A 104,173-nucleotide genomic window follows, 5' to 3' on the forward strand; every position below is an offset into this window, starting at 1 on the left:
TGCCGGGTCTAGGATCTCCCAGCCACAAGAGGTCGTAGTGTCCTCCTGCTTTGGGTACCTAGCAGGCAGCCCTTCCCGTCCACTTGCAATCATCGGTCTCCAAGGAGTCTTCCTGTGACAGGGCCAGCCTAGAGCCTTTTGCGCATGCTCCACATTCTCCAGCAACCCACAATGCAGTACGGGGCACCTTAGCCTGCACCTCTGGCAACAGCCGCGCAGCCGCAAACTCAACTCAAGAAGTTTATCCCTCTGCGCGATCCGTCACGCCGACGTCGTTGCTAGATGCCGACATCTGTTTCTTCGCGTCTGATTGGATTTCACTCAAAGATAGGGCGTGGATATGGTCGTGGAATCCTTGCGTTACGGTAAAGTATGGAGGAGTCGGAACCCGAAAAAAAGGTGGGAGAAAGGTTGGGGCCTGCGCAGGTGGGGATCCGGAATGAAGGCAGCGGGGTCGGGGCCTGATTCCTGTATATCTCCAGCGAGCTCGCATCGACGAGACGACTGCTGCAGGAAGCCGCTCCGAGGCTGAGGATGAGGACAACGAAGAATACGTACCCTATGTGCCGTTGCGACAACGCCGGCAATTACTGGTGAGCCCAGAGCGCCCGACGAATATGGGGGCGTGGTCACTGGGGCTTAATTGGATGGGAGGTGGCCCTGGTCTTCAGGGAGATGGGGGCGATCTGAGAAGAGTCAATACCTCGGAGCGTGTCCTGGAGGCAAATGAAGGACTGACGACCTAATCTGAGGGTTAAGGCACAAGACCCTCACCCAAAGCCAAGATTATGAGCAGGGACCCGATGCCCCGCTCTTCTGTCGGGCTGTACTCTGAGGGATACTGTGGGAACTCAGCTGCAGAAGCTGCTGCAGCGAAGACGAAAGGGAGCTGCGGAAGAGGAACAACAGGACTGCGGCAGCGAACCCCGGGGAGATGAAGACGACATCCCGCTGGGCCCTCAATCCAATGTCAGCCTCCTGGATCAGCACCAGCACCTCAAAGAGAAGGCTGAAGGTGAGTTGGGCAGCAATGCTTGAGTGGGAAGGGAGAAGCCAAGCCTTATTGTCTGTGTCGATGTCTACCAGTCTCTGGTGTCTTTACCTTCTTTTCTCAGCCCGAAAGGAGTCTGCAAAGGAGAAACAGTTGAAAGAAGAAGAGAAGATTCTGGAGAGTGTGGCTGAGGGCCGAGGTATTGTTCCAGCCAGGGCAATGAGGAGGTGAACTAAACTGCCTCCCCCTAACCCCAGGCATGTTATATATCAAGGGACCTGGTCTCTGGGAAGCGGGAGCCAGCCCTAAGCTATGTCTATCTTCTCAGCCTTGATGTCAGTGAAGGAGATGGCCAAGGGCATCACATATGATGACCCAATCAAAACCAGGTATGCCTTCCTAGTCTGGGTAGTCACCTTTACTCAAGATGACATACAGCTGAGATTAGCAGTGCTCAGGGCTTCTGTGGACCCCTATTGTTCACTCACAGTTGGACTCCTCCCCGTTATGTCCTGAGCATGTCTGAAGAAAGACACGAGCGCGTACGGAAGAAGTACCACATCCTGGTGGAAGGAGATGGCATCCCACCACCCATCAAGAGCTTCAAGGAAATGAAGTTTCCTGCAGGTACCTGGGAATAGGGAGAGACACCACACTTTTAAAATCAAGCCTTTGTAGTATTCTAGTTCTCATTTAGCTCAGCAGCATGACCATTGGGTCCAGCCAATGAGAATGCCAGGATTTGAGGTGGAGTCTCTTTAGGCTTACCTTTCAATTGCCGTAGCCATATATGTTCAGTGTCCTCTGCTATTACAAAGCTTCACTGGCAAAGTGTTATTGGATTTAGACAGACCTGGATGTGAAACCAGGATTCACCAAGCCATGGGTATTATACAAGTTTACCTTTCTTTCCATCCTTCTCTGTTCCCAAGCCTTCATTTTATCACTTGTAACTTGTGAGGAAGTGCTAATTTCACAGGTGCTAGGCCTCTGGTAAAGTACCTGTTGTTTTCCACAGCCATCCTTCGAGGCCTGAAGAAGAAAGGCATCCTCCACCCGACACCCATCCAGATCCAGGGCATCCCCACCATGTGAGTATGGACTCAGACCTTGGGTACCTGGGGAGGGTGGTGACAGGGACAGAAAATGGTCAGGTGTCTGACTAGAAAAGTAGTTGCTCTCTTCTGCTGGGTCTCAGATTGTCCTCTCCCAACAGTCTCTCTGGCCGGGACATGATTGGTATCGCCTTCACTGGGTCAGGCAAGACACTTGTGTTCACGCTGCCTGTCATCATGTTCTGCCTGGAACAAGAGAAGCGGTTGCCTTTCTCTAAGCGAGAGGGGCCCTATGGACTCATCATCTGCCCCTCAGTAAGATAGCCTATCTTGGAGGGCAGGGGAGAGACTGGGGCTGCCTTCTGGTGTCAGCCTTTTCCCTGTTCTACAGCGGGAACTGGCCCGGCAGACCCATGGCATTCTGGAATATTACTGCCGCCTGCTACAGGAAGACAGTTCACCCCTCTTGCGCTGTGCTCTCTGCATTGGGGGCATGTCTGTCAAAGAGCAGATGGAGACCATCCGACAGTGAGTACAGGCAACCCTGCCCCATGGGCCTCCCCAACTCCTATAGAGAAGCTAGAAGTCCCTTTAGTCACTCCCTGGACTCTCATAGAGGCTTCCTGTGGGCTAAGCCTACACAGCCCCCAAAGTATAATGGGGAAGTGGGTTGGGTGAGATAGAGGGAAATAGTCACATACTGTGGGAACACAGCAGAGAGAATGGCCCATCCTCTTGGGACATCTGAGAGGAAAGAAGTTAGAGAAGGTTTTACAGGGAAGGTGATATTTGAATTTTGAAGAGGGGCAGATCTAGACATGGGCTAGATCCCAAAGGAATCCATGTCCTGTCCACCCAATGCAGTCCCCCACAGCTATCACCAGATGCCCGGGATGAGGTCTTGGGATCACAGAAGCATTCCCAGGCTCAGGAAAGATGCAGACCCAAAAAAGATGAAGTCAGTATGCCAGGAAAGCCCAGCTAGGGCTACAAAGAGACTGCAGAACCAGGCACAGGTTGTATACCTTTAATTACAGCACTCGGAAGGCCATGGCAGGAAGATCTTCAGTTTGAGGCTAGCCTGAAGTGCATAGCAAGACCTTTTCTCCAAAATAAGAAGGGAGGAGTGCAGGCTGTGGGAGCCCATAGTGAAGCCTCTGCAGAGGTTCAGGATAGCTCTCCTGGGGCAAGAGGAGTGACCTGGGAGGTGAAGGAATGTGTGCCAGGCCAAGTGCTGTCCAGAAAGCTGCATCCCCTTCTTCCAGGGGATAAATGTATACTTAGGGCAGGATAAGGGGGTGACAAAGAGAGGACAGGGGAACAGGCAGGAAGAAGGAAGAACAGCAGAACGGAGGTAGGATATGGCCTCAGTAGATGATGGGCAGGTGGCTCCAACCTCAGGGTCTCTCTTTGGTCCTCAGTGGTGTGCACATGATGGTGGCCACGCCTGGGCGCCTCATGGATTTACTACAAAAGAAGATGGTCAGCCTAGACATCTGTCGATACCTGGCCTTGGATGAGGCTGACCGCATGATCGACATGGGCTTTGAGGGTGACATCCGTACTATCTTCTCCTACTTCAAGGTGCCCATCCTCCATACTGCCCCCTTCCCCATCCATACCTCATTCATCATGGAGGACCCTGAGCCCCTATGCTGTCTCACCCTCTGCTCTTACTTTGGGTGGGCTGCGACCCAGCTGCTCAGTGTTCCCAGACCTATCTCCTACTTACCTTTGCCCCAGCCCCACCTAGCCCTGTGTGCCCTGGGTCCAAGCTCCTATCCTTCCTCAGGGCCAGCGGCAAACTCTACTCTTCAGTGCCACCATGCCAAAGAAGATTCAGAACTTTGCCAAGAGTGCCCTAGTAAAGCCTGTCACTATCAATGTGGGCCGTGCCGGGGCTGCAAGCCTGGATGTCATACAGGCAAGTCAGCACTCTAGCCTCTCAGGCTCCCTTGAAGCTGATTGGAACAAGGGCTTCATCTTGTGGGCCCTGGGGGTTTTATTGAAACCTTCTGGCCTTTAGCCAGAGCCATTCGTAGTATGTCCAGCCCTTGGTGCCAAGAAGTTCCTGGTCAACTTCTGGCCCAGATTAGTGGCTCAGCCTCTTTAACAGGGCCCTGGCTTGTGAACCTAACCTTGGGATCATTTGACCTGGCCCCTTTGGTGGCAGGAGGTGGAATATGTGAAGGAAGAAGCTAAGATGGTGTACCTGCTCGAGTGCCTACAGAAGACACCTCCACCTGTGAGTGCAGCCAGTCCAGCCTGGGGCCACAGTCCCCAGGACAGGGGAGAGGGTGGTAGGGACAGTGTTGCACGAAAGTCAAGGTGATGCCCTGTGACTGGAATCACCCTTCCTGGACAGGTGCTCATCTTTGCAGAGAAGAAGGCAGACGTAGACGCCATCCATGAGTACCTGCTGCTCAAGGGAGTCGAGGCTGTGGCCATCCATGGGGGCAAAGGTGAAGGCAGTGCACACATTGACATGGACTCTTTTGCCATGGCAGCCCCTCATCTAATCCCTCTTGCCTGGCCAGCCTGCCTCTACTCTGTAAATTCCTGCTATACCTGTAAGACCTCCTACCTGACCCTTTCTAGACCAGGAGGAACGGACCAAGGCCATTGAAGCATTTCGGGAGGGCAAAAAAGATGTCTTAGTGGCCACAGATGTTGCCTCCAAGGGCTTGGACTTCCCTGCCATCCAGCACGTCATCAATTATGACATGCCTGAGGAAATTGAGAATTACGGTAGGGAGCTTGGGAGATGAAGGGTGTGAGCTAGAAAGGAGAGGGGCAAGGCTCAGTCCCCAGCCCCTGGGCAGTGGGCCAGAGGTTCTATCCTTCTCTCTGCAGTGCATCGGATTGGCCGTACTGGACGCTCAGGAAACACTGGCATTGCCACCACCTTCATCAACAAGGCTTGTGGTGAGTCTTTCACCAGAGCCACCTCAGCTGTTCCCCAGGTCCTCTTCCTATTACCACCCAGGTTTGGACCACAGGGCCCAGAGTGGGGCCTAATGGTTCCCTACTACCCTTCCCCCCTTCCCCTTCCAGATGAGTCAGTGCTGATGGACCTCAAGGCCCTACTTTTAGAGGCAAAACAGAAGGTACCACCAGTGTTGCAAGTACTGCACTGCGGGGACGAGTCCATGCTGGATATCGGAGGTAAGTGCCAAGCAGGAGGCTCAAGTCCTCCCTGGTGGTGGGGTCAAGTCGCGGGCAGCCATGGAGATAGGCAGATGGGAATACCACAAAACGAGTCCATACTAGACAGCGGTGACCTGGGGGGCCCTACTTAGGGGAGCCTGGATCTGTGACCTTGCTAACCCTGCTTCTATCCCTTCAGGAGAGCGTGGCTGTGCCTTCTGTGGGGGTCTTGGCCATCGGATCACTGACTGTCCCAAACTTGAGGCCATGCAGACCAAGCAAGTTAGCAACATCGGCCGAAAGGACTACCTGGCCCACAGCTCTATGGACTTCTGAGCTATCTCTCTTCCCTCCTTCCCTCCAAGAGGCCTCACTCCCTGGACTTCTGCCACAACCAGCTGCCTGGACAAGAAGCCAGCATTCTCAGCCCAGCTGGCCTGGGCTGCTCACTGTGTTCCCCAGAATTACTATTTTTGTGCAAACCCCTCTCCCCTCCAATGCCATTAAAACACAGGCCCCTCTGTCTCACCCCCAGTCCTCCCTCTGTGTCTCAACCCATCTGCCCTCTGGTTCCTGGGCAGGCCTCACCCATGGCCCTCTAGCACTCTTCTGAGCCAAGGTATCAGCATCTCCCACTGCTACCAGCACCCAGCCTGCTGGTACTTGGCTTTGAAAGGAGCTGCCTAGCCAATGGCCCACTCTGGGGACTCAGAACATTCCTCACTGTTGCTGGGATTTATGGCTCAAGGAGGACCCACAGTAGGATGCCATGGGGAAATGGTTGGGTCTCTGGCCTCCTGGCTGGCTGTCATATCCCCCAGCTTTGCTCTTCCTGATGGTTGTGTGATGCTCGGAGGGCTTCTTGGATCTCTTGGGAGGCTCCTTCCTGCCTCAGGTCCCTGCTTACTACCTGCATGCAGAGGCTTCCAGTTGGAAACTCAGTTTCATTCACTGAGAAGATGCAGATACCACAGGAATGCCATTCAGGCCACATTCCCACTGACCTGCTCTGTTCTGTTTTTTGCTGGGTTGTAAAGACTCAGACAAGCCAGGCAGAGATCTGCCTAGGAAGCCGAGGATAAGTGGGAGACTCAAATATGAGGAAACATGGGCAACCTTCACAAGACGGCCAGCAGATCTGCCAGGACCTCCGTATCTGTGAGAGACAGGCAGAGGCACAACACAGCAGTGGCTGTGTGTCAAGTTCCTCTGTGCCAGGACCTTCATATGTAAGGCCACATGCTTATCCAGCAGGACAGCAGTTACTCAAGTCATGTTTGTCACTTGGTTTGTGGCCTCAGGCAAGTTACTTAATTTTTCTGAGTCTTGATTTCCTCATTGTTGAAATGGCAATGAGAATGCCATGTTGTCTGAGACTGTTTTAGTTGTTTGGGCCACAGGAGCCAGAGTCAGGTGCGAGAAGGCCTTTAGAAGACATTTCCTGGTCGAATATGTGATCCTAAAACAGCATTCATTAGCCTGGTTACATATTCTTCCCCAGAGGTGGCACTGAATGAGACATGAGACTTTGCAGAATTCAGATATTCAGACTCAGACACAGCCACAATACCAGCCTCCAGCAAGGATAGGCAGAAAAAACAGTTGACAGGAAGCGGCTTTAAAAGAGCATGTGACCTCTTGGGAGCCCACTAGGGACCTGCCACCCATACTCACATGGCCAGAGTCACTCCGGTGTGGATCTCATGTGGACTGCTGCCTGGCCTGGGGTGTGTTGTGAAGGCCACTGTGCTCTCAGGCAGTGTGGATTTCAAGGACAGCCTCCAGGAGGGAGAGGTACCCGTGTACCCAAGCAGCACAGGGGTAAGGTGTGTACTGTAGGGCCTGTCTGTGGGGAATGAGGCTCAGGGAAGTGGAGGCCACAACACAGGCCCCTGAGTGCTGGGCTGAGGATCCCAGTTTAGACCCAAGGAAGGATAGAAGCAGGGTTGGCTTGGGGTTGGAGAGAGCCAGGTCAGCCCAGGTGTGGCAGGAGCTGCAAAGAAGAAGAGGAGCAAATGAACATTAGAAATACTTTAGGTAGAACCAGAGATCAGGTAGACGCTCAGACAGGTCTAGTGACAAACCAAAGCTGGGTGGAAGAGCCAGGAGTTTGGCAGTCTGAGAGGAGGACCCTAGGGTGAGAGCAAGGGCATGAAGTGCCAGGCCCTAGGATGCACAGCTGCCTGAGATGGGGGAAGGGTCAGAGCTCATGACTCAGGGCAGCCAGCCTGTGGTCAGATGCTCATACCCAGCTGACCCAGGTGCCAGCACAGGGGTCGTTGCCCTCAGAAGGCCTGTGGCTCCTGCCAAGCAGGTGTAGGCACCCTGGGCCAAGCAGAATCCCCAGGAAGAATGTGCTACCCCTCCCATCCCTTAACTGAAGATTGGGCTCCCCTCCCCCAGCCCAGCAGCTGCCTCTCTGGACAGAAGGAGGGGGAAGTGGCCAGAAGGGGAAGTATGAGTGTTCCTATCCAGCCTGTTACCAGTCTCCTCAGGTCTTCGCAACAGTGGGCCTCTGGCTGGCCGTGGCCATGGAGCTTGCAGAGACTCCCATCAAGGATGGCATCCTCTACCAGCAGCACATCAAGTTTGGCAAGGTGGGGACCCCTGGCTGTCACGCAGCCGCCCTAGCTCCAGAAAGCACCTAGACCTGGTAGAATGGGAAGGGAGACTGGGATGGGTAGTAGAACTCAGGGATTTGGGAACAAACAGAACTTAGTTCTTGGCCTGAAAGGGTTGGGACTGAACAGGCCTTTGTAAGAACGGTTGCCTTGTTTAAAGAAGGAAAATGTGAAATAAGGGAAGGGTCTGAGAATCAAAACCTCCAAGCAGGTCAGAGCTGAACAGCCTTAGATGGGTTCCAATAGTGGCACTGAGGCCCTTAGGAAGGACCAGGGGCTGAGCTGGAGGAGCTGCACACTGCAGACAAGGGAGGAAAAGAGGTGGGAGGTCACTTCTCTGGCAGCAGGCCCTGCACCCCCACAGCTCAGCTGCAGCTGCTGCCCAGGCAGATCAACGGTCTGTTTCCTTTGCTACAACTTATTTGCATGTTTCCCTCCTTGCCAGAATAAGGCTGTGGCCTCCTTCCCACCCAGCCATGGCCCAACTGTCCTTTTCTTGAGGAGTGGAAGTAGGAACCAACATAACAGCAATATCAAGTGACTTTCCCAGCCATTACCTACTTTACAGACATAATCCAGTGGAAGCCCTACCTTCATTTTCTTATGACCTTTTTGAGAGTCAAGGACACTGGTACTATGGAAATCAGTTAGGAAAGGGGGAAAAAAGGGAAATGGTGGATGGGATTTGAACCCAGGGCTGACTGACACTAACCATAGACTCTAAACCTCTGCCTGGCCTCCTTCTCTGATACCCTAAGGACTTGGGGGGAGGCAAGGCCCATCTGGGTGGTGAGGAACAATTGTTAAGCTTGTGCCAAGCAGAGTGGCAGGAGTATCTGCCACCCAAGGGTCTTCTCTCCTACCCTCTTCTCCTGCAGAAGTCCTGGCGGAAGGTATGGGCTCTGCTGTATGCAGGAAGCCCATCAGGTGTGGCACGGTTGGAAAGCTGGGATGTCCGGGATGGAACCCTGGGGCCAGCAGGTGACAGATCAGCGGGGCCTGGACGACGTGGAGAGCGGCGGGGGGTCATCCGCCTGGCTGATTGTGTGTCTGTGCTGCCGGCTGATGGTGAGAGTTGTCCCCGGGACACTGGTGCCTTCCTGCTCACCACCACCGAGCGCAGCCACCTGCTGGCTGCACAGCACCGCCAGTCCTGGATGGGCCCCATCTGCCAGCTGGCCTTCCCGGTGAGTGCAGGGCGGGGCCCGGAGGAACCACCTCACCCCACACTTGCTCATCTCCTTGCTCACTCACATCCTGTCACTATGTATGCATTGCCACATACCTGCACAGCTAGGAAATGGCCCAGAAACCCATAGAGTGAGTCTCAGCTGGCCATGCATGCTACAGTGCACACAAAATGGGGGAACATTAGGCAGAAGAGCCAAAGAAGGCCTTTCTGACAGGACAGTGGGCCTGAGTCCTCACTGACATTTCAGAGCCCACAAGCTGGGCATAGTCGTGAATACCTATAATCCCAGCACTCTGGGAGGCTAAGGCAGGAGGATCACAAGTTTGAGCCCAACCTGGGCAACTTAATGATTTAGCAAGAAAGACCCTATCTCACAAAAAAAGAAAACTAAAAAAGCTTAGCTAGGGATGTAGCTCAGGGCAAAGGCCCTGGGTTCAATTGCCAGTATCACATGAGGAGGGAGGCTTACCAGGGAAAGGTCTAAGGAAAGTATATCCTAGACAGTAAGAACAGAGAGGGAAGCAAGCATAAGGAAAGGCCCTGCAGGAGGAGAAAGTGTGGTGTGCTCAAGGGGGAGATAGAAGCCTGGCATGGTCAAAGGGAAAGGAGCAAGAGAAGCACAGGAGGCAGCAAAGTTGAGGGAGAGCCAACTGAAACTGCCTTCAGCCACGTGTGAGGTTTGGGATTTTATTCTGAGTCAGAGGAGACTTCAGAAGGTTTAAACCAGATGCTCATGGTGGTAAAGGCTCACATGGTCTGTGATAAACCAAAATGAAACAAGTCTGGTGGTTCCTCAAAAAGTTAATCATGGAGTTACCATATGACCCAGCAATTCAACTGCTCAGTATATACCCAAGAGAATTCAAACAGGTGTTTACACAAAGCTTGTACATGAATGTTTGTGGCAGCAGTATTCACAGTTGTAAAGAGGTAGAAGTAACCCAAATGGCCATCCCCTGATGAATGCCTATCCATCCAACAGAATATCATTTGGCCGTTAGAAGGAATGAAGTATTGGTATATGCTACAACATGGATGGACCATTTTTTGTTTTTTGTTTTGTTTTGTTCTGTTGTTGGTTTTTTTGTTTTGTTTTGTTTTGTTTTGTTTTTGTACCAGAGATTGAACTCAGGACCTTGCGCTTGGGAGGCAGGCACCGCACTGAGCTAAGTCCCTGGCCTGTTGTTGCTTTTGAGACAGGGTCTTACTAATTTGAAGTTACCCTAGCTGGACTCAAACTTGCAAATCCTCTTGCCTCAGCCTCCTAGAGTGCTGGGATTATAGGTGTACACCACCATGCCCAGCATAAACCTTCAATATATTATGTTAAGTGAAAAGCCAGACACAAAAGGCTATATAATGTATGATTCCATTTACAGGGAATGTCCAGAATAGGCAAATTTAGAAAGCAGATTCGTTGTTAGAGGCTTCAGGGGAGAGAAATGGGGAATAACTGCTAACAGGTACAGGGTTTCCACTTGGGGTGATGAAAAAGTTCTGGAACTAGGTAGTGGTGATGGCCACTCAATGGGTAACTATACTAGAAACTACTGAGTTATATGCTTTAAAATAGCAGGGTTTGAGCTGGATATGGTGGCGCATGCCTGTAACCCCATCACTTAGGAGGCTGAGGCAGGAGGATTGCCATGAGTTTGAGGCCAACCTGGGCTACGTGGTGAGTTCAGACCCCATCTGAACTATATAGCAAGACCCTGCCTCAAAAAACAAAACAACAACAACAACAACAACAACAACAACAACAAAGCTGGGCTACAAAAAAAAAAAAAAAAATGAAAGTTGGGCTGGGGATTTAGCTCAGTGGCTCCGCCACCTGCCTCGCAAGGGCAAGGTCCTGAGTTCGATCTCTGGTACCCAAAAAAAAAAAAAAGCTGGCCTTGGTGACTCATGCTTGTAATCCCAGCTGTTCAGGAGACTGAGGCAGGAGGATCTCAAATTTAAGACAACTTAGTGAGACCCTGTCTCAAAATATTAAAAAAAGGTAGAGGGGGCCCTGTGTTCAAACCCCAGTACCACAAACAAAAAGGATAAATTTTATGTTTCTGTATATTGTATCACATTTTAAAAGTTTTCAATAAAAAAGAAAATGACCAGGATGTAGGAGAAAAGGGAGGGAGCAGTTGCACTGGACCCTACCCATGCTCCCATGGGCCGAGGTGGTCATGGTGGAGGTGTGAGTCAGAAAGAACCTCAGGGTGTACTTGCTGCATGACCAGATGTGGAGTGAAGAACAGGGAAGGCCAAGGGATACTCACACGTAGTTGTGTGGGATGGGGAAAGAAGCCTGGACATTGCTCTCCAGCCAGTTCACTTCCGTGTGCTGCCCCTAAGGCCCCTGCCCCTTCCCTGTTCCAAGCTGTCAGAGAATTGCATGACTCAGCCTGGTCCCCAGTCAGCTCAGGAGACATCCTTCTTAGTACGCAGTAGTTTCCAGCTGTTAGACACCAAGGGAGAGTCCCTTCCCCAGCCCAGGGAGAGTCCAGTGGGAATTGCTGCCCATCATGAAGGTGAGGAAAGAGTCTTACTGGGGTTCCTGGAGTCATACATGTGTCAGGGCAGAATTCAGATTGGCCCAGGTCCCTGAATGCCCTTGCTTGCCATGTAGTCCTGGATTGCTAACCCCATGGAAGGCAGGGGGAGCAGAGCTGGGTGGGCCCTAACCTCTGACTTGAGCCCATTCCCCAGGGTACCAGGGATTGCTCCTCAGGACCAGCGGAGGCTGAGTGTCCCAAGAAGGGCTTCGTCCCCATGGAAGAAAACTCCATCTACTCCTCCTGGCAGGAAGGTGAGTCTATGGGAGGCCTGGGAACAGCCTCAGCCTAACTACTCCTAGGGCTGACATCTTTGGGAGACTGACACCTTCCTTCTTGCCTGCAGTGAGCGAGTTTCCTGTGGTGGTGCAGAAGACTGAGGCTGCCACTCGCTGCCAGCTGAAGGGTTCCTACCTCTTGGCGCTGGGCCAGGATGCCATCCAGCTGAGGGAGAATTCCAGCTCCCAGGTCCTCTACAGCTGGCCCTACCACTTCCTGCGGAAGTTTGGCTCTGACAAGGTGAGGTGGGAGTGGCTGCCTCACTCCAGCAGGTCCCAGGGAAGGACCATGGGAGGCTGGTGTCCTGGCTCTACAGACACTGATCCCCCACCTGTGTCACCTGTGTCCAGGGCATGTTTTCCTTTGAGGCTGGCCGCCGCTGCGACTCAGGTGAGGGCCTCTTTGCCTTCAGCAGCTCACGTGCCCCTGACATGTGTGGGGCAGTGGCTGTTGCCATTGCCCGCCAACGGGAACGGCTGCCTGAGCTGGCAGCTCCCCAACCTTGCCCCTTGCCTCGGGCCACTTCCATGCCTTCCCTGGAGCCCCCTGGAGAACTTTGGGAGGTGTCTCCGGGGCCCGAGCTACCCACCTCCAGGAGAGCACATGTGGCTGAGCACGGGCCCCAGAGCCTGCCACTCCTACTGGACCCCATTCCCAAAGAGCCAGCCTCCGAGCTCTATGCCTCAGTGCGCAAGTGGACCAGTGGGCCCCCAGCCACCACCGAGCACCTCTATGAAAACCTGTGCATGCTGGAATCCATCCCAGGGCTGCCCAACGGGGGCTCCAAGCCCCAAGAAGGCCCCTCTGGTAGCCTTAGCCCCTTGGTCAGCCCCATCTCCTACAGCAGCGAGGACCTGAGCTGGCCTGTCCCACCTCATGACAGCAGCCTGGAGGCCCAGTACCGGCGGCTGCTAGAACTGGAGCTGGACGAGGCAGGCAGCACTAGCCGCTCGGGCCCACAGGCAGGCTTCAAGGCCAAGCTCGTGACGCTGCTGAGTCGTGAGCGGAGGAAGGGTCCTGCCCCCTGTGACCGGCCTTGAAGGCCTGTGCAGTGGCAGCAGGAGGACAGAGGTGCTCTCCCGACAGTAGGAGGATTGACATCCACAAACACATCCCCGGTTCTCTCTAGCCTGCAGAGACAAAGCAGGCAGCCTGGAGAGGACCCACACCCTGCCCTGGCCACCCTGCAGTGTACAGTGTACAGATTTGCCAATAATAAAGCCTTCCAGCTCCTTTTGAGTTCTATCTGTGGCCCACAGTCCATACCCTCAGCTCAGCTCCTGGCATCTGTGCAACAAACACCAGTGCTGTGTGCTGGGCTCCAGGAACACAGATGACCGGGGCCTGACTTTGGCCACCAGGGAGTTTAAATCCACGAGAGCATGCAGATGAGATGCAGGTAAGTTTTGCTTTGTGTAGTTCTGGGCAGCAGGAATGACACGAATAGTCAGGCCGAGGGAGACTTGCTGGTGGGAGATGTGCGCTTGGCACTGAGTCAAGGGCAGGCAGGAATTTAACAACCAGGCAGTAGGCTCGGGCTGAGGGTGGGCACATGTGGGCCAGAGGATGATGGTGCCAGAGGTGCCCTGCAGCCCTTGGTGAGCAGGATCTCATCCTCAGGGAAGAGACATGGCAAGAGTTGGGAAGGAACAACCGGAGGGTGACTCTGAGGGAGCAAAGCTGGAGACCAAGCCGGGTGTGGTGACACACACCTGGAATCCCAGCACTGAGGGAAGCTGAGGCAGGAGGATTACAAGTTCATCTTCTCTGGGCAATTTAGTGAGCCTGCCTCAAAATCTAAAAACAAAATCTTTAATAAAGGGCTGGGAGCCGGGTGTGGTGGGCCTGCCTATAATCCCAGCACTCAGGAGGCTGATGCAGGAGGATAGACACAAATTCAAGGCCAGCCTGGGCTACACAGTGAGTTCAAGACCAGCCTAAATGCTGGGTGTAGTGGTGCACACCGATAATCCCAGCACTTGGGAGGCAGAGGCTGGAGGATTGCCACAAGTTCAAGGCACACCTGCACTACATAGTGAGACCCTGTCTCAACAAAAAAACAAACAGAACAAAAGAGACCAGCCTAACTGATGCAGCAAGACCCTGTCTCATAGATAGATATAGATACAGATAGATACATAGATAGATAGATAGATGATAGGACTGGGGATGTAGCTCACTTGTAGAGTCCCCCTGAGTTCAGCCTCTAATATCTTAAAAAATTTTAAAAAAACAAACAAACTGGAAACCAAAACACCCAAGCTAGGAGGATGTAATGGGGGGTGGGAGCTGGTGGATGGTGGATGGCAGGTGGAAGGAATTTCAAAGATGCCAAACAATCTACAGACACTTCTGGGGAACCTCAGGCCTCATTTTTCTCAACTGTAAAGGAGAAACATAAAGTTACATGGGACTAGGGGTGTAGCTCAGTGGTAGACCACATGCTCAGCATGCTAGGTTTGACGCCTACACTGAAAAAAAAAAAATCAAATTACATATTAGGTCCATTTCTTCTTTAGAATTTTATTTGTGCCTACCCCATGCCAGGCACTCAAGGACACAGCTATATTCAAGACAGCCTCAGTCCTGTATCCAGGAGAAGACCTTCCAGAGGGAGATAAGCAAGCTTCTTGAAGACTTTATTGCCTGCTTTTACCTCTTCTCTGCTACTCTGGCCACCATCCTTGGGGGCAGCCACGTGAACAGTGGGATGGAGTCTCCAAGGATCTAGCCTCTTAGTCATTTGACCCCAATTGTATCTCAGCTGCCACACCCCTAGCCTATTCTGAACCTTGTCTTCACGACAGTGACGCACAGATCTTATTTCCACGTATCCCCCCCTAGCCACTTCCTCTCCTCCCAGCTTACTTCCTCCAGGATAGCCAATACTTCCTTTCCAGCCGCATCCACCTACAGTGATCTTTTTCTCACTGTCTGTGAGCCCCTGTCTAACTTTCATCCTTTTTCCATTTTGGTTCTGTGCTCCATTCACAGAGTTGCTCTTCAATCTCCTGTCTCCTTTCATTTTATTTGACTGGCAAAGCCCCCAGCCCCAGGTGAACCTAGCTCTCCTCCGTGCCTGCTTTTGACACCTTCCAACAGCCAGAGAAGTTCACACTAGGAGGCTGGCTGTGTCCTCTCCCACAATGTCATCGCAAACTTCAGACAGCTAGGCTCTCACACTGCCCACAGAGCCTGGGTCCACAGTGACAGCTTTTCTCTCCCAAAATCTTCAAATCCTCTCCTCTCTGTCCCTACCACTCTCACCTAGCAGATGAAGTGGGCAAAAAACAGTCAACAGAAATGAACTATCCCCACCTTTAATCTGCCACCACCACCTACAAAGGTGCCAGGATGTGCACCTATCTTGCAAAAGAAGCGTCTGTCCCCAGCATGTACTCTGACTCCGGCTCTTCTCACCTCAAAGCCTGGCCAACCTAGATGTCTCCTTCCTCTTCTGGACTCATTCATGCTATCATCGTCATCATTTCCAGCCACACAAACATGCTGTATAATTTCACCTCTTGAAATCTCGGGCCGTGGATTTAGCTCAGTGGTTCCGCCGCCTGCCTCCCAAGCACAAGGTCCTGAGTTTGATCCCTCGTACCAAAAAAAAAAGAAAAAAGAAAAGAAATCTCTGGCAGGCGTGGTGGCGCATGCTTTCATTTCACTTCAGCTACCTTGTCTGTTCTGATTCCCAATGAAACTTCTCAAGAGTTGTTGATTACACCCACTTCCACTTTTTCCCCTTTAACCTACTCCAGTCCTCACCTTGTTCCCACCACTCCATTACATGGCTCTTACCACCAACCAACTTGCTTCTCCAAGCAAAGTCACCCTAGACTTCCTGAGCTTCTCAGCAGCATTCCATACCCCTTGGGGCACGTGGTCTTCATTGGATTTTCCTCCTATCTTCCTGTCACACAGTTTCTCCTTCCCACCCTCTTTTTTCTTTTTTCAGTCATGGGGATTGATCCCAGGGCACATTCTAGGCAAATGCTTTACCAGTGAGGTACTGCCCAGCCCCCAGCTTCTTGCTGTTTTCTCTGTTAGCATTCTACTTGTTCTAGCCTTAGATATAATGTAGCTCAAGCCTGGCTACAGGTAGAACTACCTGGAAGCCCTCAAAACTTGCCCATGTCTAGGCCTACACTCAGGGTCTCTGATTTCATTAGTCTGGCTGCATGGGGCTGGGGCATCAGTGTTTACTTTTTCCCTTTCTGGGTGATTCTAGTATGCATACCATTCCAAATTGAGAACTACTGCAAGCCAATCATGTATCCAGATTTCATAGGTCCTCAGAACACTGGCAACCCCCAAAGGTATATCTACAGAGCAGACCTCTTCCCTGAGCTTCAGATTTAAGAATGCAACTGAAGAGCTGGGTGTAGTACTGACACATACCTGTAATCCCAGCACTTTCGAGGCTGAGGCAGGAAGACAAGTTGGAGGCCAGGCTGGGTTACACCAGATGTTCGAAGCCAACCTAAACTATAGAGCGAGACCCTGTCTCAAAAAAAAAAAAAAATCTGGACCAGGGATTTAGCTCAGTGGTGCTGCTGCCTGCCTCACAAGCACAAGGTCCCGAGTTCGATCCCCAGTACCAAAATAAAAAAAAGAACACACACACACAAATCTGTATTTTTAGAAGGCATCTCCAGGGCTGGGGCTTTAGCTCAATGGTAGAGCACTTTCCCGGCATGCATGAGGCTCTGGGTTCAATCTCCAATACTACAAAAAAATAAAAGGCATTTCTAAATTTAATGGGTAATGACTGCACAGGAACTACCACAAAGAATCAACAACTGGGATCTCATCATATTAAAAATCTTTTGCACAAGATAAACCACCAACAGAGTGAAGAGCCAACCTACAGTGTGGAAAAAATGTTTACCAGCTGTTCCTCAGACAAAGGACTAATATCTAGAATAAAGAACTCAAAAAAATGTGTAACTTCACTGATTATATGAGAAATGCCAATTAAAACAATTCTGAGATTCCATCTCACTCCAGAAAGAATGGCTGCTATCAAGAAATCAACCAATAACAAATGCTGGAGGGGCTGTGGGGCAAAAGGCACACTTCTCCACTGTTGGTGGGAGTGCAGACTGGTGCAACTACTGTGGAAATCAATGTGGAGATTCCTCAAAAAATTAAAACTAGAGGTTCCATTTGACCCAACTATTTCCCTTCTTGGTATCTTCCCCAAAGAATTAAAAGCAACATACCACAACAATGTATGCACACCCATGTTTATAGTGCCACAATTTATAATAGCTAAATCTTGGAAACAGCCCAAATGCCCATCAACCAACAAATGGATAAAGAAGATGTGGTTAAAAAAAATAATAACAAAAATTTAGAAAAAGAAGATGTGGGTTTTTTATACAATGGAGTGCTACTCTGCCATAAAGGATGAGCTTGGGCCAGGGATGTAGCTCAGCGGCACAGCACTTGCCTGGCAAGTGTGAGGTCCTGAGTTCAATCCCTGCTACCAAAAAAAAAGAAGAAGAAGGGTGAGCTTGAGACATTTATAGCTAAATGGATGCACCTTGAGACCATACTCTTAAGTGACATAAATCAGATATGCATGTTTAAATACAGCATTGTTTCTTGGGTGTGAGGAACTGAAAGCGGAAATAAAGACCAAAATGTATAATAGATATTGGGAAATGGGAAGAAAATGTTCAAATGGGAAGGGAAACAAGGGAGTGGGGAGGGAGAACAGAAGGAAGGGACAAGAAAAAGAAGTAAGAATGGAAGAAGAAATGGAAACAAAGCTTTTGCGTATAGGGAGGGGAGGGGAGGGAAGATTGAGGGGAGGTGGGGAATGGGAAAAAAGAGGTAGGAGCTATCATATACAGGTGCAAATTCCCTGTGATGAGTGTTATCATTATGTATGCGTAAAATGTACCCATAAATGTTTTGCTATTAAAAAATTAAAAATGAATTTAATGGGTAAAAGGAGGTTGAAGGAGGTGGGTGCCCTGCAGTGCCACATGGACAAAGCCCAAAAGGATGTTGGAGCCCTGGGGAGGGAGATTTTAGCATTATTCATGAAATCACTTCCAGACAGGTAACATTTCCTCAAGATTGTTCAGACAGCCATGGAGTAAGCTCAGGCCAAGAGGCTCCCAGACAGGGAGATAACTGCAGGAGAGACCCTCCTTTCCACACTGGCAAGTCCAAGCCTAGGCCTTGTTGGGGTTTTTTTTTGGGGGGGGGTGTTTTTTTGTTTTCTTTCTCTTTTTTTTTGGTACCAGGGTTCGAACTCGGGTCCTTGTGCTTGCAAGGCAGGCGGTGGAACCACTAAGCTAAATCCCTGGTGGGGGTAGGGGGGTATGGTTTTTTTGAGACAGTCTTGCTATATAGTTCAGGCTGGCCTTGAACTCATGATGCAGCCCAGGCTGGCCTCAAACTCACCGCAATCCTCCTGCCTCAGCCTCCTAGTGCTGGGTTTGAGGCGTCCACCCCTGGCCAAGACCAGGATTTGAAGCTTCAGTGAGTCTCACGATACCCTGGAGATTACCCACAGAGTCATGGTCATGACCAGAACTAAAGCCCCTAATCTAAGATTCTTCAACCTTAATCTTCACCCAAATCCAAGTTTCTTTGTCCTTGGTGATTTCTGTAACGTTCCAATCAGAATGTGGGGAGAAGAGTCCTTGGAAACCTCCAGGACTCTGGAGGCTTCACCCTGGAGCTGAAGGAGTCCTGACCACCAGGGGGCAGTGTGGTCTAGATCAGGTCCTGTTCCGTTCTCAATGGCTGCCTCTGCCAGGAGGATCCCTGGCTCCACTCAGGCCTCAGGCCCTCAACCTGAGGGTCCTCTCTGCTGGAAGACTGCCAAGACACCCCCTCACCTACCCAGGCGCAATAGCTTCTTTTGTTTATTTGCTGTTTCACTTTTGTAATCTTTCCTTCCTTCTTTCATTTGTTCATCCACATCCACTATGTGCAGGCACTGAGGAAACAGTAATAGAGAGAGACAAGCTTCTAAGCTCATAGGACTGACATTCTTTTATTTTTCACCTAGTATTGGTGATTGAATCCAGGGCCTTCGCACTGAATTATACCCCTGGCCCTTTTTTTTTTTTTTTTTTTGAGACGGTCCCACTACGTCACTAAGTTGCCCAAGCTGGGCTTGAACTTGTGACCCTCCTGCCTCACCTCCTGAGTAGCTAGGATTACAAGCATGTGTCACTGTGCCTGGCTGGTCGTTCCTTGGTTTTGTGTAGCTCTTAAGGATTTTAATTTTAAATGCAGTTCTAAAAGCTGAGTTGTAATTTTATTATCTTGAGGTGTAATTTCTGTTTTTAAAACATCAGTTTGACTGCTGCTTGGAGAAGACTGAAGGGGACAAAGGGGATAGCAGGGAAACCTGATAGGAGACTGTGGTTGGGACAATGCTGGCAGCAGTGATTAGATGTGAAAACATGGATTGAACTCAGGACCTTGCACTTGCAAGGCAGACGGCAGCACCACTGAGCTAAATCCCCGGCCCTAGATGTGAAAACATTTTGAAGATAGAATTTGCAGTATCTGGGAGATAATAGAAATGAAATCGGTAGGATAACCTTATAGTTTCTGCTGAGCTAGTTGAATGGCTGGTGGCACCACTGACTGAGCTGAAGGAGTTAAGGAAAATCACAAGATTGAATTGGGACATGTGATTCTAGATATTTAGCAGATATCTAGACAGACTATTAAACACTGGACTCTAGAGTTTTGGGGCAAGATCGAGGCTGTCCATATCACTTGGGAGTCCTTGGCATATAAGTGTTATTGGAAGCCACAGGAGAGTATGAGGCTCAGGGAATGAGTACAGAGATCAAGTGGCCAAGACCAGAGGCAGATGAGGGAAGGGCTGCCTAGGGCGTTGGAGGAGAGTCCAGTAAAGCAGAAGGAGCCTGAAAGTCAGGGGTAAAGGGTGATTCCAAAAGAGGAAGTGGTCAACCTGGACCAGCAGGACTCCTAGGCATGAAACCTGAGGGCCACCACTGATTTGATGCAGACCTTGAGAAGAGAGCATGCAGAGGACTAGTGTGGACAAGAGCTTGACTAAAGTGAACGAGAGAACAGGAGGAAGGCAAGCGGAAACAAGAGAGAGACAATTAGAGAGGATGTCTTCAAAGATGACAATTACAGGGATTTGGATAGTGAGGAAAACGATGCGGTGGGTGGGTATATGATGATGGTGGAGAGGGGAGAACAGCAACGACCATGAGGCGACAGGGCCACTAAGCTACAGGGATGGACGCCTCATCACTCACCCAAACATGGGACAAACACTCCCACCCCCAGCCCCCTTCCACCTCCCATAGCTGCCCAGGCTGAGGCTGGGGTCAAAGTGAGGACTCGGAGGGGAACGCCCACTGCAGTCTCCTTCCGCAGTGTGCATTAAGGGACACAGTCGATCCCAACAGTGTGTGCTGGGCGCTGGGCTGGGGTCGCAGGGATGCTGGGACTTCACACGTGCTAAGTACGTGTTCTACCACTGAGATACACGCCTAGCCCCCGGAAACCTAACCTGAAATTCCTCAGTCCCCTTCAACTTTTCCCACCACGACTTGCCGCGAATTTAGAAATTCTAAAGTCTCCGACGGCTGCGCCTGCCATTCCGACTCTTACAACGACCCTGAGTAAAGGATATTACTGTATTTTCCCATTTTTCCGAAGAGAAACTAAGGAAAGAGACAAATCCGAGCCTAGCTGGTTTCAACATGCCGCCTTCCTTCCACTCTGCCAGCGGGAAGGGCTAGGGGCTGCGCAAACCTCGAGCAGACAACTAGCCTGGCAAGCCGCTACTCCCAGTCCTGGCGTCCCGCGGCCAGAGTCCCGCCCCGGCCCCACCCGGCCCCTGCTCTACCCCTCTCCTCTCCTCTCCGGAGGACGAGGGCGTGCAGTTCCTTCCAGCTCGAAGCGTGATGGGGCTCCGTGATTGGGTGGAGCGGAAGAATTGGGTGTGGCTTCCCGCCGGCAGAGTGGCCGCCAGTGGGCGTGACCGCGATGAGGGCGTGGCCCCAAACCCCACCCCCTCCCTGGGACTCAAAGTAGACGGGCGTCCTCGGAGGCGGAGCCAGAGGATCTCACCGCGGCTCCTTGGAGCCTGCCGCCGAGCAGCGCCCCGGCGGGGCAAAGCAGGTACAGGCGACTGCGCGGGGCGTCTTGGGCTGGGCAGGCGGTGGCCAAGGCCCTGCCGAAGGCCATGGAGGGCATTGGGGATCGTGGCCAGTGCTGTGCTTACTCCCTCGGGCTCTGGCCCCTGCCTCCGCCCCCGCCTTCCTGCCGCGAAGCTGAATGTGGCTAGGCCAATTGGCGCCTGCGCCGCTTCTTGCTGCCGGGACCTGCCCCGGGCAGGGGACTAGAGATAAACTGAGTCACGCCGGGGTGAGAGCAATCCTACGCGGGTGGCACAACCCCCCACTGGATTTCAGGATAGACCCTCTTCCTGGCCATGCCTTGAGGTCGCGGCCCTCGCTGATTTCCGCAGAGGCAGCGCCCCACTCCGCTCCCCCCACCCCTCACTTCAGCACCCAGGGATCCTGCCCGGTTCCCAGCAGCCTTCACCCATCCGTAAGGGCTAGGACCCGCTCCAGCCGCCTCCTGCCCCACCCCTCCCCCTCACGTCCCGGGCCCCCGAGTGCTCCCTCCGCAGGCTCTCCGCAGTGTCAGCTTACACGCCTTATATAGTCCGAGCCGGCTCCAGCTGCGGCTTGCCTGCCGGGACCTGGGGGCGGGGGAGAGAAGAGCCAGCCCCTGACTCACCCTGCCCTCACCCTGCCGTCGGAGACTCCAGGCTGGCTTGGGGGGAGGCCCTGCCAAATTAGTTCCACAGCCCATCCCTGGATGGTAGGAACCTGAAGCCTGAATGAGAGCTCCTTTCACCTTTCCAGTCCTTGAGAGAGGGGGCTGCCCTTGTCTTTCTAAGTGAGGTCTGAAGTTTGGGCCAGCCAAAACTTACAAGATACTTGCCCACCTTGGATATGCTTAGCATGTGCCCATGCCTGCTTGGCACCTGTCCAAGGATGATGTCCAGATCTTGGGGTCTGCCTGTGGGCCTGCCTGCAATGCCCGTCACTCACTGTCTCTTCTCTCTCAGGATTGGCACCATGGATTCCTTCAAAGTAGTGCTGGAGGGGCCAGCACCTTGGGGCTTCCGGCTGCAAGGGGGCAAGGACTTCAATGTGCCCCTCTCAATCTCCCGGGTGAGCCTAGGTTGGGAAACAGACACCTTCAAGAGTCTTTGGGTCTCAGGTCTCCAGTGGGTGATCAGAGGAACCTGAGCAGGAACAAGCCAGAGGCTAGCAGCCCAGGAAGTGTCCAGGTTCAGCAATGAAATGGTGGCACCAGGATTTAGCTCATTGGCACCGAGCCTGCCTTGCAAGTGCAAGGTCCTGAATTCGATCCCCAGTACCCCCCCCCAAAAAAAAAAGAAAAAGAAAAAGAAATGTAATGGTCACATGCCACAAGGACTCCCAATTAGGTGAGTACTGAGAGAGGAGCCCCTAAACTTCCTAGCATTGCACTGTTCTTGAGGCCACTCCACCAAGCTCCTGTGGCCATCTCTGAGGGCCTAGGGCTGGAGGTGGCAGCTCTTCTGTAGAGTGGGAGCCTCACCAGCTGGGGATTTAGCTCAGTGGTTCTGCCGCCTACCTTGCAAGCGCAAAGTCCCGAGTTCGATTGATCCCCGATCAAAAAAAAAAAAAATTTGTTAAGCAGGAGTGGGAGCCTTACATCTCCAGGAAGTATCTGAGTTTGAAGGAGCAATGTGTGGCTCTAGACACCAGGAAACACACTTTGACTGTAGGTACTTTAGCATTGCTACTACCCATGGAATAGCAGTTGTCATCTTGTTTTGCCAAATGAGACAATTTAGAGAGGTGGAAGGGCTCCTTCAGCAAGTCCATGGCAAAGCAGGGCTTTGCATTAAGGGATGGACCTCACGTAGATCCTCAACAGTGAACATCCCCATCCCTGTTCTCATTCAAGACTTGGTAGCCTTTGACCCTAAGCAGAACTGTAATAAGGCAGGGCTCTAGGTCTCTGACTCCAATTCTGGGGTGTCTGTCCTGGTGGGGGCGGAGCTGGGGACTGGCTCCTCCCTGTGGCAGGGGGATTGCCTTATAAGCTCAAGAATGCAGCTCTAGCTGGGATGCCCAATAGTGGCTAGACTGCAGAGCCCAAAAGAGTTGGCCTAGGCCTGGACCCCTGAACCCCAGTGGGCCCTTCACTTGACATCAGGCTGCAGTGCCAGCTGCAGGGTCTAGCTGTGGAACTCAGAGCAAATTGCCTAACCAGAGTGGATGAGGCCAGCCCTTGGGTTTGGTGTCGCTGACTGTGGCCAAGGGGTCAGGAGGAGGCCAGGACTTTCTGCTCCCACACCCCTTTGCCCAGAGACCCACCCAGACACCTAGTGGGCAGGCAGCTATTTGCAGGCAGCTGAGTACAAGCCCCTCCTTAAGGAGGCCGGAGGGTTTTCCAGGCACTGCCCAACCTGAAAGGGCCTCAGGGGATGTATGTGTGGGAGTTTGGTGTCCAGGACAAGCAGTCAGGTGGCATTCTCAGGGATCCTTCCGCACGGCTTTCCTGGGACCTGTCCTGGAGCCTGGTAACTGAGGGCAGTGGTTCCTGTACTCACACACACCCTCTTTACAATCTTCAGGCCTATCTTATATTCCCCCTTTGTGGACAACTGGCCAGAGTTGCTGTTCTTAGCCTTAGTTTCTTCACTAATGAGAATGACTTTTTGGATGTGGCCTGTTGGGGGCACTCTGGGCCTGTGCTCCTTGTCTTTGGCCCCATCCTGTGGGTGGGGCCACCAGTTGAGCCCAGCCCTGGAGTTGGATCTAGGCCCTGAGGGGTGGATGGGTGGATGGGTGGGGTGGTCTTTCCTGAGCTGGGCCAGCCCCCTACCCCTCCCATGACCCCAGAGTGGAGAGAGAAGGGAGGGGCTAGGGCTGGCTGTAGGCCCGGCCTAGGAGATGAGGTAATGTCTGGGGCTGGGGGGTTGGGCAGCTCAGTGAATCCCTCAGGCTGACTCACCCCTATCCATAGTGTCCAGCCCCCTGGCTTTTCCCCTCCTCAATCCCTTGTGCCTACTCCTGCCCCTGGCTCAAGCCTCTCCCTTAAGCCACCTCCCCAAGAGCTCTCTTGTGCTTCGCTCTCCATCTCTCTGACCACTGCCCTACCCTTCATGTACTTCCTGCCTTCCTTGCTCCAGGGAAGAAAGTAATCCCTCACCCTCAATACACACACCCCTCTTCTCAGAGCCAGCTACTCATCCCTACCCCAAGACCCCCACCTTGGTCCTAGCTCAGCGCACACCTCCCACAAAGCAGGTAGTGGCTGAACCAGGTTTCCTTTATACTGACTCACCATGACCTTCAATAAGTCACTTCCTTTCAAGGATGTCACTTCCTTGTGCCCATTATAAGGGGTTGCATTGAATGAAGGTGAGATGGGGATCCAGGCCCCAAACCCAGCCAGGGGCTCAAGGAGTCTTTCTTAGGTGTATTGGCCTCTCTGTTGGGTCCCCACTCTTAGCCTGGAGTGGTGGAGGCTTAGGATCAGGATCCAATCCAAGCCCTGCCTCTTAGGTGGGTGACTTGAAGCAAAGTGCTATATATCTCTCTGTTTTCCTATCTGTGAAATGGGTATAAATCCAGACTCCCACAGGATTCAGTGTCATACAGCAATTATAGGTGCTCAGTAAATGTAAGCTTCTATTCTTACCACTGTATTTACTATTTAGCTGGTGAAGAAGGGGCCAGCAGCTAACTACTTTGTTAACATTGCCTACAAGCGTGAAATAGAGCTGTCACATCCAGCTCCCCCTTTTGTCCCAGTGCAGGTCCCTCTGCCTTCAGCATCTCTCTAAAACCCTTCACCTCCCCTCCCTGCTTCAGCAAACTATGCACTAACCCAACTGAGGAGCCTCTTGGGGCCTCAAGCAGCCTGTAACCCCATTTCCACCACCATTTTTGAAGTATAAACTAAGCCTGCTCAATGCTGTGCCAGGCCCCTTGCCAGATGGCTGGGTAGTCCCATGGGTGCAGACCCATGGACAGCCACCTGCCTTGTTTTCCTGGGGCTGAGCTAGATAGACCCAATAGGCTTTGTCAGGGTCAGCTTTATCAAGAGCCTGGAAACACCCCATCATCCCAGGCCTGAAAACTGCTCCTTTACACTCAAGGCCAAAGCTTGTTTCCTTCTTGAGGTATTTGAGGCCTTGATAGATGGCCTCTTACCGCTTGGCCTCCATTCTCCTTTGACAGGCTCACCATTTCCCAGAAATCGTCAGCTAATGCAAGTGGTCACTATTCCACCGAGCCTGCTATATCCCTTCGTTTGCCACACAGTCCAGGGATTCCCAACTCAGCCCAAAGGATTGGGGAGGGGTCGGGGTGACACCCATTACCAGCCTACAAAGCTCCAGCTGACACCTTGGGCCATGTTTAGGAACCATTCACAGGGAACCTGCCCTTATTCCTGGCTCTACATGGGGTCCAGGCAGATTCCTGCAGAAAGCCCCAGGACTGACTACTGGCAGGGAAAGAGGTCAGTGAGTATACCCAGCAGTGCCAGAAACGAAGCTGCCACATGCACAAGCTAGAGGGCATATCTGGTAGGTGGACCAGTCTGGGCAGGAGGCCAGCAGGGCTTTCAAAGGCTATAGTCTTTGGCCAGAAGTTTGGGTTTTAGCCTGAGGGTAGCTGTTGATGTCCTAGCAGTGTCTGGGCTATGAAGGAGGGGCATGGAGATAAATAAGTGGTGTGCTGGGAGAAATTGTGTAGCTTCTGCGAGCACACCCCTCCCCCCAGCCCCGGGTCACTTTAGTATCCATCAGCTACCCAGAAAAATGATGACTGAAGGTCTCTGGGTTCTAGATCCTTCCTCTCTCCACAGCTCACTCCTGGAGGCAAAGCTGCGCAGGCTGGCGTGGCAGTGGGCGACTGGGTGCTGAGCATCGATGGCGAGAACGCCGGGAGCCTCACGCACATTGAAGCCCAGAACAAGATCCGTGCCTGTGGGGAGCGCCTTAGCCTGGGACTCAGCAGGTGTGGGCCCTGGATGCCTGGGGGTGGAGATGCCCTCTGGCCTGACCTGCCGTCACCGCTCTCCCTTTTCTTCCAGGCCTCAGCCAGTTCAGAGCAAACCGCAGAAGGTAGGCTGTGGGCCGGGGACATCTGGGCTGCGGGTGGGCGGGGCGTGGACTCCTTGTTTCGGCCTCAGTGTTCCATCCTGGCCGAGGGCTGAGGGTAGATGCCAGAATGGGCAGGGTCTGGAGACCTAGGAGTGGACCTGGGGGCTGCCGCACGGTCTGGGCACACGCATGTCTGCCTGTCTGTCCGCCTGCCTCCTTCCTACCGTCCTGTGCTGCGCGCCCGCCCACTCTTGGTCCTCCTTTGGCCATGGCGGCTGAGATCATCGCTCCCAAATGGGCCCCTTGAAACCCGAGTCGCCCCCTTCCCCATAGCCTTCAGCCAGATGTGTCGGGGCGGAGCTGGAGCTGCTGCTGTCCTTTGGGGGGGGCACCCCACTCCCACCTAGGTCCCCACCCACTCCCGCCCTGGCCCTGCCTGGCTCTGTCTCCGCCCAGGCTCTGGCCCCTGCCGCGGACCCCCCGCGGTACACCTTTGCACCCAGCGCCTCCCTCAACAAGACGGCCCGGCCCTTTGGGGCACCCCTGCCTGCTGACAGCGCCCCGCAGCAGAATGGGTACGTCAGCACCTGCCCGCCCACGCCGTCCAGTCTTTTCTTGGCCCCAAGCCGGCTGCACACTGCTGCTCTGTCTGCGCTAAGCCCCAGCCTGGCGGGAACCGTGCGGCAGCGACCCCTGGCGGTCTGGGCGGGGGCTGCAGGCACGGGGCCCCTCCCAAAGGTTTTGTTCCTGAGAAGGCACTGTCCTGGGGGGCTCCGGATGAGCCAACCCCCCTCCCAGCCCCGCCTGTGGCCTGGGGTTGAGGTGTGGCTTTGAGCCAGCTGAGCCTCAGATATTCTGCTGCCTTGCACACCCCTCTGACCCTTCCCCATCTTGCTTCCTCCCTGTGTCCCTTTATCTGTCCATCTGTCTGTTTCCTTCACAGGTGCAGACCCCTGACAAGTCAGTGAGCCCCCTCTGCCTGTTCCTTTTCTCCTTCCTTTCGGCACTCTGGGCGGTAGCCCCTCCCCACCCTGGCTACCCTCTTGCCCTCTCTCACTTACCTTCCCACCCCATCCCCAGCAGGGCCCTTGGTCTCACCTTACCCCTGTCAACTGTCACCATAACCCATGGGCACAAACCCTGGGAGGGGCTACCCTACTGCTTGAAGCAGCGTGAGGTTCTGAGCTCCCCACCTCCCCACAGACAGCCGCTTCGACTGCTGGTCCCCGATGCCAGCAAGCAGCGGCTGATGGAGAATACCGAGGACTGGCGGCCACGGCCTGGGACAGGCCAGTCCCGCTCCTTCCGCATCCTTGCCCACCTCACAGGCACCGAGTTCAGTAAGTGCCAGCCCAGGGCAGGGCGGACTCTCCTAGCCCTGGCCTAGGCCTGACCCTCTGTGGGGACTCAAAGGCCAGGGTGACCCTCCTTTCTCTTGGTCAATGCCTGCCTCTGCTCTCCCAGTGCAAGACCCGGATGAGGAACATCTGAAGAAATCAAGGTAAAAGGCTAGTACTCGCCCCTGTCTCCCAGCTACTGCCTCTTCCATCCCAGCCACTGCCCCTTTGTCTGTTCCTGGCCCTCCCCAGCCAAAGTGCTTCCTTCTTCCTTCTTTTCTTCCTTCCTTCCTTCCTTCCTTCCTTCCTTCCATGCTCCCTCCCTACCTCCCTTGCATCTCTCCTTCCTTTCACTTCCTTTTCCTTCTCTCTCTGCCCCTCAGGGAAAAGTATGTCCTGGAGCTACAGAGCCCACGCTACACCCGCCTTCGGGACTGGCACCACCAGCGCTCTGCCCACGTGCTCAACGTGCAGTCATAGCCCACCCCCTCGAGCAGGCTGCCCTCTTTACCTCTCTCTCTGTTCCTCCTGCCCATGGCGCTCCAGCTTCTGCCTACCTCACCTACCCCTTTTCTGCCACTGGTCTGAGCCTCCTGCTGGACTGACCCCAGCAGCCCGCCTGGCACAGGGCCTGGTTTCGTCTGACACTGCCTTCCCTCCTTGCCCTGTGGTATTGCTGTGTGCCAAGGCTGTACTGCCTTTGGGCATGGAAATAAACATTCTCAACCTGCTTTTTCTGCCTCTGTCTTCTATCTTTGTGGGCCTGGTTTGCATTTTGGGTATGGAGTGGTTGGTAGTTCAGAGTCAGTGTGGGCTCTGCCATTCTTGTCTTAGTGAGAGGGCCCTACCTCACCACAGTAGCTCTGTGGGCTGAGAGGAACCCCAAGAGTTGTCCCAGGAGTGGGAATCCTGATCCACCTCTCAGTCCTGTACAACAGAGCAGATAGCTGGAACCTAGCTGTGAGAAGCAGCCCTTCCCATCCCTACCCCAGAGGGACCCAGAGTTCAGCCTAGCAACTCTTATGCATCCAGGCATCTCCCATGGGGCCAGCAGGACTGAGATTGGGGGCAGGGGGGCATGCCAGGAGCCTCAGCCATGCAGAGCCTTGAATGGCAGATCTTGCAGCCAGGTGCCCAGGACAGAAGCCCCAGCCCCAGCCTCAGCGACACCCCAGGATCCCTGGCCTGGTGAGAGAATGGACTTGACCTGGGGAAGGGTGGGTAGCCACCAGGGACATGGGGTGTGGGTTCCTCCATACTGCCCCAGGTTCTATCCATTGTTTGGGGTCCCTGGGCACCCCCACTGGAGCCACTTTCCTTGACCCTGCCAGGCCCCACCAGCCCCAGCCCCACCAGCCGCCCACCCTGGGCTGTGGACCCTGCATTTGCTGAGCGCTATGCCCCGGACAAAATAAGCACGGTGCTGACCCGGCACAGCCAGCCAGCCACACCCACACCTCTACAGAACCGCACCTCCATCGTCCAGGCCGCTGCCGGAGCGGGCGCTGGAGGACCCAACAACGGCAAGACTCCCGTCTGCCACCAGTGCCACAAGGTCATCCGGTGGGTGGCCCTTTTCCCTCCCTGCCCTGGCCTTTTCTGTTCTGCCCACCCATCTTGCCTCAGCTGCTACTGGGATTCAGATCCCAGTTGGAGTTGGGGTAGGGACCTGGCCTGGGTCTTCAGATTCTTAATCCCATACTACGTACCCCTCCCTACTACCGTATCTACACCAACCTCTAGCAAAGTTTTCCCTGATGAAATGGAGGAAAGTGCCAGAAACACCCTGAAGCTACATGGCTAGACTCACTGCTCTCTGGACAAGGAAGGACCTGTCCCTTCCCAGCCCTTCTGCATCTCACCCCTGCTCACTCAGCCTCTGCTAAGCCTCTGCTGTCAGAGCTGCAGGTCCTGCCCCAGGCCAGATGCACAAGACGGGATCTGTACTAGTGTTCAGCAGCATGCTGGCCTCCTTTGTCCCAGGGCATAGTACCTCAGGGTTGTCTCATTAGGTTCAAGCTATCAGCTCCCATTCAGTTTTCCTGGCTCTGAAACTCTCCTGCCATCAAAGCAGAGCAGTGCAACCAAGCTGGCTCCCTTTAAGCTTCATCACTCTTCTAAGTGACCCTGGGCAAGTTTCTTCCTAAGCCTATCTGGGACTCCTACCTCATCTGCATATATTCCCTCTGTTGCCTCCCCCCAGGGGCCGATACCTGGTGGCACTGGGCCATGCATACCACCCAGAGGAGTTTGTGTGCAGCCAGTGTGGAAAGATCCTGGAGGAGGGTGGCTTCTTTGAGGAGAAAGGGGCTATCTTTTGTCCCTCCTGCTATGATGTGCGCTATGCACCCAGCTGTGCCAAGTGCAAGAAGAAGATCACAGGCGTGAGTGGGGCTGGTGGGTGGGTGACCAGTCAGGAATCTGAAATCTGTCAGCACTGAGGATGGTTGTGAGCAAACATCAAACCTGGGGTTCTCTGTATGAGCTCTTCATATTATATGTAATCTCATAGTGCTAGCATGTAGCTCAGAGGTAGAGCACTTACCTAGCATGCACAAGGCCCTGAGTTTCATCCCCAGAAAATCCCCCTGGAAAAAAAATTTTTTTAAAGAAATGTATTGACTCAAATAACTGGATAGTCCAAGGCACTAATGTCAGGCCCAGCTGAATACAGATGCTAAGGTCATCAGGACCCTCACTTGCCTCTGTCTTCCCGTGTGTTGGCTTCATTCCCCAGGATGCTTTTCCCTGGAAGGTGGCAAAGATTGTACCTCAGTACCTCCACAGTTCCATCTCCCCATCCCTATACCACAAACTAAGAGAGCATCTCTGTCCCAGCTGGTGTATCAGAAGTCCCAGCTGTTGCTCGTGGCCTAGCTTGGGTCATATGACCATCTGATCTGAACTAAATGACTCTGATTGGCTGGCCTGAGTTGCACCCACCCCTGGACCTGGGGTTAAATGGCTCCACCTCTGCCACAGATGACAGTGAGGGATGAGTAGTTCTCTAAAACCAAAATGATGTTATCCTAAGAAGAGAAATGATGCACTGAGTGCAGTGGCAAATGCTGTAATGCCAGCAATGAGGGATACTGAAGCAGGAGGATGGCTGTGAGTTTGAGGCCAACCTGGACTACATAGCAAAACTGTGTCTCAGAAAAAGCGGGTAAGGGGCCTGGGGATGTAGCTGAGCGGTAGAGTACCCCTGGATTCCATCCCCAGTACCACAAAAAGAAAAAAGGAACTGCTATATAGGCCAAGAGATGGCTGCTGTACCAGTTAAGGTTGCATTTGGTGGGCTGGGGATTTAGCTCAGTGGTTCCGGCGCCTGCCTCGCAAGCACAAGTCCTGAGATCGATCCTTGGTACCAAAAAAAAAAAAAAAAAAAAGATTGCATTTGGCAAGAGATTTAAATAGAGGAGGTTATTTATTTTAATCCCAGGAATTCCGAGACTAGAACAGCCACTAAAAAAAAAGTGTCTTTGGATCCTAGCCTTTTCTCACCTTTTTGCTCCAGAATCATTAGCATTGTAGACCTCTGTCTCTAGCCTTATTGTGTCATGGTCACTAGATGGCTGTTAAAGTCCCAGGCCTATCTTACTGTTCCAAGCAGGAGAGGGAAGGGGCAAATACCATTCTTTGTTAGGAGAAGGGGTACTGGAGATCGAACCCAGGGCCTTGCGCATACCAAGCACACTGCTGCTGTGCTACATCCAGCGCCTATAGCATTGTTTCAATGAGGTTTTGTCTTTGAACTCAAAGAAAAGACAGGAACTGGCTTCCATCTTTAGGGCACTGGGTGTAACTGTTATCATATGACTTCCTGGGCTGCAAGGGAAGCAGAAAGTCCAGTGTACTTGTCAGCTCCAGGACCCCTCACAGGAACCAAAGTCCAAGGATGCTCAAGTCTCTTATATAAAATGGAGTAGTATTTGCATGTAACCTACCAGTGTCCTCTCGTATACATTTTTATTTGTTTGTTTTGGAGACTGAGTCTCACTGTGTGCTTCAGGCTGGCCTTGAGCTCACTATGATGTCCAGGCTGGCCTCAAACTGGCAGGAATCCTCTGCCTCAGCCTCCCCAGTACTGGAATTACAGGCATTTGCCACCATGCCCCGTTTCCTGTATACTTTAAATCATCTTTAGATTACTGATAATATCTAATAGAATGTAAATGTTATGTAAATGATTGTTATACTGTATTGTTTAGGGAATAGTGACAAGGGAAATATCTATACATGTTCAATATCGGTGCAATTTTTTCCCAAACATTTTTTTTTTTGGTACCAGGGATTGAACTCTGGTCCTTGCGCTTGCACAGCAGGCAGTGAAACCACTGAGCTAAATCCCCGGCTTTCCAAACATTTTTGATCTGTGGCTGTTTGAATCTGTGGATGAGGAACCCACAGATACAGAGGACCAGCTGTATTTTAACTCTCCAGCCTCAGAAGAGAATGGCACTGTAAGGCTTTTGAGAGGCTAATCCAGTGTCTGCTGCTTCTAATGCGTGACAAAGTTGAGACTGGAAGATACCTTGATGGGCTTAAAGCACACAGGCAAAGTGGGAAAGGCAGAAATTCAGCCTCAGAAACAAGATTCAAAATCTTGTTTGCCCCACAGAAGCTAAGCACAGAGCATAGCCCAACCAGGTGTCCTGTGGGGAAACCTGGCTACCACCCAGAGCTGGGCTTGGGACATCATCTTCGTGTGTTAAGAGCTTAGAGTAATGGACCATCCGTCTTCTCCCATTTGTTTCCTTTACTAAGTGTGGACAGTGTGCCTGGGAGCACACTGTGAATAAGACAGGTGTGGCATGGCCCCAGGTGCTCATAGCAGGGGTGGGCACTTGGAGGGTATCACAGGCTGAGTATTCTTTGTTTGCAGGGAGAAAAGAAGACAGTAGGGACAGGGTTAACAAGCTGAGTGGGTTCTGGCTGTACATATATGGAAACTGAGGCCCATAGAGGGGCAAAAACTGCCCAAGGTGCCCCAGAGCATGAGCACTGGGCTGGGAGCAGTCCCAGACTCTTCTTACTCTCACTCGGGGCTCTCCCCACCTCACCCATCTTCATTTCTGGATCCAGAGGTAGGACTGCCAGATGTGGCCAGAAAGTTCTGTTATGGTGCTATTTTTTGTTGTTGTTTTTGCTTTTGTTTTGTTCTGTTTTGAGACAAGGTCTCCCTATGTAATAGTTCACTACCCCTTTGAACTCTCTGTGTAATTCAGGCTGGCTTCACACTCACAGTGATCCTCTTGCCTCGGCCTCCTGAGTGCTGAGATTACAGGCATGCACCAGCACACCAGACATGTTATGACGTTATTCATATCAGTGGGAGTGAAATCTTGTGAACAAGGCGGGATTTGCACCCCATACCATAGAGAGGAGGGTCAGAGCATCCTACTAGCTCCTGGGTTCTGGAGTAAGACGGTAGCAAACTCTGCTTCTCCCCCAAGTTAGGCCAATACTTCCCAGGGAGGCCTCAGCTCTAGACAGACCCTGAGGAACCCCCGTCTCACCCTCCCAGAAGGGCAGGAGTCTGACCTCACCAGTCTGGCAGGTGCTCCATTAGGGACTCTCACTATCCAGTAGTTCCTTGGAAATATTCCCTGCCACTGGCTTTGTGCCCTACTCATGCCCACACTGAAGTACGTACTTGCCCTTGGATCTCTCAGGTTGGAACATGGGGAGAGCAACGTGGGGAGTCCAATTGCTTCAGCAGACTTGGCAGGAAGCTCTGGAGGATCGGGGAAAACAGTAGCAGAGGCCTGGCCCAGTCTGGGTGTCATTGCAGGACCCCTGTGTTCTCGAGTCTAGTTACACCAGCCCTTCTCATTCATGCTCCAGCTATGTAGCCCTCTCCATTTTACCAGTGAATTCTGTTCCCTCTACCTCAGGGTCTTTGTGCATGCTTAGCAGCCTTTTTACCTTACTCCTTGTCCTCTGGGACTGAATTATCACTTTTCAGGAACATCTTCCCTGACACCCACCCTCCTCACCGGGCCAGCACCCCACCCTCAGTTTTCTCACTGCACCTCAGTCCTTTGGTCATCTTCCTTCCCTGTGAGTGTGTGCAGCAGCACTGTGCCCCACATAAGAACTGGTCAGCAAACACTTGAACAAGTGGATGGAAGTGGCCTCTAAGTGGAACTTGAACATGCGTAGGAATTTGCTCAGAGAAGATGCAAGCGGAGAGAATAGCTTATGTTGCAAAAAGTATTAGAGAAAGCAGAAGAAGTGGGCAGAGGGCCAGTTCAGATTTGGAGTAGAGTGACTGAGGCGGTCAGATGTGCCTCAGAAAGTTTCCTCGGGCGCAGGGTGGAAAGTAGAGCTGGAGCCAGGGAATTAGAGAGGCTGCTGGGGCTTGGGCCAGGGCAATAGGGATGCCAGCAGCAGACAAATTTAGTACACCCAGGCAGGGAGAAACAAATTGATAACTGGTGCACAGGTTCTATTAAACACTGGCAGAAACCTGTTTCCCACTTCTGGGCTCCAGCCCTGGCCACCTCACCCCTGCAGTAGGTCCCTCTCCCACCAGATAGAAGCCCATGCCCTTCACTTCAACTCTTTGTCCCTTGAAACAGGCAGCACCAGGTAGTGGAAAGAGCCAGCTCTGGAGCTAGCCAGGTGTGGGCACAGAACATGTTTCTAGCTTCTATTGGCTATATGGACTGGGGCAAGACACTTTCTCTGGGCCTCAGTACCGCCTGGCCAGCATGATTTTGAGATACACACAAGATATGAGATAGATGTAGAGGGCACAAACAAGCCACCTGAGAGTAGATGTCATTCACATTTATATCTTGCTTGGCCACACTTTCATTTCTAAATTAATGGCCATCGTTTAAAAAACGGGTGGGCCGGGGATTTAGCTCAGTGGTTTTACTGCCTGCTGCGCAAGTGCAAGGATCTGAGTTCGATCCCCGGTGCCAAAAAATAAAAAAATAAAATAAAATAAATAAGAAATAGGGGTAGGCTGGGGATTTATTTAGCTCAGTGGTTTTGCCGCCTGCTGCATAAGCGCAAGGACCCAAGTTTGATCCCCAGTACCAAATAAATAAATAAATAAATAAAAAACAGGGGTATGGGCCAGGGATTTAGCTCAGTGGTTCCGCTGCTTGCCTCGCAAGCATAAGGACCCGAGTTCAATCCCTGGTACCAAAAAAAAACGGGTAGGAATGTAGCTAAGGCACTTATCTTGTTTTTTGTTGACTTGTCCAGCATTCTTAAGGTACTAGGTTTGATCCCTGGCACTGCAAGAAGAAAAGGAAAAACAAAATTAAAGCAGAAGCTTCCACTTTAACACCTAGATTTCAACCTGAGCCACCTAGGCATCCCTAAATGAACTGGTCAATGCTCCACGTTGAAGCCAAACAGAAAATTTCCTCCGTGACAGTCCCAACCTGGCCCTTGTGAGGATAAGTCTGAGACCCCTGGCCTCAAATGGGGGACCATTCTTACAGAAGCCCTGTAAGGGCAAGTTCACAAGAAAACAACCATGTCTCCAGACAAGATGAAACCATTAGCCAAGTCACCCTATGCTGTCCTCTGCCCACTCTAGATCTGAATGCTGCTGTCCTGGTTGGCTTACAGATCCAAGGGAAGGACAGCCCAGCCCTAGCAAGAGCCCATCCCATAAACCTCTGCAGTAGAGCCAGGTTAAGTCCATTCCCACTGATGGATGAGGAGTCAATATGGGCCAGGCAGTGTTGGGACAGACCTGTTAATAGAGCAGTTGCTGCTTCATGCCTTCCTGGCCCAAGATTGTAGCTGGAAGAATGGAGGACAGACAGAAATCGAGACACAAGTAAGTTATCTGGAAGTATGTCAGTGAGATGTTAGTAGGAACAGAGTAAGAGGTACCAGGAGCCTGGCGAGGGAAGGCAGGCTGGAGAATTGACTGGTGTGATCAATGGGCCATATGGGACAATGACATTTGTGCAGAAATTTAAAGGAGGTGAGGGACCGGGGAGCCTGGAGATTTGTGGCAAGAATGGTCAGATAGGGGACAGCCAGTGTAAAGCGCCAAGACTGTGTGCCTGGCATTTCAGTGACAGGCTAGAGGCCATTGTGGCAGGATCAACATAAAAATGTGAGAGGGGGCCGGGGATTTAGCTCAGTGGTTCCACTGCCTGCTGCACAAGTGCAAGGTCCTGAGGTCGAGCCCCGGTATCAAAAATAAATAAATAAATATGTGAGAGGAGAGCAATGAGGGGTGGGGATAGGAGACAGGCCAGTCCTGCTGGCCCCTGGGCCCTGCACTGGACTTGCTGTGCCTCCCACCAGGGATTGAACTCAGGACCTTGTGCTTGCGAGGTAGAGGTGGCGCCACTGAGCTAAATCCATCCCCCACCCTCCACCTTTTTTTTTGACAAACGAGAAGCCTGGCAGGGTTCTGAGCAAGTGACATGGACTGGTGTGGGCTGAAGAAATTCACTGATGCCAGGATAGGGTTGTTTGTAAGGGCAGAGGTTGGAGCACAAAAGCCAGTTTTGTGCAGTCAGGCCAGAGACAGGCATAGCTCACATCAGGGACACTGATGGACAATGGCTGTGTCTTGAAGGTAGACTTGACACAGGACGTGAGAGCAAGAAGGGAATTGAGCCCTGAGCAGAGGGAAGGATGGGGTCACCATCCACTCTGGGAGGAGCAGGTTTGCAGTGTGGAGACTGGGAGCTGAGTTGTAGGCATGGTGAGTCTGAGAGGCCAACATTCATGTGGAGACCTGAGTTGGCCCCAGAGCCAGGAGAGTCGTGCATGTGTAGACATAATATTTACCAGGAGAAGAAGGAAGGCCCAAGGCAGCTTCCTGTGACCTGTTCTGGTGGAGGGGCCTGAGCCTGCTGGAGTGAGTGACTGTTGCCTCCTCTCAGGAGATCATGCATGCCCTGAAGATGACCTGGCACGTGCACTGCTTCACCTGTGCTGCCTGCAAGACACCCATTCGCAACAGGGCCTTCTACATGGAGGAAGGGGCACCCTACTGCGACCGAGGTACAGGGCAGGGATGGCCCAGTGAGACAAAAAGGGACAAAGTGAAAGACAAGCATGAATCCAGGCTCCTTTCTTCCCTTCTATCCCCAGACTATGAGAAGATGTTTGGCACAAAATGCCGAGGTTGTGACTTCAAGATTGATGCTGGGGACCGCTTCCTGGAAGCACTGGGCTTCAGCTGGCATGATACGTGCTTTGTTTGTGCGGTGAGAGCCCCACCCCTCAGACTTCAACCCTGCCCAGAGCCTTCTCTCCATTCCTGCCCGGGGGATGCATACGAGATTGGGAAGGGACCTCTCCTACTGTCCTCAACCCCATGTGACTGGACCTTTGCTGTCCCCAGATATGTCAGATCAATCTGGAAGGAAAGACCTTCTATTCCAAGAAGGACAAGCCCCTTTGCAAGAGCCATGCTTTCTCCCACGTGTGAGTCCCTCCCCCTGGCCCCACCCAGCCAGAAGGGTGAAGGGTCTGGAGTTACCCCCAGCATTCCTGATGGGGCTAGCAATGGTTACCCCAACCCCAACTCCTGGCCAAAGCCTGGGGTTCCCTGGACACTGTCCCACTTCAGTCCTTCCCCTCTCACACACACTTCCCGCACCACTCTCTCACTCTGGTGCTGGCCACACCGGCCCCTGTTCACCTCCAATGCCACAATAAACCTGTATCCAGTTGTGTGCTATGTGCCTTCTGTCACGCATCAGAAATAGTGGGAGGGCCAGGGATTTAGCTCAGTGGCACCACACCTGCCTCGCAAGCTCAAGGTCCTGAGTTCGATCCCTGGTACCAGAAAAAAAAAAAAAGGACTAGATATGGTGGGATTTGAGGCATATGACAAGGTGGGGGTTGAAGATGGTTTTCTTGGAGCTGGCCATTCTTAGTGGTCCTCCTGATGAGGACAGGGAAGGTACGTGGTCACGAGGAGGTAGCACAGGGAGGGCCCTAGGTGGTGGACCTAGTGCCAGATGTGAGGAAAGCCACTGGTCTGGCCTGGCTTGAAGGCTGCAGTAGAGGAGCTGGGAGTGGATCTGCAGAAATGGGGCAAAGAAGACACAGCCAGTGTGAGGCCTCGAGGTGCCACCTGTGATCCATCATCCAGATGCTTGAGAATGGAACAGAAAGCGGGGCTGGAGAGGCTGGTCCCAGGTCTTGGGAAGCCACAGTAGCCAGGCGAAGGCCTGGGACTGTTTCCTCAGAGTGAAGTACTGAAGAGGTTTGTGTTGTAGAAAGAGGCCCAGAGGGCAGTGAACAAAGTACACAAGAGGAAGGAGGCTGGGAGGAGGGGTTGAGACAGTGGCCCAGGTGGCAGGGGCAAGGAAAGGTAGTGGCAGAGATGGGACCCAGTAACAGGTCCCAGGAGCTCAGAGTGAGGGCCCAGAGGATAAGGGAGGGGAGAAGGACAACTTTGTTAGGCATCTGTATATACCAGATATGGTTTACATGGTCTTATGATTATCCCACCAACCCGGTCATTTTCTAGATGCAGCTCAGAAAGGAGAAACCTGACCACAGTCCCATAACCTCTGAGCCATAAGCCAGACTAGAAACCAGGCCTGAAGCTGAGGGCACTGTCCTGAGACTGGCTGCCACTGAGCCCCATTTGCTAGCTAGTGCCCTGCTGGGAAGTGCCTGCTGTCTGGTACCTCGAGGACTGGAGGCTCTGGTAATGGTCCCATCATTCCCAGGGGCTTCCTGCTTCCAACTATGCCCTCCACCACCAGTTGAGCAACTGTCAACTGTCCTGTCCCCAGCCTAGCCTGGAGAGGGACTGAAGAGAGAACCCCAAACTAGGAGGCCAGAACAACTTTGTGCTCATGGGTGCCTGTCCTTTCAGGGTCTCTAACACGAGGACCTTAGGCACATCCTTGGCCTTCTGAACAGATCACTGGACTGGGGCTAGGGGTGTGGTCAGTGCTGAGGCCCTTTTCCCAGCATGCAGGAGCTCAGTCTTCAGTGTGCATGCACATGTGCACACACACACACAAATCCTTAAGGGTCCTGGTTGTGTTCTGTCTTGGATTCTTGGAGAATGAGTGTAGAGTTTTGTGTTTTATTTCCATGATATCCTGCCAGAATTAGAGCAGTGTCTGGCTTATAGTGGACACCTAAAAATATGTTTGTTTAAAGACTGAATGAGGTGCCTAGGAGACATTCAGGAAGCAGCTGAAGATTCAAGACTAGATTGACCTCAGATTCAGTTCAGGGCACTCGACATAAATGCTAGTAATTGATTCCTGGGGAGAGCCAGGGAGCAGGGCCCAGGCAGGTGACATCAGGAGTAAAGCAGATGGGATGTGATTTTCTTTCAACCCAGATATCCTGAGCATATTAAACACTGAGTATCTTACACTTCACAAGGAAGTGTTCACTTTTCCACTTCTCTTGAACCATGAAGCCCTCTCAGTCCATCCTCAGTTTCCATGGATACAAGCGAGCAGGAGCAGAGAGGCTAGTGGCAGTTGCTGCTGGGGACCTGTTGGGATCACGGCCCTCGTCCTGAACCAAGGGCTCATGTGGGAATGCCAGGCTGTGCAGCCAGAACTGCCAGTTTATCGACAACATCCAGAGGTTCAGACTTTTGTGTGAGAGCTGGATTTTTAGTATTGGCAACTGTTTCCTCTTCTAAATCCTATTTAAAAAATAATAAATATTTGCCAAATCCAGTGTGAGGACAGCTAGGGCCTCGGTACAGGGAATTGAGAGACCTGGAACACCAACATCGAAGCACTGGGCAGAAAAAGCATAAGGAGCTGCCAGGGGGGAGGATGACAGCCTCCAGAGAGCTCCAGGGCAGGGAAGCGGGCAGGGCAAGAGTGTTTCCAGTAGTTGCCAACAATGTCAACCAGGCAGATAAGGCTGAGGAGTCCCCGTGGTGTTTCTCGCAACAAGGTGACATTTGCCAGATCAGTTTAGCTGAGAGCTGGGGCGGCTGCCAGGGTTAAAGAGGAACAAAGAGGGGGAGAAGGGTGAGGATGTGGAAGCAGAGAGTGCAGACAGCTCTTTTAAGAGGCTTGCTTGTGGTGGGCCAAGAGGAGGTCACTGTCAACTGAGCAGGCCAGGATAAGGACGGAGGGAGGAAGTGGAAAGTGGATTTAAAAGGACGAGAAGTTGGTGGCAGGAGAATATAAGAAGATAGACTAAACAAAGCCAGGTATGGTGTCACATGCTTATGATCCCAGCATTCAGGAGATTGAAGCAGGAGGATTGTAAATTCAAGCCCAACCTGAGCTACATAGGAAGACTGACTCAAAACAGTCAGGCATGGTGGCCCACACTTGTAGTCCCAGCACTTGGGAGGCTGAGGTAGGAGGATCATTTGATTTTAAGGCCAGCCTGGGCTACAAAGTAAATTCAAGTCCAGCCTGAACTGCATAGTGAGACCCTGTCTCAAAAAAACCAAAACAAGTTGGATACGGTGGTACAGGCCTGTAATCTCAGCACTCCTGAGGCTGAAGCAAGAGGATAGCAAGTTCAAGCCCAGCCTGGGGAACTTTGCAAGATCCTGTCTCAAACTTTTAAAAAGGGATGGGGATATAGCTTAGTCCAAAGGCCTTAGGTTAATCCCCAGTACCATACATAACACACACACACCCAAAGGAAATTTTTTTTTTTTTTTGAGACAGGCCCCGCTATGTAGTTCAGGCTGGCCTGGAACTCACAGCATCCTCCTGTGTCAGCCTCCCAAGTGCTGGAACTATAGGCAGTACTGGGACTATAGGCATGCACCACCATACCCAGCACGAAAAGGAATCTGATTGGCTACCTCACTCTGCATTCTATATGCTGAGAAAGGAATCACATGACATTTAATCATCCTCTCTTTAAAAGTGATACCTTTTTGTGGTACTAGGGATTGAACCCAGGGGTGCTCTATCACTGAGCTATATCCCTACTCCTTTTTAAAAATTTGAAACAGTCGCCAGGGCTTTAGCTCAGTGGTTCTGCTGCCTGCCTTGAAAGCGAAAAGTTCTGAGTTTGATCCCCGGTAATAAAAAAAACATTTTTTTAAACAGTCTCGATTAATTGGCCAGACTGGCCTTGAATTGGTGATCCTCTTGCCTCAGACTCCTGAGCTGCAGGGATTACAGGTGTGTGCCACCATCCCTGGCAAGAGGGATGTTATTGAAGGCATGTTTCAGATGGGAAAACTGAGGCTTGAAGAGAAAAAATGACCTATCCAGAGCCACCCACCTGGAATGACCAGGAACTGCTACTACAAAGATCAAAGGTCAAGATACTACCCCCTGAACCACCTACCTCTCCTGTCCCCTCCCATCCATTACCATAGGGCTGTAAGGATCACTGTGTTCCCAAAGTAGGGTACAAGGCTGTGCGGGTGGAGGCTACAGGGACTGGGAAATGAATGTCCTTGTGCCAGGCAGGGAGACCATTAACACCCTTGGAGAGTGCAGTGTCCCCCACTGAGGGGGCAGAGCCCGTGGCAGGGAGCTGAGTGGGCAACTGGAAAGGCAGCAGGCAAGGGAGGGGCTTTTTCCAGCTCCCACCGGCTTGAGCTTATTTGGAATCAGCAGGGAGAGAGGCGGTGGAGGGTGAGGGACTGTTTCACCAGAACTGATGATTCTGTTGCTGCCTCCTCAGTGCTGGGCCCCACATGGCTTGGTACACACAGAAGGCACCCACAATCCCCAATTCTGCAGCAGCCTTCTGGGTAGAGAGCTGAGGCCAGGGGCTAAAGCATCTGGCCACAGGTTACCCAGGGAACAGAAGGTGGCCCGAATCCAAAGCCAACTCTGACTTCCTCCCCAGTGGGAGGAGGAAAGAAGGACTTCAGGATTGTGAGGGATCATAGTGAGACAAGAAGCTTGTCAACTGGGAGCACGGGGAGAATCCAGGAGGCCAGATGCTTTAAATATTGTGCAGGGAGTGTCTCTTCAGCGGGACCAGTGAGGACCTCAGAAACAGACTTGGTCGTCTTGCTCAAGGACTGAGGGCACTAGAAGGACAATTTAGGTTCCACCCACATCCCTTCCCAGTGATGAAAATGACCAGTACTAAGAAACCTGGTCGATTACTGCAATTTAAACTAGTTTAGGGCCAGGGATTTAGCTCAGTGGTTCCACTGCCTGCCTCGAAAGCACAAGGACCTGAGTTTGATAACCAGTACCAAAAAAATAAATAAATAAACTAGTTTAAGAAAGAACAAGGATAATTTACCTGAAATAGTTAACAGCTTCAGATGAGGCTGGATCAGCCAGATCCAGTACCCACAGACTTCTGTCTTATACTCTCTCTGCCCCTCTGCTCAGCGCTGCTTTCCTCAGTGCTGGCTTCATTCTTGGGAGGCATTCCCTGTCACTGGGAGAGATAGGCCCCCAGCAACTCCAAGCCCACATCCTGCCAGCTCAGCAGCTCCAATGGCCAGAGAAAGACTTTTGTCCGCTGCACCCAGTGCTGGAGATTGAACCCAGGGCCTTTGCTCTGAACTATACCCCAGCACTTTTTATTTTTTGTTTTGAGACAGTCTCCCTAAGTCTCTAAGTTATCCAGGCTGGGCTCAAACTTCGATCATCTTGCTTCATCCTCCCAGAGTGCTAGAATTACAGACATGTGCCACCATGGCCCTGCAAAAAGTCCCAGGGCTGATACTCTTTGGTCTGACTTGTGTCATTGTTTCATCCCTAACCTAATCACTGAATCTGTTCCGTCGGGCCTGGGTCACATGCTTCCTCTGGAGCCTGTAGTGAAACTCATCTAGAAGATAGGAGCAAGGTGCTAAGCCGGTCTGACCACAGATGTCCGCTGCACTTCTGCCCCTCCATGCCTGGGACCCGCAGCCCTTGACTCCTTTCCTGACCTCACAGCTTGTAGCCTCTGGAACTACTGACCAAACTCTGGGCCACTCGTCCCTGGGTGTGGAAATGGGGGTGCTAGAAGTAGCAGGGGGGATGTGCTGTGTGCTGAAGTGACACTGGACAGACCCGAATTTCCATCTAAACTTTGCTGTTCACCAGCTGTGTGTCTCTGGACAAGTCACTGGCCTTCTCTGAACCTCAGTTTTCTCAGCTGTAAAACAGTAGTAGCAGCTAACACATCCATAGCACCTACTATGCACTGTTACCATTTTCCGAACTTTCCTCAAGCTAGCTGGGGGCTATAGCTCAATGGTAGAGCTTTTGCCTTGGTTCCATCCCTAGCACTGCAGGAAAAAAAAAAAAAGTCCTTATCTTGTCTGAGGTCACACCATTAGCAGAGCAAGGGGGTGGGGCATGTAGCTGTCAGGAGCAGAGCTAATGTGGTGAATGAAAGGGCTCAGAGCCAGGGGCGGATGCTGGGAAGCGCTGTGCGCTCTGGCATGATGAGGGGGCACTTTTGAAGGTGTGCTTGGTAGGATCTTGCAGAGACAGGGGCAGGATGAAGCTAGAGAAGGCTTTACCAGCTGATCCTGCAAAAGTCCCACGGCCCACGTGCCTCCCCTCAGCCTCAAAACCTTCCCTGCAAGGCATGGGGGAACACAGAGCTTGAAGGTGGGGATGGAGGCCAAGGCTGCCAGGAGAACAGGAGAAGGTTCCCCATTTTCTAAGCCTCCATCCAGTCCAATTTATCCTCACAACAGGTCCTCAAAAGGAAACTCAAAGAGGGGAGATGTTTTAGGCAAAGTCACACAGCAAAGAACCCATTTCTGGACCCAAATTCTCTCTTGTTCTTATCTTTTCCACACCAGGCACCCAGAAGCCATTGGACCAGCCTCTCAGTGTGTGTGGGGAGCTCTGGGGGTGGCAGAGACCAACATGTCAGTAACTTGAAGGGTGATCGAAGCCAGGGGTGTGGATATGAAGGCCTGGTAGGAGGACTCCCACCAACCAGCCACCCACCAAAATGAATGCGTGGATTTCAGGGGCATCTGGTGGCTGAAAAGGTGGATTCTCAGAGAACAGACTGACTAGTGACCATCCACTCCCACCAGCCCAGGAAACTGAGGACTGTAATGGCTCCACTGAACTTAGTCATCGAGAGGTCCCTGATGACTTTAGCCAGAGCTGTCATCGACAGAGAACATGGGGGAGGGGTGGAGGAAAGATGACAGATGAGAGATGAGAGGTGTTTGTACAAATCCTGTATGAACTGTAGGCTGGGGATGATGTGGAAGGGCCAAGGGTAAGGAGTGGGCTCTAGGGTGTGCAAGCAGGGATCCCCCTTGATTTTCTGAAAATAGGGAAAACGGAGTGGGTTTTATGGGAACTCTCTATCTTGGCAATTTTTCTGTAAATCCCAAACTGCCCCACCCCCCTCAGTGCTAGGGCTCTAACCCAGGGCCTCACATATGGTGGGCAAGAGCTCTACCACTGAACTACACCCCAGCCAGCCCTAAAACTGTTCCTAAATAGAATGCTTATTTTAAAATATAGATGACAAGAGGTGAAAGAGGGTGTGGCTGGGAGAGTTGGCAGGTAGCTGGTGGGGAAGCAGGAATTTGAGGAGGAGAGAGCTTTGATGATGATGCGCATACAGGGCTTCTGCTTTTTTGGATGTGAAATTGAGTGAGCAGGAGGTTGGGGAGGGAGGAGGGGGTTGAGGGAGTGGGAGGAGTGTGAGCTAGGACAAGTCAAAGGAAGCAGGAAGGTGCCAAGGCCTGAGATGCAAAAGCCTTGCCATCTGCTCCCCCTCCCAGGCATACCTCAGCCCTTGCTACAGGGTCTCCAACTCTTCATGAATCATGGTGAAGCTCTGGCCTCCTGTTGGCCCCTCATCCCACCCTCGGTCACCCCTTCCCTTGTCCATCTGCATTATATTCCAACTATACCTACTGGCCAGTGGGTCTAGCAAACAGTAACTGGGTCTGAGCCTCATTCTAAGTGGGAGTGGTGGAGACACTGCCAGGTTAGGGATCCATAGACATGGTGGCATGGAGAGTCCCTGAGGCAGGGGCCTGTGAAATGCTTTGAGTTTAAAAGGGTTCCCCCTACTCCAAGCACTGGAGTAAATAAATGCACACACTGCTCGCCCTTTGCCATAGTTGATTACCTTCCTCAGTTACCAACTCAGAATTCAGAGGCTCCACTAGAATCATCACCTGCACCTCCTGGACTGAGCCAGGTGAGGTTTGCTCTGGTTCTGTCGCCGACGCCCTGGAAGATGGAAGATGGGTTGGGAGGCATTACAGTGATGGAGGACTGTGGAGGGCTTCAGGGTCCCAGCCCCAAAAGGAATAGAGATGTTCCAGGAGGCCCTGGCAATGGTTCCACTTCCTTTTCCATGCTCAGAGCTTTGGGAAATAAAGGTGTCACAAGGCTGGCTCTGGAGTGTCCTTGGAGGAGCTGTTCCCTGGGAGTCTGGGGTTAGATGCTGCTTCCAGGACTGTGCCTGGGATCCTCTGGGAGTTGTGAGGATTGGGAGATAAGACAAAGCATTTCCTAGGCTGGCCTCATCTGGAAGGACACAGGTGAGCAGGAGGAGATGCTGGGAATGATGGGCTATTGAGCAGGGTTAGGGTTAGGGGCTGGGAAGACCACGAAGCAGCGGTGGCAGGGTATGGATAGGATGTGGGATTAGGGTGGAACTGGAGGAGTGTGTGGGGAATAGGTGGAGGCTGGCACGCTAAACCTAGGGCTGGAGTTGAGGTGGGAAATGAATTGAGTTGGATGTGTGGGTGAACTACAGACAGCAATGGATAGTGATGGGGATGGACTAGGACTGGGTCTTTCAGAAAGGACACGGGGTGCAGGCAAGCCAGGCATGGGCTGGTGAGTGAATTGGGTTGGGCTAGGGGCTGGAACAGAAATGGGTTTAATGTGGGGTGGGATGGACCTGGGAGTGGGGTGAGGCTGCAATGGAGATCTATTAAACAAGGGTGAGGCTGGCTCAGTTGCGGACTGGGAGAGGGGAGCACAGGATGAGGAGAGCTGGAGCTAGGCAGGGTTTGGAATCTTGGTGCGGTGGGGACCTGGCTGGGGTTGGAGGTGGGGACAAGGTTAGATGCCTAGGTTGGGGACGGGGTCGAGGTAGGCTAGGGTCTGGGACGTGCGCGGGACTGTCCGCAGAGCAGAAGGGCAACTTGAACTTCGGGTGGCGCCCTCGTCACGGCTGTGGGATAGGGGCGTGGGGGCGCCCCGGGGCAGGCCGGGAAGGGGGGGGGCGGACCGGGAAGGGGGAGCAGACCTCCCCCTGGGCCGGGCTGGGGCGGCGCTAGGACCGAGCGAGCGGAGGGAGCGAGCCGGGCGGAGCCAGCGCCCCCCGCCCCCCGCCGGCCGGCTCCCCTCCCCCGGCCGCTGGCTCGCTCGGCTCGCGGCGCTGCAGAGGCTCAGAGGAGGCGGCGGCAGCGACTCTCTCTTTCCTTCCCTCCTGCGTCCGTCAGTCCGTCCGTCCGTGCGTCTGTCCGTTCGGCTTCGGTCCGGCCCGAAGCATGGCCGGCGTCAGCTTCAGCGGCCACCGCATGGAGCTGCTGGCGGCATACGAGGATGTGATCCGCGAGGAGAGCTCGGCCGACTGGTGAGCCCCCCGCCTCCGCGTGCGCCCCCGCCCCGGCCCCTTTGTCCCCGCGCCACCGTCGCCGCCGAGCCTTTGTTTCCGTCTGGCCCCGCCACCCCGAAGAAGCTGGGGAGGGAGGGGGGACCCCGAAATGGTGCATCGGGGCGGGAGGGCCGGGGAGGGGCTGCCTTTGTGCGCGCCGGGGGAGGGGCCACCCTGGGCCAGGCGGGGCGCTGCCGGCCTGAGCGCCCCAAGGCGGCCCCAGAACGCGGTGGGAGCGGTCGCCGGATGCAGGCTGCTCCGAAATGGGGTCCAGATAGGTGACCCCGGGCCGCGTGGCCTTGGTGGAGCCCATCCCCCTCCTCTCCCTGCCCCCCTCCATGGGCCCGAGGGACAGGTGTGCACGGCCAGCCAAGGGCACCTTCGCCACCTTCTAGCGGTGGAGGACCGGGCGGGGACGGGGCGGGGACCGAGGTAGCGGAGAGCCAGCGCAGCCTTCCTTGCCCAGCCCGGCCCGGCCAAGGCACAAAGGAAAAGCTAGGGCGGGGGAGGAGCGGAGCAGACTGGGGCCGGGCGCCCCGCCCACCAGGGGCTTCTTGGACTTGGCTGCCCTCCGCCACCCTGGGTTGGGGTATGATGGAAGGAGGTTCACTGCCACACGGGAACCGAGAAGTGACAACCCCTCACGGGTCTCCGAAGAGTAGGAGGCAAGGATGAGTCCTCCTCTCCAGTACTGGAAAGGGATTGCAGGGACTAGTCGACTGGGATTGAGGCGGGAGAGGGGCAAGGGGACCCAGCTGCTTGTCTAGGGGACCTGCTGAGAGGAACTATGGAGGGAACCCTCAAAGAGGGATGAAGAGATGAGTAGATCCACCAGGTCATTAACCCCTTCACCCAGCAGCAAGCGGCACTCAGCTCCTGATGGGAGAGGAGCTGGACTGCTCCCCACCCCTGTTGTCTCCCCCTGAGCCAGGGAGAGGGGATGCACCACTGCTCCGGACCTGGAGACCCTAGGGTGGTAGAGACACCAAGGTGGCCCACATTGACCCATTCTGGACTCATCATCCCTCCCAAATATTCTCCAGGGCAGGTGTCCATTCTGCCCACCCACCTCCCCCAGGCAGGAAGCAAGCTCTTGTGGAGGACACTGAGGGAAGAGTAAGGGCAGGTCTGAAGGACCCCAGTTGATCTGGCCTCACCCTCAACCTGGGTGTGTAGTCAGTTAGGGATACTGACCTGGGAGCTGGAGGGGGCAAGATAGCCAGGCATCCATGCCATGGTACTGCAGCACTGGCAGGCAGCCAAGCCTGGAGGGATGGACTCGAGGCAAGCTCTCATGTCCTGCAGGTCAGTCACAGGAGAGGCCAGCACAGGCCCAGCACAGGCAAGCAGGCAGGCGGCCCACCCTTTGTCCCAGCCCTGCCCCTGGGGGGTTGAGATCATGCAAGGAGTTCTGGGCAAGTGGCCGGTTTGGCCTGGTGGAGGAGCTGGCCTTGGGATAAAGCACTGTCTGGGAAAAGGCAAAACCCATCCCAGAATACCTCTCTTCCCCTCCAGTATTTTGGGGGAGTCTGCCCCTTTTCCCCTAACCCCCCAAGAGCAGAGGTCTGGCAGTCCAGTGCTGGGGCCACCCAGTCCCTGCTGCCCCACATCCTGTTTAGCAGAGGCCTGGGCTCCCACCACCCAGCAGTATCCATGTGGCCAAAGGGAGTTATTCATCTCTAGCATGCGTCAGTCCCCATCTGGGTTGTGTGTGGGACACAAACAGATGCACACATGCACCCTTGCACATATACACATTTGTTCATTCCCAAGGGCCCAGATAGCATTTTGTAAAAAGGGTACAGGGCTTACATCTGCAGAAGTGTGGCATGAGTGTCCTCAGGACCCAGCACAGACCCAGGGCTCCTTGGGGATCACAAGACTTGGGCAGATTCTGCACTTAGAGGCAGAGGGAGGGGTGTCTTGGGTAAAATTGCTGACTGGGTGAAGGGGATTTTGTGCCATCCTCTCCTTACCTTGCCTTTCAATAGAGGTGGGGTGGAATTTGGGATAGCTCACTCCTAGGCAGCAAGGTCTCTGAAGTGGACTGTGCAGGAAGTCAGGTTGTATAGTGAGAAAGGCCAGCAGTTTTCTGGTTGTGACCACACAAGCAAGTTCCTGTTCCTTTCTGATGCTCTTGAGAACAAGAGGGAATTGGGCACAGTCATGTCTAGGATCCCCAGAATCTGTCTTGTGTGATGGCCCTGAGGGATCCTCAGCCTCCCACCCAGAGCTGACCCAAGGATCTCCCTGGAGCTGCCACAGTCCACCTACCACCTCACCCTACTTCAGTTTCTCTGGACTAGATGGTTTTTTTTTTTTTTTTTTTTTTTTTTTTGGCACCAGGGATTGAACTCAGGACCTTTCGCTTGTGAGGCAGGCGGCAGAACCACAGAGCTGAGTCTCCGGCCCTGGACTAGATGGTTTCTAAGAGTTTGTGTCAACATCACGAATACCTGTGGTGCTGCTCAGTGCTAGACCCAGGACCCAGAGAGCACAGTGTGTTAGCTGGGTTGGAGTTTGTGCCTTCACAAAGCTTCCCACCTGGGGCACTGTCTTGTCTCCAGGAACTGCAGCTGGTTAGATGTGGAGATTCAGTGAAAGGGGGTCAGACCGTATCAAGGTCTCCATCTTCCCATCCTGGTTCCCTGTGGATCCTTCAGCTCCCACCTGCCCAGGTCCAGGGTACCTCTGATGTGTTAGAGAAGCAGAGGCAATGGCAGGTCCAAATGCCTCTTCTCATCCCTGGTGAGGGGTGGCAGGTGCTCTGGGCACATGTGGCTCAGGGTGAATCTGCCTGGGGAACCAGCACTGGTATCCTGCAGGTCTGACCTTTTTTTTTTTTCTTTTTCTTTCTCGGTACTGGGGATCAAACTTAGGACCTTGGCAGATGTGGCGTGGCACCACTGAGCTAAATCCCCAGCCCCTGGCCTTTCTTGTGTAGAGAGCCACATTTGCAAAAGCCTGTTTTGGATCACAGGAATCATCTACTGTGGCCCAGGTGCATGGTATGAAAACAGAGGGAGGTCAGGATGGAAAGGCAGGCTGGGCAGCACTGAGGGATGAAGGCTGGCAGAAAGGTTTGAATTTAGGGATGGTTTCTTTTGGGGAAGGGCTGTGGCCATAGTGGAAAAGGTGGCTGGTGGGAGGAGGGTAGGCAGAATGGAAGGGGCTTCAGAGAGCCTGGATGAGGCTGAAACAAGTAGGCTGTCCCAGGGAGCCATGATACCTAGAGCAGTATCTGGAAACCAGGAACCCTGGGCTCTGCCTCAGTTTCTCATCTGTGAGTGGAGAGGGGTACATCCTATTTCTCTGAGGCCTTTGTTCCCACCAGTGGGTTAGGGCAGCAGGACAGGTGGTGGGACAGCTGTGCTGGGAAGCAGCTGTCAGGGCAGCGACTGGGGCAACAGTTGGACCAGAGGCTCCCAGCTCCACAGCCCACCTGTGTCCCTTTCTGAAAGGAGAGAGGGAGGGGCTGGGGGGCCATTTGGACCTGGCAACAACGTGTGCCAGCCACTTGGCTAGCCCAGACCCTTCCTCCTTCCTCACTTCCTCCCTCCTCTCCACCTCCTCCCTCCCTTCCCCTTTTACTTCTCCCTCCCTACTCCCTCTTCCTTCCCCCTCCCGCCCTCCTTCATTTCCTCCTCATCCCTTCTTGTCTTTCTCTTCCTCCTCTCTCTGTGTCTCATTTTGCCTCTTCCTCTCCCTTTCACTTTTCCATCTCCTTTTGTGCTCCTGTCATAGCCCCTAGCATCCTGACTTGGCAGTTGGGAGATCGGAATTGGGGAAAGGTCCGAGCCCCCCCTCAACCTCAGGAGCAAGGCCAGTCTTCTTGGCCCAGGCTTCTTCTTGCAGTGGGTCCTCAACCTGTGCCAGCATCAGGATGAGCGGCATCTCTGCATTCCCTTCTGTGAAATGGATGCTATGCCACTGCTGCCTAGGGAGAAAGAGTCAGGGCAGAATAAAAGTAGGGAGGAGGAGGAAGGAGGAAGGCTGCTGGCTCAGCTTTCTGGCAGCAGGAAAGGCCAGCAGTCCCCCGAGGCCTTAGCTAGGGCTGAGGCAGCCTAGGGGCCCTGGAGAGCAGAGGCACCAGAGGCTAGTCTGGGAGGGAGTGACCACAGTGACCTCATCCCCATTTCTGAGAGGCAGAGATTGAGTCTGAGGGTGGGTCCCCAGGGTCCTTTGTGTTCGAGGAGAATGCAGCTCTGGTGGGCTGGTTCCTGTGCCAATTGCTGGGTTGCCATGGTTACTAGGGGATGCCCAGCACTGTGTGAGCACCCCGGGTTCTCTCCTCCTCCCTCTTCCCTCCTTGCAGGGGGAGGGACAGCGGGTACCAAGGCACGCACCAGGTAGATTCCTGGTGCTGGCCAATGGGGGATGAGTATCGTGGTAGCCAGGGAACAGTAACCAAGGAACCGTTGCCTTGGAATCTCCATCTCATGGAGTGCTGCACCACTGGGTTGTGGGCTGCCAGGCCAGGGCTGGCCGAGCAGAGAGCTCCACTAGGCAGTAATTTCTGCCCCTCATTTCCTGCTTTCCATCTGACCCAGACCTCTCTAGCTCCCAGAATGCACCCTGCTGGGCTCCAACTGAAAATGTTTATGATCCTGTTGTCATGGCCAGCAACAGAAGCTCTTCCCCACCCCACCTCCTGTCCTGGCCCTCTGGCTGCCCTCTCCTCAGTGATATCCCCACCCAGAATAGCAGCCTGGGTCCTGACAGTTCTGTGAGCCACCCCTCCCTCTCCCCAGGGCTCTATACACTTACGAGGATGGCTCAGATGACCTCAAGCTTGCAGCGTCAGGAGGTAAGAATTCCAGCCATTCTTTGTCTTCCTTTCCGCCCCCTCCTCCGGTTGTTTTCTGGTTGTTTTCTTCCCCACCCTCCTGGCTCCCAGCCACCTTCCCGCCTGCATCCAGCAGAACTACACTTGTCTGGCTATTGTCCCTCTTGTCATCCCTGCAATCCTCAGAGTGGGAAGGGAGGGAGCCTTGTTTCCTGTTTGACTTCTGAGAAGGCTCAGAGAGGGAAAGTCATCTTGCCCAGAGTCACACAGCCAGGAAGGAAGTGGCCTAGCAGCGATGCTCCAGATCAGTCCTACTTTCTCTGGAGCTAGAAGACTATTAAGGAATGCTTTATTTTACCTCACTGGGCTCCAGCACCTGGTGAGACATGAGATGTGTGAAGAGTGAGAAATGAGGATGTGTGAAGAACAGACACCTACCTCTTCAGTCCTATCCTGAATCAGGCCCTGGAGAATTCATATGCAAAGCTAGATACGGTCTGTCCCCCTCCCACTGCGTCAACTCAAAGCTCTGGCACCTCCAGATCTCAGAGCTTCCCCAGGGAGGCTCCCTGGGGATACCTGCAGAGCCCACAAAGTATCTTTCCTTAGGGTTTCAGGCCTTGGGGTGAGGGTTTAGGAGATGTAGAGTCCTGACACCCTCCTGATTCCTCCAGAAGGGGGCTTACAGGAGCTCTCCGGCCACTTCGAAAACCAGAAGGTGATGTACGGCTTCTGCAGCGTCAAAGACTCCCAGGCTGCTCTGCCAAAATACGTGCTCATCAACTGGGTATGCAGCTGTGGTCTGGGGCAGGGAGCTGACAGCCCAAGCTAGGGCAGTCTCTCCAGCCACCAGTACTGCTGGGGAAAATTTTGCTAACTCTTGGGAAGATAGCCTGGGCCCTCAGACTGTTGCCCTGCTCTGGTGCTTTCCTGATCTGTCTTCACTGGATACTTTGCAGGTGGGTGAAGATGTCCCTGATGCCCGAAAGTGCGCTTGTGCCAGCCATGTGGCTAAGGTGGCTGAGTTCTTTCAGGTGTGTACAGGGTCTGGGTTCATGGGGCAGGGACAGCCACCCAGGGGAGGGTCTGTGTGCTGGGATGGTGATGGGAGGGAATCAGAATGTCACCTAAACCTTGTCTTCTGGTGGAAGGGTGTCGATGTGATCGTGAATGCCAGCAGTGTGGAAGACATTGACGCAGGTGCCATTGGTCAGCGGCTCTCCAATGGGCTGGCACGCCTCTCCAGCCCCGTGCTGCACCGACTGCGACTGCGAGAGGATGAGAACGCTGAACCTGTGGTCAGTGTGTGCCTGGGGCGGGCTGGCCCTTCCCAGGGCTCCACCTGCATGGCCCAGCCCTGGAGTCTTATCTCTCCAATCCCCGTAGCTCTCACTCTTTGTGCCTGGGTGCCCTGGGACATGCAGCCTGCTCTCTATGCTCATGCCAGGCTGTTTGACCCTGCAGGGCACCACTTATCAGAAGACTGATGCAGCCGTAGAAATGAAGCGGATTAACCGTGAGCAGTTCTGGGAACAGGCCAAGGTGTGGGACCCTGACCTTGGACTTCAGGCTAAGCTGCCCCTTCCTGACCCAGTAGGGTAGTTCTGAATCCCTTGCTTCAGTGGTGTGTCCCGCCCACATGCTCCCCCAGCTGAAAGAGCTAGCCCTGTTGACCTTCTGTGCATGGCTCTCATCCCCTGAATTTCTAGAATGGCCACCTCCCCACCCCTGGGTGAGGGATGGGATGGAGGGGCAGGGGTCATTTCCTAGGCTCAGGACCTATACTTCTTCTGCTTGGGGTTGCAGAAGGAGGAAGAGCTTCGGAAGGAGGAGGAGCGGAAAAAGGCCCTGGATGCTAGGCTCAGATTTGAGCAAGAACGAATGGAGCAGGAACGGCAGGAGCAGGAGGAACGTGAGCGGCGCTATCGAGAGCGAGAGCAGCAGATCGAGGAGCACAGGTGAGCTCACCTGACCCAGCAGGTAGACTGCCCCCACCGCCTCCTACCCCCCATCCATGCTCTGAATGGGGTGCATGCTTATCTTTCCAGGAGAAAACAGCAAACTCTAGAGGCTGAAGAGGCCAAGAGGCGGTTGAAGGAACAGTCTATCTTTGTAAGTTCTTTGTGGGTCCAAGACAGTGCTGGGGATTCTGCGAATGAGCATGAATGTTGTGGCGTCAGGCTTGGCACCCTCATCAAATGGGCCCTGGGACCTGGCTGTAGTGAAGCTTGGTGAAGCTTGTTCTTTAGACCGGAAGAGAAAAATCTACCTTGACCTAGATCCTTGTTGATCTGGCTCACCCAGCCCCTTCCCCAGTAAGGCTGGGTATTGAGGTGGATTAGACAAAGTTTCTGGATTTCGGGAGCTCAAGGCCTAGGCCCCACAAGAGTGCTACACAGCCACCTGAATGAATCCGGGCCCGTGCTTTAGGCACCTGTACCCAAGTATACAGTAGCCCTTTTGTTCCAGGCCACAGATTCTCTACAAATCTGTGAACACTGGGAATGTTCTGTGGGTCTGTGGCTTGGTCCCTGCAAATCATGATGGAGTGAAATCTTGATACTTTGAACTGATTTTTTTCTTGGGGAGTGGGGCTGGAATTTGAATCCTCTCTTTTGCACACACCCTACCACTGAACTACACTCCTATTCCCTGAATTAAATTTAATACTTTTGGGGCCGGGTATTTAGCTCAGTGGTTTCGCCGCCTGCTGCACAAGCGTAAGGACCCGAGTTTGATCTCCGGTACCAAAAAAAAAAAATTTAATACTTTGAAAATAACTGATACCATTTAGGACTGAGCAAGGTATAGTTCAACAAGGACTATGGAGTGATAATCATGAAATTGGGACTCTGATGGGAAGACTTGGGCAACTTGAGCTTCAGATTGTACCCTTAACAGGCTGGGGCCCACAGGTCAGAACATTCCTGCAGGTACCAGCATTAAGCAGCTGTTGTAAATCATGCCAGTCTTTTCAGTCCTGGGTAGGGGAAGATGGTGTGTAGTTGGTGAATTCTAGCCTCATTTCTTCACCAGACTGTTGCCACCTGCTATGTGTCAGGTGTTAGAAACATGGAGAACAAGATAGGTGAAGTCTTTTGTATAAATGAATTTGTTTGTTTTTAATTATGGGTAAATAGATATAAAATGTACCATTTCAATTATTTTTAAGTGTACAGTTCAGTGGCATTAAGTACATTCACATTGTTGTACATCAGCGCCATTCATCTCTAGGTCTGTACCCTTTAAACATTCCCCCTAGCTAGTATCATTTTACTTTCTGTCTCTGAAATGGATGGCTTTACCTCATATAAGTGGAATCATATAGTGTCTGTCCTTTTGTGACTGGCTTATTTCACTCCATAGAACATCTGCAAGGTTCATTCATGTTGTGGCATATCAGAATTTCCTTCCTTTATGAGGGTGAATAATACTACATTTTGTTTATCTATTCATAGCAAACAACTCTTTTTTTTTTTTGGTACTGGGGATCGAACTCAGGACCTTGCACTTTCAAGGCAGGCTCCGGAACCACTGAACTAAATCCCTGGCCTGCAAACAACTCTTTTTAAAAAAGCTTATTTTTATATAAAATTTCAAACATGTGTGTGCACATACACACATACAAAAGTAAACATAATAGTATAGGGCAGTGGTGGCGAACCTATGGCACTCACACTGCAGTGTCATTGAAAGCTCTAAAAGATTTGCCATCACTGGTATAGGGATTCCCCTGAGCCTATCACTCATCTTTGCCAGTTACTACCATTTTGGGGAAAATCTGAAGGATCACACACCATTGTTTTATTTATTTATTTTGCAGCACTGTGGCTTGAATCCAGGTAAGTGCTCTACCACTGAGCTACATCCCCAGGCCTTTTTAGTTTATTCGGAGACAAAAGCACTGGCTGAGTTGCCCAGGCTGGCCTTGAATTTGTAATCCTTCTGTCTCAGTTTACTGAGTATCTGGAATTATAGGTGTATACCACTGTGCCCATTGTCATACAGCTATTTTGTAGTCCATCGACCCTTCAGGTTAACTCATGTGATAGTGACAGCAGACATTGTAGCAAGTCAACCTTTTGACTTCAAGTCCTCTAAGGAAGGTCCTACATGAGAAACTGATTTTTTTTTAGACAAGATCTCACTATGTAGTTCAGTCTGGCCTTGAACTCACTATGTATCCTAGGGTGGCCTTGAACTCATGGCAGTCCTCCTGCCTCAGCCTCTTGAGTGCTGGGATTACAGTCCTGTGCCACCAAGCCCAGTGAGAAATTGAAATTTAGCACCACAAAATGTTTTCTCTCCGCTTAGGGGCTGTTCTGCTTCTTCTTCCCTTTAGTAAGAATCATGTTCCTTATCTGAATTCCCATTTTTGACTAGGCTGCTAGGGAGTTCCCATGTATCTGAAAATACATGGCTTAGCACAGCTGTACTCTTAACGCTTATGGTTAGTGTATTGATTTCTCTCCTACCCACAGCTCTAACTTGTTTCAGTAGTGTTCACATTGTTCATAAAGTCTTTGTGGTAAAACTGCCTTTGGTCCTGTGTGTGTGTGTGTGTGTGTGTGTGAGACAGGGGAACCTGTGAGATTACATTAGGTATGTTCAAACTTTAGGGTACATGCTCAAAAACAGAAGCCCTGTTTCTTCACCACCTTACCTGTAGCCCTTCCCCTAAATCTTCCAACTTGACTTGCCCCATGAGCAACAGGGACACTAAAGGAGAAGGTTGTGATATAGTCAGTTCAGTTGAGCACACATGTGTCAACTTTGTGCTGGCCACTTACACACAGACCTGGGTCCTTCCTCATTCTGCAGAGCTCACGGGATGGAGGAGGCATCCCAGAAACAGAAATTATGATGCACTGTAATCTGTGGTAGATGCTGGGAACACCTTGTGGGAACCCAGAGAAGGAAATGACCTGAATGGTCCAGGGACCTCTTCCCCAGGAAGTGGTGCCCAAGCTGAGGCTGGTCTTGGGGTGGGGATCAGGCATTTGGGAGAGATGGCTGATTTCCTATGCCAAATCTTGGAGCTAGGAAATGGTGAACATGTTCCAGGCCCTGTGACTGTATTGTGCTGAGGACTGTATGTCAACATCTCAGAGTATGTAATCAAGTTTGGGTGAGGGTAGGGAGTGGTGTTGGAAAACAGATGAGGGCTATTATCAGGATGGGGAGGGAAATATGAGCTGAGCAAGGGGCTCTACTTAGCTGTACTCCTGGCTTTTGATCTCAAAAGGTCATGATGGAAGTGGGGAGGTGAGGGACAGTAGGGAGCAGTAGGGACTGGTGAACTAGACAGCATAGTTCTGGCATAAGGGCAGCTGGTGTAATGCCAGTTTTGGGGAGCACACAGATTATTATTACAAGGGTTATGGCATTTTAAGAGAAACTAGGATTCTCATTTCAGTTCAGTACAAAAATTTCCTCCTTTTTAAGTGATGGGAACTAATTATCTTTAAACCATAATAATTTAAAGATATTAAATTATTATAAAAGATATTTAAAGATATTTAAATTATCTTTAAATAATTAAAGTATTTTAAAACTATACCAGCAAAACAAAAACCTTCTGTGGGCCACATTCAGCTAGTGCTTGCTAAGACTTATGAGAGCCCCTGGGGGATTTTTAACTAGGGAAAATTGTGGTCTGGTCTGGATTTTTGGAAAAGTCCTTTCAGGGCCTTATAGAAAACAAATGAGGGGAAGTTGAACAGGGAGGCAGGGAACTAATGAGAGCTTGGTGATGCCAAGGTCCAGGTGGCAATAATGGGGGCATGGTGACCCAAGTAACAGGATAGAGATAGGAGGTCTGAGAAAAATGAGCTACAAGACAATGGGTAGTCTGGATGGCCCTGGGTGCCTGGTTTGATGAACGAGTGAGCCAGGTACTCAGGCCTGGCCAGGCTGGGTATGAAGTGGGCAAAGACTGAGGGTGGAGAGAAGGCTGTGTGGCTGGATGGTGAGGGGAACAGAGGTGCTACCTCTGAGACCTTTCTGCAGGATTGTGGAAGAAATAATGAGGTTATAAAAAGGTCAAGTGCCTAGGAAACTGTCTCTTTTGGTTTCCAGGGTGATCAACAGGAGGAGGAGGAGGAAGAGACCCAGATGAAGAAGTCAGAATCAGAGGTAGAGGTGAGAGCTGGGGTATATGGCAGGTGAGACATGTAAGGGCTGTCTCACCCAGCCCAGCCTATCCCTAACCCTGGCCTTGTGCTCTCAGGAGGCAGCTGCCATTATTGCCCAGCGGCCTGACAACCCACGGGAGTTCTTTAAACAGCAGGAACGAGTTGCTTCGGCCTCTGCAGGCAGCTGTGATGTGCCCTCGCCCTTCAACCACCGATCAGGTAGTCCTCGGCTCCATCCTCCTCCAACCCCCACTCCTCAGGTTATGGCCCTGAGCCCCTTTGGGACTCTTTCTTGGAAGAGAAGCCTTGCCCAGAGACCCCTTGGAGAAGGCAAGACCACTCACCCAGCATGCTTCTACCTGTGGCTTCCATGTGGCAGGACCCCAGAGGGCTGGGTGGGAGTGTGGATATCAGTCCTTGGCTAAGCAATGGGCAGAGCTGAAGGCCAGTTGGGCAGCTCTGGCATGGCCGCGGGCATACCACTGGTCACCAGCAGCAGCCTGCTGGTTGGACTAGGTCTGGCCTACAAGGCCATGGTGCATGTTGGGTGGGCTCTTGCCCTGGTCCTGAGTTTGAGCATCCTGGAGCCTGCACCCAGTTTCTCTGTTTGGCTTCTTGTGCAGCTTTACCTCTCCCGAAGCTCCCTTCCATCCTTGTCTGCTGGTCTGAGTGTTTGCACCTGCTGTGTGCTTGGCCCTGTTTGGGGCTCTAGGGGTGGAGCAGGTTGTCCTCAGTCGTGCTGCTGCTCAGAGAGGCTGGCTGTGTGTGGCAGACTCGTGGCCGTGTATTGTGTCTGGTGCTGGTGGGAGGCATCAGATAGCTTGAGGCTGTGGCCCAGCTTGGCTGAATATGCACCCTGGCGGAAAGCAGCTTGGACATCCAGGGCTAGCCCTGGGGGTGGGTGAGGCCTCAGGGTGGGGGTGGGGGAGACTGACCCTCTCTTGTCCTCTGTCTCTTTCTCTGTCTGTCTCTCTTGGCAGGTCGTCCGTACTGCCCTTTCATAAAGGCATCGGACAGTGGGCCTTCCTCCTCCTCCTCTTCCTCCTCTTCCCCTCCACGGACTCCCTTTCCCTATATCACCTGTCACCGCACCCCAAACCTCTCTTCCTCCCTCCCATGTAGGTAGCAGCCCCAGGCCTCTGTGGGGGGGTAAGGAGGGTCCCGCTTCCCAGCAGCCCCCTCGCCCTCACTCCCCAGCCTGACTGCTGATCTCTGGTGTTTGTCCCCAGAGCAGGTACTGCCTGCCTGTTGTCCCTGGCCCTGCAGGGTGCTGGCCCCCAGGGGCCTCGTTTACAGGGTCTGGAGCTGTGATCTGGCCCCCGAGGGGCCTGGGGAGCTCACAGCCCCCACCCACACTCTAGAGACGAGATGCTGGCCAGGCCCCAAGGTGGACAATCCTGGTCCCTCCTGGCTCCCCACCCTCACTGACCAACCTGGGGGTTTATTTCATAGGCAGCCACCTGGACAGCCACCGGAGGATGGCACCTACCCCCATTCCTGCCCGGAGCCCATCTGACTCCAGCACAGCCTCCACCCCTATCACTGAGCAGATTGAGCGGGCCCTGGATGAGGTCACATCCTCACAGCCTCCACCACTGCCACCACCACCCCCACCAGCCCCAGGTGAGAGAGGAGCCCCACATGCACTGAGCTCACATCAGGAACCCCAGCTTGCCATAAGAACAACCCCCCAGCAGTCTGGATCACCTGTCACCAACACTGCAGTGTCTTGGAAGTGGCTATGCCAGGGAGGAGCCCTGGTGTTGCAGTCAGACCTGCCCTCTGTAAACCTCAGAATCTCATGTCTGAAGTGGAGGTCAAGCCTTTCTCCCTGGTCTGTGGAATGGTTTAAAGATACAAGGTAGAGGGATATTGAGGCACAGGTATTGAAAGGTGCCCCGAGTGAAAGTCTTAGTGGAAATGTATTTTCCCAGCTCTCCCTGACTCCTTTACTCCTTAGGAGATGGGCAAAGTATTGTAGAGAGGGTCTCCTTCCTTCCCCGAGGGGGCTGACTGCATCTGTCTCTTCCATCTGTGCTGTGACAGAGACCAAGGAGCCCAGCCCCAGCCTGGACACTGAAGAGACCTGCAAGGAGGCCAGAGCAGCAGGCCTTCAGGCCTGGGCTGGCCCCATGGTGGAGGCTTCTCAGGCACAGGAGCTTCCCCAGGGGCAGGGCAGCGCGGTGGAGGACTTGATGTTCATGGAGTCTCCAGCAAAGGCTGACCTTGCTGCCCCTGTAGAGCCTGCCACAACTGATACCACTGGGGCCAACCTCTCAGAAGCCGACACCCATACAGCTGACACCATTGAAATCACCACTGACACCACTGTTGCCAACAATATTACCCCTGGCACTGCCAGCCTCGTTGACCTATGGCCTGGCAATGGGGAAGGGGTCTCAGCACCCCAGGCAGAGCCCAGGGCCCCCACACTACCCTTGGGTGCTGAGGCCACTCTGGCAGAGGTGCCCCTGCTTGATGAAGTGGTTCAAGAGCCACTGTTGCCAGTGGGTGAAGGCTGTGCCAACCTTCTCAATTTTGATGAGCTGCCTGAGCCCCCAGCTACCTTTTGTGACCCAGAGGAGGAAGTAGGAGAACCCTTGGTTGCCCCCCAGGCTCCAACTTTGCCCTCTTCTCTTGAGGAGGTGGATCGGGAGCCAGAGCCTGAGCTGGAGCAGGAACCCCACCTACTGACCAATGGCGAGACCACCCAGAAGGAGGGGACCCAGGTGGGGCAAGGGCACGTTGATGTGAGGGGTAGCAGTTTGGGCTCCAGCAGGGGGAGACTCTGCTTGCTGTAGCATCTGTGACCCTTATTTTTGTTTTGTTTTGTTTTGTTTGGTACCGGGGATCGAACTCGGGTCCTTGAGCTTGGGAGGCAGGCAGCACAACCACTGAGCTAAATCCCCAGCCCTGTGACTCTTTATTATTGAGGGGAAGTTCCATTCCACTCGCCCTCCCTGGTATAACTCTGCTTTTGTTCCCAGGGTAGACATCTTTGTTTCCCTGGCTACCACTGATGGAATCATTGGTTGCTGGGGAAACAGGGTCCTACCTGATAGGTCAGCCTAGCTGTGGTGGATGGGGCCTAGTGACCAGTGGCTTTCCCCTGCAGGCCAGCGAAGGGTACTTCAGTCAATCACAGGAGGAGGAGTTTGCCCAATCGGAAGAGCTGTGTGCAAAGGCACCACCTCCTGTGTTCTACAACAAGCCTCCAGGTAGTACTGGGATGGAAAAGGAGGAGGAATTGGGGTGAGGGTGCAGGGTTTGAGTGAGCGTCAGCAGCATCCCCAACACACACAGCTGCTACATTTCCCAGAGGCTGGGGGACAGAATCATGTGCTGGGCCATCTCCTTAACTTCTCTTCCCTCCCGATGCCATAGAAATTGACATCACCTGCTGGGATGCAGACCCAGTACCAGAAGAGGAGGAAGGCTTCGAGGGTGGCGATTAGTAGTGGCTCCTGCCCTCTGGCTGCCCTCACCAAGGCTGCCCTTGCCAAGGCTACCCACCTGCGCCGGCCTCTGGTCAGACAGCCCACAGCGCCTGCATTTGCAGCAGCTCTGCCTGGCACCCACTCTGGATTCTGGCTCTGGCCGGGGACTTTTCCGCTTCCCTACCCACAGGGCCTGACTTTTACAGCTTTTCTTTCTTTTTTTTAAAGTTGATAGGAGACTTGTACAGTTGACTGGTTTTCCTTGTTGGTAGTTGAGACGCTGTTGCAAACCCCACCCCACCCCTAACCTGGTCCAGATTGTAGCTTAGTCCTCCCCGCTCAGCTGGCCAGGGTGGAGGCCTCATCTCGCTTGGGGCCTGTCGTAGGGGAAGCTCTGGTGGGAAAATGTGCCCCCACCTCTTTTCCTAGTTTTATGTTTCTTGGAAAAATATCACTTTGTATTCTCTGTCCAGGGCTTCAGATATTTTGCACGAATTTTAAAACATGGCAATAAATGGCTCGTGGGCTCTGGTTCCCTGGGACCCCTCCCCGCCCTTCTCTTGACCCCTCCCTGCCTGGCCAGAAGGAAGTAGCAGGCCCAGCTGGGGCCCTTCGGCTTCCTCGCCCTCTCCTGCCGGGCAGGTCCCAGGCTGGAGGCCCTAGGCGTGATTCAGGTCAGGGTTATGGATGGAGCCCAGGGGTTTGGGTGGTCTCTTCCCAATTCCTTCCTCTTTGCTTGGGTTCCTTTTTCACGTTCAGTAACTGTTTTTTTTGAAAGCACAAACTTCTGTAACGGGTCGTGCTTATGTCTGTTAATAAAGAAATCCAGATCCCTTTGGGCCTACTGCTCTGGGCCTCCAGGGGCTGATCTGGCCAGGGCTGCCTATCTGCCCTGACCCATTCCCAACTCCTCCCACCTCCAAGACGGCAGCATCATCGTTCTGCTACCAAAGGCTGGTAGCCTACCCTAACCGTGATCTCAAAGGCAAGCGATCTGGAGCCTGAGGCCTTCCGAGGAACTAGCCTCTAATTTCCGAACGCTGACCTAAGGTTCAGTTCTGTACCCCCAGGCCGGCTTGTGGCAGAAACGCGCATTCGCGTTCCTTCCTGCGGAGGCAGAAGCATGCCTGGTCACTAGAACCTTGAGCGAAAGCAGCGGGTGTCCCCTCCGCTTGTACCAAAGCAGATCACACACCTTTATTATCCTCAAAATGTAACAAACGGGGTAAGAAATCCCTCCCTCCCCCCTCCCCCGCAGTCCAAGGGAAGCATTTAAAAAGCCCCACAGTCAGGCCAGGAGTTTGCCGGTGGGGCCCAGGACGCCGGGCGCCCCTCTATACGGCTGTAGTCCTCCCGAACAAGGGGATGGAGACCGGCAGGCGCCAAGCTCCGTGCTCCAGGGGCTCACGACTGCTGAGCTCTGAGTCGGTCCAGCTGGGGAAGACCCGGCGGCTACGGTCGGCCTGCAGACAGAGGGCGGGGCAGGGCGCTGCGGGCCTTGGGGCGCTGGACAGGTGCAGCGCCGAGGTGTAGCCCCGGTCCAAGAAGAGCGGCTTGTAGCTGGGCGGCGGCTGTTCCTGTTTCTCCGCGCTATCGCGGCGGCTCAGAAAGGGCGTAACGATCTTGCGGTAGAGGCCGCGCGTGTCCGTGAGCACCTCGCTGTAGGGCGGCGGCGGCTCTGCCATCAGCACCGCCTCTTCATAACATGGCGGCTTGGACATGTCCGATTCCGCTGCAGAATGGGAAGCGGTCCGAGTGGGTGAGGCCACTGGCCCCAGCCTCTGGTACAGGTCTTGACCGGACGCCTGCGCCAGCCCCAGCCCACTCCCCCGTCCCAGTCTCTCGGAAGCTGTAAGTGGTAGCCTCGCGCTTCGGCAGTGAGCCCACCCCTTGCCGATGCCCCGCCCACCCTGCTGGCTCCGGTCACCCAGCTGAGGTGAGTTCTTACCTTGACGCGGGTAGCTCCAGGGCCGGGGCGGCACGGAGAGGTGCGGCGGCGGCGGCGGGTGCGGCAGAGCGTGGTGGTGCGGGTGCGGGTGCGTGTGCGGCTGCACTGACCCGTGGTGCAGCAGGGGGTGCACATGCACGTGCGGATGCGCGTGCGCCGGCGCCTCCAGGCGGCTGCGGTGCGGTGGTGGCGGCGGCGCCAGGCCCGGGGGACTCCCGGCCATGCTGCCCTCGAGCTCCAGAGGCTCCAGCTCTAGGGCGCGCAGGTTCTGCTCGCGCAGTCGCTCCTCCTGGCGCCGTTTGAGACGGCGGCGCAGGAAGCTGCAGAAGCAGCAGAGCAGGACAATGAGACCCCAGATGAGCCAGAAGCCGGCGAAGCACGTGAGGAACGTGTAGGTGCCCTGGGACATCACCATGGTGGCGGCGTGAGCAGTAGGTCCTCAGCAGCTTCACTGGACACTGGGCTCCTCTGCGTGGCCTCGAGCCCGTGTCACGCTCCCAGGTGCCGCCAGTGTCACTCGGGGACCCGCAGCCGGGGGCTGCCTGCGGCGGGGCTCAAGTCGTACTCGCACCGGCGGGGGACAGCTTCCCCGCCTTCCCATGGCGCCGGCCAGCGCGCGGAAGTGCTTCACCCAGGACCGCGAGGGACCTGCGGGGCAGACACAGGACGCAGTAAGGCGCGCCGCGACCCCTGACGACTTCCAGGCCTGCGCCGGCGTCCCGTGTAGTTCCAGGGAAGACGCCTCCGTGGGAACCCCCGCACTCCCCGGGGGCCCGGTGACATCACCGGGGATGACGTCATCCCTCGAGGTTTCCCTGGTAGGGTTTCCCCAGATTCTAGACCCGGCCGCCACCGCCCTGGAGCCCAGATGCCGACGGGACCCAAAGCGAGCCAGCAGGGGGCGCGCGAAGGCCAGGCTCAAGTGCCGAGCCCGCGCTAGAGATTCACCACCCGAAACCCCCGAGTATAGGCCATAACCCCTCAGCTCGGAAATGGTTTCGGAGGCCTGTGGTTACCCAGCCGTAGGAATCTCGGCGCGGTGGCTTTGAGAGGGGGTAAGGACGGTCCGCCTTCTCGAGCCCTACAAGCAGTCCACCTGGCGCCCTACTTCAGGACATCCGGCCCTGCCCCGGGGCCTCCCGGTCTTGGCTGCGCCTACCCGTAGAGAGCCTCGGGCTGGCAGCTCGGACTGTCCCTGCGTGCCTTGGCCCAGCCTTTGTTTGCGCCTGACAAACCTCGAGAGTGTGGGCCAGGCCCTCTTCCTTTCCTCCGGTCGCCTCAGCCCGCCAGATTCCAGCTTCCCTGCTTCCTCTACAAATGTAGCCCTGCTTGGCTCCTCCACTCCATCTCCAGGCCGCCATCTCCCTTCCCCCAATTGCCTTTCCCTCTCCGCAGAGGAGAGAAAAATAGATGAGATTCGGAACCCCGTCTTTCTCGGACCCGCCTGGTCCTGCACTCACTCACTCCAGACTGGCATCTCTTAGTTCCACCTCTCCATAGCCAGGCTGAGGGGCAGGCGATATGGCATCTTGAGAGGTATGTAGCAAGGTGCAGTGAAGGGCGGCAGGTGTCACTCAACGCCACCACCACGGAACATACAGGAGACCTTCTTGGGTGCTTTATACCAGGCACTTTAACATACAACCTTTGGGGCATACAGACATCAATGGGGGAGCAAGGAGTTGTGCAGGTGGCAGAACCTAATTTGAACTCAGGCTTGGCTACAAAATCCTATCCTTAGTGGGATGGGGGAATGCTGCTGCTTGAGCTATTTCATGGGCCTCATCCAGAAACCCCGGGGAACTCCTGCCCTCAGCACACTGAAGGCAGTCGAACACACTCACTCAGTTTGGAGGCCCATACTCAGCCTGAGCCTCAAGCTAGGAGGATGCCAGGCCACACCACCTTCTCCCCAGATGGCTCCTGCCTGACTCCACGGCTGCCTTCAGCCATGCGCCACTTGGTGCCCGTGCCAGTCCTTTTCTCCGGGCCTGCGTTCCAGAACAGACAATGGCAGGAACAATAGCTCTGCCCGCCCCCTCCACAACCCTGCCATGAGGCTGCCATGGCGACGCACCCCAGATAAAAACACGATGCTGCCAGTCACTAGGAGTTAATTAAATCTGTTGTTCTCCTTTTGCAGAGCCCTCAGGAACAGAAATGTTCAGAGAAAATTGGCACTAACTAGAGGTCCCCCTGCTTAGTAGGCCAGGAGCAGTTATGGGTCAGAAAGGCACTTCTGGGGCTGGGGATAATGGGGCTTAGCTGAATTAGAAATACCTGTCTAGAGCCCGACCTGTGGCACATGCCTGTAGTCCCACTTACTTGGGGGGCTGAGGCAGGAGGATCACTTCAGCTCAGGAATTTGGGGCCAATGTAGGCAATGGTGAAACCCCTATCTCTAAAAATAATGAGGATTTTTTGTTTGTTTTGGTACCAGAGATCGAACTCAGGTCCTTAGGGTTGCAAGGCAGGTGGCAGAACCACTGAGCTAGATCTCCGGCCCTGTTTTGTTTTAATACTCCCAAGGACCATCAGTATTTGTTCCTCTTCCCATGCAGTGTTTTTTGGTTTTGTTTTGTTTTTTAATACTGGGTCTAGCTAGCTGTGTAGTTCAGACTGCCCCAGAACTCACTATGTAGCCTAGGCTGGGTTCAAACTCTCAGCAGTCCTACAGCCTAAGCCTCCCAAGTGCTGGGATTACAAGCATGTGGCATCATGTCCAGCCCATCCATTATCTTGTATAATCATCAACACCAACTAGTCACCTGGTCATGCCAACTGGACAGGTGAGGAGAGATAAGGAAATTATTTGCCCTAAGTCATACATCTAATAAGGGGAAAAGCTAAGATGCAGTTGCCATCTGAATTCAAATTGTGTCCACTTTCCCTGTGTAACAAATGAGATGTAAATGAAAATCCCAGCATTTGTGAGGACTCAGTATATATGGACTTGGCAGCTGTGGGGGAACTGGGCAGTGTGGCCAGCTAGTACCTAAAATGTACATTTCTGTTCTTCCCACCAAGGCCTTGGAGTTCCTGACCATGAGCTCACTGCTGCCCTGGACTAGCTCGGGGTGGCAAAGGGCTGCACAGAATGAAGGAAGGGTGGGATGGCAGCTCCAGGCTTAACACAGAAGCAAAGACAGGGACACAGTTTAGCAGACTGGGCATTAGGCCAGACTGGTACAGGCCACACCCCAAATCTACTCAGTGCCATTTGACACCCCTCAACTAGGAAGAATCATTGCCATATTTTATAGACTGGCCAGAGAGGGGCAGTCTCTTGCATGAGGTTTCAAAGCTGAGCTGGCCCTCTGACCTGGCTCCAAAGCCAAGTTTGAGGTGTGGGGATTTGATGCTAAACACTGCCTTCTCTTATGTGGATGCCATAGGCCCACAGGGCTACAATCTGGCCTGTAGCCTCCTTCCTAGTTACTCAGTATATAATGATCTAGTAGTCCACAATTGGTGCTTAATATGTAAACATTGAAAGATTCTTTCAGATCTTTCAAAATGCTCTACTGACCAAATGAATTGGAAGCCTCCCCAAAAGGCTATGCCCCTTTGCTGCTCCACACCTTTGTGTACGTTCTTGCCCTCATCTGGGGACCCCTCAGACTCACAGCACCTTGCCTGAAGCCACTGGCCTTGCCTTACCCCTCCAGACTGTAAATAGCAAACACCTGCCACATGTCCAACTCTGCTATTTGTTAGGAGCCATGCCCTTCACATGGACTTATCCTTAAGCCTGCCATCTTACTATTTGTTTTGTTTCTATTTTCTTTCATGCTTGTAGGTCATGCGAACGTTCCTTAAGATTCCATCTTGAGGGCCAGGGATTTAGCTCAGTGGTTCCGCTGCCTGCCTCGAAAGCGCAAGGACCCCAGTTCGATCCCTGGTACCAAAAAAAAAACAAAAACAAACAAAAAATTACACATAACTCAAGATGGAACCTTTTTTTTTTGGTACCGGGGATCGAATTCGGGTCCTTGCGCTTGCGAGGCAGGCTGTGGAACCACTGAGCTAAATCCCCAGCCCATGTGTAATGCTTTTGAGCATATGTCTGTGTATAGTTTTTGGCCACACTCACTGGGAACACACCAGGGGAATGAAAGCAAGACCCTGGGTATTTTATACCTCCATGCTGCCATGCTGCCTCAGTTTCCTCATCAGTAACCATTGTGAAGACTGAGCTAATCCATTGCAGAGGGTATGGAGCTGAACAACAGACATTAGCTCTGATGATGGCAGCTTCTGAGCCCGAGATGCAGAGATGTATTTGTCCTTAAGGTGCTCCCTGCCTGAGGGCTGGACACCACGGACAGTTCTCACAACCTTCCTAGGAAGCAGTCTTCCCACTTGACTGATAAGAATACTTGACTCCGAGATTAAATGACATCCAATGGCCACAGATCTTGTATTCTAGGGCCTAGCTTCATTACTGAGAACACCTATTACATTGCTTCTCTGCATGAAGAACCCTGGCACCTCCACCAGAGATCTGCTACTTGAGTTCTTTATCTCAGCCATGGGGTCATCATTTACCCAGGCACAAAATTCTCAGTGCGGGGTGTCTTCATCTGTCTATGTCCTTTAGTCCTCTTGCCACTGGCCTGGTTAGGCCACCATCAACTCTCAGCTAGAGCCCTATTACCATGTTTGCCATGTGCTGGACCCCCTGCGCTGCCTACCCACTCTCCATGCTGCCCATTTCCTCTAGGCCCTCTCCTGTCTGAACCCTCTAGTTCTTCCTTGTTGCCTTAGAAGACAGTCCTGCCCTTAACATGGTTCAGACTGATGCCTCTCAAACTTAGGTGGGGCCCTAGAGTTTGCATATCTAACAAATTCCCAGCAGATGTTGGACCAGGGAGCACTCTGTGACCTAGATCATGCCCCCTGGGAGGAGCTACTGCCAACGCCAATTGGCCTCTTGCACATTTTCCTGGAGAAGTTATTCCTAAGTCACCACCCCTGCCCAGGGCTGGATGAGAATGAATGAAGCCCAGTGATCGAAGACTGTTCAGAAGTGGCCTGTGTCCACGACAGGCTGCCTCTGCCTCCATCAACTGGCACACAATAATTCAAAGGCCACTCGTTTGGCCCTAGCTATAGGACAAGGAACACCTCAGGAGCTGGGTCACCATCCAAATCATTCCTGAGAACTGTCTGCCATTTACCAAAAAGTCAGAGAAAGAAGCCATGACCCAGCATTCAGCCCTCACAGCATGGGTTATAAGCAAACTGAGAATCCTATGTCTTTGGGCAAAAGTCAAAAGACAACCTGGAGGCACACACCAAAGGCTTTGGAGAAAGGAAATCCCAGGTTCAGGGTGACGAGGCAGAACCCTGGCCATAAGGCTTAGGGCTGCTAGTACTCAGGTGTGGGGACAGAGACTCAGACTCATAGAGACAGAAAGGAGGGAGGAGGCTGTGGTGTGAGGATGGGGTGGAGGAGGTAGGTGACTGTCACCCTGTCCTGTGTTCCTTGTACATGCCACTGGCATCTTTCCAGTCATGATCTAAGTAACATTCAGGAGGTAGCCTGTCATCCTCACATCTAGAGACAAGGGTGTAGGCTCAACAAGGAGCTGGGTCCTATTCAGGCTCATGGAGTCACATGCCTGACACCCTGATGAGTGCATACCCCATTGACAGGAAGGGCATTTCAGGGAGGCACTGGTGACATTTACACCCTTTCAGACCAGAGAGAAATGACTAAACTTATCCCAGCTCCCAAAGTCAGCCAGGCAATAGAGCTGGCCATAACCTCATTTCCAGCAAGGATTGGTACCCTGGCCTATGGGTAGAATCTCTACAACCCAACCCTGACACTGGGAAACTGCAAACAACAACAGAGTGAGCAGAAAGGCCCTATGTAGGCTAGTGTCTTCTGTACTGGGCTCTGACTCTTGGTGGAGGGGGGCGGGCAGGATATTCAAAGACCAGATTCTTTGAGTAAACCCTCATTCTGGTGGCTTCCTGTGGTTCCATCACCTCATCCAGCATGGGAATTAATTATCTGTCCTTGCAAGAGAGGTAGCCACATAGTGTGGTTATGTGTATGGGCGGGGGGGGCTCTTATTGAGGGCAGCATAATGTAATGGTGTAGAGCACTGAGGTGCAGCCCTAGGCTCAAATTCTGTTTCTGCTCTGAGCCATGTGATCACACTGGCTACTCCCAGAGTTGAGCTGAAGTTTCTTCACCTGTAGGACAAAGGATGATGAGACCTGCCCAATAGTGCCAAGGAAGGAGCACAAATGATGAGAGGTGTGATAACATTTCCAGGCCAACATATACAGCTGAGTGTGACCAACAAGACATCAGCACCTTGCATCCTGGAGAGGTACAACTATGAAAACCAGCCCATGGCAGTACATTGTATGCAGCCTGGGGGTGGTCCACCAAAGCCTTCCCTCACTTTACCATGGACCAAAGGCCTCAGACTCCTGATCCTCAGCTTGAACACAGCTCATGGATGCATTTTGTTGGCCTACAATCTACTTTTAAAAATAATATCCTGATTGGTTACTAGCATTTAAAAACCAGATTTGCATTAAGGTCTGGATCTCTTGCTCATTTGAAAACTGGACAATCTGGTCATACCAAGTCTATATTACCCAAGGTGACATCAATTGGAGCTGCTCCCTGGCCCACCTCACTCATTCCATTGCCCCCTGGCCTATGGATGCACTTGGGTTTCCAACCTCTGAGCTACACTGGGTACCCACAGGGTCCAGAAATTCCATGGCCCACCTCTGCTACTCTCCCACAGCCAGGAATGGAACTTGAAAAGGCCATGGGAGCCAATGAACCAAAGACTAAGGACTTGGGGATTTCCCAGGGGGTTGAGGCAGTCCTCACTGCTTGATCTCAGCCAGAGAGAGAAAATGGAGGGAGACAGGAAGCCAGCCCACAGCAGCACAATCCTATAAAGCATCTGAGACAGCAAGAATCTGGCTGATTTTGCTGGAGGGGGGAAAGGTATATCAAGGCTTGAAAGACAGGGAACTTCCTCACTGGAGGAATATGAAGGAAGGTTAAGAATGCTCCTCTGGAAGGCTCTAGGATTTTCCACATTGGTCACATAAGCTGTGTATGGCAGGTGAGAGGGCCTTTGCCAGCAGGGAAGCTGGCAATGGAAACCTAGCTCTACCTCTTACTGGCTGCAAGACCTCAGACAAGTCAATTCACCTCCCTGAGCCTCAGTCTCCATCTCTAAGAGGAGGATAATAAACTTACCTTGCACAATTGCTGTAAGAATTAAGAGATAATAGGTGCGGAGAGCTCAATTCAGAGGTCTCAGAACATGAAAAGAATGAAAGGAGCCTATGAAAAATCGCCAAGGCCCACCTGCCTACGGGAGCCTCAGGCCCGATTTCCCATCTGTGGGCATCTTATGCCAAGGCCTCAAATGCCCCAGATACCTGGCACCTCTATGCCCAAGATACCTCCCTGGATGGGAAAGGAAACCCAAAAGTGGTTGTGGTCTCAGGGATCCTGGATCCGAAGCCTGTGGTCAGGGCTGGCATCTGCTGAGTCAGGCCATGGAGTGCTGGCAGAGGGAGCATTTCTCTCTCCAGCACACTGCCTGCTGAGGGGAGGTTGGGAGGGGAGCCAGAGGTCATTTCCTCTGACTCAACAGCCATTCTCCTCCCAGAGGAGCTCCACTAGAAGACAGGGCACCTCCATGTGGCATTGGTCTCTCTGCTAGCCAACCTGCACACCACCCTGCAACAGTCAAGGCATTGTGCTGAGACAAGAAAGGGGCACTTGTGGACCAGACAATGGGCTGGGTCTCTCCCATCTGGCCTGGGCTTCCGCTTCCTTGGGTCAGCAATGTCCTTTCCTCTCCTGCCCACTAACTTCCACCCTTCCCTGGAGAATGGTGGTTAGGAACCTAGAGCAGCGACCCACCTCCAGCCCATGGGGCAGTTTGGCACATGCTCTGGCCATGAAGTGGTGGAGGGAGTCAAGTTTTTTTCCTCTCCCTGTTAAGGAACATGGCTTCTGGGAAATGCAACTCAGGCCATGTAGGGAGGAGATGGGAGAAGGCTCTGGTTAGTGATAATGGTGGTGGTGGGACCCAGCCTCAGTGCCTCTTCCTCTAGCAGCAAGCTTAGGGTCTGGGCCGCCTCCACGTTTACAGCCACCCTAGGAGTCCTGCTGCAACGATTGCAGCCACGTGGGAGCCAGCTCGTGCCCACGGAGCCGCTCACCCCCAACCCCCACTCTCGACGGGCTGTGGAGGCAGGCACACCCAGACGGCCACAGGGATGACATTCCCCCACGGCCCCCACCTCTCTCCCCGCGCCCCCGGCTCTGGCCCCGCGTGGGGTGGGGGAGGGGGCGTTGCCGGGGAGCGCAACCCCGTTACTGTGGCAACGGTTTCCAAGCAAACTGGTGGCTGCTCGAGCCCTGCTCAGGCTTCCTCGCTCACTGGCGCCCTCCTTCCCTCTCCCTCCCTCCAGTGTGGGCTGGGGGAGGGTCTACCCGAGGCCGGGCGGGGGTCCAGGGCGGAGACCCCCCCCCCCCCCCGGCCGGGGCGCAGACCTGCCCGCGGGGAGGGGCTCAGTCCTGGGACCATCTTCCACCCGCACTCCAGCCTTCCCAACCCGCAGCCGCCGCGGTACTCACGGGCCCAGGCATCATCCTCGAGCTCGTCCTCCTGCCTTGGGGCGAGCGGCCCAGCGGACTGAGTCCTAGGCCTGTGGGAGGCGGCTGTAGCGGCGGCTGCCCCGGGGGAGAAGACGGTGGCAGAGAAAGCGGCTCCAAGCGCAGGGCTGAAGGCACGGGGCGCGCGCACGGCCGCGTACACGGCGCGTGCCAGCCCGGCGTGCGCGCGCGCGCGCCAGCCAGCAGAGGGCCCCTCACCCCCACACAACGCCGCTGAAGAGGCTGCCCCGGGTGGGAAGGGGGTGAGCGGGACTGAGCACCACCTGCCACGCCCAGACCTGGTACACAAGGGCGCCAAGTTCACACCCTCAGGGCATCCTGAACCGGTAATGCACATGCCCCACATCCTGGCGATAGGCTGCTCGGCCGGGGGCATGCCAGCAGACCCAAGCACACGTTGCACACACCCGATACTCAGCCAAGCAGCTGAGGTCAAGAACCCCGATGCGCACACAGCTCAGCCCGGAGAGCATATCGTCTACACGTCGAGGTCCCTGCCACATTCCCACAGGCTACTACATACATGCAGTGGGCAGGGGTTCGAGCAGGCAGCCACTCCAATGTGGTTCCCTCCCAACTCATGCTTGCACCCTCTGTTTCCCCATCAGGCATACATCACCAGGTGCCTAACTAGCAAGAAGCACAAGGAGGAGGACCTAGTGCTGATTTGGTAGCTTTGGCCCCATGGACATGCCCCAGGAAACGAGATGACCCCTACAGAGGGCCCCACCCTGAGGTCCTCTTAGGCCACTTTGAACCTGGCTGTCCTGGCCCTTAACCTGAGTTCTGTTTCTACACCAACCTCTCTATGGCTCTTAGGGCGATCTTTCAAAAACACCCTCTATCACCATATCAACTGGAGCATTTTGGATTGTAAAGCACGGAACCCTAAAATAGATAGGCTTGAGCCCACAGGGACTGGCTCACTTAACTGGCAAGTCTGGAGAGATTGTTGCCACTGGTTCTAGGTGTTTCAGCAACAGCATCAAGCGTGTATCTGCTTCTCTACTCTTTCTCCCATGTCTGCATCATTTTGGCAAGAGGTGGCAAGGATGAACTCCACAGCTCTAGGCCACCCATTTCCAGAGGGAAAAAAACTGTTACCCAATAGTCTGCAAAAACAAGCAAACCAATAAACCCATAACTTTTTTTACCCCACTCATTTGGCTGAGCATCAGTGACCCAATCCATGCGCAGCCACACCTTTGGGGAAGGGATATCTTCTGAATGGCCACCCAGTATCCATTTTATTTTCTTTAGGTACATTACCCAGATTTAATTGGGAGAATCATTGCCCCCTATGGGTGCTATCATGCTGGGCCTTTGAAACCAAGTACTCTGCCCTCCCAATATATGCTGGACAGGTTTCTAGCCTGGCCACTGGGACTCATTGGAGCCATGTTGCCAAGACAGGAATGGCATTTGGCTTTTCCTGGTCACACTCTGAAGAGATGCAGTTGGCAACTAACACTACAAGACCTTACCCCCTCCACTGGTACTGGGGAGTGAACCAAAGGCCTCCACATAGCTATATCCTTCACCCTTTTATTTCTTGAGACAGTCTTCCTAAATTGCCCAGGCTTCATTCAAACTTGCAGTCCTTCTGCCTCAGTCTCCCTTGCAGCTAGGATTATAGGCCTGAGCTGCCACACTCCACCCTCTGGCCGTTCTTATCTAAGCTTCCTTATGTCCTTTAACATTGTTAGCTAGAAAGCTGTTCCATCTCTTGGAACATTCCCATCCAGGTCATATGTGTGGTGTACTGTATGCAGAGGTGCAAACCCTGCACCATCTAAACTACATGGAGAGTAGGGAGGGCTTCCCTAAAGAAAACTATATTTTTGTAGATGCTGGGATAGACCTCTAGATACAACCAGTCAAAACCCTTTAGGGATTCCTCTGCTGTCCAGATGAGGCCCTGTACACTTAACATGGCTTTCAAAACCCGTTTCAGCTCACTGACCTGAACTTCGGCCACTCCTTTTTTCCACCCCACTCCTATCCCATACTCAGTCATCCTAAGCCACAAGCTCTACATCATCCATCTGGCCCCAGTGTCCTAGACAGCACCAACTAAGACACCTTCATGGCCAAGGGGCCTCCCCTGAGTGCTGCAGCCCCCAACCCCCACCACTCTAGAACCTTCTCTGCCAGTGCTGATCACACTGGGTGCCACTGTTCCCACGTCTGCCTGCCTACCAGACTGAGCTCCAAGCTGGCAGGGGCCTGGTCTCCATCTGTGTGCCCAGCTCCCACCATAGAGCTGGCGAGGGAGGAGGTGAACTTAGTGAAAGCTTGTTGGGAAATGAATTCTGGGAGCTTCCTCTGCCAAGGATTTAAGGTGAACTTAACCCTAGCAAAGTTCCCTGGATTGCGTGAACATGAGAAGGGTCTGGGTGCCTCAGGGCCCTGCATGTCCACCTGGCACACCTGCCCAGGGATGAGCTCTGGCCTCTGCAAGTTAATACCTATGTGACCCTCACCCCAACCCCAGAATTTGGAGCAGAGGGACAAATGCACCTCAAATCCCAACCTCATGAGCAGGAGCAGCTAGCTTTTTTCACCCTGCAGTGACCACTCACCCACTGGAAGACCCTGAGCAACCCCACCCCATCACCACATACATACACCCCTTACCATTTCCTTTAAATTGATTAAAGAGACCAGCACTGGGTACCTTCCAGCTGCTCTTAAGACAGCTCCCCAACTTGGTACCTAGCACACACTCCCCAGCAGTTGAGTCCTATCAGTAACCTAGGGGCTCCAGGGGGCTCACTAACTTCTTCAGTGGACTTTCATAGCTGCCCTGCAAGGCGATGGGTATCACACTCGTCTTCCTAGACAAGGGAAGGACCTAAGCAGTTTAAAAAGCTGCCAGACTGGAACCTGAACCCGTAACTGGCAATTACTAGAACTCACATGGCTTCTGCAGCCCTATGTGCCTGGCCCAGAGGCACAGAACAAACCTTTATGGTAGTTACAGGACATTCTTGGGGGGAGCTAGGGACACTGGAAAGCTATTAAGCAGTGACAAGTTTGTAAAGTCTAGGGAAAATTTGTGATCAAACACCTCCTACCCCCAAATAATACCATAAGTGGTTCTCCAATCCTCTGTCTTCCAGGTGACTCTCCTTCAAGGCCCAGCTACCTTTGGAAAACCTGCCTTGATGTGCAGGTGGCTGGTTCCTTCCCAACCCTGCCACAGCCTTCTTCCCAGTACCACCATTCTCTAGGCCTTTTGCCCATCTACATTTAATGCATCAAGGACAAAAGAGAAGGATCCACATGCACCAGCCCATAGCAGGTAGCCAGGTAAAGAAAGATCTGGGGCAAGTGTTTACAACAGCAGTTCCCACTTGGCTCCCCAGGCCACTCGCAAGTTCACATTTGGCAGCCAGGCCACTTTGGCCTTGGACAGCTTAAAGACCAGCCAACTAGGCCTGCCTCTCCAGCACAGTCAGAAAGAGACCCACACTACAGTACCCAAGGGTCTCTTTCTCATGACCTCTACTCTTTAGGAAACCGTGGAACCCACTGGGTGAACTCAAAAGGCCACCAAGGCCTGAATGCCTAGAAAGACTGCCTTACAGTAAGTCCTAAAGGCTCCTGAGCCTTGAAAAGGCAGCCCCTCACCCCTTTCTGCCAGGTCTACCTCCAATCCTTTCCCGCTTCCGGCTGGGCCAGGGAAGCAGGAAGACCCCCTGGAACACCAGAAGCAAGAAAGAGGCAGGCAGGGGCTGCTGGCCAGGTTTGTGCTCGGACTGTATTCACACAGAAACATGTGGCAGCTTACAATGGACAAAATGAGTAATAAAAATTAGCTTTAAATATGGAAAAACCAGGGTCCTGTAATCCCATTCTACCCTAACATGGGGGACCAAGATGGCTAGCACAGTCTGGGAGGACCAGGGCTGGGGCAGGGTCATAGGCACAGCCTTACCCTAGCCCCTTCACACATACACAGATACACACCCACACCCACACATTCCCCATGGGCACACACAGGGAGGGGCAGATTATTGCTGGGCACATGTGAATATTTTTTTTTTAGGGGGAGGGAAACCCAATGTTTTTGTGGGTTTTTTTGGTACCAGGGATCGAACTCGGGACCTTGCGCTTTCAAGGCAGGCAGTGGAACCACTGAGCTAAATCCCCGGCCCTTCACGTGAGTATTTTGGAGGGGATTCTGGAATGTTGGCCAGAGTTGGTCAAGGACACCCCTACTTCTATGGCCTGGGCTGGAGCATTTTTGAAAGAGGTGTCTTCAGGGCCCAGCATAAGAGACAAGGTGAGGTGGGAGCTGGAAAGCAGAGGGAGACCGAGGTGGATCATCTTGGGCAGTGAACTAATGGGTCTCATGGTCAGTCCAATCTCTGTTCACAGCTTGGCACAGGCCTACAGGATACAGAACCCCCAGGTTTTTTTTTTTGGTACCGGGGATCAAACTCGGGTCCTTGCGCTTGCGCAGCAGGCGGTGGAACCACTGAGCTAAATCCCCAGCCCCTTCCTCCCAGATTTAATTCTGACATTTGCTATAAAGGGATACTATTGGGCCCTAGTCAGTGCAGCCTGAGCCTAGGACAGCAAGGGCAGGCACGAGTCTCACTCAGAGGTTGGTGGTGGCCAGCACAATGCCGGGAGTTCAGGGATCTGGCCTTGCCCCTTCTGAGCGGGGCCTGAGAAGCCTCAACTTTGGCAGTGGCTCCTCTGGTATCTCTTAACTCTCCCAGCCAGGGCTTGCTGCCTTGGAGGCTGAGGCGGGGCGCCAGGTCTACGGTAGGAATTAAGAACGCTCTGGTTGCTATATACATTCGTACAAATACATAAATACAGAAAGCCCAGAGCTCCGCAGAGGAGCTAGAGGGACGCACCTTTGTCCCAGGGATGGCCCAGGCTTTGCCAAACTCAGCCAGGCCAAAGGCTGAGGGCCAGAGGACACTGGGGACAACTCCGGCTATGTTCCCCAGGCCACGACTTGAGTGGACAATGGGGAAGACCACTGTGCAAAACTGTAAACAGCACTTGGAGTAGCTGCTACCGCCAATCGCCGGTGGGGGCCTCAGGCTGGGGACTAGAGGTGGGTGGGGAGCTCTTCCTCACTGTCGCTGCAGTTCCCACAGCAATCCTGGAGGGACAGGGAAGACATGGAGGGAAAGAGGCAGAGCGAGTGCTGTTAACCACCAGTGACGTTGCTTGGGGCTGCCCAGACAGGACAGATGCCACCCAGGGTCATGCTCTGGGAAAAGAGCTCCCCACGAGGGGCCTGGAACAGCAACTCAGGCCACATGTGAGTGGAGATCAGAGCAAAGGCTTCTGGCAACTGATTTGAAGTAAGGGAGACTAGGGAGATCCCAGATACTGCCAGGGCAAGGCCTCTGTCCAGGTCCTTGATAGGGGCTGGGGACAGGAAGACAGAAGACTAAGCAAGGCTGACAGCTTGAAGGGGCCAGGGTGCAGGGAACTGCAGCAGTGGGGAGGGGTACAGGGGGCGGGCACCAGACTTCTTTCTCCCACATCTTGCCTCTGCCATTGAAGGGCTGCCTGGGGCTCCCCGAGGCTGGGCAGCGAGGCTAACCCACGGGGAGCCCACACTGCTCACCTCTGGAAAGAGAAAAGAGGCCATGAGCCCAGCCAGGGGAGGGGAATGTGGCCAGAGATCCTAGGTATTGCTGGCAGGGCTGGAGCATGTCCACTCCCAGCATAGGCAGGCACTGGCTGTGCCTCCCACCCACCATCCCCTGGAGCCAGGCTGGGAGCCCAAGTAGGATACTGCCAGAGCTTACCTGGCGGCTGAAGAATCTTTGCAGTAGTCCCTTCTTGGGTGGTGCAGGTGGCTGGCCCTTCCAGTCCAGGTCTGGGGGAACTGAGCCATCCAGCCCAAAGACATTCAGCTCCTGGAAGCACTCAGTCTCCACCATCTAGCAAGGAACAGGTAGCTGTGAGAGCTGCCCCAAGGCTGTCCCCCGGAGCCCATGTCACCAGTGTGGCAGGTCCTACCTCATTCTGCCAGGGGATGGGCACACTGCCCGTGGCAAACTTCTGGTAGAAGTCCTGGTCCGTTGGCTCTAGCTCCACGCCCTTAACAGTGGAGAACTGTTCAATGTCCAGAACATCCTTGCAATAAATGGCCTGAGGCTAGAGGGGACAAATGCAGTCATCAGATAGGAAAGCGCAAGTGTGGGTGTACATGCATGTGTACACACAGAGATGGGAAGGCAGTTCAGCCCTGAGTCTCTCTGACTCTTGGCCTGGTTCTGTCCTGATACCTGCAGAATCTCATCTGGAGTCAGCAACCAGGTGTCCCATGTACTTCCCAAGCACAAGTTTCTTCTGTTTGAGGCTAACTTCTCCCTCCATGTCCTCTTCTGCATACTGGGATCATTATCCCTCATTGTTCAACGACCGAATGATGCTACATATACACCTGAGCTGTCCCCTGCCCCCTGCCCTGCACAAGGCTGCCCAGGTGTGTGGGAAGTGAAGGAAGTGCAGGCTGAAACTCCACTAGTTCCTCATGCAGGGCCTACAAGCAGATAGGTTCCCCACCCTAGGATGTCTAGTGGCCTCCTCCGTCCCCTCTCATAACCCATCAAGAGGACAGAAATGGTCCTCCACTACCTCCCCAGCCCCCTGTTGAGAGATCACCTGAGCCTCAGAAGGCAGACATTCAGCTTTTCCATCCTTGTATTTTTTTCTAAATCCTAGTATTAAGGTTGTCAGTTAAAATATCATGGGGCTAGGAGTGTAGTGTAGCTTAGTGGTACAGCCTGTGCTTAGCAGGCCTTGGGTTCAATCCCCAGTGTGTGTGTGCGTACGCATGGACACACATACACACACACACACACAGAGACACACCATATATAGATATGTTCATCATGCAAAATGGTACATCCACTTTGGAAAACAGTGTGGCAGTTTTCCCAAAAGGTTAAACATAGCTAGCCTATGCCCTAGTAATTTTACACCTAGGTAAAATACCAAAAGAAATCGTATCTGTTCACACAAAAATCTGTACAAGTTCATAGCAATCAGGCATGGTGGCAAGTGCCTGTCACCCTAGGTATCTGGGAAGCTGAGGCAGGAAGACTACTTGAGCCCCATAAGATTAAGACCTCTCTGGGCAATACAGCAAAACGCTATCTCAGACTGGGGATTTAGCTCAGTGGTGCCACCACCTGCCTCACAAGTGCAAAGTCCCGAGTTCGATCCCTGGTACCAAAAAAATAAAATACAAAAAGATTATTAAAAAAACCCCGCTATCTCAGAAAATAAAGAATGCTCATAACAACATTCTTCATAAATCAAAAAAGTAGAAATAAACCTAATGTCTATCAATTTATAAATAAATGTGGTATTACTTACACAAGATGTTCAGCCTCAAAAAGGAATGAAATACTGATACATACTACAACATAGATAAACCTTAAAAAACATGCTAAATGCCAGGAATGGTGGTACATGCCTGTAATCCCAGCACTTGGGAGGCTGAGGCAGGAGGATTATCTCGAGTTTGAGGCCAGTCCGGATTACAGATACCTCAGAGGAGGCACTGCGCCTGCCTGGCAAGCACAAAGTCTTGAGTTTGATCCCGAAACCAAAAAAACATACTAAGAATTTCGCCACCTGCTGCGCAAGCGCAAGGACCCGAGTTCGATCTCCGGTACCAAAAAAAAAAACAAAAAAAAAAACATACTAAGAAGCCAGTCACAGAGCATCATATATTGTATGATTCCATCAATACATATAAAATATCCAGAATGGGCAAATATACAGAAAGTAGATTAGTGACTGCCAGAGCAGGAGAGAATAAGGATGACTGCTAAGGGGACAGGCTGGTGGGGTTTTGGGGGGACCCGGAGGGTGATGAAAATATTCTAAAATGTATTGTGATAACAGTTGTATAAATATGACATACTGAAAGTCACTGAATGCCGGGCGAGGTGGCACATGCCTGTAATCCCAGAACTTGGGAGGCTAAGGCAGGAGGATCACCAAAAGTTCAAGGCCAGCCTGACCTACATAGCAAGACCCTGTCTCAAAAAAACATGGTTCATGCCCACCCAGGGATGCCGCTTCCAACTTGGGCCGGGGATTTAGCTCAGTGGTGCCACCACCTGCCTTGCAACCCAAGGTCCCGAGTTTGATCCCCGGTACCAAAACAAAACAAAACATCACTGAATTGCATACTTTATATGGATAAATTGTATGTTATGTGAATTAAATCTCAAAAAAGCTGTTAAAAAACGTCAGCATTGAGCTTACTGTCAATCTATTGCTTCTGGAAAGTTAAAACTCCATGGCACTGATTTTTTTCTCTAACTTTGAACTAAAGATCCAGAGGTAGTACAGTTATGTGAGATGGTGTGTACAGGAAGCGGGAGTAAACTTGAGTAGCAGTACCAGTCTCAGGCAGGCAGATGGAGGTTAGGCCCTCTTGGTTCAAGAACCAGCCCATGACAGCACCCTCCCTTTGGGGTTCTAATTGAAACCTACCATGTAAGAGTCACTGAGAGGCAGTGTCTCCCTAGCTGGCCTCCCTACTTATACACGTACGCTCTATGACCCACTCTCCATACCTCACTTTCCTGTCCAAAACCCTCAAAGTTTCCCTGTCATGCTTAGGATATGACCACCCTTCTCTTTCCCTGCACAAACTCATTCCAGCCACATTGGCCTCCTCCTTACTCTTCCCTGTCACTAGGCCAGTTTCTGCTCCAGGATCCAATGCCTGGCTGTTCCTTTTGCCTGGAATGCTTACCCCAACCTACCCCCAAATTTTGGCATGACTCTCTTTCCGATTTTTAGTGTCTGCTTAATCATCAGCTCCCCAGAGAGCGCCCTAAAATTACTGCCCACCCCCTAGCCTCCAACACTCTGTCTTCTTAGCCTGCTTTCTTTTTCTTTGTTGGACTTAGCATTACCTGAAACTTTCTCACTTACTGGTTTATTTTGGAGTGTCTTCCCACTAGAGCATAAAGACAGACCTGGGTCCTGTGGACCTCATTATCTCCAAGGTCTGGCACATATGAGCACACAGATATTTGTCAAATGAATAAACAAATGTGTGGTTGACAGTCATCAGCCTGGCCTGTCCATCACCTTCCAGACTCCCCAGTGAACCTGGTAAACTATCACAGGATCCAGTCCTCATATCCACGGGACGGAGGCAAGCACATGACCTAATCCTGGCCAATCAGAAGGTTCCCTGTGACATTACACAGAGAACTGAATTCAGGGGCGGGGATACAGCCAACAGATTGAAGAAGCGCCAAGAGATGGAGACGTGAAACTCTGGGGACTTTCTTCTGAAAGAGACCAATAAACTTCACACTGGGCTTGAGTAAGTGGGAGTTGGGTTTCTGCCACTTGTAATATGATTAGAGGATGTCTGTGCCTGTAGAGTGCCTAACCCAGGAGATGCTCAATAAATGAGTGGGAGTCTATAAGAGGGAGTGTCCTGACTGAAGAGGGGCAGCCAGCCCCGTAGACCTCCCCCATGGCACCGTCAACTCGGTTTTCCTTTGGGAAGTGGACTGTTCTCATTGGCAGTAGTCAAGGTGGGCATGTGATCCAGCTTTGGTCAGTGAGGGTCCTCTGAGCAAGCAGAAGTAATGAGCCATCAGCCTCAAGATGTTTTTCCCCTTTAGGATTTCCTTCAAAATTCCTGGGCAGGGCCAGGGATTTAGCTCAGTGGTTTCGACGCCTGCTATGCAAGCGCAAGGACCCGAGTTCGATCCCCCGTACCAAAAAATAAAAAATTCCTGGGCAACAGTTGCTCTCTGCCTACAGGGATGTCCACTGGTGGTTGTGGGCCTGATCTGTTGGGGCCATCATTGCCAATCCCTGGGGAAAGCTGCCTGACAAAGACTACATAATCAATAGTACAGTGTGGAGGGGGAAGAACAGAAAGTGAATTCCTTCAATACTCTCAGGCCACCCCACCTCCGACTCCCCATTCAGATATGCCAAAAGCCAGACCTATCCTGGGGTTTTTCATTTTTGTGAAGGTAATGATGTGGGGGCATGAGATTGGAAGTGTCCTCCCGCTAAGGGCCTCCAGCCCCCACCCCAGCTTGGCCCTGCCCTCCGCAGAAATGGGCCGCACTCACATCAGGTTTAAAGGGTGGTTCTAGCATGCCTGCTCCCAGCCGCTTGAAGTTCAGTTTTTTGAAAAGAGGGTGCTCCTTCACCTCTTGGGCGCCGCCCCCACGACACCCCAGGCGCTCCGTAGGGTCCTTGCAGAGGAGCTGTGGCAGGGCATGGGTGGTCAGGGTACCCATGTGTGGGCAGGCAGGTGAGATGCCCCAGCTCCAGCCCCGGCCAGTCAGGCCTCCCTCTTGCTGTGATACCTGGGAACAGAGTGAGCAGGCCTGCGGGGAAAAGTGCTCAGAGTATTCTTCGGGCACCTCCTTCACCAACCGTTCCACCTCCTCCCGCTTGATCTTCTTCTTCCTCTGCTGGAAGGGTGACTGGCCTGCGATCATCTCATACAGGAGGCAGCCTAACGCCCACCAGTCCGGGCTGAATGTGTACCTCTCATTCTTCACCACCTCTGGAGCTGGGCAGGGCACAGGAGCCAGGGCTGGGTAGGTGGTGGGGAACAGAGCCCTTGGGCCCCAGGAATGCCCAGCACATATGAATTCAGGGGATTGACTCAGACACCCACTGGCCAGGGAAGTACTATTATCAACTTGGTGGGGACATCATCAAGTATAGAATATACATCCCAACAAAGGCAGCTGATATGGCCTTGTAGGATGCCATATCTAGGGTCCCCAGCTCTTCTGATTTCTTTCTTTTTTATGATATGGTGCTGGGATGAAACTCAAGGCTCTGTACCTTCTAAGCAAGCACTGTACCTCTACCACTGAGCTATACCACAGCACTCAAATCCTTATTTTTTACATAAAGCTCTCTGGTTTATTAAATGTTGGCAACCAATTTAAACTGTTCCACATTTTTACTTCAATACTAATGTAGGCCAAATTGGGCCCTTGTGGTTACTAGTTTGCAACTTCTGGATTTCACGAGAGAAAAGACAGGGCTGAAACTCCTACTTGCTGATACCTCCTACCTGCCAGGGCAGGCACCTGAGGAGTTTTCACTCAACTATCTCTTTTCATCTCCAGGCAACCCTGAGAGGCAGCTCTGATGATCCTTTCACAGTAGAGAAAAAGAGAGGCTGTGAGAAGAGGAATCGGAGCACTACAACAGGCAAGAGGTAGAACCTATTGGGCCAGGACTGTCTACCGTGTGATGTGGTCACACTCCAAACATAGGCAATCCAGCACAAGCAGGGATAAAGCCATGGAAATAAGTTTGATTTTCTTCTTCTTCCTGCCCTGGTAGCCACATGCTGGCCCCACCAAGTGTATGTGCTCAATAAGCATTTAGTGAATGAAAGATGTGCATTCATAATGGTAGGACCCTGGCTGGGGTCTTGGTCTCCTAATCCACACAAGAGGAACATCAGTATGGGCTCTTTCTACTTCCTCAGACACAAAAGACCCTCATACAGAGGGTGGTAGGCAAGGCTCAGGAAAATGAAGGGAGCCAGGATGTTGGTGACCTGGGATAGAGGGAGACTTACCCATGTAGCCCACAGTGCCCACACGACCTTTGATGGTCTGGCCCTCAGGCACATGCACAGCCAGCCCCAGGTCAGAGATGCGGATGTGGCCTGAAGGAGAATGGAGAAACAGGTGGGCCTTAAAGGCCAGGCCTCCCCAACTCAACCCACCCCAGCTTTGTCCCTACCCACCCACCGTGGTCATCCAGAAGGATGTTCTCTGGCTTCAAGTCCCTGTGGGGAGAAAAGGGCAGAGTCAGCCGCTATTCATTTTGTCAAGAAGCCAGACAGGGCCGGCCCCTCCTAGCTCAAGGGCCAAGTGACAGATGACTGCTCTCCCTGGGCAACAGCCCGGACTCAGGATGGCAGATGAAAGATTTATAGTCCCAGGACTCCCAGGATCTTCCTAGGTAAGTGAAAGGTGACTCTCACCCAGGGGAGGACTTCCTAGACATCACCCGTGTTGAGGAGCTCCCTTCCATTTGGTAGCTGATTCTACCATTCCTCTGTCATGCAGGGCTACTCATCAAGCCCCTCATGGGGCTGATATGAGGCTAAAGTGAAATCGTCACCAATCACCACCATAACCAAAGCTCTCCACTACTGAGCCAAACTCTACTTAACAGAAAAGGAAATAGTGTTGGCGGCGCAAGGAGCTGACTGACCCAAGGTCACACAAAGGGTAACAAAATCAGGATTCACACCTAAAGGTCACCTAGACCTCACAGCCTAGGCCTGAGCCCTGAAGTCAGCCCAAAGAGGGGGAGTGTTGGGCCCTGAGCCAGTTACTGCTGTGGCCAAGTCACATCTTCCAAACATCAATATCCTTTTGCTGTTGACCTGACTGACAGGGTTGGCTGCCTCCATCCACACTAGCTACAGCCCTTGGGCATGGGCCAGGCCCTGGGAGAGCTGCTGAAAGAAGCTCCACCCCCACCTGTACACGATGCGCTCTCGATGCAGGTCCTCCAGCCCGCAGCAGATCTCAGCAGCATAGAAAACAGCACGTGCTTCAGGGAAGCCAGCCTGGCCCATGTGGTAGATGTGGAACTTGAGGTCACCTCCATTCATCAGCGTCAGCACTAAGCACAGTGCATCCTTGGTCTCATAGGCATAGGCTAAGCTCACCTGTGGCCAGAGAATTGGAGCCCTCAGGCAGGACCTGCAGGCCACCTGGGGGTAGGGCTAACACTAGCTGCCCAAAATATCCTTCTGGATGCCATTTCTTGGGGTTCAGCATGGTTCCCAGGACACCCTTCCTGGGCAATGTCCAGGGTGAGAAAGGGAGGCCTGGAGGGGTGGGGCAGGGTAGAGGGCAGTCCCTTTGTTGGTGGGGAGCGACTTCAGCCTGGTGAGTGGGGAGGGGAGGATGAGCCGGCAAGACCAACAGGAAGGGAGAGGTCTCCTTTCTGTACTTACTACAAACCTACTGTTCACTTTCTCCAGGATCTGCTTCTCATTAAGAGCCATGGCCTCCCCTTTCCGCTTCTTGATCCGTTTCTTCTCCAGCTTCTTGCAGGCATACATTTTTCCCGTTGCCCGCACCTGGCAGGCACACACCTGTGGCAGGGGTAGATGGCAAATGGAGGCCAGCATGCTCTTGGGGTATAGGGGCTGCTGCAGGTCCACCCTAGCCTGCCTTATATACTCTGCTGGGGCACTGGCCTGACCACTCACCTCCCCAAAGCCACCTTTGCCAAGGACTCGATACTGCCTGAAGGTATTTTTCGTCACTGGCTGCCTGTGGGCAAAGGTTAAGGGAGCAAATGTTGGCTGAGTAGGGCTCATGAACCAGAAAGAGCCTTCACAACCTGGCCTATCCTGGCTCAGTCTAGGAGGAGCTTACCTTTCCAGCCACTTCCACTGCAGGAAACGGTTGAAGTAGATGCTGTCGAGGTAGTCAGCAAAAGGGGCCATGCTCAGGTACTCATGGGTCAGCCTGTTGGAAGGACCAGCCCTCAGATCAGCCCCTGACACCCAGGTTCTTGGCTTGATGATCCAGGCCTCCTGTGATGTACATGCTCAGCCCACAAAGCATCATCCTTGGCTAACCCTCTGGATAAGCCACTGAGCAAGGAGCCATATATGTGGTACTGAAGTAAGGATGCTACGGAGACAGGAGGTCAACTGCCAAAGTTAAACAGTGGGTCAAGGCCAGGGCAAGAAGCTGAGCTATTCACAACCTTCTGGGCCCAGAGAAGCCCTGTCCTCTGGGTGTAATTCCAGGCTTGTAAGCAGGGAAGCTTACCGGGTCAGCTCCTGGAAGAGGTCTTTGCAGGGCCCCTGGTCCAGCCGCTGGGCACAGTTAGTCACCAGGTGCAGGGGGACCTCAGGGATGAGGTCAGGACCCTGGAGACAGGCCACAGACAGGTCAGTGCAGGGGCTAGATGGGCAGCTGCCCACTCCCTGGGCAGAGTTGCCAGATATCTCTGCTGGTAGCAGTGTGGCTGCTGGCAGGTGGTGTGGTGGCTGCCCAGCTGCTAGACTCCCTTCCTTTCCTCCCTTCCGAGGCAGGGGGAGGCAGAACTGTTGGCAGGCAGCCTGACCTGAGCTTGGGCCCCCGCCCCGCCCCGGACTCCATGCCCGTGGTGCTGCCTGGAGCAGCTCCAAGGCACTTACTGACCAGGCTGTGGTCACTCCTCTCCCTGTTGTCACTGAGCCCTGAGCCCAGCCTGCTGCCATCATCTCTCCATCACTGCTCACTCACCGTGTGGCTCAGAAAATTCTGCATTAGCCGCCGCCCACATGCCTTCCGCTTTTCATCAGGGGTCACCTCGTACTCGGCCTGCACAGTAGGAAACAGAGAAGCCTGGGGTCTGAACAGAGCAATGGGTGCAAGGGAACAGGGCACAGTGGTGGGGACCTCCACCTGCCTGCCCTCAGTGTTGCGCTGGTCCTGGGCAGGTTGCACTCACCACCCCGTCCAGGAAGGCAATGCAGCGAGTCAGCTCAGGCCTCGTGGTGCAGAACTCCCGGAACAGCAGGCGCCCAATGGGCTGCCGCTCACACAGACTGTGGTAGTCACGCTCTGTAGGCAAGATGGGAGCTGTTGGGGTCATGGTGCTGAAGCCCACTGGCAGGGCACTTCTGCCTACACTAAGTCCTGGGCCCTAACAGCTTCCAGCCCTGCGCTGTGGCAGCCATAACCTCCTTTAGTGCTCTCACCACAACCCTGAGGTAAGCAGTGTTATTCTGAACATAACCGGGGAGTGTTGGGTCCAGAGAGGTTCAGAGATTAGCTCAATGCATAGTCTGTCATGTCCTGGTTCACACAACTTGCATATGTCAGTGCTAGGGCTGGGTGTGGTCTGTGAGGTTCCAGCCCAGCCTGGGGCCAGGCCAACACCTGTTGCCTGCCTGGCGAAAGTATGAGAGGAAGTTGCGGCTTCCGGCGTGCTCTCAGCTGCCTCCTTCCCAGGCAGTGGAAGCAGCCATGGTATACTCTTTGCCCACACACAGGGCTTCAGAGGGGGCCCAGGAAACTTTAGGTGCAGCTCAGACCTTAGGATTCCATGATCATAAACAGGAACTGGGGGCCTGGGTCATTCTGTCCTCTCCCAGAAATAATCCTGTCACATTGCCCTGGGTTTGCTGGGGTGGGCTAGGTAGGACTGATAAGCACAGGCTGGGGGCTCTCAACATAGTCAATCTGGGGACACTGCCTCTGGCCAGGGGGCCCTGCTCCTGGTGGGCTGGCTCTCCCATCCTCTGCTTCTCTCAGCCGCCCCCAATTTGCGCCTGTCCTCCTCCCCATATTCACTTCAACTGACCAGTCAGCCTCTGTTCACTCTCTGCCCTCCACCCATCCGAGGAACTAAAATTGGACTGGGTGGTGCAGCCTCAACCTCCCTGGTCATTAGATTCCCCCAACCCTGCCCTTGCGCCCCAGGGCAAGGTCTCAGGGGAGGCTTCCCTTGAACCAAGGTCCCCTCTGCTTCAGTAGTGCTCAGTCTCCACCCAGGCCTCACCAAGACTGAGCCGCAGCTCTTCACACTGGCTGATGTGGGGGAACTGAAGCATCTGCCGCCATTTCTTGCTCTTGCCTTTGCGATTTCCACCTCCACCTGCAGAAGCAATCAGGCAGTGGGTCTCTCAAGCCCTGCTGCCACTGTGCCTTCCCTTGAACTGCAGTGTGTTCAGTGGCCTTCGGGGCCCAGTCAAGGCCCAGCCTGCCCTGGCAGGCACAGGGCCTTCTTCCACATGCTCCAGCATGATCTTCCTTGGTTCCAGGACACATATGGTCCTTCTGGGCTCTCCTGGTAGGGGCTGGCAAAGCCAAGGTAGGTAGTAAGGCCATTTTGGCAACAAATTTGGCCTCAGCTGCTTCCTCCTGAGTAGGAGTTACTTGAGTGAAGAAAATAGAAAGGGTATCACAGTAGTGGGAACTGCATAAATCAAGGCCCACAAGGGAGAAATTCTAGGTCTTATCAGGTATATGCTTGAGATGCCATGGGCAGAGGGCAGCCTGGGCCACCAGGGAGGCTCCCAGCCTCTACCACCAAGCTCTGCATCAGCTATTTTCCTTTGTCTCTCCCCACCCGTGAGCAAGGTGGTGTGGGAAGGCTGGCAGTCAGGATCCCTCATCCCCTACTCTGTATACAAGGGCTTCACTGCCACTGATGGTTGCCTTATTTTACCTAGCTGACCCCCTAATTGTAACTGGTGAGACCACAGTAGCAGCTGGAATGCCTACAGAGCCTGACAGGTACAGTAAATGTGGACCACATATAAGCCAACAGGGAGTGGTAGGGAGTGTAGTGAACTGGACCAGGAAATGACCCTTCCAATAGGAGCAGCTACAATACAACTCCTGAGGATTTCTTGGTTGCTGCTAAGAAGTATTGGCTCAGTGTGACCAGCTCTCCTAACTTTCCAAAAGCAGCTGGAAATCCAGACTGTCATGTGAAATACTGGTTCCTGTTTGAAAAAAAAACAACACAAAAACCCACTGCTGACAAATAAATAAAACATGTAAGAGAGCCAGTCAGATGTGGATGTGGCCTATGGGCCACCAGGGTGAGAATGGTAGAAGGGGACTCCCTTGGAGCCTCACAGACCTGGGTTTGAATCTCCAACCCACACTAAGCCCATCACTCACCCTCTAAGACTCTCAGTTTCTTTATGTATACTTCAGGGCCCAGGCCACCTCCAGAGGTGTTGTGAGGGTGAATAAGAAAGTCTGCAACCAGCACGGAGTAGAGCTGAAGCAAGAGATGGGCCCCAGCTCCAACAACTCAGTGGCAACACCTTCCCTTTCCTGGCCTGTTTCCCTCAGGTCTTCCCAGTCCTGTCTCTAACTAACCTGGGCAGAGGTAAGTGGTGTAGGAGGAACCACCTTCTAGGGAGGGGGAGGCTGGTGTCTCTCAACAACAGAGGGGCCTGGAGGAGGAAGTATTACAGGGGCCCCTTGAGAAACCTTCTGGTAGCCCTTCTGCAGCCCACACCCCATGTACTCCACAGTCATTGCTTCACTGTGAATGAGCAACAGACCTCCACCCCCTAGCCTAGAGCAAGGCCTCCCCAGAAGGGGAACTCCTCCCTCTCCCCGCGCAGGGTCCCTAACCCAACCCTCCATCTGCCTGCCTTCCCCCACACCAGTTACTTCCTCCTCCCCCTCCTCCCAGCCACATCAAGGCAGCAGCAAAGAATCACATGCAAATATCTTGTACTGGAACTGTAGCAGAATCTGTGGGGCTCCCCTTCACCCTACCCTGGTCGCCTTTCTCTTGTGCTCTGGGAACTGGGAAAGGAAGGACAGCCAAGTGAGGGCTCCCAGGCCCAGTGCAGTCCCATTTTGCCTTCACAACAACCACCAGATTGAGCCCAGTCTCATGACAAAACTGAGGGTCTGAGTGAAGGATCAGTTTGCCCATGATCACAGAGCCTAAAGGTAACAGGAGCAGGATTCAAACCCAGCTCCCACAACTCGAGTTTCTTTCCCACCTCTCATATCCCTGCCATTTACTAAGAGCCAACATACACATCAAGGGTTCCCAAATTGCTTAGGGACCATTTGAGAAGCTGACAAAGACCTTAGCCCCGAGCTGTCAGCCAGCTCACGAAATGATTTCAACACAGCCAGTCGACTGATCTGGGTTCAGGAATCAATGACAGTGAGGATTTCTTTTAGTCTTCACATCTCATTCCCTAATCGTTCCACAAAAAGGAATACAGAAGCTGGAAAAGAGACCTATCTAAAGCCATTCAAGTGGGAAAGGCAGAGCCAGGTGGGGATAAGGGTTCTCTACTGGAGGCATACGTCCTAGGCGGCCCATCCCATCCATACCTTGCCCAGGGCCCAACAAAGCTTATCTGAAGATGCTCACACTGTCTGGCTAGGCAAGGCAGTGCCCTCAGCAGGACTGAGGCTGAAGAGGCTATGGCCTTAGGAAGGGAGGCCTGGCCAGGCTCTCCACTCCTCCTCCCTGGCTGGCTGGATGACGAGGCAGAACAGAATCGGCAGATGCCCCCAGAGGCTGAGAGGAAGGCCCAGCCTCAAGTCTCGATAAGGGACAGGAGATAAGACAGGCACTAGGGACACAGCCTGCCATACTCATTTCCAGGCAGCACCTCCCCAGGGTGACACAAACTGGGTGGACAGAGGACACCAAGTGCTGTACCCAGCTGGGAGCTTCTTTCTCCTTCAAATGTATTGTACTGGACATTCTAGGTCCTATACCTAGGTCAATTACAATCTTCCTGTGTGACCTGGGGTTATTCTCTGGCTGAGCTTTCAGTTTCCCACCTGTAAAATGGGGCAGAAAGGTGAAGTAGTGACTCGTTCAGGCTGGGAGCCCAGCAAAAAGTGGAAAAAAAATGTCATGATCTCCAGGTCCTAGAGTTCCAAAAGGAAGTCTTACTCACTGATGGTCCCCCAGCATCCTGCACAGGGTGGGGCACAGTGCAGAGATACCCTGATTCCCTTACTGAGTTGGCTATGGCAGGCAGGTGAGGGGCAGACTTAACCACAGGGCAGGAAGGATCAGTTTTAGTTCTGTGTCCCTCAGGACCCTGACAGGGCAGGTGCTAGATAAAATCTGGAGAGCCATGAGGAGACAGATACACACACACACACACACAAACTGGGCCCTCCAGACTGGCTCCCCCAGTCAGGCCGTTGCACTTACAGTAGTCCTAACAGTCCATAATGCAGGGTTCCCAGTGATTTCTGTCTGCGTTTACCCCAGCAAATCATTGCCTTCCTGAGAGCAAAAATCGTGACCCATCCACCCCTGCCCCGACGTTTCTAGCAAGTGCCAGTCTGCTGGTTGCACATGGTGTGACCAGGAGTTTTCTTGACTCCAGTGGGCTATGCTATTCAAAGGCTCCGGTCATTCATTCTCCGACCTTTACCGAACACCAACTTTGTGCCGTCAGGGGTCTGGGCCTGGGGCACGTGGGGAATCTCCTCGCCTCTCACTTGGAGGAGGTCTCAGAGAGGAGGGGGGGGGGGCTCAGGTCCCACTCTTCCCTCTTTCCCTCGCCCCTTCCACGCCCCCTCCTTCCCCCACCCCGCCTCGAGAGTGGCGGCCTTACCCCCGCCCCTTCCTGGGCCCCAGCTCTCGGGGTCAGGTGCGGAGGAGGAGGACCATGAGCCGGAAGGGCTCATGTCTGCTAGGGGTTCGGGTGGTGGAGCCCGCGGCCCTAGGAGATCTGGCGGCTGGGGCGTTCAGTTGAGCTCAAAGGCCCTGGTCCGCGCTCCCAGTACCCGAGCCCGGCCACCCGCCGGGCTGCCTCACCTTCCCGGGCCTTGAGTAGCACCGTGTTCGCTACGATGTTCTCGAGCTCCATGGGCTGCAGCGGCGCCGGCTAACCGGACCGCGCCGCCGGCCGGGATCACGCGAGAGCCGGGGCCGGATGGCGATCGGCACGGCTCGGGTCGGCTTGGCTCGCAGTGACCGCGCCGCGGCCTCCCGGGCCTCCCCGGCCGCCACCGCCCGCCACGCACTCTCCGCCCCCTCCCGGGGGCCACCCGGGAGCCGGCCCGCCCCACCCCGCCCTCTGTTTACTTTGTTCAGCCAATAACCGAGCGGACGCTCCCCGCGCCGTCTTCCCATTGATCTGTCCACCACCGTCCCCGCCCTCTGAGCCGGGGATTTGTTCGAAGGGGCAGGTGGACGGGACTAACGCGTCACCTCTTCCTGGTTGGTCTGCGGGCGGGGTTCGACCCCTAGGTTCGAATTTCTAAGCCTTCGTAGGATACAAGACTGCCAATTAGCGCCCAGTCCTTCGCCTGCAAGACTGAGGTGGGTCCTCTGGGCCACGCCCGGGAGACCGGAGCTGTAATTGAATGAAGGAAGCGTCGGTCTTCCCAGTAAGGCATACTGATTGGACCATCAGCCGGGTCGTGGCCCGGGTGCCTTTGGATCGCGGAAAGCTTTTCTAGGGTTTTGTTGAGGCCAAGCTTGGTAACTTGCGGGCTTCCTGCGGGGCGGCCACGAGCAAGCTTAGGCCACGTGCCCCACCATATTGTCCGGAGACGGAAATGAGGAGAGGCTGGGCGAAGGCTAGCTGTCACCACTTCGTCCTCCTGGCCTCCGGTTCGGTACCCTGTGGCAGCCCCGCCCCGCCCCCGTAGCCGGATGTTGTGATTTCTCCACCCACATTGCCTGGCTTGCCCTTGGCCTCTGCTGCCTTATAAGGCAGCGTTACCACCCCTAGACGAAGGGATTCACTCACACCCATTATACAGGTGGGGAGCCGAGGCGCTGGACATTAAGTGGTCGGCTCCAGACCAAGGTCTAGGGGGGAAGCAAGGCCAAAATTTTACAGCTAACCAATACCTTCCATATATTCTAGATAATAGTCCTTTATCGGAATAGCTGGTTTTTTCTCTGTGGGTTGTCTCTTCACTTTGTTGGTGGTTTTTCTTGCTATGCGAAAGCTTTTTAATAAGATGAGGTCCCAATAATCAACACCTTCTAGCTCGACACCTCACTTCCTCCACCCCAAGTTAGCACAGCAGGAAACGGAAGCTTGCCCAAGTTCATCGAGTAAGACAGAGCTGGATTCAACTTGGCTTCTCTGTTCCTGTTCATTCATTCATTCGTACATTCACTCAAACATACTTAGAGCACCTGCTTTGTCCCAGGCTCTGAGCCAGTTGCTGAGGAATAGGTGGTGTCAGCAAGATAACCAAGCTCTCTGCTTGCATGCTCAAAGCGGCCAGGAGGGTGACATTTGAGTAGCCCAGGCAGAGGCAATAGCAAGTCCAAAAGCTCTGAAACTAGAATACATTTTTGGGGTTTTGTTTTTGTTTTTGTGTACCGGGGATCGAACTCAGGACCTTGCGCTTTTGAGGCAGTCACGGCACCACTGAGCCAAATCCCCGGCCGTAGAATAAGTTTAATGAGGAAGAAGTGTCCAGGGCCCAGTGGTCTGAGATGAGACTGGAGCAAAGGCACTGCTTTTTGTTTGTTTGGTTTTTGGTACCGGGGATCGAACTCGGGACCTTTTGCTTTCAAGACAGGCGGCAGAACCATTGAGCTAAATCCCCAGCCTGGCACTTGCTTTTTGACCACAGGGAGAAGTTTGTTAGGAAAAGTGAAATGTGAAGGCTTTGAAAGGATAGCTTACACTTTAAAAAGATCACTCTAATGGACTTTCACAAGCAGCTAAGATTGGAAGCAGAGAGAGCAGTTGAGAGGCTACAGAATTTCAGGAGAGACTAACAAGGTGGCAGTGGAGTTGGAGAAAACTGGATATACCTAGGGCACTCTTGAGAATTAAGAGAAAACCCCAGTGACCAATGGGACAAAGGGCAGGTACTTCACCCGAAGAAGGCTGTTGTGTTCAAATGAGACCTGAGGGTTAAATGAGAGTGTGTGTGTTCAAAGTTAATGGAGTGAGGCTGGGCATAGTGGCCCACACCTGTAATCCCTCACTCAGGAGACTGAGGCAGGAATGTTACAAATTCAAGACCAGCCTGGCCTGTATAGTGAGACCCTGTGTCAAAAAAAAAAAAATCAAGTTAATGGATGGGGAGAGAAAGAGCATCTAGATAGAGGGACACTGCAAGTTCCTATGTCTGTAGAGAGAGGAGACATGGGCTCCTGCATTCAGCACCCAAAGGTAGAGCATGAGGCTAGAATTTAAAGGGATAGGTTGGAGATCACAAAATGAGGCCAAGGCCTTAGGAGCTGCCTGGATTAAGGAGGTCCTTGGAAGCCATGTAAGGAGTTTGCATTTCATTTCCAAGGTAGAGGGGAGCCTTTGGGTGGGGAGGGGCAGATTTTAGGCAGAGAAGTAGTGTCATGATCAGATTTACTTTCCCAAAGGGCTCTGGGCTGCACTGTGAAGGTTGGGGTAGGAATTGAGGCAGAGGGCAGATTGGTAGATACCTGTTGTTTTGATTCTAAGCATCTGAACACCCTCCCATTTGGGAGGAATCCTATGAGATACAGAGGCAGCCTCTGCCTCCGATTAGGGAGATCAAAGGGGGAGACAGAATTTCCTGTCCTGGATCCCTAGTAGCTGTATCATGTTTCCAACCAGGTCTTTGAAGCCAAGCAAGAGTTCAACACAAGACATCAGTGGGATTGTGCAGAATTCATTGTGGAGGTAGTGGAGGGGAGAGGGAGGGAGTCAAGCAAGGCCTTCCCTTGGAGGGGGATTCAACAAGCACCCGAAAAGCTGTCCTGTCAGTTCCTTGTCTGCTTAAGTTACCTAGCATTGGCATGGTTGTCTGTACCTAAGTATTTTGAGGTACACTTAACCTTCTTTTAGGAGGAATCATTAGAGGAGTGACAGTGCCCTATGCTAGGGCAGTAGCAAGAGTGTGCAGACAAGTGGACAGATTGGGAGCTATCAGTCAAAGTGATGTCTTTTGAAAGGGAAATTTGCCACCAACCAATCTGAGATGTGCATTTCCAAGACTCTGACCTACAAATACCATTGCATTCAAGAAAAAGAAGAAATCCTCAAGGTTATTCATTGTAACATTGTCTGAAAAGATAGATCACATTAATTGCTCTTAATAGAAATAGGTTAAATACAATTTAGTCCTTTCCATACAGGAATATTATGCACCTGTTAAAAACTGAGTGGGCTGAAGGTGTAGCTCAATGGCAGATCATTTGGCTAGCATGTAAGAGACATGGGGTTTAATTCCCAGCATTGAAAAAAGAAAAAAATGGTGTGGGGTTGCTTCTGTACTTATATAAACAATTTCCAAGATACATTACAACTTTTTTTAAAAAACCAAGGTGTAAAACAGCATGTAAGGTTTGCTACCATTGTGTAAGAACAGTCTAGATAGACTAGGTTAAGCTGCAGTAACAAACCCTTCCCAAGTTTCAGTGATTTCAAATAACAAATTTGAGCCAGGCATGGTATCACATGTCTGTAATCCCAGCACTCAGGAGGGTGAGGGAGGAGGGTTGCTGTGAGTTTAAAGCCAGCCTCCGCTACATAGTGAGTTCAAGGCCAGTGTGAACTATATAGTGAGATCCCACACAACCACAACACTTTTTTTCTCATGTACAACTCAGGTTGTCTGGAGTGGGACAGCTCTCTTCATGGTAGGCCAGGACCCCAGAGTGATAAGGGATGATAGGGATTCATCTCAATTTGTGCTTCTACAATATCAGGCAGTAAAAGAAAAATATGGTAAATTAATTATACAATAGTCCTTCAAGCACAAGTTAGTTCTGCACACATTCCATTGGTCAAAGCAAACCACATGACTACAACTGCAGTGATGTGTCACTTAATGCCTAGGATACCTTCTAAGAAGGTCATCAGGTGATTTTGTCATTGTGTGAACCTTACGGAGAGTTCTTATCTGCACCTAGATGGTCCAGGCTGATCCTTCCACATGGCGCCTTGCTGCATTCAAGAGATTTGGTCGACACGAGATAGATGAGGCTGCTCCCAGCATCACATGGTACACTGTTGTACCATAAGCTTTTTTATAAGTATGAGTGCATTCTAAAATAGCCATAGGGCCAGGTTGCAGTAGCATGTGCTATAGTTCCTAGCTCCAGCTACTCCAGAGTCCAACACAAGAGTATTGCTTGAACCCAGGAGTTCCAGCCCAGCCTGGACAACATAGTAAGATTCCATCTCAAAAAATAAATAGGGGCTGGGGATTTAGCTCAGTGGTGCTTCATCTACCTCACAAGTGCAAGATCCTAAGTTTAATCCCCGTTACCCCCGCCAAATAAAAATAAAATAGCTGGGAATTTGCTCAGTGGTTCTGCCGCCTGCCTTGCAGGCACAAGGACCTGAGTTCTATCCCCAGTACCAAATAATTAAATAAATAAATAAATAAATAAATAAAATAACAATTAAAGTATAGTAAATGCATAAACCAGATACATAGTTGTTCATTATCACTACGAAATATCATCCACTGTACGTAAATAGGTTACTATTCTTTTTTTCCCCCATAATCCTGGGGATCAAACTCAGGATCTTAGGACCGGGGATTTAGCTCAGTGGTTTCGCTGCCTGCTGCGCAAGTGCAAGGGCCTGAGTTCAATCCCTGGTACAAAAAAAAAAACCCAAAAAACTCAGGACCTTGGATAAGGTAGGCATGTGCTCTACCACTAAGCTATACCCTAGTCTCTATCACTATACTTTTATAAGACTGGCAGCACAATAGATTGGTGTACACCAGCATTACAACAAACACATGAGTAATGTGTTGTGCTATGATGTTTTAACAACTATATGGTCACTGGGTAATAGGAATTTTTTAGCTTGACTATAATCTTATGGGACCACCATCCATTATTGATGGAAATATCATTATGCAGTGCATCACTGTAGCTATAAAGAGGTACAATCCTGCTTGGAAAGTCATATTTTCCAAAGATGAGTATAGCAGTATGCTCCCATCCCTCAGGCACTTCTGCAGTGTGACCTTGTCACTTCCATATGAAAAGATAAGAGTCTAATTTCCTTCCCCTTGAATTTGCTCTACCCTTCATGATTCTAGACATCAGTAGAATATGGTGCAAATGATACAGATCAAGGTCTGAGGCCAGGTCAGAAAAGGCCACACAGCACAGTTATCTTGAAATATTTGTTCTCTGGAACCTTTCCTTTGGGTTGCTCCCCTCAGAATCAAGCACTGCTGTGAGAAGCCCAAGCCAAATGAAGAGCCCACATGTGGCTGCTGTGCTGTGGATGACAATCCCAGCTGAGCCTAGCCTTCCAGTTTTCCCACCTCAAGCATCAGACCTATGAGTGAAGAAGCTTCCAGAACGTTCCAGTGCCTGGCCATGTAAGTAACCCTGGCCCGCTATTGTGGAGCAAACAGCAGTCATCCCTGCTGAATTCTGCCTGAATTCCCGATCCACAGAATCCATCAGCCTAAAAACACTCTTGTTTTAAGCCACTAAGTTTGAGTGGTGTTTTTTTTTTACACAGAAATAGACACCTGGCATAACTCCTATAGGCCTGGAAGGAGAATAGCATTGGAAATATTTGGTGAACCACACCAACGAGTGCCACAGATGAATTTGTTTATGTACCTGTGGACCACATCTGGAATCCCACAAGAGGACCCCAGAAATGCTGGCTGCCTCTGGGAAGGGGGAGTTAAGTGGCTGGGGACAGATGTAGAAAGAAGATTTTTATCTTATGCCCTCTTGAAACTTTATTTATGTATTTATTTATTTTTTGGTACCGGGGATCAAACTCGGGTCCTTGTGCTTGCACAGCAGGCAGCGAAACCACTGAGCTAAATCCCTCGCCCTCTCTTGAAACTTTAAATTTTGTTTTGTTTTGTTTTTTGGTACTGGGGATCGAATTCAGGACCTTGTGCTTTCGAGCCAGGTGGTGGCACCACTGAGCTAAATCCTCTACCCTTAACACTTTAATCTTGTATCATGTGCTTGGATTGCCTATTTTTCTTTTTTCTTTTTTTTTTTTGTACCGGGGATCGAACTCGGGACCTTGTGCTTGTGAGGCAGGCACTGGAACCACTGAGCTAAATCCCCGGCCCGCCTATTTTTATTTTTTAAAAACTTTTTTCTTTTGAGACAAAGTCTTACTGTGTTACCCAGGCTGGCCTTGAACTCCTCGGCTTCTGCCTCAGCTTCCTAAGTAGCTGGGACTACAAGCCTGTGTATCAATCATGGTGCTTGGCTGGATTGTCTGTTTTTAAAACAACCAACCTGATCCTGTCACTCTGTTGCTCAGGAACTTCCAGCAATTTCCTGTGGTGGCCAACCTCTAAGGTGTTCCAACCCTAATTATCTCTGCCACCTGGTATTCACACTCTGACTTTCTCCCCTCCCCTTGAACACGGGCTGGAAAGTGATAGCATATCATTTCCGAGATTAGATTACTAAAGGACTGTGGCTAACATTTTCATTTTCTGCAAACTCCCTTGCTGGTTCAGTCCTAAGGAAGCCAGCTCCATACTGTGCGCCGCTCTCTGGAGAGGGCTACAGCTAGGAACTGATGTCTCCAGTCAGCGTCCGAGAAGAACTGAACCTGCCAACAGCCTATGAGTGAACTTGGAAGTTAAACAGTACCCAGGCTTCTGACCAATAGAAATGGTGACACACACATATTTGTCATTTTAAACTGCCACATTTGGGTATAATTTGTTATGCAGCAATAGATAACTAAGACACTTCCCATTTCACTTAGAACTAGACAGGCTTGGTAGCATGTTCCTGCAATACTCAGCCTTTGGGAGGCTGAGGCAAGAGGATTATGAATTATAACCTAGTTTGAGCAATTTAGTGACTTAACAATGCCCTGTCTCAAAAAAAAAAAAAAGAAAAAAAGACTGGGGATCCAGCTCAATACAAAAGCTCTGGATTCAATCTCTAATATAAAAACAAACAAAAATTAATAATAATAATAATAAAACTGAGCTATCCAGGGGCTGGGGATTTAGCTCAGTGGTGCCGACACCTGCCTTGTAAAAGCGAGATCCCCGGTTCCAAAAAAACCCAAACAAACAAAACTGAGCTATCCAGGCCTGGTGGCACAGGCCTCTAATCTCCAAAAATAAAACAAAATAAGATAAAATAAAACCTACTTGGGTGTGGTGGTGCACACTTGTAATCCCAGCACTTGGGAGGCTGAAGCAGGAGGATTCCTGCAAGTTCAAGACCAGCCTGGGTACATAGTCCGTTCAAGGCCAGCCTGAACTATATAGTAAGACCCTATCTCAAAAAGTAAAGAAGAAAAAAGAAAGAAAGAAAAAAACAGAAATGAACATGGCTTTATTTTACTTTGACAAGATAGTATAATTTTTTTTTTGGTACTGGTGATGGAGCTCAGGAACTTGCACTTGCAAGGCAGGTGGCAGAACCACTGAGCTAAATCCCTGGCCCAAGATAGTGTAATTTTAACCTTATTTATCTGTATGAAATTCCAGCAGTTAATTTGAACATTTATTTATATGATGTTTATTTTTTTAGGTCTTTTATATGGTGTTTCTGAAACCTCTCGTTTGTAACTGCGTACATTATTCTTGAAACTAGGTAAAACTCACTGAGTCATTATGTTAGCCTTTTTATTGCCTGTATAAATGTACATTAATCCCAACACTCGGGGAGGCTGAGGCAGGAGGACTACACAGAGTTTGAGGCCAGCCTGGGCTACATATGGAGACCCTGTGTCAAAAAACCAAAAATGAATAAATAAACAAAAGACACACACAAATTCCTCCTAATGACCTCCAAAGAACTAACTTGATCTGGTTTCATTTACCTCTCCAGTGTTATCGCACTCCTTCTCCTTCTCGCTCAGTGTGCAGGAGCAGCCACACACTGACCTTCTGTGACTGCACTGTCCAATACTGTAGCCCTTAGCCACATGTGGCTGTTTAAATTTAAATTGATTAAAATAGGTCCAGGGATTTAGCTCAGTGGGGCCACTGCCTGCCTCGCAACCACAAGGTCCTGAGTTTGATCCCTGATACGAAAAAAAAAAGAAGATAAATTAATTAAAATAAAATAAAAATTCAGGGTGCCGGGGATTTAGCTCAGTGGTTCTGGTGCCTGCCTCACAAGCGAAAGGACCCAAGTTCAATCCCCAGTACCAAAAAAAAAAAAAATTCAGTTCCTCAATCACACTAGGCCACATTTCATGTGTTGTCTTTTTTCTTTTGGTACCGGGGATCGAACTTGGGTCCTTGCGCTTGTGAGGCAGGCACCAGAACCACTGAGCTAAATCCCTGGCCCTAGGCCACATTTCAAGTACTCAACGGTCACATGTGACAAGTGGCTGCTGTATGGGAAAAGACAACAGAGAACACTTCTAGCACCACAGAAAGTTCTGTCAGGTCAGGCAGGACTGATCTGAAGGGAGTGGTTTCTACTTGTGAGCAGACCCCACTGTGACAGTCAATTTTAGTATATGTGCTACCGAAACAAGCACTTTTTTTTTTTTTTTTTTTGCTGTACCAGGGATCAAACTCAGGACTTTGTGCTTTTGAGGCAGGTATGGGGGAGCCACTGAGCTAAATCCCCAGCCCCCCACACGGTGAAAAAGCTACTATTATTGCCCCCAACAAAAGAGTGAAGAATGGCAGGCAAGGGGCCGAGGATTTAGCTCAGTGGTTCCGGTGCCTGCCTCAAAAGCTCAAGGTCCTTAGTTCTATCCCTGGTACCAAGGGAAAAAAAAAAAGAATTAAGAATGGTAGGCTAGATATTGTTTGTTTCCTCAAAATTCATTCTTATTCTCATTCTCTCTCTCTCTCTCTCTCTCTCTCTCTCTCTCTCTTTCTCCCTCTCTGTTCAGTATGGGGATTGAACCCAGGGGTGCTCTACCACTGAGCTACAGCCCTAGCCCTTTTATTATTTTTAAATTTTGAGACAGGGTCTCACTAAGTTGCCCAAGCTGGCCTCAAATTGGCAATCCTTCTGCCTCAGCCTCTTGAGTAGGTAGGATTAAAGGTGTGTGCCATTATGCCCACCTCCCCCAAATTCTCTCTGAACAGAACAGATAATTCTGCAACCTTTTGGAATCTGTGCTCAAGTCTCTGCTACAGAACAGGGCTTGTTTTGTCTATGTATATATAGGCAGCTGTGAGTAGAACCCTGCTGGTCTCATCTCAGATCCCCACAGCTCAGCTATAGAAAGAAGCCAGGCCAAAGAGATGGTGCCTTTCTGCTCTGATCCAAAGCAGTTGATGGAAGAGATTCTGATATGCAGGGAAATAGGAACAAATGTGCAGAAATTTCTGTGGAGAGTGTGTGTATCCATATGCGAAAGTTTCTTAGCAAACTTCTATAGATGAACAGCAACCAGCCTCTGCTTTTTCACATACATTGCCATTCCAACATTTCTGCCCAACAGCACAAGTGCCTACTGTTTCCTGAAGTGCTGTGGCAATTGCCAGGCACAGTGGCACAGTGTGGCAGGCACACACCTGTAATCCCAGCTTCTCAGGAGGCTGAGGCAGGAGGATTGCAAATTTGAGGTCAGCCTGAGCAATTTAGTGACTTAATGAGACCCTGTCTCAAAAAAGGGGGTGGTTCACAAGTGTGAGGTCCTGAGTTCAATCCCTGGTACCAAAAAAAGAAAAGGGGTGGTGGTGAGGAGGTAATGCAGTGGTAGAGCCCTTGCCTAGTGTGGCAAGGCAAAAAAGTGTGGCAACTAAGGTCTAGAGAGTCTGAGCTCCTTCCCCACATCACACTGGGATCAGTGGTCAAAATAGGATTTGAAAGTTTCTTGACCCAAGTCCAATTCATCTCTACTCTGTTCCTAAAGTCATTATTTTCTTTTCCTTTAAACTATTGACTTACACAACTGATAATGAGGGGGTTTGTTTTGTTTTGTTTTGCATCAGGAACTTCCTGGTAACAGTATTTGAACTCTTGCATCAGTTGAGACTTTTGGTTGTAACTGAAGCTGGCCTAAGCAAAAAAAGAAATTTATCCTCTCAAGTAACTAAAAAGTATAGGTGGTGGTTCTACTTCAAATGTCTCTGGATCACCCAATTCTCAAATAGTGTCATTCTAAATCTGTCTTTCACATAATATGCCTGTGGGGTGTTTTCGTTTTTGTTTTGTTTTAGTGCTGAGCCTTAAATCCAGGGCCTTCTGTGTGCTAGGCAGGTGTTCTACCACTGAGCTATATGCCCAGCCCTCTGACTCTGCTTTTAATTTATTATATTTATTCTCAAAGTGGTTCTCCATCTGATATTGATAGATAGCTGCCAGCATCCCCAGGCTCTCTTGCTACACTTGTCCCAACCTCTGTGGTAGACAAAGCCTCTAAATTGATAATTCCATCAAAAATCCTGGGGCTGCTACTCATTGGTTTGATTTGGGTCAGCTGTTTACTTTGAAACAATCATTGCAGACAGAGAGAGGTGGTATTCTGATTGGCCAGGTCTGGATCACATGCCCCCTCCACCCTCAGCAAATGGATGGGGTAAGCTTTATTTTATCCATACTGATGGAGGAGGGATGGATGATTCCTCTGCCTGACCAGACTTCCAAGTCATTTTGGCATCCTTGGATACAGAATCCTGAGAGAGACAAATTGTTTCTTGAGTTTAGATCTCTCTGACTATGGTATGGCAGGGAGAGGTCTATCTAGTCGGTTAGGCTTCCATAGTGGGAGATGATCTCTAGAAATCACCCTTTCACCATGCAAATGGGGAAGGGTGACTCACAGATAGAAATTGAGTGGCTAGAGGAAAAGGGAATAGACAGCGGTTGTCCAAATGCCCATGAGTAAGCTGCTTTGGTCCCAGCGGGCCTCATGCCTCTTCTTGCACTTCCTTACAAGGCACCCTGGGCTCACACATTCCTCATTTCACATGCTGCATGACCTGTACTGTGGATTACTATGTTACTCACCCTGGGAGCCCTTTCCTCCCTGTCCCACCTACAAAGCCCTGCACATTAGCAAAGCTGTTCAAAAGGCCCTGTCTGTTCTTGGGCAGAGCTGGTTTCTCCCTAGGAGGAAGGAGCCAGGGTGAGTCTGGCCCTGGGGAAAGGTCTATCCTCAGGTGCAATCAAAAACTGACAAAAGTGCTTTCACTTTAATGGGCTCCTCCTATATTTCATAGTTTTGTTTTCATCATGGACTTAACAGCTGCCATTCCAACGTGTTCCCTTTGAAATCAGTGGTGGAAGAGCTGCCCCTAATCCTCCTGCCTTCCTTTTGCTGTGTTCCTGTCCTAAGAAGTCTTCAAACAGCTCTCTTCTTTGTAGCAGAATTACTAAATTGCTAACATTCTGTCTTCATTTTTCATAAGTTACCTTGTGTCAGTGAGGACTCCTTTGATTGAGGGTCAGAAGTCTATTCAAATTGGTTTTATTGGCTCATATAATAAAACTTTTTTTTTTTTTGGTGCTAGGGATCAAACCCAGGACCTTGAATATGCCTACACTTCCAGACTGTATGACTGAGAAGTCCTCAAAAAAAAAAACAAAAAAAAAAAAACAGTCTTGCTGTGTAATACAGGCTGGCCTTGAACTCATAGTCCTCTTCCTCAACCTCCTGAGTGCTGGGATTATAGGTCTGTGCCACCACACTCAGCTATAACTGAGAAGTCTAAAGGGACCAGATGGAATAGTACATGGTTGTAATCCCAGCTATTTAGGAGGCTAAGGCAGAAGGATCACAAGTTCAAGGCCTGCATAAGCCATTTAGCAAAATCCCGGCACAAAATTTTAAAATTATTATTATTATTATTATTATTATTATTATTATTATTATTATTTTGAGACAGGTTCTCTCTAGTCCAGGTTGGTCTTGAGCTCACTTTGGAGCCCAGGCTGGCTTCAAACTCATGGCAAGCCTCCTGTGTCAGCCTCCCAAGTGCTGGGATTACAGGTGTACATGACCATGCCCAGCTTCAAAATAAACAAAATTTAAAGGGGTTAGTGTACATCTAGGCTCTCATTGTCATCAGAAATCAACCCATCAGTATTATTTCTCAAATGTTGTATAACAAATTACTCCAAAATTTATGATTTAAAACAACAGCAACCAATGACCACTTCTCAATTTCTTTTTTTTGTTTGTTTGTTTGTTTGTTTGTTTTGGTACGGGGGATCAAACTCGGGACCTTGCGCTTGCAAGGCAGGCGCTGGAACCACTGAGCTAAATCCCCGGCCCACCATTTCTCAATTTCTGATGGCCAGGAATTCAGGAGCAGTTTAGCTGGATGATTGTAGCTTGAGGTCTACTATGGTTTGTAGATGATTGAATGTTCCCCAAAAGTCCATGTATTGGTTCCCAGCATGTTTGTGGTATTGGGAAAAGGCATGGGCCTTTGGGTGGTGGGGCCTTCGTCACTGAAGGCATTACCCTTGAGGTGGATTATGGAGTTTTCTAGTAGAATCTTAGTTCTCACAAAAGTGTTGTTAGAGCCAAGCCTGACCTCTCCTCCTCTCTCTGGATCAATATTCAATAGCTTGCTCCCACACAGGTCCCATTTTGATCCTCCATAAGGTGACTCAGCTAAAGAGAACCCTCATGAAAGCCTAGCCCCTAGGCCACGCTGTTTGGACTTTCGGCCTCCCCAAACTGAAAGTTAAATAAATCACTAGACTTCATAAGTTATATTCAGATATTTTATTATAATAATAGAAAGCTAATACAAGAAGATTACAAGCTACATGTCAGTGAGGGCCACAGCATTCACATGGAGGTCAAATTGGTGCTAGTTGCTGGTAGGAGGCTTTACTTTCTTGCCACATGGGCCTCTGCATGCTGCCTGAGTGTTCTCACAGTGCAGCCACCAGGTTCCCCCAGAGTGAGTGTTCCAAGCACCAAGATGGAAACTTCAATGCCTTTTTTTTTGGTACCGGGGATCAAACTCAGGACCTTGCACTTTTGAGGCAGGTGCAGCGCCACTAAGCTAAATCCCAAGCCACTTCAATGCCTTTTATGACCTGGGCTTGGAAGTCTAACACCATCACTTCTGCAAATTCTACTGGACACACAGTACAGCTCTGGTTCAATGTGAAAAGGGGCTATACTAGGACACGGATAGGTGAGAATAAAGCAGTGTCTTCTTAGAGGCTGCCTGCCACAGCATTCCTCTCCCCTTCTTTCCCTGTTTTCTTTGCTTTTCCTATGAGTAGCCTTCATTCTCAGACAGACGAAACACACACACACACACACACACACACGCGCGCACACACACACACTCACAGCCAAAAGTAACAGGGAAGGCCACCAATATCTACAGCCCTACAGCCTACAGTCTACCTGCTTACTGATTCCAGTAGAAAGAAGTACCTCTTTCCTTAAAGTTCTGGCAAAAGTCCCAAGGCAGACTGGTTGGCCTAATTTGTTTTTTTGTTTTTTTGTTTTTTTTCTACCAGGGATTGAACTCAGGTCCTTGCGCTTGCTGGTCAGGCTGTGGAAGCACTGAGCTAAATCCCCAGCCCTGGCCTAATTTGTTTTTATGCTTATCTCTGAACCAATCATTGTGGGCTAGAGATGCCATGCTCTGATTGGCTACACTTAAGCCCATGTTATGTGCTGATTGGCCAGACACAGGCCACATTTCCCAGCCCTAAAACTGAAGGTAGGGTTGGCAGCACTAGAGGCGGGTGGAGGAAGTGAGGAAGGGATAGTTCCTTGTCGGAAAATCAAGGTGTCACCATTGAACCAGAATGAATGCTGGGCAGGAAACACTGTATCCTCACCTCTTCTTTTTCCCTGTGCTCCAACTGTACCTTTAAGTGCATCAGTTTAGCACTTTTCTCATGGCATTGGTAGAATTCTAAGATGGTCCTAATATCTCCACCCCCATTTATGTGCACTTCTCCCAGTTATTCAGTTAAACACTGATCCAGGTTTTCTGTAAAATACTTGTGTTTTTTGGTTCTGGGCATGAGCTGGGGTTCACATGCTAGGCAAGTGCTTTACCACTAAGCCACATCCCCAGCCCTTCTGTAAAAT

General features: G+C 52.2%; 6 protein-coding genes and 1 long non-coding RNA gene across 25 annotated transcripts; 5 read left to right on the forward strand and 2 right to left on the reverse strand.

Moving 5' to 3' along the window:
- The first annotated feature begins 210 nt into the window (after positions 1–210).
- Positions 211–5,721, forward strand: Ddx41 (DEAD-box helicase 41). 4 transcript variants are annotated; one of them, XM_021238842.2, is made up of 17 exons: positions 211–365; positions 483–593; positions 856–1,015; positions 1,116–1,190; positions 1,320–1,380; positions 1,482–1,618; positions 2,010–2,082; positions 2,208–2,361; positions 2,438–2,574; positions 3,468–3,630; positions 3,839–3,970; positions 4,220–4,291; positions 4,412–4,508; positions 4,645–4,794; positions 4,900–4,971; positions 5,101–5,211; positions 5,393–5,721. In XM_021238842.2, exons 5-17 carry the CDS (start codon positions 1,325–1,327, stop codon positions 5,527–5,529), a joined length of 1,491 nt encoding a protein of 496 aa, XP_021094501.1. In that variant the 5' UTR covers positions 211–365; positions 483–593; positions 856–1,015; positions 1,116–1,190; positions 1,320–1,324; the 3' UTR covers positions 5,530–5,721. The 4 variants fall into 4 exon arrangements, with proteins under 4 accessions (XP_021094501.1, XP_004836290.1, XP_004836291.1 ...); XM_004836233.4 differs by having other exon boundaries at positions 221–399; XM_004836234.4 differs by having other exon boundaries at positions 221–399; positions 2,456–2,574.
- Positions 5,722–5,906: 185 nt separating this feature from the next.
- On the forward strand, positions 5,907–18,027 carry Dok3 (docking protein 3). Its single transcript, XM_004836235.4, has 6 exons — positions 5,907–7,019; positions 7,597–7,790; positions 8,693–9,001; positions 11,710–11,809; positions 11,902–12,074; positions 12,185–18,027. Exons 2-6 carry the CDS (start codon positions 7,725–7,727, stop codon positions 12,872–12,874), a joined length of 1,338 nt encoding a protein of 445 aa, XP_004836292.2. The 5' UTR covers positions 5,907–7,019; positions 7,597–7,724; the 3' UTR covers positions 12,875–18,027.
- Positions 18,028–20,856: 2,829 nt separating this feature from the next.
- Positions 20,857–36,986, forward strand: Pdlim7 (PDZ and LIM domain 7). 9 transcript variants are annotated; one of them, XM_087194753.1, is made up of 14 exons: positions 20,857–20,978; positions 21,937–22,042; positions 25,743–25,894; positions 25,971–26,001; positions 26,437–26,555; positions 26,924–26,944; positions 27,184–27,320; positions 27,445–27,481; positions 28,444–28,505; positions 28,649–28,880; positions 29,521–29,701; positions 36,191–36,311; positions 36,402–36,517; positions 36,655–36,986. In XM_087194753.1, the coding sequence occupies exons 2-14, from the start codon at positions 21,947–21,949 to the stop codon at positions 36,739–36,741; spliced, it is 1,392 nt and encodes a 463-aa protein (XP_087050879.1). In that variant the 5' UTR covers positions 20,857–20,978; positions 21,937–21,946; the 3' UTR covers positions 36,742–36,986. The 9 variants fall into 9 exon arrangements, with proteins under 9 accessions (XP_087050879.1, XP_004836295.1, XP_004836297.1 ...); XM_087194755.1 differs by having other exon boundaries at positions 20,880–20,978; positions 28,435–28,505; XM_004836238.3 differs by lacking the exon at positions 26,924–26,944 and having other exon boundaries at positions 28,435–28,505.
- Positions 36,987–45,510: 8,524 nt separating this feature from the next.
- On the forward strand, positions 45,511–60,970 carry Dbn1 (drebrin 1). 2 transcript variants are annotated; one of them, XM_004836245.4, is made up of 15 exons: positions 45,511–45,758; positions 50,531–50,586; positions 51,240–51,352; positions 51,525–51,599; positions 51,717–51,863; positions 52,030–52,107; positions 52,372–52,523; positions 52,614–52,677; positions 56,644–56,706; positions 56,795–56,918; positions 57,680–57,817; positions 58,152–58,322; positions 58,746–59,428; positions 59,815–59,917; positions 60,084–60,970. In XM_004836245.4, the coding sequence occupies exons 1-15, from the start codon at positions 45,673–45,675 to the stop codon at positions 60,152–60,154; spliced, it is 2,124 nt and encodes a 707-aa protein (XP_004836302.1). In that variant the 5' UTR covers positions 45,511–45,672; the 3' UTR covers positions 60,155–60,970. The 2 variants fall into 2 exon arrangements, with proteins under 2 accessions (XP_004836302.1, XP_004836303.1); XM_004836246.4 differs by lacking the exon at positions 57,680–57,817 and having other exon boundaries at positions 45,526–45,758.
- A 338-nt stretch (positions 60,971–61,308) lies between these two features.
- On the reverse strand, positions 61,309–62,534 carry Prr7 (proline rich 7, synaptic). The gene is made up of 2 exons (XM_004836254.4): positions 62,085–62,534; positions 61,309–61,868 (listed from the first exon to the last, which is right to left on the reverse strand). The coding sequence occupies exons 1-2, from the start codon at positions 62,497–62,499 to the stop codon at positions 61,471–61,473; spliced, it is 813 nt and encodes a 270-aa protein (XP_004836311.1). The 5' UTR covers positions 62,500–62,534; the 3' UTR covers positions 61,309–61,470.
- On the forward strand, positions 61,953–82,078 carry LOC147822932 (uncharacterized). Its single transcript, XR_015444755.1, has 2 exons — positions 61,953–62,072; positions 81,891–82,078. It is a non-coding gene; the product is annotated as an uncharacterized LOC147822932 (long non-coding RNA).
- Positions 62,534–90,293, reverse strand: Grk6 (G protein-coupled receptor kinase 6). Of its 7 annotated transcripts, none has more exons than XM_021238904.2 (16): positions 90,070–90,293; positions 86,299–86,394; positions 85,246–85,358; positions 85,038–85,115; positions 84,579–84,679; positions 84,177–84,269; positions 84,008–84,071; positions 83,750–83,890; positions 83,268–83,458; positions 82,527–82,564; positions 82,352–82,441; positions 81,111–81,319; positions 80,871–81,008; positions 76,759–76,896; positions 76,545–76,679; positions 62,534–62,732 (listed from the first exon to the last, which is right to left on the reverse strand). In XM_021238904.2, the coding sequence occupies exons 1-16, from the start codon at positions 90,119–90,121 to the stop codon at positions 62,712–62,714; spliced, it is 1,698 nt and encodes a 565-aa protein (XP_021094563.2). In that variant the 5' UTR covers positions 90,122–90,293; the 3' UTR covers positions 62,534–62,711. The 7 variants fall into 7 exon arrangements, with proteins under 7 accessions (XP_021094563.2, XP_004836310.2, XP_012933553.2 ...); XM_004836253.3 differs by lacking the exon at positions 62,534–62,732 and adding an exon at positions 74,507–75,886; XM_013078099.3 differs by lacking the exon at positions 62,534–62,732 and adding an exon at positions 74,507–76,362.
- Positions 90,294–104,173: the final 13,880 nt, after the last annotated feature.

The sequence above is a fragment of the Heterocephalus glaber genome, unplaced genomic scaffold (genome assembly GCF_053883595.1).
Source record: "Heterocephalus glaber isolate CG9 unplaced genomic scaffold, H.glaber_assembly_v1.0 deba00001606, whole genome shotgun sequence".
Lineage (NCBI taxonomy): Eukaryota > Metazoa > Chordata > Mammalia > Rodentia > Bathyergidae > Heterocephalus > Heterocephalus glaber.

Excerpts from the sequence above, each read along its gene's own strand:
- Ddx41 (XM_004836233.4), top strand. The coding sequence starts at position 373 with ATGGAGGAGTCGGAACCCGAAAAAAAG. Across the intron at positions 4,292-4,411 it reads TACAGAAGACACCTCCACCT|GTGCTCATCTTTGCAGAGAA; the intron begins GTGAGTGCAGCC and ends CTTCCTGGACAG. Across the intron at positions 4,795-4,899 it reads TGAGGAAATTGAGAATTACG|TGCATCGGATTGGCCGTACT; the intron begins GTAGGGAGCTTG and ends TTCTCTCTGCAG.
- Dok3 (XM_004836235.4), top strand. The coding sequence starts at position 7,725 with ATGGAGCTTGCAGAGACTCCCATCAAGGATGGCATCCTCTACCAGCAG. Across the intron at positions 7,791-8,692 it reads AGCACATCAAGTTTGGCAAG|AAGTCCTGGCGGAAGGTATG; the intron begins GTGGGGACCCCT and ends CTTCTCCTGCAG. Across the intron at positions 12,075-12,184 it reads GGAAGTTTGGCTCTGACAAG|GGCATGTTTTCCTTTGAGGC; the intron begins GTGAGGTGGGAG and ends ACCTGTGTCCAG.
- Pdlim7 (XM_087194755.1), top strand. The coding sequence starts at position 21,947 with ATGGATTCCTTCAAAGTAGTGCTGGAGGGGCCAGCACCTTGGGGCTTC. Across the intron at positions 27,321-27,444 it reads CCTCACAGGCACCGAGTTCA|TGCAAGACCCGGATGAGGAA; the intron begins GTAAGTGCCAGC and ends CTGCTCTCCCAG. Across the intron at positions 36,312-36,401 it reads GGCACCCTACTGCGACCGAG|ACTATGAGAAGATGTTTGGC; the intron begins GTACAGGGCAGG and ends TTCTATCCCCAG.
- Dbn1 (XM_004836245.4), top strand. The coding sequence starts at position 45,673 with ATGGCCGGCGTCAGCTTCAGCGGCCACCGCATGGAGCTGCTGGCGGCA. Across the intron at positions 51,353-51,524 it reads AATACGTGCTCATCAACTGG|GTGGGTGAAGATGTCCCTGA; the intron begins GTATGCAGCTGT and ends GATACTTTGCAG. Across the intron at positions 59,429-59,814 it reads CCCAGAAGGAGGGGACCCAG|GCCAGCGAAGGGTACTTCAG; the intron begins GTGGGGCAAGGG and ends TTTCCCCTGCAG.
- Prr7 (XM_004836254.4), bottom strand. The coding sequence starts at position 62,499 with ATGGTGATGTCCCAGGGCACCTACACGTTCCTCACGTGCTTCGCCGGC. Across the intron at positions 61,869-62,084 it reads CTGGAGCTACCCGCGTCAAG|CGGAATCGGACATGTCCAAG; the intron begins GTAAGAACTCAC and ends CCCATTCTGCAG.
- Grk6 (XM_004836253.3), bottom strand. The coding sequence starts at position 90,121 with ATGGAGCTCGAGAACATCGTAGCGAACACGGTGCTACTCAAGGCCCGG. Across the intron at positions 83,891-84,007 it reads GCAAAGGTGGCTTTGGGGAG|GTGTGTGCCTGCCAGGTGCG; the intron begins GTGAGTGGTCAG and ends CCCCTGCCACAG. Across the intron at positions 75,887-76,544 it reads AAAGATTCTTCAGCCGCCAG|GATTGCTGTGGGAACTGCAG; the intron begins GTAAGCTCTGGC and ends CTGTCCCTCCAG.